At 45.5% G+C, this 139876-nt stretch overlaps 5 protein-coding genes across 20 annotated transcripts; 3 read left to right on the forward strand and 2 right to left on the reverse strand.

Moving 5' to 3' along the window:
- Nucleotides 1-300: 300 nt before the first annotated feature.
- ZNF185 (zinc finger protein 185 with LIM domain) lies at nt 301-52916 on the forward strand. 6 transcript variants are annotated; one of them, XM_074834994.1, is made up of 33 exons: nt 301-342; nt 17779-17854; nt 20281-20419; nt 21009-21068; nt 22682-22720; nt 23339-23413; nt 24242-24316; nt 24980-25060; nt 26101-26184; nt 27364-27402; nt 28009-28092; nt 29675-29749; nt 30408-30488; nt 30938-31006; nt 32479-32562; nt 34184-34228; nt 34618-34722; nt 35587-35670; nt 36189-36287; nt 38050-38148; nt 38744-38857; nt 39528-39623; nt 41215-41295; nt 41509-41610; nt 42071-42229; nt 43544-43657; nt 43928-44023; nt 45181-45282; nt 46764-46832; nt 48914-48994; nt 49337-49439; nt 50027-50125; nt 50952-52916. In XM_074834994.1, the coding sequence occupies exons 2-32, from the start codon at nt 17830-17832 to the stop codon at nt 50123-50125; spliced, it is 2658 nt and encodes an 885-aa protein (XP_074691095.1). In that variant the 5' UTR covers nt 301-342; nt 17779-17829; the 3' UTR covers nt 50952-52916. The 6 variants fall into 6 exon arrangements, with proteins under 6 accessions (XP_074691095.1, XP_074691094.1, XP_074691096.1 ...); XM_074834993.1 differs by lacking the exon at nt 301-342 and adding an exon at nt 2444-2572; XM_074834995.1 differs by lacking the exon at nt 301-342 and adding an exon at nt 2444-2572 and having other exon boundaries at nt 42074-42229.
- A 1711-nt stretch (nt 52917-54627) lies between these two features.
- LOC141927955 (SLAIN motif-containing protein-like) lies at nt 54628-81928 on the forward strand. Of its 2 annotated transcripts, XM_074835419.1 has the most exons (9): nt 54628-54742; nt 57455-58173; nt 68913-69049; nt 71654-71803; nt 75850-75990; nt 78047-78364; nt 78573-78710; nt 78863-79181; nt 80770-81928. In XM_074835419.1, exons 2-9 carry the CDS (start codon nt 57473-57475, stop codon nt 80834-80836), a joined length of 1971 nt encoding a protein of 656 aa, XP_074691520.1. In that variant the 5' UTR covers nt 54628-54742; nt 57455-57472; the 3' UTR covers nt 80837-81928. The 2 variants fall into 2 exon arrangements, with proteins under 2 accessions (XP_074691520.1, XP_074691521.1); XM_074835420.1 differs by lacking the exon at nt 71654-71803.
- A 1025-nt stretch (nt 81929-82953) lies between these two features.
- On the reverse strand, nt 82954-105254 carry VAMP7 (vesicle associated membrane protein 7). Of its 6 annotated transcripts, none has more exons than XM_074835426.1 (8): nt 105178-105254; nt 97988-98146; nt 94738-94795; nt 94005-94142; nt 90355-90445; nt 89687-89754; nt 87625-87717; nt 82954-86925 (listed from the first exon to the last, which is right to left on the reverse strand). In XM_074835426.1, the coding sequence occupies exons 2-8, from the start codon at nt 98131-98133 to the stop codon at nt 86857-86859; spliced, it is 663 nt and encodes a 220-aa protein (XP_074691527.1). In that variant the 5' UTR covers nt 98134-98146; nt 105178-105254; the 3' UTR covers nt 82954-86856. The 6 variants fall into 6 exon arrangements, with proteins under 6 accessions (XP_074691527.1, XP_074691526.1, XP_074691529.1 ...); XM_074835425.1 differs by having other exon boundaries at nt 105031-105179; XM_074835428.1 differs by lacking the exon at nt 105178-105254 and adding an exon at nt 105052-105150.
- A 12-nt stretch (nt 105255-105266) lies between these two features.
- On the forward strand, nt 105267-113927 carry LOC141927958 (DNA-directed RNA polymerases I and III subunit RPAC2-like). 3 transcript variants are annotated; one of them, XM_074835432.1, is made up of 6 exons: nt 105312-105376; nt 106593-106832; nt 110337-110434; nt 112141-112217; nt 113301-113383; nt 113729-113927. In XM_074835432.1, exons 2-6 carry the CDS (start codon nt 106794-106796, stop codon nt 113774-113776), a joined length of 345 nt encoding a protein of 114 aa, XP_074691533.1. In that variant the 5' UTR covers nt 105312-105376; nt 106593-106793; the 3' UTR covers nt 113777-113927. The 3 variants fall into 3 exon arrangements, with proteins under 3 accessions (XP_074691534.1, XP_074691533.1, XP_074691532.1); XM_074835431.1 differs by having other exon boundaries at nt 105329-105376; nt 106564-106832; XM_074835433.1 differs by lacking the exon at nt 106593-106832 and having other exon boundaries at nt 105267-105376.
- Nucleotides 113928-117692: 3765 nt separating this feature from the next.
- LOC141927956 (endothelin receptor type B-like) lies at nt 117693-132555 on the reverse strand. Of its 3 annotated transcripts, none has more exons than XM_074835424.1 (8): nt 132372-132555; nt 127244-127771; nt 124012-124124; nt 123325-123529; nt 122472-122621; nt 121578-121711; nt 120817-120925; nt 117693-119875 (listed from the first exon to the last, which is right to left on the reverse strand). In XM_074835424.1, the coding sequence occupies exons 2-8, from the start codon at nt 127730-127732 to the stop codon at nt 119726-119728; spliced, it is 1350 nt and encodes a 449-aa protein (XP_074691525.1). In that variant the 5' UTR covers nt 127733-127771; nt 132372-132555; the 3' UTR covers nt 117693-119725. The 3 variants fall into 3 exon arrangements, with proteins under 3 accessions (XP_074691525.1, XP_074691524.1, XP_074691522.1); XM_074835423.1 differs by having other exon boundaries at nt 119736-120125; XM_074835421.1 differs by lacking the exon at nt 117693-119875 and having other exon boundaries at nt 120132-120925.
- Between the last annotated feature and the right edge of the window lie 7321 nt (nt 132556-139876).

Raw genomic sequence — 139876 nt, forward strand, 5'->3', positions numbered from 1 at the left:
AGAAGCTGTGCGTGGCCAGTGTGATGTACAGCAGTGAGTAGGCAAATGCTCTCCTTCACTCAACAAGTGCTGCTGCACAACAGCCTTACATCTCACAGCTGTGTTAGCCAGCAGCTGAAATTACCTAGGTAGTGTTTGCACCAGAAGACCATGGCTCAATTAAGTGAAATAAAATGTCTCCTTTTGTCCCTTCTCTCAGGAGCATTGCTGCAGGATTAGCACAGCATGGAGAACCCCGTGTGGGACTGATAGGGATTTCAGATGGATCAGCAAGGGACTTCTGCTATTTTCACACGGAGTAGCAAGTGAGCTGACTCCTGAAATGGAGGAAGTCTGTGTAAGGTCAGTGCTTAATCAGTGGGGCTTTGGGTGGCATCAGGAGGTTGAACATGGAGGCTGAAGATTGAGGAGACTTTAAAGAGTTGAGTTTGACAGGGTTTGAATGGTACTTCATGTTGTGGAGGCATTTCTCTCTATCTCTCTAGGCTACGTGCTGTGCAGCGTGTCTTGCACTAACAACTGGTGCACCCAAGTTGTTGTGATGGAGCTGCCAGCTCGGAAATACATTCTCTGCTGTTCCACCTTGCCACCACACCCCTGACTTTAAGACCTGTCTTTGGATGTTTTGTATATATGCTTGGACGTGTATTTTCAAGCTAATAACAAAATGTTACTTAATACTGCACCTATCTCCTCTTAGTTAATTAGAAAAGCATTTCTTTGCTGGGTTCCTTTCCTCTGAGGAAGAGAGCAATGCTGATAGACAACTAATGTTTTCGCTTGCATGCATGCCTGTTCAACAAAATAGTTGTCTGAATCTAGTAAAATAACACTGAGCTTCTGTGTGTATTGTTTTAGGATCTCCTTATGCATTTATTTGGTGTTTAAGGTACTCATAATAAGTGCTTTTTCCTTTTTTTTATTCTATTTTGAGCATTCATTGTGGAACAGTGTGTTCACAGTGGAAAAAAAGCGTAGTCGTTAGACCCTGGGGTGTCCCTTCTGCTTGCTTGGCAGTGGACCTATTGTACCCGAAAGGCTGGCCAGGCTGTTACTCACTATTATTTCAGCAAAGAACCTGAACAAACCTTCAGCAAACGATGGGATGACTCAGGAGTTACTGAAAATAAAGCTGTGCTGACAGCTGGAGCCCTGAAGCAGAGGATGCTTTACTAGGGTAGGGTCTGGGCTGCATTTTAAACAGCCCACTTTAAACATCTTAATTTTTCCTGAGTTGGATGCCCCTCTGTGCCCACTCCGAGTTCAGGGTGCGGCTTTGTGAATATTACGTCTTCTTTCCTGCGCTTATCTCAGCTGGGATCACCAGCAGCCTCTGGGGAAGAAAGCTCAGCTGAGCCTGCGCTGTTGCTGGTGTTGCAGCGTGAGTAGATCAGAGAGAAAGATCTGGGATTGGAGTAACAACGTTGACATCAGGGCTTTTCAGACGTTATCTTCGTTGTGCTGCTGGGAGCCAGGGATGGGTTTTTAGCCCTGTTATAGCACATCCCAACCAGCCTGCAGGTGGTTTGCCCACCATCCTACAGCAGATCTGTTGCAGAGCTGCGAGGAGAGCGCAGGAGCACTTCTCTCCATCAGCTCATCTACTACAGACTTGACATCACTTCTGATCGGTTCACAGGGGCTGGGGAGAGTGTGTGCAGGTAGGTACAGAGGTGAGGAGATGTCCTGACAGATGCTCGGTTGGGCTTCATCACGAACTCCTTACCACGCTGTGGCTGTCCCGGCCTGAAGCCCTGACTTCTCAGAAGTTCTCTAAACTCACTTCCCCAACCACAGGTCGGTAGGAATTGGCAAAAAGTGTATCCAGGGGTCTTGCTGTGTCCATTCAGAGACTCACCAAAGTTGGGCCTCAGGGATCTTGTGGTGACCACAGCAATTAGAAGGGGAAATAAACTGAGGAAGATGAGAGTACCTGGCAATTTCCTCCGCACTGAATAGCGATAATCACACTTGCGAACCTCATTTAATTAGTTAGAACTAGACAATCACTGCCAAGTGCTAATTACAGTGCCAGTTCCTGATGCTACCTGGGTACCACTGCTGTTAAGTGGCTCTCTCAGACTTAAGGGCTTGCCGGTACCTGCGCAGCAGGGGGGGGTGCCCGCTCCCCCTTCCTGCGGGACAAGCCTGTCTGGTAATGCCTGGCCTAAGAAGAAATTCAGTGGGGTGAGAGCTGGGGGGCTGCTCTCTGCTGTCCCATTGCAGCGCAGGGCTGGGGAACATGGCATTTGCTGGAGAATGTGAGGAATGTAGAGGAGAGCTTACAGGGAGGGGAGACCGTGCCGTCTGAATGGAGAAACCTGTTTGATTCCCCTGAAGGGCAAAACACACCCAAGTCTCCTCCTCAAAACAAGGCTTGGCTTCCAGGAGCCAGCCCTCTCGGTCCGCCCGGCAGGTAAGAGCTCAGCCTCGCCCACAGCTGCCTTTGCTGCCAGGGAGGATCGGAGATACCCGCTGCGAGCCCTTGGGGGGCAAAAGTGCCGGGAGATTGCTTGCAGACTGCTCCGCATCGGTCTTTTGGGGGGAAGCCACAGCTGAGGAGCCTCTGCAGGTAGGGCTGGGCAGGGAGGCTGGTCCTCTGAGCCTTGCAGAGGGCAGCTGGGGTGCTGCTTCTCTCCGAGTTCACCTGCTCTCTCTGCCTGGGGAGGAGGAGGAAGAGGAGGGCTGTCCTTTCCTAACCTGCTGATGTAGGGATCTGGCGGGGATGAGGGAGACTTGAACTGATTAGGGAAATGAATCTCTTTTCTGTAGTGTGTTGGACCAAAGTGTGGATCTAAAATGGTACTTGAGTACTACAGGGATGGTCTCAGTACACAAATGAGGCAGAAGAGGGGAGGTTTAGGTACGGGTCTTTGTTGCTTGCCCCTGTCCGATCACTGAGTTTCCTCCCAGCCCATTGCCCCTCATCTTTCTAAAATCCGTCCCCTCTTAATTTACTAATTAAGAGGTAGAGCAGGAGGCACGGCAGTGAACTAACTGGGGAACAGCCTGTGTGTGGGCAGGAGTGAGCAGAGTCTGGACAACACGGGTAAAATTTGAGCCTGTGACACTTGACAGCCTCTTGAGAGACTTGGGGTAAGCTGCGCCACTTTCTGCCTCTCCAACTCCACCTCCTCAGGACCCGTGTCCTGAAGGATGAAGAGGGGTGCTGATAGAGATTTTTCTCTCTCTCCTGCTCTGCTTAATTTTGTTTCTCTCTGAATTAGTATGAAATCAGCACCCTGGAAAGGAGTGGTAAAGCTGGTACAGAGGAGATGAGCACCTGCCTCGGTCCTTGCTTCATCCTGCCTCCAAGCTTGGCGAATGCCTTCTCCATTTCCCCATCCCCACCCCCCTGTTCAGCCCTTGGCTGCTTCAGGACAAACTCCTAGCAGGAGGATGAGCTGGATTCAGCTGGAAAGGTTGCTCCACCGCCAGCTGGGGAGCCGAGATGTCCTCCTTCAGGACATTGTATTTAGGCTAGTTTATTTTATTCATACAGCCAAAGAAAAAGCATTAAATTTGTTCCCCCAAATTTATCATGTATATTTGGAAGTTCCGATTTCCACAAATGACAGATTGTAGTTTTCTTTTACAAAAACATTGTTTTTCCTTGGTAAAACTTCGTACCGTCTCTGCGATGTCATGAAGCTTCAATGAGATTTTCTGTCTTCTGTTTGTGATACAAATGCAAAGCTCTGCCTTTGAAAGCAAGACAAACTTTTCCTTCCTTCTTGCTTTCATTGCTTTCATCTTTAGACATCAAGACTTAAGGTCAATAGCATGTGGGTGCGGTAAACATCCTTTACATCCTTCTTCCTTTTCAAATACAGAAATTAGTTGAGCAATTAGGAATTAATGCCTTGTAATTAGACTAATGAAACTGTATACCTAGTATAGTGAAAAATGATCCAGTAATTTTTGGCAGTAACAGCAGCGAGTTTTTGTGTTTGGGGGTGGTCATGCTGTGTAGGTTTGTACAGCTCCTAGCACAACAGGGCCCCAAGATCTCTTGGGATAGGCAGGTTTGCGTGCTGCTCTAATTAAGTTTATGCCACACTTTCCTGACTTCAATAGCTCACGTCTTTGCCAACTTCTTCTGGTCGGACTGAATTTTTTTTTTTTTTTTGTGGGGTATGTGGTTGCAAGTGAATTAAAAGAAATTATAATTGTGCACTTGTAGCTTTACAGCCGTTGTCTCTGACACATCTGAAATGTGTCTGCATTGCTCGTGTTAATGAGTTCTGTGAAGGCAATTGCAAGTTTTCATCTCTTTTTTTTCCCCATGCTCGGGGAAGAAGTTTGCTGTCCCCAGGTAGCAGTGACCAAGATCCTGAGGAACCGTGGTGCTGGGCTGAGGCTTTTCACAGAGATCCTGCACAGCCACCCAGGCTTCACTGCAGCTGTAAGTGCTTGATGCTTCTGCAGTTTGTGTTCAGGGTCATGTTGGCCACCCTGAAAAAGGTGGATGCGCAGTTTGATGACTGTGATGCAGTTTAATTTATTTGACTAGCATCATGGAAGAACTGTGGCAGAAGCATAAAATGTCACCTGCAGCAGAGTAACCATCCATCCTCTCCAGCCTGCCTCCACCTAACTCCTCAAACCTGAGTCCACCTGACTCCTCAAGCGCCTCTAGCAGTGGTTCCTGTGGAAAAGAGCCCCCTCTTGTAGCCTGGCTTTCTCATTAGAGCATCTCTACATGCGCTGAGCTATTGTATTGCACAAGCCTAGAAGGGGTGATTTAAGGTTGCCTGAACTGCTTCAACTATGGCATTCTGATCATTCACAAGCTTGACTTTAGAAATCTCCTGGTGCTTCTTAAATATCCCCAAGTGTGTGTGTAACAGTGTCAGTGTTAAATAGTCACTGCATGGAAGGGGGGAAGGCAAGAGTAAAAAGCTGGTCCTTCAGAGAAGCTAAGCATTGTCTAAAATCTGAGGAGTCATCACCCTGCCTGTATGGAGCATCATAAACCTTTCTGCTGCTGGGAGGCAGTTATGCGTGAGTTTATCCCCATTTGAAAGCCCACAGCCATCCAGTTGCTGGGGTCCCAAGGTGTGATTTGCCATTGAGGCTCAGTCCAAGTCCTGGAGTGTGCCTCAGGCTGCGGGTCTGGACTTTCAGAAACTGACTGACAACCTCCTACTTCAAATACAGTCAGCTACCTGGGTGCATGAGGTGGGATGAGATCCTAAATTGCAGGTTGTGAGTTCATAGCGTGAAGCCTGAAGTGTAATTCCTGTTGCCACTCATTTCCCCAAGTGCAGACAGTGGGAGGGAAGTGTCCATCCTTCCCAGGCGCAGGATGTCATTCAAGTCAGAGTTCAAAGGTGAAATAAATCTAGTTTTAAGAATGCTGGCTCAAAAATGTCACAGCCACTGGGCACAAAGTGCTAATCCAGCATAAACTTCCTTTACCAGTTCAAACTTGCTCAAATGAATTTAAAGGGTTAACTTTGTTCTGGCAGGGCTAGATCAGGTACAGTCTACCCAGGCTGCTCTCACTTCACAGCAGATCAGGTAACAGCTGACATAAAAGCATAACATTGGCACAAAGTTTGCATTGTGTGCTCTGGCTAATCCAAGAGAAATGCAAGTATGTGCCCACGCCTAATCCAGATCACTGGAGGGAGTCTGACAGTGCATAGATCTGGATTAGCAATCCTGCAACCTGAATACTGCCTTTCTGGCACAGGGTGTCTGGTGGCTACATCTAACCTATGTTGGAGAGGCTTTCTCTCCCTGATCCTCCTTCCTGTCAGTTTGTGAAAGCTGGGCTTGATCTGCTGAATGTTAAACCAAGGTCCCACCTTTCACCATATGGGCTGGAGAGTAGGGACTTGGACCCTGATTTAGGTCTAGATGACAAAATTCTCAGCAGAATTAAGGAGGTTCAAATGAAGAAGATTCAAACATTTTGCAAGCTTTAAATACATTTTAATTTGAGGACCGTGAAGGTCAGAATAGGCATCAATTATCATTAAACCAGGATATTCTTCCGCATGACTGACCTCAGTCCTGTTTGCGGCTGAGGGCCAGCACTCAGCTCGCTGGCTGAGTCCTCCATTAGCACACAAGTTTCTAGCTGGTGAAATGAGTTCTGTGCTTCTACCCAGGAATAGGAGGAACACGTGAGAGCTCCTTGGAAAGCAGTGTGACAGCACGGGTGGTCTCTGCTAGCAGGCAGCAGAGCCCAGAGCTGCTGGCTTCAGGTCCTGGATCACTGTAGGCAGGACAGAATTGCTTTGCAGTTGGTCACATACGTGATGCCACGTAGACATTGGGCTGAAGGAGAGTAACACTGGTTTAGGACGCAGTTTGTTGTCTATTGCTATCTCAACAGAAAGGTCATTAGGAGTTTAACTCCCTGTTGCAGGGACTAGGGAATGCAGCAGTGCATGGGTCAGCTATGGGGTACCTGTCCAGAAAGGGTCTGACTGACACAGCATTTCCTGGCGCAGAGCATCTCACCGTGCAGCTCTGCCAGGGACCAGCACAGTAAAGCGAGCCTGGTGCCTCGGACATCAAAGGGCGATCCCGTCCTGAGACCGGGGAGCGAGGCACTGGGAACAGGAGGGCTGTAACATGAACTCGGTGGCCGGCCTGGGCTGTGCGGACAGTTCAGGAGTCTAAAGGCACCCTGTGGCGCTCTCCAGGAAAGCTGTATTTACAGGATCAAAGCAGCTCTGCTTCCTTTCCCAGGGCATTCATTTAGTCCTCAGAACTAGGTCCAACGTTGGATCCAGCTCATCACCAAGATGAACAGAGGGCAAGGTGGCTATTAGGTGCAAAGGGGCTATTACTACAAGTGCCCTACAAACTCCTGACAACAGCAGGCTAAAAAAATTGTTATTAACATTTTAAAGTTGCAGTTGAGCCATCAAAAAGGAGGATGGCTGCCAGTTTTTTTTTCTGTGCGTTTGCAGGTAATAGGAGCTGCAGTCAGCTTTTAAAGAATAGTAAGTGTTTCATCTCCTGGGGTATAATTACATCTTTTAAGTGGCTTACATGGAAGGCAGAATCATTCCCAATTAAGTGATGGGCTGCTGATTTCAGGCACTTGAAGAATTTATTAGCAAAGAGTGCTGGTCTGGCTGTACCTCAGCTCCTTTTCAGAGGACTGTGTAAGTGGGCAAGGACACATCACCCTCTCCCTCCGTCAGCTGCCCAGGGCCAGCTGTGGCCTCCATGGCCTTGGGGAGAGCAGTGGCCATGGGGACAGATGAGCACAGCTGCAGCTAGTCCCTCATTCAGCCCACGGGCTGTGATCTGTAGGGATCACTCCCTGCTAAGGGTAAGAGTGGAGTTTGTGGTGCCTGAGCCACCTCTCAGCTCCTCTGCTGGTACCCCTGACGATGGTGTGTGTTACCACCTGCCCCCGGGCAGCCAAACTGAGCTCTTCAGCTTGTTTAGTGTAGCACAGCCACCTGCTTGCCTGGCATGGTGAAGGTTTTCAGAGCTGCTCTGAAGCGCTGCTGAGAGACAGACACTCTCTATCCCGTTAGCATCAGTGGCGTACCTTGAAGCCTCTTGAAAAATTCAAAGCGCATTGAAATACCCAAGGCAGGACAGGGACCACTGCAGCACCCCGGATGGTGCAGAGGGAGAGCTGAGCTGGCTGGCTGCCTGCAGACGGACACACCCTGAAGATTAAAATCTAAACAAGGTTTCAGCTCCCCTTTCCTTATTAAATACCTTGTAATTGCTTTCATTCACGTGATGAGGATCTTCAGTTAGTGTCTTCAGTGGGAGGCGGTGTATCGGCAGGTACTGTGCCCTTCCTGCTTGCAGTCAGCAGATGACTCCAAAGCGAGGGCTGTCTGCCTGTCTAGCTCTGTAGCAAAGGTGTTTGTGCAGGGGTTCCCAGAGGTGGACATAACCTGCATGTGATTTTGAAGGCTATGCTTGTAAAGGGTCTTGGTGGTGCTCCATGCCTTTGAAAATCAGGGCTTTTGTAGAGGTAGTTAGCATGGATTTAGCTAGCAGCTGCATTTGAAGCATGCACTCTCAGATCACAGTCTAGTAGCATTTCACTCCTGTACAGGCAGCGCATTTATTTCTTGTGCTGAGGTGCTCATGTTGGATGCTTTGTCAGCAGGAATTAGCCAGCGTAACACCCATTTTTATGGGTCTCCTGTTGCCTGGAACAATCCCAGTGCTATATCGCAGAGGCTGGTGTTTGAAAGCTGGGCACTAGTTGCAATCAGCTAGCATATAAATTTGAGGGACTTGCATTGAGAGTGGCCATATTGTACTAGAAACATGAGTCTGAGCTGGACTTTAGATCACAGATAATTTCAAATATCAGAAAGAGCATCTAGCTGTGATGTATTTGTACTGCCCAGGGATGGGCATCCAGTTTCCTCTATCTTGATGCTGCTTATAGGGAAGGGATAGAAGGGAAGCAGGAGGGGATGAGGGGGGCAGGCCTGGAGATCACTCTGGCTTGTGAGGTTCTCTGCAGAATTAAGGAGATTGTAAACTGTCATAACTGAGCCAAATTCATCCCTGCTACTCCCTGAAATCAGCCCTGCATAGCTGATGGAGAAGGAAACCCAGCTTACCAACAGAGGTTCTCCCAGTAATATCACTCAGATGATCAACCTCATCTTCTCCAGCATACCCAGCACATAGCTCCACCTGTGCTACATACCCAAGACCTGCTATCGCAGGGAGGGGAGAGGCAATTTGGGTTTAATTGCCTGCAAGCTGGTCAGCTCCTGACTCATAAAGGGCTCGTGAGAACTTGGGGAGAGGAGATGAATTTAAAAATTGCTCTGTCCATCCATGACATGTTCTTCCCCCATGTAGGAATTGATGGCAGTTTCAGTTTTCTCTGTTTCTCTGCTGTTATGATGCATGCTGGAAACATCCTGTGAAGTCAGAGCCTTGGTAAGGTGCTAGCCTGTCTGAATCTTGACTGTGGGCAGATCCAGCAAGAGGGAAGGACAGGTCTGGGAAACAAGGAGAGAACAGACGAAAGACATAACAGTGATATCAGGCCTAAGCAGCACACCAGGGCTGAACATGGAGTGGAGAAGCCTACAGCAAGCCAAGAGGGCAAGGTGGAAGGTTTGGAAGAGCAGAATTGCCTATTTACCCTGTTGTAGGAGGATCCCATTTTGGAGCAGTACACTGACATAAAGTGAGTGGTCCGTGCTTGCCCCTCTGCTCACCTGGCATCCAGTGCTGGCAGTGAAGCAGGTACAGAAGATCCAAGTTTCAACAGACTGTTCCAACTCTGCTCCTGGGGTAGGATTTCACCACAGATTCTAATGAGGGCACAAGCAGACCACCACAGGGTATTCCTGCAAAACACTCCCATGATGTGCTGCTCCCAGCCAGCAGCTGAGAGAACACCACTCCTGTAGCAAAAGATAAAGCTTCACCTCTTGCCTACGAGCAGAGAGTGGCAGGGAGATGCATCCATCAGAGGGGTAGAGCAGAGGCCAGCTGTGTTGAAGCAGGTATGTCCTTAGGATCATGTGAAGATATACCCTGAATTCCAAGCTTGGGCTGTGGGTAGAGCATTTGGTGAATGTTAATAGGGGAGGGGTCTTCTCAGGGGCTTTTGTGTTGGATTTTTGGCCAGGATTGTGGTGAAGGAGACATCTGGAGTACTTTGGGGAGGCTGTAGCTGGCAGCTGCTTTGCCTTGTGAACTTGGACTGGCAGTGAGAACTTGATACAGCTCTGTGGTTAGGCTTGCACAGTTCCTTTTTTTTTTTTTTTTTTTCAGAATTAGCAACACTGAACCCGTTCAAAAATACATGCAATTTTCACTAAGTTTTTGTTCCCAAGAAGAAAGAAGTTAAAACTTGGAACAAAAGGCTTACTTAAGCCTTTTGTAATGAAGCATTTTAATTTTATGTTTTGAAACAATGTGGGGTTTCCCCTCAATTTTCACTTAATTTAAAACATATATAGCAGCATGTAACCATATATAGCATATGTAACCTTATCCTTTGGCTGATTTGTCATGATCTAGTCTGAATTCTTCTGTTTGCTGCAAGCTGTGTTCTCACGTCAAGCCAGATCAACCTTTTTCTATGCTGGAAACGCTCAGTGAATAAAGTCCTCCATCTTTTGCTGGTTCCTTAATGATGCCTGAGAAATGAGTAAGCCCATAACCCACTAATTTCCCACTCCTCTTAACATTGCGCTGCTACATTGAAAAAGCAGATTACGGAGAGCGGAGAGGAATGCCCCCTCCCTACATGCCAGCAGCAGGGCATGATTCAAGGCCCTTAAAGGATACCTTTGTGCAGGACACAAACCCGAGATGGGCGATGCCACTGGCTCTGCTTGCTGACGCTGGCCACATCAGCGTCTCTCAACAAAGAGGCAGGTGTTTTCTTTGGGCCGTGTGCGGCACCGAGTAGCGTGTTAGGCCTCTCCTTTTATCCTCTTTATTAAATAGACTCAGATGGCACCTGGGGACTTGGTTTTCCTTCCCTCAAGCTAAGGCAGTCAGGAGTTAACCCCTCTTATAACCGTGGTGCTGCCTCTATGTAACAGGCTCCCAGTCATTCATTGAATGGCTCAGGGCTCTTTCCTTCATTAGAGAGCGAACCTGTGTTTGTTTTTTTTCCCCTAGCTTTTTGCAGTCTGCAGACTGCATTTCCTATGGATACACCTGGACTAAACATCGCAGCGGTAGCCATTCCAAACTTATTTTCAGTAAGGGCTTGTTCTTGTAAGCTGTCCACAGGACCCTGGGGGTTTTAAGGATCAGAAGATGAAAATTCTGTAGGCATTTACCCTGGGATTCTGTTACCTCCCATTAAACCTTGTTACACATACAGGCTTTTGGGAAACTGTTTCTTCAGAAATTCAGTAGCTGGTTTGATTCAGCCCACGAGGGGTCTTTTGCAGTTAGGTGTGTTTGCTCAATAGGTTTGGGGTTTGTTTCTCGTGGCCAGAGATGTTAATAACCCCTGTGTCCAGCGTCACTGGGATTGGGACTTACTGGGACAGCTCTTAGAGGTTCCCCTGGTTTCCCCTACTGTTCCCAGCTAAGGGGTTTCTCGCAGAGCCCTGTCCTTCTGCAAGTAAAGCACATCTTCATTTTGGTTTAAGGTAAAAGTGTGGTGAAATTGGCACATTTTTAACAGTCCATGTTTTTCTCCAAATATTTTTTTTTGAGAAAAAACAACAAAACCAAAATGCTCTCCAAATATTATTCCTAGTGCTTGCTGGAAGAACACAAGTCCCAGTGTTGTGTACCATTTGAAACACCCATTCAGAGCTGCATATGCAGAAATACCAACATGCAGTGACTCAGTACTGAGTCCAAACAAAAAGGAAGTATGTAGAATAGAAAAAGTTTAATGTATTTATGTTTAACTACAGATTCAGCCACAGAAAGGATTCAGCTTATGTATTCTTGGTCTAAGTGTCTGTGCACTGCATGTGCTGCAGTGTTTATAACCCACAGACATTACTGTGAACTGGCATGAAAGTAGGTGGTATTTGAATTTGCATCCAGTTGTGCTCTACATGCACAGTACACATGGCTCTGTGGGTCACAGACCTTTTAAAATAGATGAAATCTAAATTATTTTAGCTCAGGACAAGTCTGGAAGAAGATGCAGGAGGAACTGAATTCTGTCCCTTGTGTTACCTAGAAATTTTCCCTAGACTTTGTATTTGACATGGACATGTCTCAAGTATTGCCTGTAGCAATGCCCAGCTGTCCCTGCTGAGGAAGGAGTCACTCCAACAGGCAGGTTTAGGCACCATGGTCAGTCAGGTGGGTTTTTTTTATTGCTTGTTTGATGTCTCTCTAGCAGGGTATGCTCACAAATTCATGGCGGTCCCATCTCTCTCACTGTCCAGGTAAAAGACCTACTGTCATACACCACAGTTTCCTGTAAGCCCAAGTGCCAGGGCTCTGTCCACATGGAAACCAGTATATAACTGGGAGAAATATAGTGCCTGCCCTGGCTTTGTTTCAGTAAGGAGTCAGGGCATGGCAGGAGTACAGGCATGAACAGGGTACTTGGGAAGTCCGTGGTACAGGTGCAGCCTCAATCTACTCAGCAGCAAAAGAAATAAATGGGTGTCTGTCTGCAGCCAGATGCAACTCCTTACTTTCTGTGACTGTTTTCAGAGGGGAGTTGCCTCCCAGAGCTGGTGTTTTTGCAAGCCAGTCTTCTATTTATTTCAGGATCCCAGGGCCCTTTGCAAACATTAAGCCTGAGGCAGCTCTGTAAGGTTGTCCAGGGAAAGTGTGTTAAGGGAATCATCCTTCAAAGTGCGGCCATTTCAGAGTAAACTGGGCAATGCTTAACAGTGCAAGAGAGCCTGCAATAGCTGTTTGGATTAGGAAGCGAAGAAGGATTATTGCTCATTTACATAACGATGGCACCCAAGGGTGCCAATTAGGATCAAGGGCCTATTGCACTGGTGGTGTGCAGACACTTAATAGGAGGCAGTTGGCACCAAAGGGCTCCCACTGGACTTCTGAAGGGAAAACCTTCTGTATAAATAGGGAGGGAACAGGATCTTTATTTAAATGTATTTTTTTGGTCTCAGATTTTATATTTGTAGTGAATGTTTGGGAGAAAATATATATTCCTGAATAGCTCTGTTTGGTATCTAAAACAGAGTGACTTGGTGACTTACTGTATGTCCTTTTATAATAGAGATGTTCCTAGTCACACAGCAGAAGCATTTTCTATTAGGTAATTAATAAACAGAGGGCAAAAGGTGTGTCCAGCCTGGCAGAGCTTATTTTTAACTCTAAGGCAAGAGGGAAGGGATGGATCTAGTTTGAGGCAGAAGAGGTTTTGGTCTACACGAAAGATGGAGATCTTCACATTTTATAAGCACAGTGACGAGAGCTTGCTGCTGTCTGTTTGGAAACAGGTGATTATAGACATGGGGAAGTCAGTGTGGATAGGATTTAAAAAAAAAAAAAGAGAAAATGGGATTCTGCAGTGGTGGAGAGATGGAGAGAGGACTGTGGGACAATGAAGGACAGCTGGTTGGGGGCTGTGTGGGGGACAGTAGTGGGAAAGGTTACAAACCCTTCAGCTGTACCTGCTTGTCTTTCATGCAGTGCCTCAAATCTGAGACCTGCTTGTTGGTGAATGGAGATAAGAATCCCAGAGGTTTTCAGGGGACAGCCACCTTTGCATACCAGTAAAAGAGGAAGTGAGTTGTTTGCTGTCATGCCCCTCTCCAGTGCTACATGCATTTCTGTGGTGCTGCAGGTCTGGAAGTTCCTGTGCGTGCAGAGTGCTCTTTGTCAGCAATAGGATGCTGTAGACATGGGGACTTTGAGTGCCCAAAATACAGAGGGATCCATTGTCGTGTTTCCTCTCCTGAAGCATAATTTTTGGGCCATGGTGAGTCATCTGAACTGAGTTTTTTCCTTTTATCTCTCATTTTGCCACAAGTGCCAGGTGCTGGGCTAATGTTTGAGTTGTGCTGGCAGGAGGAGGCTGGGGAACAACATGTCTCTGGCATCTTGCGTAGAGGAAAGCGTTTCTTCTGGGGCTTTTTTGAGAATCTGTCCTGAAAAAATAGCTGCAGTGGTGTATAGCTGGAGGCTATGCTCACAGCCAGCCCCAGAGATTCACAGGTATCCCTCAGCACTGCCAGAAGAGAGGTTTTTCTTTGCTCTCAAACTCACAGGCCATGCTCACAGCTTCTAAATGACTCTCACAAGGTGGAATGCTGCTTTTGGATAGTAAAACCTCCAGAAATACTACCCACTTCGGTGAAGCCTGGGATTTAACCCACTGGGAGAAACAGCATTTGTATTATCTAAATTCTGGAGGTGCTCAGTGCTGAGGAATTGCAAACCATGCAAAGTTTTTTGAGTATCAGTGTTTTACCCTCCCTCACCTGCTGAGTTCAGATCTCCAAGCTTGATTCAATTGGCACATAATGTTTTTGTTCTCCAGGTGGGAAGTAGAGCTGTTGGGATCAGCTACGGTCTGTTCCAGCACTAGGCAAGTGCGTTTGTTTCTATACCAATAGATGAAATTGTTGTATCCTATGGCTGTAGCTAATAATTCCCAAATAAGCTATACCAACAAAACCACTTTTTGTCCTTGTAACTTAACATCACACATGGAGGTTCCAGTAATATAAAAGCGCATTTGTGAAGAAACACATTCCCTAGCAACATTTTGTTAAGGAAGATTTTGGAAGTGCTCCATGTTGGCTTGTCACAACCTTTCATGGGAATAATAGTAGGCAAGTATTGACAGTTGAACACACCCCCTCCACATCTAGAACTGAGGTCTTTGAGATTTAGTGCACTGCAGACTCACAAAAATTTGAATAGAAGGGCAAAAATGCTTTGAAACATGTCTTGAGGTTCCATAGCACATGTTGAAGCCTAAACTCAAATTTTGCCAAAGAAGGGAAACTGTTTCAATTTCTAAGCTGTCCTTGGAGCAGTAAAAAGCACTTTCTTTCCCAGGAAGGTTGTATCAGTGCTCTAGAGCCAGACACCCTCTTGTTAATCCTCGCTGGCCCCATAAATCCTGTGCTTCTTTCTGCACAGCAGTATAGTTTGAGCAGATGGACTGGGATGTGGTCTTACTGCAGCCTGAGAAGCTGTGTCTACTGTTTCTTATTCTAACCACCAACTGCTGGAGTATCAAAACATGGACAAATACAGTTACGAGGAAGATGCGAGCATTTTTCCTGATAGTAGTTTGCAGATCTGTCTTTCTTTGGTTTGGGTTAGTGGGTCCCATGTATCTCTCTTGTTCATGTTTCTTCATCACAGCTACTATCTTGGCATCCGTAGATGTCAGTTTATCTGCCAGATATCACTGCCAGCTAGCATTGAAACAAGAAAATGAGCTTTTCGTTTCTCATCCAAGAAATGCTGAGTTATTCTATCTGCAGGATTCATGGTATAACCTGGGTTGATTTGTCTTTTAATGTTCTGGTCACTGAGTAGGCACTAAGTATACATAAGATCAGCCCAAAACTTTACCAAGCCCAGTATCCTGTGTTCAACAGGAGCCTACAGCAGGTGATTAAAAAATATGGGCAAGAAATAGGGTACTTGAATTGCTCTTTTCTTGTTGAACCCACTCAGCTTCTGGTGATCTTATTTAGGCTGCATTGCCTTGATCCTCAGGTGAAAGGTAAAGCCAGCCACTTGATAGCCTTCATTAATGAAAGAGAGGAAATGATGCTATAAGGAAGCAAAGAGCTGCTCCAGCTCTCACAAAAGGACCTTTGCATTCCTCTGCACCTGTCCCAGAAGATTTGCTGAAAGCTTCACTCTGGACTCCTTTGTTATGGTGTGGGGCAGGAGGAGAGCCAGCTGTAACCCCCAGCGGTTTCTGCCAGTCGAGCAGTAGAGACCTCCCGATGGGTCGCACTGCGCAGATACACCATCCAGTGCGGCAGTAGGCCTGACCTGGAGCGGCCGGGCTGCTGCTGCCATCGCGTGATTCATAGCTGGAAAAAGCAGGCTGGCAGAAAACATTTGCCAGTCCCCCAAAGCCAAGCCTGATGAGCACCACCAACATGTTCCAACGCCTGTTTGTCAAGCCAGAAATATCAGTGGAGTACGACAGTGTTTGCTGCAGTCCCTCCCAGGATGATGTGAGCTGGGAAGAGGGAAGGCAGCGCCAGAGGAAAAGGCTTGGCCAATGTGTAGTTTCTGGCATGTTTTTATACACATGCTGAGTGCCACCCTTCGTGGCTTCCCTTCCTTTTGAGTGTATTTGTTAGGGGAATTGTGTGAGTAAGAAGCGAAGTTTCTGTTTAAGCAATAAATGGAGAGGTCATTTCTCACAGGGCTGGTGCGTGATACCTGCAGTACGTGCCAGCAGAGCTGCAGTATGTTACTGGGAGCAGAGTTCAGTCCTGCACCTCCGTGAGCTCCAGCCCTCGCTCCAGCCCTTCCTGAGAATCTTTCCTAGGTGCTCCTAAATCTCTGCTTATTCCTCTAAATGATCTGGGCTGGAGGGCTAATCACCTCTCAGTTATGCTGCTAGATAGGTAACAGCTCTCCAGCTTCCAAATACCTCCATTATATGACAGCGTGTAGCCTATACCTACTTCTGCCATGATTTACCCTGGATCAGGGCCATATCAAACTCTTGGGATAGTTCTTTTTCACTGCTTCTCATCCTCCACTTGCTTCAGCTTTATTTTGTCCTGGAATAGGAAATTAAATACTTAAATAGGAATTTAATAAGTAGAAGAGAGGAAAAAATGCACCTCTGAATTGCAGTTAACAAGCTAGCTGTGGTCTGAGTCTGCTTTGCTCGGATATTGTTGGTAATGAAGCCACATGGCTTCTCTATGTGAAGGTCCAAGATGCTGTGATTTCTTTTTAATCCAAAATTGCCAGATTACAACCTGTCAGCTGTGTTCCTGCACAGCTTTACAAGTATTTAGAAGCTCTTCATGGATATCTAGGACAATGTTACAGTTTTAATTTCTCTCTAAATAGCAGGGTCAATTAAATTTGCGTGGGAAGGGGGATGTGGGAAGGATAAGAAAAGAGGTGGGCTGTCTGCTTATGGTGAAAGCTGAATTAATGTTTGGGAGTGTTTGGAAAAGGGAGAGGGAGCCTTGGGGTAATAGCTGAGAGGTTGTTCACAATCTCAGTGCAAACTGGATGAGCAGTGGATATGCAGTAGGTAGATCTTCAGCTGAGACAAGCCAAAGGAGTAGACTTTGCCAAGAAGCAATACTATGAGATCAGCACTCGGCATTCCTTACAGGCATGTGGCTTCGCAGCAATATTGCAGGGACAAGCCCACCAGTAGATAATAACAACCTAATTTTAGATTCACAGGCTCCCAAATAGGGTTGGGCATTTTTATTAATGAGTAGCATAGTCACTTAAGAATCCAGGTTCAGCAGATAGTTTTGGCAAGGAGAGAATGGAGGGTTATAAAAGCTGGAAGTTGCCCTTGATTTTCTCCTCTGGAACAAGGGCTCATCCCACATCTTACATGAAAAACTTTAGAGAGTGAAAAAAGAAAAGAAACATTTCTGATAAACATGTAATCTGGTGCTGAATTAACCTGGGTTCTAACCTCAGGACAATGAGTGGTTTTGCTTTTGTTTGTTTGTTTACAAATTAAAAAAAAATTCTCTTGTCAGACTCTGAAACAACCAATCTTTTTTCCTGACTTTTAGTTTGTGGTTGGTTTTGATTCAATTACAGCACTAAACAATCAGTGCTCTGCAAATTCCTCATCTCAGAGTGTCTTTGAGGTTGTACGTCCAGGAGTTTCTCCTTGCTGCTTTACTGTGGGCATTTGAAGGAGGGGCCCAGCTGCCATCAGCAGCAAGAACTAACAGGCAGTAAGACGTTCTCTCTGCTGTATCTTGGGGGAATAAGAGATATCTCTGCCAACTGAAATCTGTAAAGAGCCCTTATGTTCTACTCACACTTGACAAAAATACCAAGGTTCACCCAAGCACCTCAGCTACTCTGAGTTCTCTAGACTTGAGAAGGTCTGTCCCACCTGAGTGGCTCTGAGCACTTTTGCTAGGGTCTCCTCCACCACTTTCCTCCCAGACCTGGAAGGATGCATCTGTCATGGCCAATCTGAAGACTTACTGGTGTGGAGAACACACCCATTTGATGTTTCCTATCCTTGAAGCTGACAGTACGTGGCATGGGGAGGAATCACAACTCTAGTATATATGCCATAGTCTCACCATGCTCCAGGCTCCCTGACTGTGACACTGTTCTGATGCTCTCCCTTCCACATAACTTCAAAGTTTTTTATATCAAAACTACTAATCTGCTTTTCCCCTTTTTCATTTCTTCCAGGGGCTTGTTGTCTTCAAACAGTAACTGAAGGGGAAGGCACTTCTGAGAACCATGATGTCCCTGGGTGTCAGTAAAGGTAACTCCTTTCCCCACCCCAAGCTGTTGGGGATCTGTCCACTGTCATGGTTTTCATTTGCATTCTTTGCTCAGTTGTATCTGCTGTAACATCTCTGCTGAACTCTGCCAGTGCAGTGTGTCCAAGGGTAGAAGACACCTCTTCCTTATCTGGGACCTGCTCCAACCTGCAGCTCCAAAATTACATGCATTTGGCTATAATTTCAGTATCCATGAATGTTGAGAGAGCTGAAGAGCTTATAGCCTGGCTGAGGTTTTGAAATGAGCAAAAGACTAATAAACTCCCATATTATTCTCTTTTCAAGACCCTCCTTAAAATTCTGTCTTTGAAATGTCTACTGAAAATACAGCAGCAATTAGCAGCCAGTGCAGCAGCTGACCAGAATGGCTTCTCTGTATCTCTGTCTACCCACAGCCTCTTGTCTTTTCTAGCAGTAAAAAACAGAAGTCTGTGGGCTGCAGACCACCCCTGTGCAGTGTGCAATATCCATACAGTAATGAGAAGACTGCTTTTATTATTAATAATCTCCTAATAATGTCAATTATTAATTCTAATAATTAATAAACTCCTTATTATCAAAGGAGTGTGAAAAAAATCATACTGGGGCTACAAGTTGCTCTGAGTTGTCCCAGGACCATGCCCAAGCTGTAGAGTTCTTTGGCAGACTCTGAGATTTAATTTTTAAGCAACAGATGCTCACATGACCTTTACATGTGAATAGATGGGATGATGCTTCCAAATCCGAGGATAACCTGAAACAGTAATGTGGAGAAGAGTGGAAATGCCTTATTTATTTCCAATAGGCAATAGATTTAATTTTCAATTTCAGTGCTAAGAAAAGCAGCCCTTCCCTTTCCAGGTGCTCCCCATGAGGTGTGTTACTGCTGGTCCCTAAACTGCACCCTGACATAGATGTGGCACCGCATACCTGTGCCTTTTAACTGCTACTGCTATTTCCACATGAGGAAGGACATTCTCTTCATTGCTATAGCTGTCTTTTCCTTATAGAGGAATGGCTTGGATGATAAGAAGTTGTAAAGCTGCAATAACTTCTTGGTGTCTCTAAACACCTGAGCTGTATTGGTCCAAGTGTGACAAGGAGAGCAGGCTTGATGTTTTCAGCCTTTACGAGTCATTTCCAAAATGACAAAAGGTGGAAGATAGTCAGAAATACATAGAAAAGGAGATTTCCTTACCTGGTCTTCATCTTACAATTTCCCCATAGGAAAATAGCTATTTTCCTCAGTAGAAAATGCTGGATGGGGAATTTCTTAGTTAAAACACCTTTTTTTTTTTAAAAAAAATAATATCCAGCTGCAATCAATTTGGCCCAGCAGAACTTTGTCAATCAAGGATGTCTAAAGCCCTTCACATCAGTCACCTGTACATTTCCTTCCCTTGTGAGAGACTGTTTCCCCTTCCCTCGCCTCCCATTTCCTTCCCTGCCTGCTTGCAATATTTTTGGCTTTAATACTCCTCCCCATTAACCTGTGCTTTTTTCACCCACTCTTTTTCCCACTGGGAGGACTTACCAACTTGTAATCCATGACCTTCTGCAATTTCCTACATTTTAATTTTATGTTTTAATTGCCATTGCTGACTGACCTGGTCAGACAATGTAGTTGTGGTTCACTGCCTGAACAGAGACAAGGAGCAGAATGAGGATGGTGGCAGAATTAATGGCTGGACTGGATGATCTTCAAGGTCTTTTCCAACCTAGACAATTCTGTGTGATTCTGTGAATTGCTGTTGGACAGTGAAAGAGAGACCATGCAGAACAGGACATTTCCAGATTTGGGCCAGAACCATACTTCAGGGAGATACGGTTTGAGAATATGTTTTTGAAACTGAACTTTGTAACGGAAATGTGGAAATGAGGAGCTAAAGGAGGTGTCTCCTCCAACTCTGACAGGCCACCAGAAAAAACTGACAGCTAGGTGTTTGCGTTTTATGGCTTACCTCTAACTCCCAACTCTGGGCTTACCTTCATGCTCTAGACGTATCATCCTCTCCCACAAACCAAAAAAATCTTACACTAGAGCTGATGTGATGGGAAATGCCAGAGGAAACACTGCTTTGTAAATACATGATTAGACCACCCACTGAATGTCTTTGTTCTTCCTGAGAGAAAATGATTCATTAATGTTAAACAGTCCCCTGAAAGGAGAGAAAAAAATGGGTGAATCTCTGTAGAGGAGGTGATATATCAGGGTAAATTGATTCTGAAGTTTCAATAACTGCTTGTTTCCATCTTTCATCAGAAGTGGCAAAAGACTCATTCAGTGTTTGAACCTGTGACTGAAAAGAGACCTGTACTCCCTGCTCTCTGAGATTTATGTCGGCTCACCTGCTGACTGACACTGAATTCTTGCCCTTTCTCAGCAACCCTTCTCCTCTCCTCCCGCCTTTCCCTCTGCCTCTCCTAGGACGTGTCATTCCACCCACGGATGAAGACCGCAAGAGGATCATTAAGCAGATGAAGGTTCGCACCACCCTGAAAGGAGATAAGAGCTGGATCCACCACCATAACTCGGACTCTGAGGATGAGAAGAAGAGCAACCCGCTGTAAGTGTGGCCACTGAGGAATGCTCCTCTTCTCCCTTCCCTTTCCCACATCAACCTCCCATGAGTACTCTGTTCTCTGGTCTGAAGAAGAAGCACGTATGGTGCTAGCATGTTCTGGGGTCCCTATGATGCCAGGAAATGACACTGCCAAAGGGAAGCAGTGCTCTAGTTTTTTTTTTATAAATGCAGGCTGGGAAGAAGCTCTGAAAAATGGCCTTTCCTGGGAGCTGGGAATCCAGCAGCACATGCAGATTTGAAGTTTCAGGAGAATTTGAAAGTTTTTTGAAGCCAGATTGTGTTTCACCATCTCTGGAGTGCAAACAAAGGGGCAGACCTTGATGGGAGGGAGTTTAAGTGATAAAACAGCCAGGTCCGCATCTCCCCCTGCAGCTCACAGGGTGTGTCACACAGCCACCCCTGTACCAGGAAACACCACAATCTGCACCAGTTTCTCTTTAATTAGAAACAAAACCAAGCCCAAATTGGTCTTCCCTTAGCAGCTGTCTCCAAAAGCATCACTGCCATGTCCAGCAAGGCAGCTCAGCAAGATCAGAAGTTAATTATGTCATTGTGTTTTCTCTTTACTCAGGTCTGGACGAGCTGCTGGGGGATCCCCAGCCTCAACACCTATTGCTCCCCAGAGTGACAGGTAATTCTGGGGACCCATCCTGTTGCTTCCCTTCTGTGTTATCTCACGGGGTTGATGCATGCTTTCACTGTTTTTTCACAAAAGTCTGCTCTTTCTTCACCTCCTCATACCCACTCACTGCTGTGACTGTGTTGAAAAATATAGTCCTTGAGGAGAGCCTGCATTGTTCAGTATAATGTCTTACAAACTGTCACCTTGTAGAGAGCATGGCTTATCTCCTGCAAAGTCCAGATGGATGAATAGATGGATTGATGTCTTTAATGCAGATGAATGGATGCCTTCAAGCCCATGATCCCACGAGATTACTGGTGCACATCAGCTCCTGTGCTGGTGCAACAACTGTATGCTCTAAGCCTGGGGGCTCCTCAGATCAAGTGAAACCCTGTGTAAGAGCTGAATTTGCTTCAGAGCCAGAGCATGAGGGCTCTTCAGGAATCCAGGAGCTTGTAGGACTAGTGTCCTAAAATATAAAAGTGTTGGAAAGGGCTTAGTCGTATGTGAGAGCTCTTTGCTAGCTGCAGTGCCACTGCTGGGAGAGTATTGCCCTCTCCCATGAGCAGTTTCCTGCTTTCTCTCCCTTTTTCTGTGCCAGCTCTTGTTACTTTCTGTTGCAATTAGGCAGGAGGGTTTCCCTGCCATGACCTACCTCCTTCTGCCCTCCCTCTGCAGCATATTGCTTTATCAGTATAAGTAAAAACAGGGACATTTGTGACATTGAAAATGTGGCATTGGAAGGAGCATCTTCACACAAATGTGTGAGGGTCTGAAGTTAACAGAAAGTGAGTGACAGGGAATCCAGGACACTCAGGATCTGTTTATACTTCAAAGTGAGAACAGGCATTCATATGTCAAGCTGGACAACTTCTCAGCTTCCCTGCTGGTTAGACCAGACATGTACTGAGCTTTCTTACTGAATTATTTTGTGATCCTAAGGGCACCCGGACAGACAGGAAAAGAGGAGGTGGTATCTGGGCAGGGGTGAAGGGAGCCTGTCTGAACTCATTTGATGGGAACCAGGTCCTTGAGGCCCATCCTGGTCCCCACCTTGCTCTCAGGAAGACGTCTCCAAGACAGCTTGAAGCAGGTTCCAGGGATGTTTCCTCCTGCCCTGGTGCAAGGGGCCAGATCCCTGCCTGCTGGTTCCAGGGATGTTTCCTCCTGCCCTGGTGCAAGGGGCCAGATCCCTGCCTAACGGTATCCCTTTCCTTTCCCTCCAGGGGAGCAATGCCGCCCTCCCTTCCTGAGAATGGACCCTCAGAGAAGTTAGCGTGAAGATGATGTTTTCCTGTGATAAAACAACCAGGATCTCTGCTATATCTAATTTTCTCTCTCTGTGCCATCAATCTGGGGTCTTAATTTTGAGCCAGAAAACATTGTCAGCATGGCTAATTTTAACTGGCTAACTCTAAAATTCACTTTCTGATAAAAATTTTTTATAGAGCTTGATCTGATGACTATTAATTTTTAAAGAATACTTCCAAGGTTAATTTTGGTGCAACAGCTGAGGTATCATTCAAGGCCTATTTAGCTAGATTTTTGGCTTGACAGACACGTTCTGCTGCTGTTGTTTTTCCCCATGTTTCTTAATTCACTAATTTATGTTCTTTGCACAGGTCTTCCGCCTCCAAGCCTCAATCCGGTTACCTCATCAGGTTGGTATGGAGTGGCATATATTTGTGCTGTAGGGGAAGGAGAACTAGATCAGGAGCAACAAGCATGAAAAATATTACTATCTCTTGGCTTCTCCTATTGGTTAGGAAAATTACAATACTCATGGAGTACCTTGGTGAAAAGACAGTCCTGAGTATTTTGTTTAACAAGTAGGTGATGTTAACAGAAAATCAGATCTCCTCTGTATGATACAATGATCACACATGGAAGCGTTATCATGCTATGAAAATGTTCCATCATCCTTGTGATCAGCACAGCACCAGTGATGGGGATTGTGCACTTCAGCTTCCTCTGACACATGGGCTGTTGCCCACAGAGGCTCTGATGCCACCATAATCCTAAACAGGTTGGCAAGCCCTGTGATATCACACCCAAACCTGTGTGCAGGCTGATTTTACTGTGTTGTCTAAGGCCAGGGAGTAGGATAATGGGACTTTTCTCAGGGTGACTCTCCCAAGGAAACACTAATTCTTGGTGTCCTGAGCCAGCACCTTCCTCCTGACAGGACACACAGACACTGTTAGGCCAAAGAGTGGCTACAAGTCTCTTAATTTTAGTTAGCTCTGGCAAAAAATTTAACACGTCTCTTTTCTCCCCAGAGGGGTTTTCACAAGAACCATCGATAAGACCTCTTCCGTGCCAGATTCTTCATCTTCTAATGAAGCACAGAAGAGGTATGTGTGTGGCTTCCTCTTCTTCATGAAAATAAGCTTTTAAATATTGTACATATTTCTAGTCATTCTCTTACTTGGGCCAGTGCTTGTGGGCTTCCACTGTGCTCTACTAAATCCCTGCTAATTGCTGGAAGACATGGCTGTTCATTTAACAGATCCACTCAGCAGACATGGGAAAAAGACAAGGCATCAAACTGTATTTTCCTCACCAGAGCATGGGATGGCAGTTGGCTGTGAAAGTACTTGTGGGTTTGGTTTAATTTGGCAAATACTTTTGGATGGGGGACAAATCACAAGGAAACCCTGCAAAGCTGTAACACTTCATTTTGATGTTTTTAATGTGGCTTGGGTTTTTTTGAAACCTGTCTTATGAGAGGCACTTACGTTTAATTCTAGTAAGTAAGATGTAAGCATGGCTCTGATCTAAGCAGATGCTTTGTTGCCCCTCACATGAAACCTTTTGAAACCCCATTTTTTCCCCCTGTTTTGATTCATCTGGAGAGAAGGATGATGCTATAAGGTGTCTTCTTCCTTCTCACTGGCCAATCCTGGGATGGAGTAGCACCATCTCACAGAAGGGTACGCCCATGACAACTCATAGTGACCCTGGTGAAGCAAAGTAGACCTCAAATCCTAGTCTAAGGCTATGAAGAGAAGGCAAATGCTGCCCTTGGATTAAATAACATTCCCTGAATTCAGAGAGTGGATATTTGGGATCACCCTGTTTTCCCCCATCATGCGGAGCTTGAGCTCACCTGGGAAGGAGGGTGGCAAAGGGTGAGAGCTCAGGAGGATCACGTTAACAGATGTGATTTGTGCCGTCTGCAGCACTGCCGCGAAGGGACGCAGCCTGCGCCGTTCCTCCTCTGGCTACAGGATGACCACTGAGGATTACAAGAAACTGTGAGTGTGCAAAGAAGAGCAGCACTTTCTGTCTGTGCACAGGCTCAGCAGCACCTCAGTCTCAGTGATGAAGCCACCTGCACATGGATGCTAGGCCAGGCATAGCTTCATCAGCTGAGCACAGCAGAGTTTTCACTAGAAACTGAAGCAGTTCCCAGTGCTACCTCCAGGCCTGTGTGGGCCTTAAGGTGTTCCTTGAACTGGAAGTGGCCTTAGTATGGAGTGAATTTTATCACTTGGTAGGAATTAAGGCAGAAACTGGAGGGTGCAGCCTGGGGACTTGGTTTTCAGCATTGCTGGCTTTTTTGAAACCAGGAGAAAGGAGGGGCCTTGTGGCAGAACAGCACGGCTGACATTTCCTACACAGCTTTTTGTGTCAAAGACCATGGCTCTAATCTGAAATGCAGCTGAGCAGTTATTATCAACCAGCCTCTAGGCTTAACCCGTATACTAAGTCAACAAAATCCTATGGGGACACATGTGCCCCAGTGCACATGAAAAATATAACTGTCTTCCACACTTGTGTGTAACACTTCTAGGGTCTGAACCAATTTTCCACATGCCCTGTCCTTGGATTTACCTTGGGTTTTGCTTGTGCTGCCTCTGCAACAGTCTACAGAGGCAGTTCCCTTACCCTGGCTCTCTCCTTCCCTTCCTATTCAGAGCTCCGTATAATGTCAAGCAAAAATCCGTGGACTTGGATGAGGAAAATGTGCCTTTTACTCCAGATGAACATAAAAAGAGGTATGCCCTCCAGGTAACCACCTTTTTCTTGCAGGGGCAGTGACAAATGGACTTACTTCAGTTTAACTGTTCATTACTGGGAGGGTCAGTTTGATGGTTATTACAGCTGAGCCATTAGGGCTGATTGCAATAAAATAATAATAAGCAGATATCTCTACACAGAGCGCATCTATGCCCACAGGCGACTGCGCTCCTAACAAAATATAATTAAAAGCCTGACATGATTCAACCTGACAGCATACCCCAATTAATTTGGCAGCTGGAAATGGGTTGTGGAATCCATCAGCTGCATAGTGTCTATGTGAAAAGATAGAGAGGTACAAGTAGCCTGGCAGTAAAGGGAGGAGCCCACCTCTTACAGCCTCAGTGTGCACCTTTGAGTCTGGACCACCTGGGGACTTGCATCTAAGTCCAGGTCCAGACGGGTGTCTCATTCTCATCCCAGGAGTAGAATGTGTTTTGTCTGTGTGATAGATCTGCATCTGCTGCAGACAGCATCCTCGTTGCTTTCAGTCAAGTTTCTGAAGATACTTTTCCTCAGATACAAGAGTTTTACAAATGAAAACTTGGTAATTCGCCCACCGGGGATGAACCAATGAAAGTCCTTTCAGAGATCTGCGCTTCTCTCTTGGTACATCTGGTGGTACTGATGTCTATATAGACACGTGCAGTCCATGTAGCAGGTCAGCCACAAAGCCTGTGTCCCATTTTTTTTCTCATGGGCTATGCAATATTGCAACAGTCCAGGCCTTGAAAAGGAGAACTCTCTCTGCCCTCCTGGAAGAGGAAGGGTGTGGGGTTTTTTCCCGATGCTTGAAATCCATGTGAAAGTGCTGTGGTCTGGTGTGAATGTTACTAGAGAAAAAGATAAGACACTGTTACTCCTCTTAGCTCTGGCTGGATTCTGCTCCCCAGAGCATGGAAGCTCTGTTGGGATTAGCACAAGCCTCCACTGGGTTGTTCACCTATTGTGTCTTCAAGGCTGCAGCCAGCAGCCACTAACAGCACGAGCAGAATGTGACCCCTTCCCTCCCTTCCAGGACAGAGGCGGCCAACAGTGTCCTGAGACGCACTGCCAGCAGGGAACGTGCTTACGTCCTCTCGGCGGCCAAGAAAAGCAATGGGTGAGTCTTCAGCGTGCAAGCGCGGGGCAGGAGACAGCGAAGAGGCTGTTGAAGGCGGTCTCACAGGGGTGGTGGCCTTACCCAAGACTCTCGGAAGGTGATGGGTATCTTTCCAATGAGTGGAGAAGACATAGCTGCTGTCTCTCCAGAAGTGCCAAAGATATCTGCAAGTTTCTGCAGAATTGGGGAGATCCTCCAAGAGTCTTGGGAAGTCTTCCTTACTGAGAGGGATGACATTTCAGAAAGAGAAAAAACATGATAGTCCTTAATTCCCTGAGACCTGCAGTAAAGACTTCAATTTTCAGACTCGGTTCTTAGTACTTCTCTCTTCAGTTTTGTTGCATTCAAGGGGAAAATCAGAACAAATATAAACCACATCCAATATTGATCAGCTTTTTGCAGCAGAGTTTGCCTTTATATTGTGTTTGAACAATAGCTAGATTTACAAGATCCTGATCTTAGTTGCAGCTTCAAAATAGTTTTGTGGGGAAAAAGAACCTAACAGTAATGTGTGGATGTGTAACAGGAATGTGAAGGATGTGTGGGAGCTACTGGAGTTCAAGGCTCTGTTGTCCATCTCTTTCCTGAGAGGGAAAAAATAGCAGATTTCCAAGGTCTCTGATCTCCCAGGAGCCATGATAGTGACTTTTTTGCAGCTCGCTTTCACTATAAATCCTTTTCCTCTTGATGTAACAGGGTGACACAATGAGGCACCAGGGGGTTGCTAGTGCAGGAGGAAGCAGGGAGGGGATGCACTAGCAGCACAGCTGTGCCCAGAATAAGAGGAGTGCTTGGGTAGGATTTTAAGGGTGTTTGCACTGGCTGCTGGTTCCTCTGGTGCACTGAGTATCATGTGGTATGGAGGGAGGCAGGTTTGTATGCAGGAAGAAAAACAGCCATCAGGAAGGTACAAAATTAAAAAGGCCCTTTGGGGAGGCTTCTTTACTTCACATGTTGTAAGTAGCTGCTCTTCCTATTTTTGTTTCCTCTGCTCTGTAATTTGCACAGGTTTAACACACCCGGTCACTGTCAGCTCTGTCCAAATGGTGTTACATGACCCTTTAATGCCTTGCACCATATGGGTCAATTATGGGTCAGAGACTCTGTGGGAGCTGCCCCTGCCCAAGGTGTGTCTTTACCTCCAAACTTCTAACTGTTGCCTTTATGCTTCCTTTACAGCAGCCCAACACAAGAATTTCCACCCTTGTTTGCCAAGAGGTAGGTCACTGACCCTCTGGAAGTACTGCTGGGGTGGTGCGTCTGTGTCAGGGCTGCTGTTAAATGCTGGGATAGGGGATCCCCAGGTGTTTCAAAGCAGAGGAGGGACATTTCCCTTAAAAAGGATGCTCTGGGTTGAATCACACTGGCTTTTGAGAGCCCACAGTGTTGTAAACACCAAGAATACAGTACTGATGATGCTTTGGGTTATGGGCAACCTGAAACAAAGAGAGACCCATTTACTGCCTTTCTTCTTCCAGGGCCAGCAGGGTGAATACTCTTCAGGCTTCAGGCATTTAACTTCTAAAGCAGTTGGTAGGCTAGGGAAATGATGCCTAGAGCACTCTCTGGAGTTTAAGCATTCAGCTGAAGCTATTTGTAAAGTGACTGTGACAGCAAAATGTCACTGATCTCACTTCATTCAGCAAGTTGAGATGCTCACCAGTACCAGAGCACAGGGAGCATAAGGAGCAGGAAAAATCTGCCTCTAGGGGAAACAGAGGGAAAACATAGCTTAAGGGAAAACAAGAATAAAAGGCCTGGATTAGCTAGCAGTGGGGAGTAGGAAACAATGTGATATTTGTCTCTCTTTTTGCCTTTTGAAAGAATTGAGATAGAAGAAGAGGAGGGCCAGCAGAGGAGGAGTCCAACTGTGTCTGGTTCATGCAGGTTTACACCAGATGACAACAGGTATTTGCCTCATCCTGGAGTACTGTGTTGACTGTCTTTGATTTAGGGCACACTGATTTGCCATCTTTGCAGACAACTGCATTTATTTGCAAGGTAGCAGCTATCTGAACACAACTAGAGATGGAGGTTTTTCAAAAGAGACTTCTCAAAAAATCCTGATTGCTCCTTTCTTGCAAAAAGGGAAAGATCCAAAGTGAAAAATGACATCAGCTAACTTGGGGACAGGGCCAGAGTGTCATAAAGTACCCAACTGACAGCCCTGGGGGGTGACAAACTGCATTTAAGTACAGGCCAACTCTAATGTGAGTTGTACAGTGTAAACCTGCCACTGAGCCCCTCTCCTGATCACACTCCACAGCCCAATCAGTCCTGTCTTCACAAGGTGCTCATATGCCACAGGAATGAGCCTGGCGGCACTTCTGGAAAAACAACTCACAGGAGGAGTCGGAGCAGCCATCAGATAGTAATGATTTTCTTTTACTAGCAAACTTGGCTGCGTGAACTGACCCTATCACCTAGACATGAAATACTCAATATCTCATTATTTCCAGTCCCCTGAGCCAGCTCTCTACTTTCATTAGACTTTAGATTTAATTATTCTACTGTGATGGCAACAGATAGGTGTGACCGGAGAGGTTTGAGAGGTTCATTATCTTTAAATTGATCTTTGCTTTGATGGGAAATGTTAGCTTCTTTTCAAGCCCTCAGCCCCTTTCACTCTGAAGCCCAAGTATAGGCAGAGCCATACGCAGCCGTGACAGACAAGATGAAGCGTTCTTGCCGTGGTATGCGAGACCTGGGGACAGGCTCTCTGGTGTAAAGGGGCAGCGGTGACATCCTCCCTTAGCCACACTGGTTGGCACCTGGTGTGGGGCTCAGTGAGACCAGTATGCAAAAATGTTTGGCTGAAATGGAAATGTTTGCCCTAGGAGGGAGAATCCTTCTCTGTTTTCAAGCAGATTCATTTAATTTGGGATTCAGCTCTCTATTCCAGCTCTGAGGGGTGGCTTGATGCCAGGCAGCAGCATTATTAGCTTCTCTGCCACTCTGGTCCTTAGTGGGCTCAGCAGGGAGTCCAATAAATGGGGCCTTTCAGCCTGAAATGCTTTATTTTCAGGATGAAGGAGCTGCCTCATGAATTTTGGTAGCAATTTTGTGCCATTGTGGTGCAGGTTTGAGGCAGGGCTGGGAAGCAGTTACCCTCCCTTCCTCACATATTACACACGTGCGCATAGTGAAATCAGTTTTGTGAATGCACTGAGCTTTAATCTATACATTTGAGGAAGTTGATTTTTAATGCAAACTCAAACACTGGGGATAGAAACAGCTCCAGCTGTGTTAAATAGGAAAAGCCAGTTTCTAAAGACTTGAGTATTTCAGCAGAAAGGCAGATACTAGTCACATCCGTGCAACAGTGCATAGGGACAGCTGCGTGTGAGTCCTTGCACAGCAGGGTTTGGCTTCACTGCCCAGGGAGCAGACAGGAACTGTGGGCCAGAAAGCAGGATGTGTCCCCCCACAGGAGAAGGCACCTAAAAAATCTTCTGTCTTTAATACTTTGTTACTTGGGTTTTTTTGTCAGTACTAATGGGCTAAGAAAAACCACCACTGGGTCTTCCTGGAATGAACCACAGACAACAGCAGTGTCTCCCTCCAGGTAAGTGTTACAGCACAGCTAGGATGCCTGGGACATCTTTTGCAGCTGTATCAGTCCACATGTAGCTGAAGGTCAGAGACTTCTGTGGGCACCTCTGGGAGGTGAAATGAAGCAAATTTGTCAGCGTTGTACATGGGAGACTTTTCTTAGATGCAGGCAGCTGTTTTAAAAAAAGGTTTTATGTCTGAAATCCATGTTATGTCCTGCAAGGATCTGACAACATCCTGATAGAAGTGCTCCAAACCTGAAAGGAAAAAACCCAAACATGTTCTTTCTCACCAGATATATGTAGGGGAATCATTTTCAGTTGCTTTCAACTTTGTTTGATTTAATTCATGACTATAGTATAAAAAATGTTGAAATGGTTTTCCATAGCCCTGCAAACAGCACTTTGGTTACTGACCTTGTTCTGTTAATTTTTATTCTTTGTGTATCATTGGCAGAAGGTAGATATTCCTGGCAATATCAGTGTTTTTAATTTAAGAATTGCTTCTGATAAGACGACTTTGTAAGCGAATGTATTGAAAACAGTGCTGTTTGTTTTCCATTTTATTTATTCACAGAAAGGAACACTTCAATCCAGGAAGATTTTGGCCAGCTGCAGTGGGGAACTGGTTTGTTCAGGAATGACAGCTTTTTCCTTTGCCTTCTCTTGCAGCCCTGAAACAGGCAGTAAGATCCAAACAACCACATTCTTGAGTGAAACTTCAGAGAGAATCTCCACTTCTACTGAGGTCAGGTAGGTCTGTTGGCCCTGCATCATCCTAAAGCCCTGCTAAGAATAGCAAGGGGCATCTGCACTGGAGAGTTTGGCTCTGCTTGGTGGTATTTTCTTAGATACACATGATTGTTCTGGACGCAGTGCAGTCATGGAACAATAAATACTATAGCACAGGGGATCTAAGAAAGCACCACTTTACAAAAGCATTAGCAATCTGGGAGGAAATCTACCCAGATGGAAGTTGTGGGCCTCCCACAGCTTGAACATTACTCAGTTCTTTCAGAAGAGAATATGATCCCCAAAACTGCAGACCTTTCTGACTCCTAAACAGATCAGGCTTTTATTTTAATCCAATCCCTGCACTGTACGTAGCACACTTCCAACAAGCACCTTTCCATACAGTTCCTGTGCCTCACATTGTGTCCTTTCGTCTCCCCACCTAATTGTTCTTGCTGTTTTGCTTGCAGAAATGGTGAAAACAGACAGCCCCCTAATGGGAAATCCTCATCTGAAACTGTGTCACAGCATGGGGATGGGTAAGAAGTTGAGAAAGGCTGATCTGTGCTGCTGAACATAAGGCATAACCCTGCTTTTTGCTCAGAAATAGTATATACCTGCAAGTGGTCTCAAACAGATGGGATCTCTCCAGTCATGGTCCTGGGCTGCACTCCAAGAGCATCATCTGCTGGCTAAGCAGCAACTTGTCAGTTTTCTATACTCTTCCTTCACCTCCCTCAAGGATTCTCCTTTCTGGCTCAGTCCCTAAAGATTCTACTTTATGCATTTGATTTTGTTTTTTTTTACTGCTCCAATTGCCCTCCTACTGCTGTTCCCTGGGGAGCTTCTTCCACCTGCAAGGGATATGTTCAACTTCAGTTGCTGGTGGCTCCTGCTAACATTGGTTCTGGTCCTCTGCACCCTGTAGAAAGTCTGAAGGGGTGGCTGAACAATGGGAAAGTGTAAAAAGCTCTGTCATATGGAGGAAAACCTAAGAAAGAAGGAATTGATTTGGAACCTGAAGGCATGGGTACAGGTGCTGGACACGTTAAGAGGCAGAGCTCTGACACTGTGTAGCTGCACAGGTAGATGGGGATCTTACAGTTGAGGGCAGGGAAGCTTCTGGCCTTCCTGAGAGAGAGATCACTCCCTCCTTGTTCAGTTCTGTCTGGTAGTGTTTATCCTCTGGACTGTACACCAGAGTATATAATATTTTTAAAATATAACCCATATTAGCAGGGCTCTTTTTGTTCTCAGTGTTACTACCCATGTTGTGTTTAAGCAGCTGTAGAAGGCTTGGATTCACCAAATGAGTTTCTGTAGCATATACAATTAACTACAACTCATTCTCCACCTCCATCAGTGAAGATAAAACTAGAAATATTTCCAAACCAATATCTCAGGCTGAAGCAAAGTCTAGAGTGGTTGAGAAAAGGTAGAGGCTGGACTATTGTCATGGTCGTTCAACTGAGGCCCATAAATATATCCTTGTATGTCATTGCGGGGACAGCCTGATTACAACACACTCATTGTGCTTGGGGTCATTTGGGTCACATAGCTGCTCCTAATTGTGAGTCAGTCTCCCAGAGAAATTAGAGGATGCCTCATTACTTAAACCACCTAAAACTGGAGAGGGAGTAATTGGCAGGGAAGGAAGGAGACAGACACACAGCTTGACAGGTCGGGGGGAGTGAAAGACGGGTGTAGAGTCCAGCTGGTGGATCTGTAGGAAGCCCTTTCTGGCCCATGAGCAGAGAGAGAACAACTGTTGTAGGGTACTTGTGCTCACCCGAGCAAAGGGGTTAGCAGTACCTCGCTGCAGGGAGCAACATGTCCCTCTAACCCATGAACTGCAGTCAGGCCCACTGTTCTCAGAAGGTTGGCCCTTCCTATCCCAATATATTGAGTTAACCCCATTTTGTGCTCCTCCTAATTAAATGATAGTAGACTGTTGTAGGATGATACAATATAAATGCTGTTGGGTCATATCTCACTGGCATTTTCCTTCTAGTGACAAGCCTCTGAAGGAAAAGTCTGAACCGTTCCCATGGGATGAACTGGCCCCCAGAGCAACCGTGGTTTCCACAAATGGAAGGTAGTGTAAAATTCTTTTATTGACTTGAGCATTGCACAAATCATAAACTGCTGCTCTTGAGCTGACTGGAAACTCTGAATGAATATTTACTGATGGAAAAACACAGTTCAATCTGTGCTTTGCAGATGCATCAGTTTCTCTAAAATTTTATTTAAGAAGGGGGGAAAAAAAGAAAATGCTACCCTCGTAAATAAAATTGTTTGATATTTTATTGCAGTTTTTTTCTTTAGTTTCTATGATACCAAAAAATAATCACTTTTCTGCATCATTTCTGTATTTTCCAGGTTTATTCCCAAATGTAAACCAATTCTGGAATGTAATTTTTTTTTTACAGTATAGGGAGGTTCACACTCAATGTCTCTCTAGGCCTCCAGCCTCCACCTACCTATTTACTTTTACAACAAGAGACCCCCTAAAAAAACCAAAATCCAAACCAAACCCCAAAACCCAAACACAAAAGGAAATTGCACATGCTGTAAACTGTCTGACAATCCAAAAGGTTCAGTGACGAAGAATATTTGTGTCCTGGCTCTAAAGTATTGTGGAAAGTAGTTAAAGATCCCATAATCACAGGAAGTACAGTGTAGCTGAGCTGGTTGTGGTCTCCAAATGAAATCCTTTGTCACTGCTCTTCTTGCCCTTTGCATGTATGAGAATCTCCCACCCCCAGCCCCCCAGGACCTGTGTTTAGCAGGATCCTGCCCCTCACCTGGGCACCAGCTTTTCTGGCATGCAACCAAGCTGATAGCCAGTGGATCTCCTTAGCTTGGGCTCCATACTGTGCTGCTCTTCACCGCTGTCAGTGGACCTTGATGGAGACACACCTCCCTCTCTAGAAAACACTGATTTAATTTGATCTAGAAATCTCTGTGAGGCTGAGGGTACTTCTCAGCCATCCACTGAAGGTGACTAAAATAACTCAGTTCCTGCCTGTTCTACTGTGGCAGTCTCTATGGCAGTCCATTTCACAGCTTTTCTAGGGAGGCTGCACCCCCACTGGAAAAAATTCAGAGATTCACAAATCAAAAAAGGTTGCAAACTGCAGAGATCAGTGGCTGTGCTTGTGTCCTGCCCAAGAAAGTGTAAGTGAGGGAGGAAAGGCATTGCCCCTGTGGTATGCAGAAGAGAAGTTCAGTGAGAGCTGTTCACTCATGGACTGTTCACTGCCCACAGCCTGGAAACAAGAAAACAGAAACATACAATTTTGGATCAAGACACCTGAAGTTCCCCATTTTGTCAGCTCCCCTGAGACAAGCCAGAGGCTGTCAGCACCGTTCCTTCCCTTCTGTGCGTGCAGATGGAGGCGCCTGTGTTGCAGCTGTGGGCTGTAGGACATCCCACTGTTCTTGGAAGAGTCCTGGCTTGAGTGTGCAGCTGACTCCATACCGCTGGCATCTGTCATATGTTGATGATGATCAGAGTTACTAAATGCTCCTTTGTACTTCATACACACTGAATTTCCCCAAAGTTTCTTGCCATTTTACCTGGAGAAATACATGGAGGAACATCTCTGGGAAGTTTTAGGGATTTCCTCCTCTGTTTTATTATAAGAAAATAATTGTAGAACATTACCCAAACCAAACCAAAGATACTTTCTAAAGTTGGTGTCTCTCTTTTGCAGTTATGCTGAACACGCAGAAGTCAACAATGGATTTTTCCCCCCAGAGTAAGCATAAACCTATTAACAGTGTAAAATTCACTTTTTCTTCTTGATTTTAGAGTGAGAGGGGTCTTTTCCTGACCTGGTACTGCCCTAACAAATGTGTTCTGGAAGCAGCACTTGCATGCACTTGTAAAGGCGGGGTGGGACCTGATCCACCAGCTCAAAATGGACTGAGATCTTTCAGCTTTTTTTCTTGCACTAGCGTGAGTTTGTTGGATTTATGGTTCTGTCCTTCGGGTCTACTGCAGGAAATTTACTGAGCTAAGCAGGAAGAAGGAAAAGATGTTATGTTGGAGACAGGGAAATTTCATGTATGATGTTTTTGCTTCTTGCTGTGTTCTCCAACTTGCTAAACTTCCTTCTGTGACCCACGAATCTCCCTCTCTTACCAGGTCTAACTCTGGTTGCAGGGACAGACCTGCAGATGCTACAGACAAGCTGCACTGTCAGTATGAGACCTCTCACTACCTGGATGATGCAAAGTCTGAACCTGCAAGGTCAGGGCTTGGTGTTGGTACTCACAATGCTGCTCACAGAGGGCAGATGGGGTGAGGGAGAATAAGTAACTTGTCCAAAGTAGAGTTGGAAGCAGAATCCAAACTGGGTAACAAAGCAAGGAGAGGCAGAAAGTCCTAGATGGCTAAACAGTGGGAACAGCATTCTTTCTGTTCACTGTTACACATCAAGTTCTTTCTACAGAAGCAGCCTGGAAGCAGATACAGCAGCTTTATCATTGCTTTTAGCATTGATGTCAAAAGTGTCTCTATTCCACATGCTTTTTAGAGCTTGCCTGCTCCCCTGACAATGTCAGAGGTGCAGAGTCAGGAAAGAATTGCTGCCGTTGACACCAAACACACTAATGTCTCTGAAGTTGCATTCTTTGCCTACTTCAGTCCGTTATTTTGGGACTTGACTCCATGTCTTGGCTTACCAAAGGACTTGAGGTGAGAAAATGATGTCTTCAAACCTCCCAGCTGAGGTGAGGAGGATCACAAGGTTCCCAGTAGGATGGTGTAAAACCCAAGACCTAGAGCTGCTGCTAGTAATATAGGAATGTCTTCCCCAAGGTTATTCATACTGTGCTTTGTCCCAGGTGCATGATCCTGTGACAGACCAGAAAAGTCATGTATTCAGCCAAGATGTGTGTGAATTGAGGACAAGTAACTACATTATTTCCACTAACAGCCTCTATTCTTCTTGATTAGAGATAGTGAAAATGTTTTCTCTGAAGGAAAATCAGTTCTGTGAGAAAATTACTTTATGTTTTCTGGTGTTGTATAAAGCACAGTGTTGTTATTTCATACAAGTCCCCCTTGAAGCCTTTGGCAAGCTATCAAGCCATAGATTCCTTTTTTTGACAGGTCTAGCCTGCAGTCTGATGTCCCTTCTCCTCCTACTGAAAGCACCCCTGTGCACCTGGAGGACACCGAATATTCCTATAAAGGGTAAGAGCGGAGTAAATTTAGTGGGTGTATGAGTGATACTGGGAGTGATACTAAGGGAAATCTGAATGAGCAGGCACAGAAAGAGCCTTCTTTTCACAGCTTTTGTCCCAAGGATGAAGGCAAGCATGCTGAGGTTTAAAGCACAGCTTGCAAAATAAACCAAGAGGTTTGTGTTGTATCCCTCCTCCATCTTCTTTGATATGAGCAAAGCACCCCACCTTTTTTTCTCCTCTTGGTCTTCTGTGCTTGGTGGGGTTCAGTCACTACCTTCTTATTTGCTGATAATCCAGTGAAATTCTACAGTGATGCTGGAGTGGCAGCAAGGGAGCTGAAAGGCAGCTGAAATACATTAAAATGCAACTGTAGTCTAAATATGGTCCCTAGAGAAAAATCCTGGTGCAGGACAGTGAATGGTAGAGATTGTCACAAGCCTTGCCTAGTGAGTAGATAGTATTCACTAGTGCAGTGATTCATGTGCTACTTGTTAGAGATGTAATGGGCCTTTCTTTGATTATCAGATCTGTCTTGGACTACAAGGAGAGAAGCAGCACCCAAGAGAGCAGATACACAAGTCCCGAGGTCCCAGCATACAGCCAGCCTTACTGGAATGAAGTGATGTAAGGACCTGGGGTGCTAACCACATGTTTGCTAATACGTTCTTTCTCATTGTCAAAAGTCTTGGAAATACTGATTGCTCAGGAAATATCAAGCACAAGAACAGCAGCATAATAAGGGCCATTTGTCTAAGCAGCTCTAAATTGCTCCTCTCTCCAGCATGCACTGAAGTAGTAGATTCCCTACCATGCTCACTGAAGACTAACCACTCAGCAAATGCATTTAACATTTCCCAATTTCTTCCCAGCAGCCCCTAGCCTTGATGCATGTGGCACAGTTCAGCTCTGATCTCCCTTCAGCTCCACCTGTCCTGTGCTTACGAGTCTGGACAGATGTCTGTACCAGTCCTGGGGTGGGATATGAGTGTGTATCACCCACTTCTTCTCTCTCATCTTCTGCAGGGAGGAGCCCCAGGCATGGAGCCAGATAGGAGCTGGGGCAGTAGGACAGTTGGGGTGCACTGCTGGGAGTCCATTTGTGTGGACTGGTACAGCTTTAGAGTACTTTTGGAGTGCAGAGATGGGAAAGGTCTCTCAAAACTCACAGGAAAAACAGCCAAACAACTATCATCATCATCATCACCACTTCTACAGCACTGTATACCGTAAAACCTTAGCGGAGGCACCCACAGTGCTCCCCCAGAGGGGTGCCTATCCCACCAGATAAGCAAACAGAAACCCAATGAGCTAAAAAGTGTTTTGCCAAAAGACTTACAGTGAGGGAGGAGTCACTTGACTCCCCCATCAGGAGTCTGCTGAGGAAAGAGAGGTTTTCCTCTGCAGTAGTTGTTCAGATTCCCTCTATTGTTACGGTGAGAAGATCCTTCTAGAGATTCTGAATACTTTATCCCACCCCTTTTAGACATCTCCATTGAATGCCTATTTCAGATGCCAACTGTACATGGATGGCTGAATTGCATCCTGAATTAGCGGCAGGACTAGGAATAGGCCCCATTTCTCAGTCTAACATTGTTTGGACATCCATGTCTTTACCATCCTTCCTTGCTGGCATGACTTAGGTTAGGGTTTTTTGGATAATACTCCTTGTTGGAACAGTATTGTTCCCCTGGCCCTTCCCGTTCCAGGGGAAAAGGTAGAGCTAAATGGAGCTGATGAGTGTTGAGTCTCATAAAGCACAGCTCCAACACAGCCATTTCCTAAGCGATTCCCTCAGAGTCTACCTCTGTACTTAGCATGCTGGAATAACTACTTCTTCAGCAGATCCAGCTCTTCTCTGAGAGACAGCAGCATCATTACTACAAAGCTCCAATGCAAAGTCAACATGCATCCTGAGAAAAGAGAGTTTGAGCTAGAAGGGCAAGGGGAGATGAAACTGTGTTGTGGTATCACTGGATACACTGAATGAGTGAGTCTGGCTACAAAAAAAGCTTCAGAATATTGGACAGGGAGGAACATTTCAAATTCTGCCTTGGGTATTATCAGACACTGTAGGAATGTGATGTCTGTCCTGTCATACACATCCTGATGTATGATATAGCCACAATAAATAACCCAATACCCTGCAAGTCTACTTTCATGCTAGAAAGCAACATGTAAAACTGTTGCACATCCATTGAATTCCAAGCAGTTAAGCAGTGCTTTGTGCCTGGATGAAGTTAGTGCTTCATTGTGCTGGTTAGAGCTTAGCTCTTGGAATATCCTCCACCAAAGCCTTGGGACTTTCTTTCTTCTCAGTGTGCATTGAACTGAGCTTTCAGGTGTTTGTGCCTGCCAGCCACAAGTGGGGTTTCTTTTTCTTTGCCAGGCCTTCCCAAGATTTCAAAGAGGAGAACACCCCTAGAGAAAGGGGGCATGAGAGCACGTGGGCTGCAGATGGCTATAAACCAGAGCTGATCCAAGAAGGGTAAGTAGGACTCACCCACAGTATCTATTCACTTCATAATTCTTCATGTCTTATTCTGTTCCCAATGTAACTGAGGCCACAGAACAGCTCCTCTGCTTTGCACTCAGGAGCGAGGACTTTCTAATGGCACATTACGGCAGGGAATCCCACCCATGCTGTTGGGAAATGCCAGCTGGATGAGCCAGACTCACATGGTGTGTGAAGTCCAAGAAACAGTTTCTGCACTGACAGCATGTGACATAGGTCCTTCAGCATCAGCATGGTTCCCTTGGTACTATGGTGGCAGGCAGTAGCTTCTGCTGCCCAGAGATCTCAGCAAGTACTACCTACCCAAGCATTTATGAATGCGACAAAATCATGCATTGAGTGTGTCCTGAGGTGCTAGAAGCATCTGTCAGTCTGAGAAATTCTGACATGAAATGCTGTGATCCTGCAAGCTAGAATGAGATTTGTTTGCCATCAGATCTGGTACCAGAGCAGTTTGGAATAGCTCTGGCCAGTGTCTCCTGCCTGATGGCTCCTGTCTAGGCAATGGATGTCTACCTACCCCAGCATGTTTTTTCTCCACTGCCTTAAACACAGATCTTTATTTTAGGTTTTTGGACTCAAACAGCCATACTGAGAAGGGACAAGAACCTCCTGACCATGATGTCCACTCAGAGCCTCCCAGGTCAAAGGAACATACTGAACATGAACCCAGCATGACTGGGTAAAGAAACAGATAATTATCCCCCCACCTTTTCTTGTAGGATGAGAGTTAATTCCTTGCCCATCTTCCCTCACATACATATGCTGATAAAATCTTCCCCCAGGCTCCCCTTTTGTACCTGATTCTAGTGCTGCTTTTACTGAGTGAACATTTTACCATGGTTTTACATGAAAGCCTGGGAGAAAACATCCTCAGTAGCTGGAGGCATCAAACACCTTCCAGCTGGACTGCCAGGAGTTGCTGCCTAGACCTTAAATTTGGAAGCAGAGACTGCCTCTAGAAACATGCCTATAAGCAACCTAATCTGGCATGGGGTAACACCTCCGTGGTAATGCTGGGTCTCATTTCTGAATTTACCCAGTCAGCGTCAGGTCTCAGGCTGTACTCTGGCCACCCTGGCACAGGACCATTTTCCTTCCCACTGACCTGTGACTCCACTGGGTTTGTGGTGGCTGTCTCAGTGCCTTCAGCCTGTCTCGTGCAAAACAGTGCAGGGCTTAATGTCCAAAAGGAAGGACTTTGCGGACTGATTTCTTTGCTTTTGTCTGTATTTTCTGCCTAAATTTGAAGAATTGAGGCTTTTGGTCAAACTGGGCTTCCTCACACATATGTTTCAGCGAGCAAGCCATCTTCAAATCACCTTGTAAACCAGACTGCTCTTCTCCCCCAGGTCCATGCCGTGCTCCAAGGACAGCACTAGCGGGAGCGTGGACATTAACAAGGGGATATCACCCTGTATGCAGAGTGAAGAAGTCGCTTCAAGAAGGCAAGAGAAATAACAGGCTTGCTTTTTCTTATGAGAGAACATGGGGTATTTACTGCAGGTGGTTCTGGAGAAGGGACTGAGGATACTGTTTGGGGTTAGGAGTCACCAAGCTGGGCTCTTCTCATGAGTGCATGGAGATACATAGTGAGTGGTGCGACAGCAGCGGGTGGGGTTAGTGAGGACTGTGGAGAAGGGAGCTTAGAAAGGGGTGCTGGGAAAAGCAGCAGGGAGAGATCAATGGTGTCAGTGTCCTGTCCTCCTGGGTTCTTCTGACAATTGGAGCTCCATATACTCCACATTGTAGTTGCTCTTCAGGCAGGGAGGCAGAAGGAGCTGTTCCCAGTCCCCAGGGATGTGAGTGGAAGTTAGACTGATGAAGGAAGATGTTACAGAGAGAAAACTTCCCCTTTCTCTCCAGTATCCCCCAGCAAAGTGACCAAGATGGATAAAACTCCATCTGTTGCCCACTCCATGCCTCTCCCAGTCCATGGACTTCTTTTGGATAAGCCCTCAAGCTTACCAAGTTACCGAGAAAAATGCAGAGTCCTGATCTGAGAGTCTTAGTTCTTCCAGGTGCGGGGACTTTGGATCAGACTTACCAAAGGAGGAGTCAGGAGTGCTTCTGCAACATCACTCCACTGAAGAACTTGGGAGTTATCTCCTGCTCTTTTCAGTAAATTGATTTTGAGTCTGAGCTCCTGAACAAACATGTCTTCAGGCACTTAGAACATCCCAACCTGAATGGGAATCTGTAGCTCAGCCAACATTAGAGTTTTGCCAGAAGTCAGAATTTAAGGTACCTTTGTTGCAAAGGAATATTGTCTTGCTTTCACTTGGGTGACTGTACCAATTGTTTTCTGGCTTACCCTGTTAGAGAACTTGCAGGGATCAAATTAATGCTGGTGAAGGGAAGCCCTCAACTAGTAGCTAGTGTAAGGGCTGCCTCCTCTTTCAACAACCTTAATCTTTCAGGGTAGGATCTTTGAAAGCATTTTGAGAATTAATTTCTTGGATTCTAATTAAATGCAGTTTTGATGTAGGAATCTAAGCCAGTTTCAGATTTTCTACAGGGTATCAGTATTCCCAGAGGGGTTGGTATGCACAAAGATACAAAACCAGATAGAAGAAGCGAACAAACTTTTCCCTAGATTAATGTAGACAGGTGGAAATCCAGGGTGGCTCTGCAGTGGGTTTATCTAGTGGATACACTTCTGAGGTGCTACCCGAATGAGGCCAGCTCATGCTCTTAGCCATCTGAAATGTAACGTAGAGGTACTGGATAACCCATAATGGTCATAACTAAATGACCAGAGTTAAAATGTCAAGTTTGGAAAGAGTAAACAGGTAACTGAGGCTCATCAGGAACTTTATTTTTCTTTCCTTTCAGTGTTATTTTTTATAGATATTTATAGATCTGTATTTTCCCTCTATTTTTTTTTTCACTTCTGTTTGGATTATCTGCCATATTCCTGTGCAGGGATATGGTACTTTTCTTGAGGCAGGAGATTCACCAGGGGCTGCACCCACATCCTACAGTAATTCTGTGCACAATGACACTTCTGCAGACTATAATGAACTTCTGTCTTGGCAGGTCCAGCTCTCTACCTAGAGCAAGCAGCTTCGCTGCTGCAGAGACGCAGTGTACCCATGGAGCTGACCCCTGCCAGGAGAGGTATGGAGCCAGGGCACCAGGCATGCTTTACCGCTACCTTGCACATCTTCTGTCCTCCCTGTTGCCCTGTTCGAGGGCATTACAAATGCTCATTTCTTGGCTAGTGAATTCTGAAACCAACATAATCATGGTGTTACTGCAGGTACTCACCACAATGGACAGGTTTAGACACAAGTGCTAAAGCTGCTGACAAGCTTTTTCCTCCCTGACCAGGATCACTCCAGCCTATGAAGAACAAACCAGCCCCACCACAGAGAGTCACCATGAGAGCCCAGGAGACTGGAGACACAAGGAGCCTGACCCCGTGGCAGACAGGTACAGTGGGACTATCCCTTTGTTTCTCCCCATCAATGGTTCTCAAATCCTCATCCTTTGCCATTCCTGCTGCTTGATACAAACCTGGCTGATGTCCTGGACCTACGTAAATTTGCCCAGTGTATGCTCATCAAATGATACTGTCAAAAGGAATATTAGGTTTAGGATTCCACCCAAATAAGGTTCATATTTCGGTTATCAAATTAACTTAGATGACTGCTGAATCATGCAGCATTTCATTGTGCTGAGAATTCAGCTCATGTAGGTGAGGGGAAATAGTACAGACCTCTGCCATTTTCCCTGACCTTAAGAAGCTATTAACAGCGTGGTGTCCCAGGTTTTCCTTATTGCCAGTAGAAAGAAGCATGATCCAGCCCCAGCAAATTCTGAACACTTGTGTGAGCTGGTTATAGCAAATACAGTTATTGGCTTTATGGTCAAATTGGCTCTAATTCTTTAGCAGGTCTAACTTCAGCTCAAAAGAGAGTGCTCTCAGTGCATATGAGACCCAGCATCTCATGCCACTGTACATGGACCGCCAGCCTTTTAACAGCAGCGTGTCAGCACCCAGTCACAGGATACCATCCTATGTAGACAGTCAAGTATTCAGCACCAGAAGGTAAGGGTTTGGGGATGGGATGCAGAGACAGGGAAAGCTGCTGGCACAGAAATACTTGACAGAAACTCTGGTCCAGGTTGTACGATCACTGCATCAACAAGTGAGAACAGGATCTTGTTCCCAGGGGGAACAACAGTATTGCCAGGGCTCACAACACAGGGAACGAGATAATTTTTGGACCTAAAGGGCTGAAGAAGAGATTCAGGAGATCTGAGTTCATAATTGCTCTGTAACACTGGAGAGTTCTTGGCAGGTTGTATTCAGACCACCTACACGGTGCCTGGAAACCTGACAGATGTGTAGAGACCGCATCTGCTTCTCCTCTCTAACTGCAGAGATGATGATTCAGGAGCAGTCTGTATTTTATTTCTCATGACCCTCAATGACATGAAAAACAAGCTGTACACTTATAACTACTATTTCTATATATCTACATTCATGTGATCTGAATGTAACCTTCACCTCTTTTAGCATTTTTCAGAACATTGGTGTCGCAAAGCTCTCATTTGCTTTTGGAGGCATTTGCAGACTAGGACTAGAAAAAATAGGACAGACCTTTATTGTACTTCATAGCCTGTTATCACGCTCCTGGCACTGTGTGATGCTGACATGTCTGTCTGCAGCGCAAGAAACTCGCGCTTCATTCCTGCCCTTGGGTTTATATCATAGACCAAATGCATGTCTTACCCAGAGCAGGGTTCTTCTCATCTTATGATGAGCTTAGCCTGTTCCTCTTTCTCTCTTTAATGCAGCATTGATTTGTAGTGTTTTTCAGTATTGTTTAACATTAAGTTATACAGTTGCCTGAAGCTTTAATCAGGATCAAAGTGCTGATATACAATATAAACATAATCTGTGCCCTGGGGCACTTGCAAGAAAAGAATGACCATAAGCTATAAGCTCATTTTCTCTATTGAAAGAGCCTGAGCTCTGCCCACAGGTTAAAGCCATTCCAATAATGAGTTCTGTCTTGGAAAAGTGAAAATATGCAGGTCTGTCACCCAGATGGGCCAGCTGGTCAGCAGTTCACACATGCAGATGGTGCAGTGGTGGTTTTGGTGAGCACTGGGGAAGGAAACAGTATTGAAGATATATCCATTTATGAACTGCTTTGCTTTACTCTCAAGCATTAGAGTTTGAGTCTGCTTTCCTAGCCTCAGAGTTTTGTATGCATGCTGCAGCTGCAGAACCAGCACAAGAGAAATGGGCAGAGCAAAGGGAGAATGCATCATGATAGTGACTGCCGAGACAAAATATTAGCCAATGTGGGGACTCCAGGTACAATGTAATCAGGGCTTTGTGCTTCCTCGCCAGACCTACCCCAGATTACGAAGGGAGAGTTTATGATGGGAGAAGCAGCCCTAGGAACAGCAGATATGACAGCACTAATGCCAGGGGGCACTGTGAATTTAACCCCACAGCTGGACGGTAAGAAGTCAAAGGGTGGGATGATCCAGACTGTTAACTGAAAGAACACCCCACTGCTACTTTTATCTGTATCTGGAGTCTCCTGACCCACTTCTCACTAGTTCCCTGGATCTAAGCATGTGCAGTGAGGTGCTGTTTGGGCGGATGGCTGTGGTGCGTGGGTGATTTTGATGCTAAGCAGGGAGACATTTAGCCAAGATTCTCACCACTTGTGAGAATCCCTCACGTGCTCAAGTTCAGTGCTTGAGACTGTATCACTTCCTTTCATAGCCACGACTCCCTTCCCAGAGATACCACCATGTCCATTTCCCAGAGAAGCCACAGGGTGCCGTTCTACATGGACAGCTTAAACTATAACAGCACCAGGTAAATGGGTAGTCTTGATGGTTGTGAGGGAAACCTCCATGAAACTGCCATGAAACATGTTGAAGAGAAGCTAGGAAGCAAAGCCAAGAGCTGAAAAAGAGTTGAATGGTTTCCAGGGAGTGGATGTGTGATCTGGAGACACAGAACTACTCTTAAATCATTCCTAGCAAAAGCTACCCAGCACAGGGTCTGTGATACATCCATCTCTGGTCTCTGGAGATTTTTCACTGTGTGGGGTACCATAACAGAGTGACAGGAGATGAACGGATGGTTCCTGGCTACCCTCCCTTGACCAGAAATTGGCCTTTGCAGAGGCTACAGGAAAAAAAGAGAGCTAAAAGCAAAATGTCGAGAGAGAGGATCGCTGTCTCCAGAATGTTAATGATTAAATGACTGAACTGGTCCCAGAACAAGGCTGTTGGAAGGGGTAGGAGGTATCCAATATGAAATACCATTACCCTGGGCTTTCTGCAGTCTTTCATGGCAGTGACAGTCCATCAATGTGCTGTCTGACACGATGAGGAGGCACCAGTGTAGGTCTTAGTGTTGGATCTGTAAAGGGGAGTATGTTGTGGGTGTGAACAGGACTGGCTCCAGGCAAGATCAGCTTCATCCCTGCAAGGCAAACTTAACAGGTCTCTGCTGAGTGGATAGGCAGAGCTGTTTTCCAAAGACATTTCAGTAGCCAGTTTTGCCGCTTTCTCCCTTCTGCAGCTTTTGACATTATTAAGTTGGGGATAGTTATGCTGGGAATAGTTATGTTGGACTTCGGCTATATATCCCCATCTCCTCCCCTCCTGCAATACGTAGTGTGCTGTTTCTCTCCATAGGTGCTCCCATTCAGGCTACATGATTCACTTATGGTCTGTACTTATTTGAAGATCTTGTTTGATCTTTTCTCCCATGACCCTATAAATGAGACTTTTCCAAAGCACTTCTCTGGGGAAGTAGTACTGTTATGTGTCAGATGTAAAAAAAGAAAGGAGCCGTTTTGGTCTGTGATAAAGATGAATTAATCTGTATGGTTGAGGGCCTTAATATTCCACCCTCCCAAACTACCCTCCTAGCAGTAGAGGTAGGTCTTTTCTTGCCTGCCAGCTTGGATCATGTCATGGCTCATGTTTCCAGTGCCCACAGACTTTTCTCTCTCTTGCCAGGCTTCTCTCAAGCTCGAGTGAGAGGATCTGCAGCCCGATTGCCACTTTACCGCACAACAGCCCAGCGGCCTCTGGGTACCAGCCCGATTCCAGCACTGCCGGGTAAAGAGCAACGGGTGGTCGTGATCCTCCTGCTGCGATACAGGTTTTGCATGCAGCCATCCTGTTTGGTGAAGACAAGCTAGGCTTTGCCACTTGGCATCTGGGCCATGGGACATTTCTTCTGGCTAAGAGCACAGACATTGCCATGGTGGCCAGAGCCACCCAAAAGGGAGAGATGGGCTAGGTACTTTTCTCCAGGTGCTCTTTTTTAGAGACCAGGATGTAGCTCACTGTATGAGTTGAGTCTTTTCTCTTTAGCGTAGCAAAATCGTGAATCCTCCATAAGACATTGTAGCTGGAGGGACACGATGGAGCTCCTCGTGCCATACACACTCATCACAGGTATGGAGCTCTTGGAAGACTCTTTGCCTTGTTGTCAATCATGAGCAAGTGAGCAGTCTACAGCAAGTGTATCAGATTTTGGTGGGGCTGGCACGTGACCCTGATCTGTCACGTATTACAGAAGATAGCGTCCTGTCACCATGCAGCTGTCAACTCAGCTGTATTCTGGGATTTGTGGTTTCCACAGGCACTGCCTCAGAGGTGAAGACTGCTGCACAGTTTTACACAATTTAGAGAGGGGGTTTGAAAGTGGTGAGAAGGCAGCACAGGCTTTGATGGGCAAGATTTGGGTCCTCCCGGCCTTTCTACAACCTGCTTATCACAACACCTGTCTAAGTAGGAGACTCTCATCTGAAACACTTGACATGGGAAGTGTCTATGCTAAGTTAAAAAAAAGATTTTCTTTTCTTTCCTTAGCTGTGACATGGCTTAGTTTGCTCATGTAAGAAGAGAGGATTAATCATAGCTTATAGGCAGCAGTGAAAATGCACCATGGAGAAAAAGCCTGATTAGTTCATTTCATGGCTCTGGGAAGAGAGCCGGTAGGCACAGTGTCTCCCCTCAATCTGTGACAGAGCTGTAGACAGACAGGCAGATGGGGGCATGTAATTTTGAAATCAGAATTTTAAAGAGGGAGGAATATGCAAGAAAGGTCAGCTCTGTAAGCAGAAACAGCCCCGAAACAAACCAGTAGCAATTTATAATGGATGGAAACGCTGGAGATATTCCAGTGACAAAATAGTCACTGTAAGTACTGCAGTGCCAGTCGGGCTTTAATGTTAATGGGCAGAACCACAATCTTTCTAAATACTTATTGTGTGCGTAATCCTGACATGATTTGAAAAAGACTTATCCTTGCAAAACAGGGGATAACTGGATGAAAGAGTTATATTATCCATCCCATTCTTTTTAATTAACTTGATTTGTTTTGGTGGGTTAATTAGAGGGGTACATTAGGTGTTATTTCATAACAATGCTTGATACTTGGTATTTATTCAAGAACAACAGCATCTCACTCTGTGCCTTTTCATGCACGCGTTATGTGTCCAAGTGCACACATGTGTCCCTTGTGCTGTCTCTCATTAGCTCCAGTCTTTTCTAATGCAAATGCTTCTCGTTCTGTTTCTGTCCGTTCCTAGAAAAGGGGTCCTCTTTGTGAAGGAGTATATGAACAGCAGCGAGTCGTCAGCCTCCCCACGCTACGGCAGGTATGAGGAGTGTCCAGAGACAGTCATGTGTCTACATACGTGTGCAGAGCAACAGCGTATGGCTTTGCCAGCTAACACACACCAAACAAGCTCCTGAGCTGGAACTCACACTGCGTCAGCATGCCATTGTGCCTCAGCTAATTAGCCCTGGAGGGATTATTACATTGGGTGGGCAGAGAGTTTTGCTAAGACAGCAGTGCTGCTTTGGGGACACAGACTCTGCTGTCACTGTGCTGTCTAGTCCCATTGTGACTTCTGTCCCACAGCTCCTCGTGGAGGAGTAAACCCCACCCCAAGTGAGTTGGCCTCTAAGGAGGGTGACGCGATCAAAACACTACACTGCAGTTTTTTAGGCTGCATATTTAGCACTGTCAGGCTTCATTGTGTATTTGTACACATAAACAAATGATTGAAATCGGTGGGAAAAATGTGGAGGTTGAGGGTTCTCACTCAAAAGTTATTTATAAGTTAGAAAAAGTTAAAAGATCCCATTTTCAAGCTTAAGTCTTCAGTCTTTTGTATTCTGCTCAAAGTTAACTAAGTAAAGCTACTCCAGATTGACACCAGTGTGACTGAGAGCAGAATTTGGCCCCATGTGCATCATGCTTACATTGATGTGGCAGCCAGTTAACACCCGGTTTGATGCCTCCCTGCTGGCATTTATCCTCCCTCAGTGCTGTGTTGGCATTACTGTGGTAGCTGATTACAGACTCCATAAATCTCGAGCCTTTCCTGTAGGTCGGCAAAGCAGATGTCAGCAACCAAAGATAAGCGTATTGCTGCAGCGTCTAAAAAACACAGGCAAACAGAAGGCAGAGAGGGAACACTCAGCTGTGTGAGACTAAGGATGTGTTCCGTGCCTTTCCCTGCATAATAGTTCAGGATTTGGGAGTTTAGCAAGCAGTGAAAACAGCTATTTGTAGGGTCCATTTGTAAACATCAGGACCCCAGTGAGGCCAGAGAAGTTTTACTGATGAGTGTATTGGAGGCAGGATTTCAGAGGTTGCCTGTCCAGCAGCCAGCACAGGACTTTGCCAGTCTCATCTAGCAACTAGTGGAAAATATGTTGGTGCCCACAGTCTGGGTCACAGCCTGTGTGTGTCCTAACTCCAGGCCTGAGGGACAGCATGCTGTGGGCCCATGGGCAGCAGAGCCAAAGCAGCTGGGGCTCTCACTGGCAAGGGAGCCTTTGCTCCCCCTTCTCCTCTCCTGCTGCCCCTCTTTTTATCCCTGCTCCCAGCCTACCCAGTCTTGCCTTTTCTGCTATTTTATTAAGACAACAGAGGGGTCTGATGGCTGGCAAGGAGTAAGGGGGTGGGAGCATGTGGTTGGGAACATACTGGAGGAGGGAGAGAGCAAGGGAGCAGTACCTTTCCCTTTGCTTTGACATGGTTGTTAGGTCTTCTCTTCCCCCTCCTGAGCTGCATTTGCCAGACCCTCACATGGGACTAACAGCACCACTTCCTGACACCCCCTGCTCCTCCTGGCCCAGAGGGTGACTGGGTGGGAGAGCCTGTGGGGCAGGGCTGCCGTGTGCCTGTGCCATCTCCCTCAGGCTCGAAGGGGCCCCATTTCAGGTGCGTGCCGTGGTTTCCCAGCCACACTGCCCACATCCTGCCTCTCCTTGTGGTGACAGCAGCAGCCAGACACATTTTTCAGTGCTCTGAAGTTAGGTGCTGGGCCACCAGCCCTTTGCTGTCTCTGCTTGCCCTTGGAGGTGTCTACTCCTTGCAAACCTTATCTGCCACCCTGAGCCCAGAGTTGGCTCTGGATCTGACCTGAGGCACAGTGGTTGTGGTGTGGGGCAGGGAGCAGGGTACTGCCACCCCTATGGAGAATCTGCAGCACAAATACAGCAAAGATGGAGAGATTGCTGCTGACAGCCCCGCTCCGTCAATCAGTGTGGCCCTCTCTATTAGTGAAATGCTTTTCAGAGCTGGTTAAGAAGAACTACCCTTCCCTCCAAGGAACAGGCACCTGGGATGTTGCAGTTAGGACTTCTGGTTAATGATTAATGATTCCATCTGAGATGCCCTTCCCATATATCGTTGTCAAGTGCTGATATTTCCTTCTGTCTCCAGTGGCAGCCTTGTGGATTTGACTGATTTGGAGAGAGCAACCTACAGCCACCACAGCTACCTGTCCAGCGCTCCCCTGCAGAGGTAGGACAGTTTGGGGATGCTTTGGGGGTTTCAGCAAACTGTTAAAGGTTTTGTTTTTTTAGAATATTGGTATCTGTTTGGTGAAATAACAGCATGAAGTGTAAATGATCTTTGGAAAATATAGTGACATTGACTTTTAAGATCTGTACTGCCCTGCTGTTGTGGTCTCTGCATCCCCAGGATAACACATGTCCCTCTGTACTGTCACTTGACACAGTCAAACACATGTAGAAGCAGGTAGCTCCTGGAGAGCGGTGCTGGTGTTGGGTAAGAAACCTCTGGTACCAGCGCTGGGACTGGAACCAGTTTGTGTTACAGAGGAATTCACTCTCCTCTTCACAGGTCCAGTGAGCCTGTTTGCAGCTACTGCAGCCGTGAGATCCGAGACTGCCCTAAGATCATAATAGAGCATCTTAACATCTGCTGCCACGAATACTGTTTCAGGGTAAAAAAAACCCCTTAACTACTGACTGCCTTCTATATGCTGCTGTGAAATGGAGTGGTGGGAGGAGGAATCTTGGTGCAAATTCTGCTCTCAGACTTTCAGAGTAATGTGTAGTGTGTGCCAAATCCTTGCATCCACATAGGGACAAAAAAAGTCATGCAGTCACAGGTGGTGGTTGTGTCCCCAAAAGTTTTTCAGCAACTCAAATAAATGTGTATTACAACAAGGAGAATTCTTTATTGACATCTGATAGAATAACAGCACCCTCTTTCCTCATGCCCCTGTCCTTGTGGCAGACTTGCTGCTTTGTGGCCTTTATGCCCCAGTGCAGGTCTTGCTGAATCTCTCAAACCTTGCAAAGTTTGCAATTAAAGTCTGTGGAAACGGAGAGTGGAGAGTGCGGGAGGAGGAAGCCTGCAGTGGCCTTTGTCTGTTGTAGAAAAGTTTAGCCTCAAAGGTCACTGCTTTGGCATCCTCACACCTTTATAAAATGATACAGAGACTGTTCGTTTCTCTGCCCCCTCCATGCTGTCATTACTGCATGGTGCTTTGGTTACTGTCCAACCACCTTGTTTTCCCTTTGGCAGTGTGGAATTTGCCACAAAGGAATGGGAGATCTTCTGGATAAAATATTCATCCACCGGGACATTGTCCACTGTGACAAGTGCTACGAGAAACTCTTCTAGGTGAGTGTGCCCCTTTACAGTATCAGAATAAATGGCTGGATGAGAGAGCTCATGGAGTTTGCTAAATGAAGAGCATTTAACCCTCACAGCTACTGAGTGACCCGTACAGGGATTTTCCTGTGGCTTTTTAGTGGGAAGCAGTGACTCTTGTTCCAGAACTAGCTAGAAACATGCTAGAGCTGGTCCCAGGTGTCTTGGTTAGAGCCAGAACCTCTGGCCATAATGTGATAAACAGGCTGTAGTAGCTTCACGTGGTGGAGACAAGCAGAGGGATGGTTTGAGTGATGAGAGCAGTGTCCCTTAGAGGTTAAGAGCCCTCTCTGAAGATAAAGAGGTCCTCTTTGCCTCCTGGGCTAACCCACTGCAGGGGGCTGGGTGCTGTTGGCAGCTGTAACATTCCTCCAGCAAGGAGGCAGCGTGTCAGTGGCAGATGCAGTTACTGCTTTATGTAAAGATCCTTTCAAAATCACTGGGAAAACTGGAGTTGTATGCTCTGTCAACAGAGCAACAAGGAATTAGGTTGGATATGGGACCTATGTTTTATCTGATTATCTGGATGGGGCAGGAGTCACCACAGTGGCAACCAGAAACCCTGATACCACCCTGAGATTATAAAAAGAGGCCTCCTTTCCTCCCTCTGTCTCATGACAGAGAGAAGGAGGGAAACAGGCACCTGCCTCACTGCATGCGTGGCTGCTTTGTTTGCCTCTTAATGCAATGTGACTGGCTAGCCTTTTTCGTCCCATTCCTCCATGTTCATCTGCTCTGCTGACCTCTGTAATGCAGTGTTTTGTGTGGTACCCACCTTCTCTCTATTTGCTTGCAGGGTTTTGCAAAGCTGGAGAAGACAGCCAGTGAAAACTCTTCAGCAACACATATCAGAATATATCTAGCAGTTCCTGACTGGCTAAGATAGCAGAATTCCTGCTTCTCCCTTCCCTCGAGTTATTTTCCCTCTCACTGCTTCATCACAATGAATGAGTTTAACATCACTAGTTTATGCTGTCAGCTGCATACAAGACAAGTGCCAATGTTAACAAGATAAAGCAGTGTCATCTACAAAGATAAGTGGGCTGATTTTCCAAAGGTGCTGAGCCCCTCTGCCTGTCTTTAACTTCATTAAGATTCCAGCGTGCTCCCCGTGTTGGAAGTCAGGCAGAGCTCCTTAGGTCTAGCTAAGCTAATTGTGAGAAACCTTTTTGGATTTTTTTTTCTTTCATTTCTGCAATCAGGCTGCAGCTTAGCGTGTGTGAGCTGCCACAAAGCAAGCAGATACAAGAAGTGTTAAGCACTAAATTTGGATTCTTGGGAGGGTTTGAATTTAGTTCTTAGCAAAAGCCTATTTCTGCTTTTCTCACCCCCAAATTCTGCCTAGAAATAGCTTCTGCCTGATTTCCATTTGCTTTCCATGGGTTTCCAGGAGCACTTGCAGACTCACTTTACTCTAATTGCGTGTCAGCTTTAATTTCCCTTTCCTGCCTACTCCCTAGTGGGTTGCTGCAGCAGCATGCGTGTCTGCTGTCTGTTTGGGAAGATAACACTCTCTTTCACCTGGTAGTTTAACTCGGCCTCTGATGGTAGGTGTCTTGTGGCCATACAAAATGTGCCAGAGAATAGGTGTCTCAATTGCCTCTCCTGACAAGGAGCACTGCTTGACTGAAATCTAAATTTTTTCCCCCCACCTCGACAAGGCTTGCTGTAATGCCTCTCTTATTGCTGTAAATTATTTACATCACAAATGCTCACTCACAAAATTGAACTTCTAGCAGATGCTGTAAGTACTAAAAGTCAGAATCGCATAATTTTAGCCCTTAATTCAGATGCTGAGACGTTGAGAAAGCTGAATACCGAAACCTGAAAGCCAGCTTCTGTGCCTTAGAAGTACAGCTCTGAATGTGTCCAGAGAGTTATTTTCTCTTTGAAAGCATTAGGAACGTCTGCAAAGCACCCAAGTCGGTTCTGTAGTAGCTCTTATATGGAAATAGGTGATGGCCAAAGCTCTAATGCAGACTGTTGTTAGCTAGATAATTCTTTATGCGCTTAGTGATGGAAGCTGGCATGCATGCAAAAGCTTAGCAAGTTAGTGTTTTACAGCACAAGTGCTACCTAGCTTTTTTTAGGCCACTGTACCAGTTATTTAACCAAACTGTAGGCATGACCTCAGAAGCAACTCTGTGAGGGGAACTCCAGCTGAAAGCAGTAACAACTCTGCTACTGGCAAGTTTCAGGTTGAGACCTTAAACCCATGACTGTGACAGGGGATGGGGCAGCTCCATTTTGAGTGTGAATGGTGCAACCAAGGGACCTGAAAACCTAGTAGTCACAAAGGCGTGGTTTTCAAAAATAACTACTGATTTTGGCTGCCTACATTTCTAAATTACCAAGATGTTAGAGACGTTACTTTCTGAACAGAAGAGGGTCACAAAGCTTCTCATCTCCCCAAATCACTCATTTCTGAAAACCATGGCCAGTGGTTCCTTACTGGTACCTGTACCGGGGTGGGGAATGACTGGTACAGCAGCTGTTACACATCCCATTACACCACGGTCAAAGGAGGATTGTTTAAAACACCGAAACAGATGGGCCTGTAACTACAGATATACTTTGAAAGGATGATCTGCCAAAATAACCTATTCACTGATTCCAGAGTTCCTGATGGGTATGTGGCCTTACAGGGAACAGGATTTGTCTGTCATATGTTTTGCACCATCTCTCCTCAGCGCTGCGTTTCCCTGTGGCGATTGTTTAACCTCGGTATACAGCTCTAATAAACAGTCCTAGCTCACGTGCAGCTTCCTCGCCTGTGTCGCTGTATAACACGCTCCTGTCGGGGGCCCTTTGATCTGATGGTCTCCGCCATTTTTTGTTTTTCGGTGGCCTACGGGCATGACCCATCAGTAGAGTCACTGAATGCTTTGTTGGAGGATGTGGCAATAAGAGAGAGAAGAAACGGTACCAAGGAGAAAGGGTGTTCTCAGAGGAGGGGCTGCGTTCAGCAAATTGGCTCAGCAAATATGCAATTTGATACTCTCCACATAATTTAAGTCTGGTTGCTCTAAAAACCTTCTGTTACCTGGGGAAAAGGAGCCTTGATCCACAGCGCAGCGTCCTAAGCGTGCTAGTGGGCCCCGGTCTGAAAAATCACCCTGTCTGTGTCCAGACAGGGGTCTGGAGTCCTGCTCATGGAGCTCCTGCCTGTCCCTTCTTCCCACATTTCCCAGGACCAGGCTGAGGAGAACTGCCGTCCTGCTGACACCTGTCCATGGCATCAGCACAAACGGTTCAATGCCATTTTTTTCCTCCCACAAAGACATGTATCACCCAAAACGAACCTGCAGGTATTTTAAAAATTATATGCTTTGTTTTGGCCTGAACTTTGAAGAATTGCTGACCTACTCCTCCCTGCTCCACCCTCCTGAACAAAAAAGGAATGAATTCTTTGAAGATGTAAATCTTCCTGTTTGCTGGTATCTCCATGTATTTGCAGAGAAAGGGTCATTGCACAGATTTCTCCTGTGTGACGAATGAGGTCATGGATTTTCCACAGACATGAAAGAGATTTCACTAGGGATCCTGCTGCTTTGTGGGGACAAACCTCAACCAGATTATGTTGTGTGAAATCAGATAAAACGTGTAAAGGCTACAAGATGTGATGCTAGTGACCAAGCAGAGGTGGGGGCAAACCCATCCCCACACTGAAGCTGCAGAGCTCTGTGCTTCTGGAGACACCATCTTTTGCACAACTAAACCTTCCCAGAACAACCTTCACGACTGCCAGTGCTAGATTTCGTGTTCAGGCCAAAAAAATAGATTCTGCTTATAGAACTTGTCCTTGATGACTGGAAGAAACTATCTAATGCTTATCAAAACGTGCCAAAGGGTGTATTTGGGTCCAGCATACATGTTTTGGAGGATGTGGGAAGACTGGCAATGTCTTTGTCACCTGATGAAACCATGGCCTGAGGAGATGTTACCCTTACCACAGCTCTGAGGGATCCCGGCTCACCTTTCTCTATTTCTTTTCCAGACCGTATGCACAAGGAGAGATCCCTTTCCCCCTCACCCACCGCGCCCTGCCACTCGGGCTCTTCCCCAAAGACCTTAGCAAGCCCTAGCCCCAGAGCAGAGCCCCGCCGGCAGCCTCTCGCCCCGGCGCACGCCGCGCTTTGCCCACACACGGTAGCGGAGGGGCCCTGCGGGAGGAGGGGAGAGGCCGGCGGGGGGGGGCGGCCGCGGGCAAGCGCCCGGTCACGGACGGCAGCCGCGCCTTAAGCCCTCTGCCGCGGGGAAGGCGAGGCGCAGCCCGGCTGGCGGGACACCCCCTTCGCGGGGCCGGCAACGCGCCCGCCCGCGCTTCCCCGGCACCTGAGACCCGCCGCCGCCTCCGGCCCCCGCCGCGCACGCGCAGAGCCACCGCCCCGCCCCTCCCCGCCGCGAACGGGCGCGCGCGCGAGGCGGCGGCGCTGGGAGGGAGGGGGCGGGGCCCGAGCGCGCGCGCGGCGGCGGCGGCGGCTCCCTCCCGCCGTTTGCGAGCGAGGCTCCAGACGTCGCCGGAGAAAGGCGGCGGCGGAACGGGCGCCCGGCATCCGTCCGTTCGTCCATCGGCGGCCGCCGCAGGTACTGTGTGAGGGGAAGGGAAGGGTCGGGGGTGGCCGGAGCCCTCGGCTCGGCGTGCGCTGGCCGCGCCCTCGCCCCCCACAGCTCGCCGGGAAGGTCGCGCCCTCGCTCCTCCGGTCCCTCGCGCCCCAGGCGCCCCCCCCCGCGCCTCAGGCAGGACCCCCCCCGCTCTGCCTCCACCCGTGGGGCTCCCACCCGCGCCGCAGCCTCCTTCTGACGGCCCCGCTCTCTCCACAGCACCCGCTGCCGGCTGCGACCGTCTCCCCGCCCTCACCCTCCTCCTCCTCCTCGCCCCCGGTTCCGCCCTCAGCGCGGCCGGCCCCGTCCGTGCCCGCGCACCGGGAGCTGTCCACGCTCCGGGACTCCCGGCGAGGCGGGGGCCGGGGTCGGGCCTGGGCCGCCTCGGTTCGCCGCCTGCCCGCGGCGGGGGCAGTTGGTGGCCGGGCGGGAGGAAGGGCGGCGGGAACCCCGGCTGGGGGCGGGGGGGGGGGCGGAGGGCACGCAGGAGGCGTTTGTTCCCCTCCGGCTGCAGCTCGTCCGCTGTGCTGAGGAGAACCCGTTAACCTGCCGTTAGAAACCCGGATGTCTTTTTGAAAAAGTCCAAATTATTGTCTCCAACACAGTAATGGCTTGAAATGTGGCTTCCTTCTTTCTTCTTTTTTTTGTTCCCCCGAGTCTATTATACAATGAAACTAAGTTTTATAGATTTATATTTTTCCCCTCCTATATCCTTGCTGCTTTATTTGGGTGTTTTTTAGACTTACTGATCGTGGGAAAAGGCTAAACTGTTTTAATCTGTTCCCCCCTTGTGAAGGAAAATGCAGTTTGTGCTGCTCCTCAGCCTTGGAGGGAAACTGATTTTTCGGGTGAGAGACCTCATTGCTTCCCTCCCCGCCTTGGGTCTTTGTGTTTTGCTTTGACAGTAGAACTCTTAAACTCCCTGCTGGTGCATCCTCAGCAAGTTACCGAGCAATAGCTTTGAAATGTCTTTGAAAATCATACTAGTTTCCTTACTCGTCGAGAGATCGGATGATTTCGTAGGAGTGAGAATGCATGCAGGGAGATTTTTTGAAGTGGGCATATGAGTAGGAATTGGATTGCTTGGTAACTACAAATTAAATTTCTTTTCCCCAAGTCAAAATGACTTCAGCAGTGCTTCTTATAGGCGTGATTTTGAAAGCTATGGTTAAAGTGCGCTGCAGTCAGCTCTGTTCACCTATAGCTCTTTGTAAGTGCTTCCATGTTCATTTTTAATTCAAATGTAAGCCTCAAATTTTCATCTTGTATGTAGAAGACCAAAATTTAAAAGCCCCTGTCAAGTAAAAAAAAAAAAAAACCAACACTAAAAACTATTTTTTAGGAAATATTCTCAGCTACTGCTGTTAGAAACAACTAAGTAAATAGGGAGATGCTAAGGTGTTCATGGGGGGATGTCTGTATTTTTAACCTTGCTTGCTTTATGTACTTTGTGTGACATCTAATTTTTGTGGTTCTTCTACCTGCTGGCAGTTAGGCCTTAAAAACGGGAAATTTTCAGACAGCAGAGGGAAGGGGGAAGAACATCTACAGCCACAGAAAATCAGGGTTCAAATGCAGTTGTAGTGCCTGCATCAAATCTTTTAAACTTTGAATTGGCTGTGTTGTCTTAACTCCCTCTTCTGTCAGTCTGTCTATTTGCCCTCCTTCTGCAAAATAGAAAAGATTTATAATTTTTTTAGGGGAATCCTTTTTACTTGCTCTGTGGAACATTAATCTCGTATTAGAGGCTTTTCAATGAAGAGTCAATTCAGAGATGAATGCACCCACTGTAACTGAAAACTCATGTAAATCACTAGCGTAGGGAAAAATCAGCGTTGGCTTATTATTCTGTAAGTGTTGTAAAACTGTATGTTAAGTGCACCGGCGTTATTTTATGGCTTTTGGGAAGCCTGAATACCTCTGCGGTTCAAAGCTGCCTGAGTGACAGTGCTCTGCACACTCTTCCTTGGTCAACACAACCACAGGATGAATAGCAGCAATTAAGACAGGAAAAGCAGATGGTTTCATTTTATGAAACTTAAGTAACCTATGGTGCGATGTATTTATCTATGTGTTTTTCTGGTTTTTTGCTGTTTGTATCAGGGAGCTTGCATCTCTCTTTTCAGTTGTAACAAGAAAATATGCCAGTAAAGACATTAGTTATGCTTATTTTCATGTACCACAGTAAGTGCAGTTCCTGTCATTAGTCATTGTCATTAGTCTTTGGTATATGTTGATACAGAAATGTTTTCAATTTTTTTCTGCTTTTCCAGGATAAGCCTGGTAATGAACAAAGGATGTTTTTACCATTTTCTTAATGCTGTCATTGTCTGACGTCAGCACCTTGCTAATTATGTTTCCTGACTTTGCTCAATCAGTGCTTTTCTCATGTATTTTGTTTGTAAACAGATGGAAACTAAACTATTGTGTGTGATTAAATCGACTTCCTTTTATACAGTCCAATTTGCAGCATAATAGTTGCACATCCTAGCTGTTTAAAATGAGCAATTTGTCTTGAAATGTTTCATACTAATTTCAGTTGTTCTTTTTCAATAGATTTTGATTAAATTCAGCTGCCTTGTACCCCAGTATAATTAGTTTATGCTTATAAACTAATTTTTGGTCTTTAATTGCAGTTTGCTTGAAATATTGTGCACCTTTGTGGAGCTTTTATATGTTTTTCATGTCTTGCAGTGAAACTGTGCGGTTTGGATGATGGTAGTGCCTGGAAGCGCCCCGGTCATACAGCAGGATCATGCTCTGGAGCCTGACTTAGGACGAGACTCAACAGAGGACTCTGCCATGGGCCCTGACACGGAGCCGGCATCCGAGGCGGTTGGCCCAGAGCTTGAGGAGGTGCGAAAGCTGCGGGAGCTAGTGAGGAGACTGGAGATTGAGAATCAGCACCCGAGAACGAAGGGTAGCAGGGGCGTGCTTGGGACAAACATGCAGAGTGAGATCCATGCTGGTGTGGATAACCATGACTCTGGTCTTAATGGAATGGAAATTAATAATAGCATCAATGCGATAACTGAGAAGCAAATCATGGCAGATCTGCACAACCAATTAAGCAAAATGAGAAGGGAGGAAGGAGAGAACAACTGCTTAAAAAAAGACATAGGTGCCCAAATGCAATATAGTTGCAACAGTGCCACTGAGGAATTGTCTTCCAACACGTGTAAGGTGGAAATGAAGACTGACGATAACATTAGATGTTCTTCACGTACGGATACAAGTAATAGCACAGAGCTTATGGGAAACTTGGTCATTGCAGGTATTGATTCCTCAGTTAAAATAAATGAACAAAATCCCAATGAAAAATGTGGAGATCTAGAAGGTCTTTCGAATAACACAGATCTGGATGAAGTGAAAGTGTTAGAACTTGAAAATTGCAATGAAGAAGAAGATAGCTGGTATGTATCTCAAAACTTAGTAATATATGGAACTTACACTGCTGCGATTGGGAGTTTCTGTGTTTAGGTGTGCAATAATTTTTAAGGGTATAAAGTAACTTATATACAGTGCTTTGATTTTTAGCATCAAGAATGTGGTTTTCTTTATCAGCTGTTCTTATTTTTAAGACCACTGTGCCAGAGCATTATTTAAAAAAAAAAAAATCAGTTTAACTGTACAGCTTGTCTTTTTCCCCTTTCTTCAGGTGCTGCTGTAGCAAGTACAGAAAGCTTCCTTTCCCTGTTAGTTTATTTATGTATAATGCACACAGATGAATGAATAATGGAGTTTTGAAACTTTGTACATAACTGTCAAATACTGTATTTAGGTAAGAATTTTGTGAAACACAAACTGAGACCTTAGACCATCTGGACTTCATGGCTTTTGCTAGTATCCGAGGAGACAACTAATTTCCATTTCCTGAATACCGTTTCTTTGCAGTTAACCTGTTTCTTTTGTTTAGAGACATGAACTGAAACAGATCAATGATGTAATCCCTAACTGACCTTACTTTGTAGGACTCTCTGCTTCACGAGCAGCCTTGTTTAGAACTTGTTTTATACATCAGCAGATTAATTTCTCTTGCCCTTCCAAAGCTAGTCCAAGTTTGAGACTAATTCCAGCTCATGCAATAGCTGTGACTTGAGATTTTACCTAGAGTTCTTAATTTTAAGACTTTGTAGGATAGTTTCAGGGGTCTGCAAATTGTGTTTCAAAATTGTGTAGCTAGAGATTAATCTGGCAGCGAAGACAGCATTGCGGAATGGCTGCTGAATACAAAACAAATATTAAACTCTAAAAATTCATTAGCTGTTATAAGTGAAGGTAAGCTTTTGTTAATGGAATGGAGCTCAGTAACATAATTATATCAGCTCAAGTCTAACTTCAAGGTTATATTAAAAACACGGGTTTTTTTCTTTGCAAGCTTTCTTTTAAAACCCAAATACTGCTTCTGACTTATCACTGAAACTCTAGCATACCTAAACAGCATTTTGAGCAGATTTCTTAAAAAAAAAAAAAAAAAGGGGGGGGGGGAGGAGATGGGGAATACATTTAACAAGTTAAATTTGGAAGACAAGCTTCATTATTTCCATGTTAATGAAAACAGCTAGTTTTATATTCATGTTAATATAACCTGTGACATGAGAGATTCTGCAAACTATATTGACTTGATAAAGAAACCAGATGGAGTCTGAAATTTACATGGACAATGAATACTGTCCGATGCCATCAGGAGAGACTCTGCACCCAGAGGCTTGGTTTATTAACCCTTCTTTGAGTTGGTGGCTACTAAGGTCATTCATCTTTACCAGGTACCCTTTTTACTATGCCTTGTAGGATCTTCATGTTTTTGATAACTCTGTTTTCTTGTCAATTGGTTAATATAGGCTAACAGATTAAAATGAGGTGCCCCAAGGAGCTTAAATAAAGGTGGTATTACAGAGCTCTTGTGCAAGTTCTATTATCATAAATTACCTTTGATCATGTTGCATTGCTTCAGTCTGGTTTGTTTTCCTCTTGTCAAACTTGGTAAAACGAGAAGCTATTTTTATGATGACTTCTTGTTCTAGAGCTTGTCAGCTAAACTGAAAGTAGGGAATGAATAATGTGTGTACAGTCAGTAGTGTATGGCTGTGCTTATTGCCAAATACCTTAAATTCTCTTCATAAGCACGTGTCTTGTGTACTGTCTGTGTGGATATTCATGCATTCCTATTGGCAATATCCAGCAAACAATGGCAGGGGGGAGTGTGGGCTTTTTTTTTTTAAAAAAACCAACCAAACAAAAACAAACACGACAAAAAACCCCAAAACATCACAAAAAAACCTTTAAAACCTTTATATGGGTTTAGGATTAACTTTGATAAGGTGGCTTTGCTGACTAGGGGGAATTTTGTACTGCCTGGATGGAAGTAATACCTGAATGTGTCAAGCAGTGTATTAGTCAAAACAAATAGTTTACTATGTTGTAGTTGCAGTTCTTTTCTAAATATTATACATTAGGAAAAAAACTGTAGCTAATATTGGAACATATCATGTGTACTTCGTTACTTATGATTTTTGGTAATTTTTGAGAAATTCAGTGGCTTTGGTTTTTCTTGTTACTGCTGAATTGATAAATTTTAACAGCCCAGTCCTTTTAATTTGCTGACCTCTTCTTCAATATCATCTAGCAAAGGGGATGATGCTTTATACCTTAAAAGAATAGTAAGAACTCATTTTGTATTCTTTTAAAGTATGAAAGTGTTTAACACAGGGGGTGGGGAGCAGGAAGTGTTCAGAAAGAGATACTGTAGTTCTTACATCTCCATGTCGTTCTAGTTCTAAGAGTTCCAAACTTTAGGGTAATTTCTGTTGTGGTATTGCGCTTATGTCCCATGACTTCTTAGTAGGTTTGAAACCTCTGGGTAAATCTACCATGTCGATTTTTGCCACTTGAGCTGAAGTGGTAACAGCAAAAACCATTGCCCCAGGAGGGCCAAGGTGGAAGCACAAAGGAGTGGAAGCACAAAGGTGGGAGGATTTGTTACTTTTCTCTGCAGGTGCCGATACTCTGCACTGTTATGGAATTGTTGGTTTTATTTGGATCAAACTTGAAAATGTTCCTGTGCAGTTTCCCTTGGCTTCAGCAAGATTTGCATGGTCTAAGGTTTTGTTTTTAAAAACAACATTGCAATGACTGAACTCCTGTGAAACATGAGGTACCACATCCCCTGCAGTAGCTGTAACTCTGTACTACTTCGGTGTCTGTCCCTTGACTTGCTTTCTTAGGTCGCTTTCTCAAATAGCTGTTCAAAATTGTAAATATCCTTGAGACCCAATCAAGTGAAAGTCGGCTTTCAGTGCTCTTGAGTTCAGTGTGATGCTTAGCTTAGACTTCCATGCTGTTTGCCCATTACCAGTTACCAGTTCTCTCCCTTATGCTGCTGTGCTTCAGCGCAGGTCGACTGCTGAGCTGTTTGTAGAAAGGCTGTTACCCCTACAGAAGGGAACAAACAAGGTACGCTTGCAGTAGTGTTGCCTTGTTTGTCTTCCTTAGTGTTTGTCATTATTAGGTACTCCCTGTGTATAAGAATTAAGTTGTGATTTTTGGGGCGGTTTTTGTATTGTTGTTCCTGCAGTGATTTGTGTTCAGCATTTTGTTATGCATTCCCATGCTACTTTTTTGGTGTTTTGCCAATTGTCAGTTATTTTTTCTGGTAAGACTTGGGAGAGAAAATTTTGACTTGGAATTATGATGAAATCATTCAAATTCCAACTCCCTCTGAACTCTAAAGTGTTATTATTAATGTGTCATTGGATGAAAGAGAGAGATTAAAAAATGGCAGAAGTGAAAAGCCTTAAACTTTTTCAGTACTCTTTCTCCTTTTTACTGGATTAGACTATTTTTGCCCCTGTCTCCTTTGATGGCATGAGTACCGAGCTCTCTGTCCAGGCCTCACCTTGAACAACTTCAGGTTTTCTCCTTGATGGAAGGAAAGAGGCCTTTGTACAGGTCTCCCCAGTATTGCTACTGCTGGCGATTAAGATCTTGGTTCCAGTGGCAAAACTGCCAGCGGTTTAACACAGGGCTTCAGATAAGCTTTTACATATTTCTTCTGCCTTTTTTAAAAAAAAAAAAAAAAAAAAAAAAAAAACACCAAAACACACCATAAAAATCAAGCAAATCCATGTAGCAGAACATTTTCTTCATGTTTCTTTTAAGTTGCTGAGTTCCTTTTAGAAGAACATGTAAAATATGATGGGTGCATACATGAATGTGCAAGCCTACTCAGCCTAACGTGATGCTGTGCTTTTGTGGGGGGAGGAGGAGAAGAAATCCATGTCACCAGGTGAATCCCTGTGTTGCTGCTACATCCACGCCTTGCACAGTTTTCATTCCCAAAAGCCTGTCTTTCAACTGAAAACAGGTTGTGCTGCCTTCACCTTAGTGTTGTGTTGTCTCCTGCTTGAATCTGAAAATTCAACACAGCAAGTAGTGTGCCCTTGAAATAGTCTTTGTAGGAAGAAGTAGTGTGGTTTGCTCAAATGAATTACTACTTAGGAGTTTCCTGGGAGTGCATGTTTTCAGCCTTAGCCCCATCTCCAGTGGCCTTCTATATTAATGTCTTAAGGCATTTAATTCAACATACTGCAGGATATCATCGTGGTTAGCTTGTACCATCAGAGATAGGAAAAAAATTTCTGGAGAAGTTCCACCAAACGAGGATGTGGTTCTGCACAAAATTCACATATTACACCAGTATATCATAATGAAAAATAAGGCATCTTGTGCCTCTAATTTGGGGGAGAACTCCCTAATCTCTAGATACCAATTTGTCCATTTCTGCAGGCCATGTAGTAGTTTGCCTGAAATTTTTTTCCTTGCTGACAAGACTCTACGTGACTTAGAAACAGTAATTTGCAAGGTCTTAGTTTCTCAGACGGGTCATCTTATGAAGACCTTCTAGAGGTATTTTTAACAATGGATCCGTTAGCTCTATTGCATTAAATAATGTACAGATGACATCAAAAACATTTCCTGATTGTCTAGCTTGTTTGAATAGCGTGTTACCAGTTTGTGCTAGCTGTGTTTAGCTGTTACGATGGTCTGTGTAATGTCTGCCTTGCTGTGCACAATCTCTGGGTAGATGAGCTCCTTCAAAACCCAGCTTTAAGATAGCATTACCATCAGCAGTCTTCATTGCCAGTAATTGCCAGTGCTGGAGTAGAGAAATCTGAAAGGAAAAATCTACCAGCTTGTCTGACACTTGTGTGCAAAATACAACCTTTCAGGTTAAATTGCTTTTGATGGCGGAAGCTTAAAATGACTTGAGTTCTTACTGAAATTCTTGAGGTACTGGCTCATGGCTCTTTCTGTAAAATGAGATGTGGACACAGTAATCTGTCTGCTCAGTTGCACTGCCAGAGTGGAGGGGGAAAGCCTTTACATGTTGCTGCAGCAAGATTGCTACCGACACTGCTCAGCACCCTTGTGCAGTCTACGTATAATATGACTCTTAAGTTGTCCCACAAGGTGCCTTTTGATCATCTCACAGACTATTGGCTGTGGCACGAGATTAAGCTAATGCGATGTTTAGAGCTTCTGTGACTTGGTGACTAGATTTTTGCTGTTTTGTTCAGCAGGATTAGTCACTAGATAGACATGAAAAAGTGGTGCCTCTTCTGGGTTTTGCAGTATAATTTTTTTTCTCTCTTTCCATTTTCTGCTTCTTGGGAATAAAGGCTCAAACCTCTACTTGGGCTAATACTATAATGTTTTTGTGTGGAGTATTTTCCACAGGATTTTTCTCATTTTTTTCCTTTCATGTTTCTATCATTTCAAGACCTGGACAGTGTTGTTTCACTGTTGCCTTCCTCAACACTGTATTGCCAGTATTGGTATTTCTGTTCAACAGTAGTATTTAGATTTGAGATTGGAACAGCATAAGCACAGTAATAAATCTGAAAATCAACTCTCTGAAGTCTGATATGTAAAGGAAAATAACTGCATTACCTGATTGAAATACACACTTTACAGAACGATTTAGCTGCCTTCTTAGCATTTTATGGAGGTGTATCTTATAAACGTAAGTTGTTCTAAACGTATTTAGCTACCTTAGGTCTCTTTCTCCTTGCATTGACGTATATAACTCAAAGGTTTGAAAATCAGTGTAATGTCTGTCATTTTTGGTACCGCTGTAGCTACTGGTGCTAAGTGCTGTGGAAGATGTATAATAAACCAAGCATGAGTCCTAAACTGAGGTTCATTTTACTTTCAGTTTAATTTACTAATGTACTACTTAATAGAGCTTTCTGCAGCCTCAATTCTCCTCTTATGATCTGTAGATTTACTAGTGCAAATATTCCATATGACTAGGCTCTTAAATTCTCAGGCAATGCTGTCTTGCATTTTTGTAATTGATCTAATGTGTTACTGAACTGTGAGGATGCTTTTTTTTTTTTCAGTGCAGTGTGCAAGTTGAAAGTTGTCATAGTATTTTCTAGATTCTTGGGGCGTTTTATTTAAAGCAGTATTTTCAAAATCAAACAATAGTGGCCATTAACTCCCGTAAGTCCTCCTGTGACATTGACCCCAAAAGAACCTCTAGAAGATGCTCTGCTTTTAGTACACTGGAATATGTCAGGAAGTGTGAAGAATCCCACAGATTTATTTTCGAGTGCTTATGTTCTTAATGGAAGAAAAATCTCATGTTGTGCTTGCTGTACAACTAAGACTACTTGGCTCTTACCAGAGGTGCCTTTCATAAAATACTTTATATGAGAAGGTGAAACACACTAGTAAGCAGAAACTAAAGATGCCTTATCTAAGGGTTTCCTCACAGAAGCTGAAGAAAATCTCATTCATATTTAATAAATTATGCAGCAAAACCCCAATATATCAAATTGAGAATGTGCCTAAATGTTCACTTTCTGAATTTTGTATTAGGCCTTGTAACTATCTTCTTAATTGTCATTTGCAGTTAGACAAAAGCAAATATTCAAAGCTTTTTCCGTGTAAACAGAACATGCTTCACAGCCAGACTGCTGAGTTGTAGGAACAAAATGCAAGGTAAAGCTTATTCAGTAATCAGATATTTGTTAAACCCAAAAGACTTTGGCTGATGCGTAAACTGGCAGTTGTACACATACCTCATGGCATGCCTGAGTACATTTTTTCCAATGCTTACTGGATTAAGTTAACCTGACAAATCAGCCTTAGAGAATAAAACTACTAGAAATAAAATTCTGCATATTTTGAAACAGAGCAGAGTGAGTTTAGCTTCTCACAGAAGCCTGTCTTAGTTCAGCTAGAAGTGTGATGCTGTAGTAACCTGGCCTCTCTTGCTGTGGCAGTTGTGCCATGGTGGCTAACAGAGGATACCACTGGGTGGGGGGATCCTCTAGTAAAAGGTGACTTTTGGTTCTTAATATTGTCTCCAGAAAAATACTCACTTATATTTGTGGGTCTGGTGTTTTTAGTTTATCAGCTCATGGTGTGCAGTGCTCCAGAAGAATAAGCTGTGCCCATGTATTTTGAGAAGTTAGCTTGTGAAGTATGTTGAATCCTTCCCCAAAGCTACTTAGAAAGGAAAATAGTAAACCTGCCACTGTGAAATCAAACGAGAATTCCTTTTTTTTATAAGTTGCCTGTCAGTGCTCTGAAAAATTGAGTTGTGCTTACTTGAGTTTAGTGACATCATAAGTGAGACCATCTCTTGCCAATAGACTTGTCAGCTGAAAAAATGAGTGTCCTCTGGCAGACTACAGGGGACTCCGACACCCTGGGAAGCAGGTAGCCCTGTTCCGTGTGGAAATGGTTCCAGCAATCAAACAAGTGGTACCATTTTCAGCTGAAACAATCCTGGGCAGAAGCACAGAAGGAGCTGGGTAGAGCAACTACTTCCTGAAGTAGAGCAGGATTTTTCTCCCTTAACCTAAAATATGTGAAGAACAGTGTGACCTGCCCTAAGGAGGCTATTGGCCTCTTTTTTTGTTTGATGGTTTTACTGCTGCTTTTTTGGTCTGAACTGTAAAATAAATCCAGAGAGAGAGCACTTTGCTTTCTCTGTTGTATTGGATCTGAGTGGTTGTGATGCTCATTTACCCATGCAGAAACAAGCAAGATATGCTTGTGGGGTCTCTCATAAAAGATAACATTGCACATTCAGGAATACTTGTGTTCATGTTTCTCAGCATTTATTTTGTCAACAGCAAATTAGCTTTTGGATTTTTTTATTTTCATGTGTTTTTTGTGTGAAGCTTGGTATGAAAAAGCTTCTGTATGAGACGTGAGTAAAGAGACTGAATATCTACTCCCTGAAAAAGATGGGTCTGGCCAGGGGCAGGAATATTATTAGGATTTGTGAAGTCATGAGTGGCATGTCAAGAGGCAGTAGAGAATAATTGCCTTCCACCTGTATCTTATCCCCCAAGAGCCAGACAATATCAAGAGTAAATAGCAGGTGACATTTCCAGAGCAAGTGAATGGAGGTGCTTCTTCACCCCATGTGTCGGTGCATTGTGGGACTCATTGCAGTAGGGTGCTGTGGGTGCTAAAAGCAGATATGAATTCAAAAAAAGGATTAGATGGATTAACTGAAAAATATTCTGTTGAGAGCTGTTGCATACAGAGATGCTTGGTCTGATAGCCCCAAATTGCAAAATTGTGGGAGTCCGGAACAGCTTTCTGCGTCAGTACAGCTTTTGGTTTGATGGTTTCTGTATTTATCCTTACTTGGATACAGGATAGGAGACAGGATAATAGGTTAGACAGGCATTTTGATGCCAGTACAATATTTTAAATATCCCAGTTGTTTGTATGTTTTATCTTGGCCAAACATTGCTTTTGTGGATAAGGACACCTGACAACTGAGAGTCCTGTAGTACGCTTCTATATCTTTTTAACATGAAGGCATTTCAGAAACTAATGGGATAACTACTAAAATAACTGATGACTTATATTAATTTTGTTGTGGAAAGTAGTATTATGAATTGAATATGAGACGTCTGTGTGAGAATGAGTAACTGGAGCAGAAGGACTTGATGTATCTTGCTGCTGGAGTGTCAAAAGTTATTGCTAGGAGAGAGAGAGTAGGAGGCAATTTGAAATTCATGCAGACATTCCTTGAAATCTTGACAGAATCTTCATGATCATTTTATGCACAAATACTGTATTTTGCACTGATGAAGGTGAAATATGTTACATCAGTGTGAGGACAGCTGTTGGGAGCAGTGTAAATCATCAAGTGTGGCTGTAGCTAGTTTGCTGGTGACCAAGAGGGCTCTTTGTCACCTTTGAGCAGTTTGCTAGGTGAAGCACTGCTGGATTGATGCTTGGAAGGAAGGTGGTGGTGTGATTGTGTGCATGGAAGAAGTCTCTTGCTCTCACAGGAGATGAACCGTAAAGCCTGTTTATGTGAGTTTTCTTGCTGCAGAGAGGTAGCAGCTGTGCTGGCTGAGGGCCATGCGAAGAGCTCATCAGAGCCTATCGGGAAAGATGGACCCGAGAGCTAGTTTTCATGTCCACAAATGACAGCTGAACTTCTCAGTCAGGTTCCTGTATATTCACCCCCCAAAATGTAGTCTCAAAGCACATCCCTTCTAGGAAGGTATTCAGTATCTACACAACTTCAAAGACCTGGAAGTTTTCTTCTTCTTAATATGGTACACTTAATTCTAAGAAATTACATTGTGGACAAATTTAGTAGTTTGAACTTAAGTTGAGGAATCTTATGGCCTTAACAAGATCAAATAAATTTTCTGCTTTCAGAAGTCTCCTCTCTGCTTCTCTATTGAGTTCAGAGGTAATCACCTGACAGACTCTTCCAAAATTGCACAGATGCAGGTCCTTAAGTTCGTCACCACAGAGCTTGCTTTCCTGCCTGTGAATCCTTTTTATGATCCTTTGAAGGACTTCAGCAGGATACTATATTAAACATCTCTTTGTAGCAATGCATTCATAGCACAGTAAATATATTAACACATGCATATTAAGATAACTTAGCTGGAACTCTTGATATTAAAGGTATGTAGTATTATATGCAGGAAATGTATTGTCTCTGTGGGCAGATACTGTTAATGATGGCACTTCTTGTTTCTGTTCCTGCCTCTCTCATGCTATTGACTGACTGAAATCTCAATGTCCTCTACATGAGGGTGTTCTTCTCTAAGTGACATGCAAGAATTAAAAGCCGTTTAACTTTTATATGTACACAATACTGATTTTTGTTTATTCCCTACAAAAGTTAAGTGTGTTGCTAAATAGCAAAAAATGTTAAAGTACAGGGTGCTTATTTTTTGTTGGGATTTTTTTAAAAATATGAATGTGAGATATGTAAGTAAAATACTTGAGTTGCTTTTCAGTCTGACCCATATACGCTTTGACCTTTCTTGAGAGAAATTTTCTACTTATGAAATATGGTTAAGATGCTACTTTACACACAATCAGTTGTAAATATTCCAAGACTATAATATGATTAAATTTGTCTATACATAAGGCTAATCCTGTATGTATGTGCAAAACAATGCTAGGTGTATTAGAACAGTCAAAAACTTAGGCTTTAGGAGAACTTGTCTTAACATTGCAATAAAAAAAAAGGTAGCATACAGTCATACTTCCTACCTGTCTGAAAATTTCTAAATCTTCCAGTTAAATGGTTTATCCCTGAAATCTGTGAGTAGACAACTTACTATTCATTCAGTGTCTCGAAGAGCTGCTGTTAGAAGATAGGAGATAACTGTTGCCTGCAGTGCAATACAGGTGCAATATCCCGAGCTGTGGGTTTTTTAGCAGAAAATACAACAATTAGACTTCTGAAAGTAGATTACCTTGAATGTCAAGTCAGAACGACCTCCTCACCCCTGCTGTCTTTGTCATGAGATATTTTTTTGGGGTGGGGAGTGGAGGGAGAGGCAGGAATGTGGGTGATGGTGAGTATACCAACTTAACTTGTAGTAGTACTCCAACAGCCCAGGTTTGAACCTTGTCTTGCAGAGGCTGTGTACTTTCTCTGTGAAGCCATCTTTAAGTGAATTTTAATGTTGTGATAGTAAATTTTAAGTCATACTATACAATTTAAGCTTTTTTTTCCCTGTTTTTAATTTGGGTAACTTTTTTATTGCTTACTGTTAGGTATACTTAAGTAAATGCCACTTCGGTGGCTGTATGCTTTGAATTAATGAGCATTTTTTACTGTTTCCTTTCAATCCTTGCAAAGGCTCTATGTGTCCCCTAGAAAATCTACTACAGATCAGAAAACGGACTCACCTTTAAAATGGTGCCGACAGGTGTTGGATAATCCCAGTCCCGAGACAGAAGCAGCCTGCCGAACTCTTATAAACAGACTTGATCAAGGTACGTAAACAATTAGCATTGCTGCTTCAAGTGTCTGTTATTTCCATTTGTGTACTTTACGTTATTGAGAAACAGTAAAACAAAAGGAGATGTAAAGTTTGTGGTTGCTGTAGTGGAGAATATCTGCAGAGAGCGCTTCAGATGCTGTGCTCTTGGTGCGTACTTGTACAGCCATGCCTGTTTCTGTATAGAAACCTCTCTGCTTTTGGTTTGCATTGGTAATGCCTCAACTAATGAAGGTAAGAGATCATTCTGTAAACATTAAGAAAACTATGCTGATTACAAGTAATAGACAAAACAAACTGAACCGTGACATTTTGCCTCTCTATTTTTTTTAAGATGCAAATAGAGGCATTTAAAATTAATTGCCAAATTGACCACCTTGTTTTCTGTTTTTTTAATATGTTCAGAGCCTAAACACTAAAATATATTTTAGTGTTTTCAGGGTCTTGATTTTTTTTTTTTTTTTTGGTATTTAAACATCTTTAATGTAAAAATATATAGAAGAAAAAATGTGCTTCTGGAGAGTGGGAGAGAGAATCATATGAAATGATTATTGCAGCTTTTTTCCTATATAAAAAGTTCTAGTGTTGAGTGTTTCTAATGGTGATTGTTCTTACCATTAGTAGTATTACCTGGGTAAAGTAGTTGTCTAATGCTCAAAGCTTACAATAATGAAACATTAAAATCTAACTTGAAGAAATGGTGTCACTTGGAATCCTAGTTTTTCTTCCAGTTTTATCATCGTCTAAAAGCACTTCATGGTGGCTTTCAGCGGTGTTACTTGACCACTGAGGGAAAATCCCTTCCTTAATCTGCCTGAAACACAAACGCCACGGAGCGTTCTGTTCAGGAGTCACATATCACCATCGTAGTTGGTATTCTAGGGTTGTAGGTTTGTGTGAGTTCTTTTCCTTTTTCAGAGCACAGAAGGATCAATTCCATATTAGCCTTTCTCTGATGTAAGAGCTGTTAGAGTAGATGCATAGTTTACTTCATGACAAAACTGAGAAGGTTACTCTGTTTCTACATATCTGTAGTACATCACCTGGAATCCATCTAGTGGATATCCTACCTTTTCTCTTTTCAAATGCCCTGCAGGTTTGTGTGTAAAATGTGCAAGTCCTGGGCTGAATTGCTGATAGCCAAGACACTGAGTGGTTTGAAGTAAATACGTAATCCTTTTCTATATCGCACAACTTTCTATATCGCACAACTTTCCTATACTGGCAGCTGTGATTTACCCTGCAGCTGGAGGAATGCTTAGTTTTACTATTTTCTTGTAACAACTCATCACTGAAAAGCATTGTAGAGCAGGACATGTTGCAACCTCATCTGTCTAGTTTGACTCATGAACATCTAAACACAAAAGCTGTGGTTAGCAGTGTTTGAAAAAGTGACCTTTCGGAGAGGATTAACGTTTGGAAGCTCAGTAATGTTCCTAACTGCTGAAAATACAACCCCCAGTTTGGTACGAAAGTTGCTGTCTGCTTGGGTTTTGGATTGTCTGGCTTTGTCTTCTGTGTGAATGCAGTAATTTTGATTTTGGTTTGACCAGTAATTTGACCTCAGTGATTTGAAGTCTGAGAGGCCACTGTTCGTTTTTTGTTTTTTGTTTGGTTTTTTTTTTTTAGTTTACATACTAACAGTGTTTTGGCACTGCTTGTAATCAGGCTTATTTTGAGTTTAGCCTTGAAATTCCTGATTTGAGATAACAATGTAGTTTAAGAACAAATTTCATTTACTTTTATAAACCATCTGTGCTTAAAATTTTGAATGAAGGTTCATTTGATTAACTCTTTGATTTGTCTGAAATGCATCAGGCTTTATTTGTACACTATCACTCCTTTTTAACTAAAATAGCATGACCTTGTATTTGTGGGGGAAATAAAACTATTTATATAGTGAATCTTCTGTATTTTCTTAGCTACTATTCTCTCAGTGGTAAGGATTTGGTGGGTAGTTCAGCAGCCCCTTGAATATATACAGGTCACAGACTGAGTTATTTCCTTAGAGTTGTAGCTGCATATTTCCAAATTCAGTAAGCATGGATGCAGTAAGTTTTGCTACCTGGGTTGTTCTTGATTGTTTCACTAACTTGTATGTGAGTCTGAAATATTTATTCAGTACACAGAATTGTTGTTTTTAAATTAATTTGCTCTCCTGTTAATTTAAAGGCACAGCTTTTGTGGTTTAATGCTGTTTTGATTCCATCATTAAAAATTCAAAATAACACATGCATAAACATAGTTTAATGGAGTTCTTTAAGATGGGGTGTAGAAGTGACAGATATTTATGAAAACAGTCATCTCTGAAGACCAGCACTGAAACCTTCAGAAATGTATGGCTGCTTTAGAGCCAAGTTAGTCAATAGTTATTCTTGGAATTCTTCAGAAGTGTCAAAACAAGTTAAAGGGGAGAGTGAGCAAGGGAACAGGCGCTGCTTTGCTTCCTACATCTTGTTAGTGACACCATCAAGATGTCTTATTTGAAGTACATCTGTTACAGTATTTAATCGTTTGATCTGATGCCTTAATCTTATGCTCTTTGTTTTTAAAAATAATTTGATAACCTTTATGGCTTTTTTGTATTTTTTCCTTCTAGCCAGTAGATGGAAAAACCTGTATTGCAGTCCATTGGCATCACCAAGCGCACATAATTTGAATACAGAGACAGGCTCCTGTAGCAATGCACTAAACTCTCCCGGGCACCTCAAATCGACTAACAAAGCACTACTAACCTGTGGCAGCTCAGGTATGGCATGTCAGTAGAGCACTGCAAACCTGTAGTGTTTAAAATGCAAGGAGTATTACTAATTGATACAGGGGGAACTTGTCAAGAGATGCAAGTCCACTCATGAGGTTTTCTCCTTTTAATTTGCTCACTTACTGACCCAGGTTTTATCTGTGACATGGGAGAAAACATCCTTGCATTCTAAATGTCTTGTAGTTATTCCATGGTTTTGTTTTTATAACTTTCTCTCTATATATTTATAAATTGTACTAATTTTAAAGTCACTTAAAATAGAAAGCAGCTGTTGGAGCAAAGAAAATACTACTTTTGAATAATGTTATCATTTGTAGATGTTAACTTTTTATAAAGTTACTTGGATTCAGTTTTCTGGCTTGAGAGTTTGTGAAGTTTCTTTTGAAAATACTGATTAATGTAGGCAACAGGAAGAAGCCTTGTGCTTTAAGATAAAAGGTGTAGTCTCCAGGATAAGCCTTTAAATTGGCTGGGTGGGCACCTAAACACAAAATAACAAAAGGTTTCCATCAGACTTAATTGTGTTTGCGGTAAGATTTCCTACCTTAGAGGCAACTTACACAAAATCCTTGTTAGACGCCTATCTTTGTAAGTATGATAATGAAGCTTCTCCTAAATGCATTGGCCTCAAGTCTGCCTTTGCATTTAAGCTGCTCCTAAGGAGTCCATGTAGGCTCTTTCAGGAGCTTTGTTTATCCTTGATACATTTCATGCTCAGTTTCCTAGTACAAATGCTTTGCCTCTTGGCTTTATTATCAAAAGAGTCTTCCTTGATTTGTTTGTGTTTTGTGGAAATTGCTATATCCTAATTTGCATGTTTAAAAACATAAAGCATGTTTAACAGTTCCTGGCTTAAAATTTGATGTTAAATGAACCTTTTTTTTTTGAAGGAAAAAAAAGGGTTGCATATGGATGTTTTTACAGCTGCAGGTATGCTTTTGAGATCTGCTGGTTTTCCACTGTAAATAGAAATTAACACTTATCTCTATTTTGCAAACAAAAGGATGCACCTAGGACTGATTATTTTTGTAAGCTGAATTCTGCAGGGAAAAGTCTCCACATCAATTTCTTGGTTTTAATACGAGGTTGGTTGGCAATCCAGATGTCTAACCACCTTTTCACGCAGAAACAGTTACTGATGTGTAAAACCAAAGTGTCTGTGCAACTTCTAGACTTCTTCATTCACTCAGCAAATCTCCCAAGGTTGTCAAGGGTACCAAATAAAAAGGCAAGTATAGGAAAGGCTTTGCCTGTGTAGGATAATACATGAGAGTTCACTTCATCTGTTTAAGTGGCTCTTTCCTTGTGACTTGTGTAAGCGTTTGAAGTTCACCGTCGGCTTGATTGACTCAAATCTAATTTTATTTCTAAGAAAAAAGGAGCTTCCCTACTGTTCAAATGAAAAATGTTTAACAGTAACTTCCCTTAAAAACTAAACAAAAAAACCTTTTACAAAATCCAGATGTGGTATATTTTGAAGTTTCTGTAATGAAAACCATAATCAGTTCATCTTGCAATGTTGAGCCACAGCAGTTTTTACTGATGAAAGAATGTGAATGTGTTTCTTCCCCTCCCTGACTGTTTTTAAATAGACCTGCAACTTGAAATGCAACAACCAAACTGAACACACACAATTGAATTGGGAAGTTTGCTTTTTAAAAAGCTGTATTCAAGACACAGCTGCATTAAAAATACAGCTTTTACTATTAAGGAAGGTGTTAGTTACAGCAGGAAACCTATGCTTATTCATTACACTACATCCTACAGGTGCAATCCCTACTCTCATGTTGGCTTTATTTCAACTGCTTACAATGTCTTCTCACCAGAAGGAGAGAAACAGGTTTACGTTACACAGCAGTGCAGTGTTAGTACTGAGTGTCTTGACTTGGAGTGCGTACTTGTGTAACACAGATCTGCACAGATGCACCCCTTGCACTACAGTCACACTTCTATCACTGTGTTATGTAAACATCTTGAAACTGGAAAAACTTTATGCCTTTTCAAATGAGGAATTTGAGGCTTACCAGTACAAAGCAGTTTGCTCAATGTCCATGTAAGAAATTTGTTTTATGCCTGGACTTCAAATGTGTGTTTTCCATGTCATCGGTTACTACTCTTCAAAACTAGTTTAAGAAATAACGTTGGGAACCTGCTGCTTTTTCCTGCCTGTCTGGAATTAACCATTGTTTGAAAGGGTTGCTCAGCAGTGGTTTTTAGATGTTTTTCCAAGAACAGACAAAATGTTTATTTCTAGCATCACTGTTGAGAATTATTCAGTAGGTGCACTGCCCTCTAGACTTCTTAGAACACAGCAGGCAAAACTGCGTGAGCTAAAGTGAAAGTCAATCCTGAATGGCATCATGTAGATGCTTTGGGAGACTAACTTGTATTCTTGATTTGTCAGCTGGTGTGCTACAGCCTACTTGTTGCTTTTTATTTAAGTGATGATCTCGAATCCCTGCTTGAGCAGGATTTGTATTTCTTAACATTACTTTCAGCTAGAGCAGGCTTAAGTGCTCTTAGGCTCTTGCGTATCTACTAGCTTTATCTGATCTGTCAGATTGTGGTGGGTTGTTTTTTTTGGTGAGTCTAAATCTATGTAGTACTAATTGCAACCTTGTCTTGGAATTACGTTAAAGTGATGATGTACTCTCTCCTAAAATACCTCTGTAATTTATATGGTCTTAGGTGTCTATGTTCGAGTTTTCGTTATGCTAAGAGCATATTATGGTATTTTGTAACATGTAGCATAGATAAGTATGTTTGCCATGTAGAGGTTTTACATTCACTAATCCTTCTGTGTTTCCAAAAATTTTTCTAACAATGTTTGTTTGGTTTTTGAATGTTTGGTTTTTTTTAACAAAGCAATATGGTAGTTATAAAATGGGAAAAGAAGATGGAGGTATGCTCAGCATTGCATGCGCTCTCTCAAAGATACTACCCTGAGCCAAAATTAACGTGGATGGAATGGTGGCAAGATTCTCCTGTCACTGCCTGCATCTGCCTGCCACCTGCAGATGGAGATAAGCTACCGGCTAGGTGATGCTTAGCTTTCCTGCAATAACTGTCATCTCACGTGCCAGGAAGAGCAGTATCTGAGGAAGACCAAAGACAGCTGTGATACCACATTTCTGTGTATAGGGCTACTTCCAGGCCTCCCACACTTGAAGGACAAGTACCAATATAACCCCAAAGTTACATGCCTTGTTCTCATTTCAGTATGTTCCTATTTCAGTAGCAAGTAGTAGTGCTCTTATGCCATGGAAAATACTGACTTGCTTGACTTAAGAAAAAGTACTAACAGGTAAAAGTTTGCACTTAATGATGATTATGATGATATTTTTAATATTGTTCTTCAAAAGGAAAATTATTTGTTATTCTTCCTGATGCCTGACTTACGGAAAAACTACCCTGGTGGAAAGATCCTTCCAGGTGTTTTTATGACCTGCTGTATGAACAAGCTATGTCCTTCCCTGTAAGAGAGTTTGGTTTATGATGAGAGAAAAAAAAAATGGGTAAATCTCAGGAATGGGGAGGAGGCAATCTAGTGCAACTCTACTTTGCTGAAGCAGATTGCATGACTGTTTTTTGAGGTACTGTACTCTGAAAGCCATTTGGATCCTTTTACTCCTATGACTGCTCACCAGCACCCTAGCAAGCACTTTGTATAACTTTGCTGCTTAATATCTACATCAACAGTTGCCCCTTTCTCAAAACAGGCAGAAAGAATACTGATCTTCTCAAGTGTGTTTCTAAGCTCAAAATTACCAAGCATCCCTTTGCCACCTTCTGGACCGAAGTCCACAACTTTCTTCCTGCACAAAGACACTCTGCCTTCTGAATATTGAAAGTTAAAATACTGAGCATTGTGTTCTCAAGTAATTTCTAACTTCTTAATTATTTCTAGCAACCGTACCTCAACTTCACAACTGCATTGATTTTGTTACTGGAATAAATACTCTGCTGCTCATTCTTGTTTTTTATGTGGATGTCTGAATGCTTTTTATATTCCTCCCTCTTCTTTTCTACTAAAGGTTATTTGAGCATGCATTCTGCACTGAGCTCTCAGTCGTCTGTGGACAGCGAGCTGAGTACATCTGATGATTCCATCTCTATGGGATATAAACTGCAGGACTTGACTGATGTCCAGGTTATGGCACGCCTTCAGGAAGAAAGTACGTGACAGCAATCTCCTTTTTGTTACGGTTTTAGAATTGTAGAGGAACGTAGATGGATTCCAACTGTTCTTCTTTTCCCCTTTCCCCCCACAAAAAGAGAATTTAATAGATCATTTGAAATGTTTGTGATTTGCAGGGGCTTCCTTTAAAAATCTACAGACCCAAACTGCCACTTAAACTTAGCAGTTGTATAACATTCTCAAGATGACACTTCTGAAAGCAGAGGATAGTCTTGAAAGTATTATCATAGAATCACAGAATGGTTTGGGTTGGAAGGGACCTTAAAGATCACCTAGTTCCTCTCCCCCCACCATGGGCAGGGACACCTTCCACCAGACCAGGTTGCTCCAAGCCCCGTCCAACCTGGCCTTGAACACTGCCAGGGAGGGGGCAGCCACAGCTTCTCTGGGCAACCTGTGTCAGTGTCTCACCACCCTCACAGGAAAGAATTTCTTCCTTATATCTAATCTAAATCTACCCTCTGTCAGTTTAAAACCGTTACCCCTCGTCCTATCCCTACACCCCCTGATCAAGAGTCCCTCCCCAGCTTTCCTGTAGCCCCTTTAAGCACGGGGAGGCTGCTCTAAGGTCTCCCCAGAGCCTTCTCTTCTCCAGGCTGAACAACCCCAACTCTCTCAGCCTGTCCTCACAGGGGAGGTGCTCCAGCCCCCTGATCATCTTTGTGGCCTCCTCTGGACCCGCTCGGGCAGGTCCATGTCCTTCTGATGTTGGGGGCCCCAGAGCTGGACACAGCACTGCAGGGGGGGTCTCATGAGAGCCGAGTAGAGGGGGATGATCCCCTCCCTCGACCTGCTGGTGATGCTTCTCTTGGTGCAGCCCAGGATACAGGTGGCTTCCTGCCTGATCCAGTCGGCCCTGATCCAGTTCCCATTAAATCACTGGTAAATTTTCTGTTGACTTCTGTGTGATTTGGATGAGGTCCTAATTGAAGATCAAGGTGGAACAAAGTGGTTGGATCTGGTTTTCTGTGCAAATTAATCATTAATTTAATTTACAGGAAATAGAGAATGACGTTCTCTGGGGTTTGAGAACATTTACTTTCTTTTAGTACTGTACCTTTATAAATTTAAAAAATACTATGATCTAGGAATTGGAATATGAGGCCAAAAAGAGCAAAAGACTTAAGATCTTGTTATCAGTTTATTACACCTGAGTGCAGCTGAGGAAAAGTTGTATTAAAGTGAATAAAGCAAATAACAGCCTTTTTCTTTCTAAATTCAAGTATTTTCTTATGCTTTGTGATCACTTAAAAAATGTCAAGAATCCTGTCACATTACAAAGTTTCCAGTGAAATATGAAAAGCACTTCATCTTCAGAATGATGGAAACTTTTTGTATTTGCATTGTGAAGGGAGAAGAGTGGGGAATGCTTGGCTTTTTTTTTAATCCCTGCAGTGAAGGAACTGCACTGAGATGAGGGTTTTTCAGAACTTTGATGCTTTTCTCAAGCCCTTTCAACCCATTTGCTAAATTAATTCTTGGTAACAAGTTGCTTGTATTTTGTTAGGCAAGAAGATTTAAATAAAGGTGTAAGTTGGGGGAGGACCTGTAAATAAACCAGACAGATGCACTGTAGATGTCAATGAAAAACAGGCGTTTTTTCACATGGAGGCAGAAGTTCAAATCTTTGTTTCAACCTGTTGAAATGCTGGTGGGTGCATAATTAATTGAACTAAAAAATTCATACTGTAAATTAGACTTCTGTACTTAGTTAACCTAACAGAGCTTGCATGGCAATATATAGTCCACAATCACAGCGGCTTGCGTGTGTGACGTAAAGAGTAATTCAGGTCAGTTTGAATATTAACTCTTTGCTCTAATTAAACGGTACTGATATGGGTGACACTGTTCTATTTTAGAGATTCCATATGCTGCAAGTACCTTCAGTAAAGAAAGTTATTGACTTGACTCTCCTTCCAAGGTGAAATGAATCACTGATAAAAGCATTGCTTCTGAATTTGTGTTGCAACTGGGTAAGGAATTTCTATTTTAAAGTCGGATGACTTTGAACCATGTTGCCCTCTTATCTCCAGGCCTCCGTCAGGATTGTGCCTCTAGCTCTGCTTCTGTATCACGTCGCAGTTCCAGTGCCTCCCTTCACTCCCTGCGAAGAGGTACCTACAGTGACCAGGAGTTCGACACCTACAGCCTTGAGGACGAGGATGATTATGATTGCTCCCTGTCATACCGTAGCACTCACAGATATTCGCCATCTCCGCTCAGTTCACCCCGATGTCAGTCCCCTTCTTCCAATGCAGATTATGGCAGGTCATCCACTTCCCGTATCCGTCCCCCAAGGAGATCTGTGCAAAGTCCGATGCAAGACCGGCTCAAGTATGCAAACAGCGAAGGTAAGCGAGTTGTGAGCTGTTGATAGGAGTCAGTGAAAATAATTTTGCCATATGCATTTCAAAAGCTCTGTTACTTAATGGAAGCTAAGGATTAGTTACACACTTGTCTACTTTTAAGTGCCTGTTTTTTTCAAGAGATAGTCTAAACCATTATACATCTCCATTACTACCAGAAGCAGCAAATAAGAGAAGTTGCTCTTGATTTCAGAGGAGATGCGCCACAGCATGCCCAACCTGGCCAGGACGAGCCTTCGAGCTTTGGAGTCTGTACGGAGCAGTCGAAGCTTGGAGTCAGACCTGCAGGTGCCAAGCAGTCGAATTCCAAGAACTCAGCAACGGTCAGCAGGTCAGTGCAACGTCTTCTACACACGCTGCTGCAGTCCATTTCCTTTTGTCTAACTGACCTGACTAAACCTGAGGCCCTTAAGGCCTGATATCCTGACATGTTCTTAAAATACTGTTGCCAACTTGCTTATTCCTTCATTATTCCATTTCCAGGTCTGGCTCCCAGTAAGCTCAGGTATTCCTCCAGTGCTGGGCAGTCTCCCTTAACAGTGCGACAACCAATGAAAGCGGGGTCATGCACAAACTCTCTGCTAACACCCAGGCAGCCAGTAAAAGCCTGTAGTTACGCAAGTCCTGTTAGTGGAGTTCGAAAACCACAGGCATCTTCACTTAGTACAGGCTCTTCCAGTGGCAGTTGTACTACCAGAAGCAGTAATATAGTCACTGTGGCAAAAAATTCACCCATTAAAGCACGCACATCTGTTGGAGGAATCTCGGTGTCCAAGAGCAAGCCGACACCACCATCCAAGAGGTAAGTGTGAGGCTTCATGCCTCAGAGACTTAAATGTCTGCCTTTATTTCACAGATTAGAAATGCTTTTTTATAAAGTGATGTTCATCTCTGGTTTTAAAGTGTGACACAGGTGTAGAGTTGGGTTAGCTGATTAACTTTAGATGTAGGGTTGCAGTGTGGGAGCCCTTAAAGAAATGGTAGTACTTAGCTGGAAGATCTATGGATGTTAAGTACTTTGCCCCCAGTCAAGAAGCAAAGGGTTGCAGTTTCTTTAAATACCACTAAAATTAAATTCTGTGACTGTATGTGAACTGACAGGCTGGGACTCAGCAGCTTCTGGGCAAGATACCCCTTTTCACTGTGTAATCTGTGACCAAACCATTCAATATTTCAGTATTCCATCTGTTTAAAAAAAACCCGTTTTTCTTAAACAAAGCTAATTATGCAGGAAAATGAAGAGGCATAGACTCAAACTTATTTCTATAAGAAATTAACCTTATGGCACATATTTATTTGGTGTGTACATCTGGTTTTGGGAAGGGAAAAAACTCTTCCAAAGGACTAAAACTCTCTTTACTGTTAATATAATAATCTTCCCAGATGACCTACTTTGGTGCCTCTAACTTTGCTACTGGTAAAATAAGTTTGGTGGGTTTTTTTCTTCCTTTAGTTAGGACTCTAGGTGGGCATTGTCCAAGGCCTACTAAGGTTTTACAGTGATTTGAAAAATAGGATAAATCAACAAGGCTTGTCTTAAGCATGATTCTGTATCATTATAGTAACTTCTTCATACAACTGGGTGAAAGCAGAGCATATATAATGGTTTCCAAAAACTTACAATTTTTGTCTGATCTGAACTGATTTAGGGGCCACATCTTAATCCAGAAAGATGGAATGGGTTTTTGGACTTTTTTTTTGACATTTCTAGCTTTTATGATTAGCTTCCTGTTTAGACAGTGGATATCTGAAGTTTGTAGATAGTCTAAGCAACAGATGTTTAGTTAGAACATATTCAATCTCTTTAAAGAGTAAGGCCTCTAAGATGCTTGTAACAACTATATGCACAGACCGCTTTATGCCATTTTAGCAAAACGGGTTCTTAGCCCATTGTCCTTAAGGCACCTGCTGGGCTTTTGTGTGGGGGAAATCCACTACCATGTTGCCAAAAGCTGTTTACACTACAATCATAATGTAAACTTCTGTGATTGAGGGAAGTTGATTCAGTATTAGACTAAGAAGCAGTAAGTACTTGATTTTTTTTTAATGTCTTGGACTCATACATAGGAAAAACCCACGACAGTGTTAATAACTTAGTGGAGCAGGATAAATGTGTCATGTTTAAGGACTCAGTAATAGTCACTTCATTTCTCAAAATGGCTGCTGCTGTGTCTGTTCTGCTGGCCTGGTGCAGGGGACATGCAGGCTGTGCATGTGTGACTGCAGCAGTTTACCTAAGGCAGGCAGATGTTGACATTGTCTAAAGAGATGTTGCAGAAGCCCAGTGCAAACTAAAACCTCCAACAAGCATTCCTCTGTACAGCAACAACTTGCTGGGGACTTCAGCAGCTGTAAGAAACAGTGACTTTCTTCTTTGTGTCTCAAACCAGGTTTCTCCAGTCAGCACAAACCACTCAGGCCACTGAGGATGATTCCTGGAAGGATGGGTGCTACTGACAACCCAAAATGCTGATGTACTGCCAAACACCTCTGTGAAGCAGACCCCCAGCTGGCTGGGTGTAAGAACGTTATTTGGAAATGAAACTCAAGAGCCCCATCACACTGCAGACTGATGTATATAGTTCCTCTTGAATACAAACTACACTCACCTCTGTTCTGCCCAGAGCCTGACCTCTTAGTGGTGGAACAGACAATTGCTTTACTGCGTTTCCAACATTCAAAATGTTACTGAAGTATGAGTCTTCACATGAAGACTGAAAATAGCCTTATTTCATCTAAACTTCTACTTGCAGCCCTTTGGAAGGTTTGTCACAAAAAACTTGTGACCTGCTCCTGAGGCCGCCTGCTTAAAAAGGCTGCTGGTTGTCTTGTTTGTGCCAGAAAGCAGCTCTGAGCTGTTGCTATGGTGTTGCATAGCAGTGGCTGGGGGAGTCTAGAAATAGCTATATAGATGTTAGAAGTAAGACTTTTAAAATTCCACCTGATGTACTTTAATATTTGTCTGAAACTCAACTGTTTGGTTTTGGTTTTTTACATTCTATACAGAAGTAATTTCTGCTACTTTTTATTGTTTGTTCTAGAAGAGGAAGCAGGTTTTTATAACTGTAGTACACTTCAAGCTGTTGTAGTCAATCGTGTGCATCACAGTTCGCAAGTGAAGGAACAGTACACAATATTTGTGTGGGTTTGTGAACAGGCAGTTGCAGGGACAGGGGATGCTATTTAAAAACAACTGTTCATCAGCATCTTCATCTCTCAGATGAGGAAGCTAACAAACACTGGTTAAAAGTAAAACTTTTTAAAAAATACTCCCCCCTGACTGATTTGGCCTGAAGTGTTTCCCTTTGATCTCTCTCAACTCACCCCTAACTGTCCTGATTTTTGTAGAAGTTTTCTACTGTCTCTTTGGCTATGAAGGATTCTGTTTCAGTGTCCTTTCCTCAGTGAGTGCTGGATGCTATGAATACAGTCTTAGTACAGAAAATATGCACTGATAGCAACGTTCTCCCTGCCATCAATGTGATTTTGATAGTGTAGTTTAATAAAATGTTATGGTGCTGGAATAGATCTGCTTTATTCAAACAGCAAGTCTGACTTGAGTGGTTTTTGTGCTAGGAAGGAGGCTTTTCCTGACAGGCCCAGCCACACAGCAGTCTGATTCTGCACAGGTAAAGAGGGTGACAGAGGAAGTCTCTTATAATGCAAGTATTGATAATTACCTTTAATCTCCAGGGATTTCCTAAGAATGAGGTGGGTGTTAGCAAAGGAAAACTTAATTCACAGCACTTGATTCACATCTTTTCCAGGAGAACATCCACAAGTGGCCAAAGCAGAACAAAATATGGGAAACTACACTTGGAAATAGGAAGCTCTGCAGGGTGCTTTACAGCAGAGATCACTCTGCATCAAGCTTGCTTTAGAAAGAAAAAAAAAGAGGAAGAGACAGTTGATATCAAATTGCTGTTTCAGCCTAGCTCACCTATGTGTTCCTGTACTAGAGTCATTTTGCCTAGAAGGATAATCCTGGCCCAGGACTGGCTGTGGGAGTAGCTGACTCTTCTCAGCCCTGTGTGCAGTAGTAGTCATGCCATAGGAGCTTTCAGCACCAGGTGTGGAAGCTTTGAGACCAAGGGTGGGTTGGTCACCTCGAGAGATGCACTTGTAAGCCAGTAACTGAAAAGTAGCAAGGGTTTCTTTTTCCAAGTTCCATTTGCTCATTCTAAGGAATATCAGTATCTTACTACAAACTTCTTAGAGCTGCATACCATTACTTTCCTGAAGTTGAAATAACCCTCTTCAGCATTGTAAATCTTGCTGAAAGGGCTAAGGTTATAAGCACCATTACACCTGAGAGAAGAGGCAGAGATGGAACTGGAGCTATATAAACACCTCCCTTCCATAAGCAAAAATGTCAGACACAACCAGTTTTACACCAATAGGCTTCTTACTACCCCCTGATAGAGCTTTGCAGGTTTACAACACTGTCCTGGTGAGGCTTTTCCTTTACGGAGAAGGTTCTTTGCAAATATTTCTGCCTGTGGAAAAGCTGGAACCTAGTCCCATTGAACTTATTTACCTTCCCCAGGTACAGAAGGAGGAAAGACCAGCCCCACTTCAGTTCGATTTCTCTATTTGAGTTTATTCTTGGTTTGAGTGTTTTGTCTTTACTATAGTCTATATTCCAGAGGTACATTTTCCAGGCAGTGCATTTCTCTGCAGCCTCCCAGGTTGAGACAGCTGCTACTATTTAATGGATACTTAACAGATTTAATGCTAGGTAAAGAACAAAAACTGTCTGGAAAAGTAAAATGTTTAAATAGTTCAAGGTTGCATTCTAGTTAAAGCTTATCAGGCATGTGATCCTGTTTCCATGAAGAACTGCAGAAGGGATGTCTACAGCGATACAGATCTGGATACACAGAGGCTTAACAGTAAAGTAAGCAACAAGGTTAACCAGGGCCTTGGAAGGTTAGCTTCTGCTTGAATTCCTGGGCATTTCAAATACCAGTCTGAGAGGGACCAGCACTTGAAGATGGCTGTCCCCCTTGGAGAGAGGGCCACCTGTTTGCTTTTGGGCCATAGATCAGGAACATTAAGCACAAAACCTAGCTCTGCAAGAACTATCACACTAATGAGATGTTAGTTTAACTTTTATCCTTCCATTTTTCTATGCTGTTCTCACACCAAGTGATCTTCCATCAGATTTTTATATTCTACATCATCCTGAGCCCTAGCAGATATCATTAGAATGCAGCTTTGCCTCAAACCAAGATAACAATCAACTGAACTCAGTTTCTGCAAGTTTAAGAGGAAATCCAATTCCCTCATAGTGACGCATTAGCCTGCTTCAAAAACCTAATACGACATCAGCATTTAACATTCCTGAGGTAGATGAAAGGCTACAGCGTTTTTACAGTGAGGCTCTAGTGCAAGACAGGGAGCAGTGACTCAGTCTGTGCAATAACCTCTTCTAGAAAAGCAGGTTCTTCCCAGTTATGACTAGCAAAGAGGAAAGGCATCCAGCACTGGGGATTTCCCTCAAGACAAGGGTTTTATATCACTGAAAAGTGCCTTTAAAAGTTTTTCCATAGACTCTCCTTAGGCTTCCCAGTAGTAACACCCCTCCCCTGCCTGTGTCCTCACTCCTCCTTTCATATCCTCCTGTTATGGAGGCTCCCAAATGAGCAACCAACCACCAAAAATAAAAAATTAATTATTAACACAGTTAACTAGCTCTCCATAAATTACAGGTTCGAATGTCTGTGAGAGGAGACCAGAACAACTTTCTGGGGTTTAATGGCAACCCAAAACGCTTTATCACTCACCTAACAAGTGAGGGCTCTCAACCTTGAGGACCTGCTCAGGGCAGCGTCCTGACCCAAGGCACCTCGAGGAGCTTCCTTGGGCAGCGTCCTGACCCAAGGGGAGAGTCCTCAACCACAGCGTGCAGCTCCAGGGGATGAGCTCAAAATGGCTCCCCCAGGGGGCTCCATTTATACCCAGGCCGAATCTGACCTGTAGTCAGTAGCAGCTCCCATTGGCCAAAGGCCCCAACTACCACAAAGCCCTGAGAACAAAGGCAGTCAGGAGCTGCTGCACTTGAGCAGCCAAGAAGCTCTGCTTTCACTGGGCAGATGCATGTGCCACACCTCCCCACCCACACCCTGTGTCCCTCAGCATCCCTTGTCCCAGGCACACACAGACACTCTGAGTTCACAGCAGGGAGAAGCAAATTCTTTCCACCACCAGACACAGGCCCCTGCCAAGTCATGACACAAGAAACAAAGTCAAAAGCCTTCCAAAGCTGAGAGATTTTACACAGCCATCATGGAAACGATTCCACAGCAGGACTTCCACCCGTGACCTCTCCAAGCAGCCATGAAGGGTGACACCAAGCCTAGAGCACAGTGTTACACAGAGGGTGACCCACACCCCCAGCTACACACTGTTTTTTCCTAGACTAGTTCCTACCACCAGGCTACATCTAGTGCTAGACCCACCTTTCACAAAACTAAGAAAATCTGCATTCTGTACAGTAATTTTATTTAAATCAAGTTACCTTTGTTTTTACACTAATGCCTCAGTGCATCCTTTAAAAGGAAAGGAAGTATTTTCTTTAAAAAGTATTTGTACATAGGACAAATCATAGAAATGAACACAGTAACATCAACAATGCCTAAAACATGCGCAATTGTACACTGAACTGGGGGTGGCTGGAGGAGGAAGAGGTAAGAGGAAGGACATCTTTCTCTAAGCTTTCAATTAACACAAAGGGAAACAGAGGCCAGTGCCCACAGTGCTGACCAGAACCACTGACACTTCCTGGATATCAAGATCTGATTACTCTTAGTTAAATTTCAGTCTAGTAGAAGACAAATCCAAATAAGCATATGAGTTTGTGGGAGAATTCTTTATCTGGCAGCTGCTGGAAAGCTCCAAGGTCAGCGTAACACACCAAGAAAAGCATGTGAAGGAACAGCAGTTTTGCATCATAGCCTGGGGCAAGCCCACGCTGCAGGGCACAAGGGAGCCCATGGCACCAACCCCACACTCCAGTTGAGTCACAGGTGAAGCCTCCCCTTCCCCTACCTCAGCAGCTTCCACCATCAGAAGCCACTTCCCTGGGCCAAGGAGATGCAGCTTCCTTTGCAGAGCATCTGAGGCTTTTATGAGCTTTCAGTTGTTTCCGTTCCTTCTCTTGGACACAAGCCTGTGAGATACAAGACAGAAGTCTCTACACCCCTCAGCCCAGGCAACAGCAGCTTTGGCTCCCGTCCGCCAGGACTGGCCTGATGGCTGGTGTCCACCTGGGACAGAAATACAGCAGTCACTGCTTCCAGGAGTAGGCAAAGGAGCCCGTCCTCTGATAGCCGCACGTCATCGGCACGCCTGATCCTACATTTGGTTATTAGCCTTGGGTTTGGCTTGGGGTTTGGTTTTTTCTTTTCAGAGGAGTAAACATACTACATCCTCTGAAAGAGCCTTTCTTCAGACCATAGAGAAAGTAACCATCCCTCAGCTCCAACCTTCTGTCCCTTCTGTCCTCAGTTTTTAGCGCACACCTTCTGAGTAGAAGCACAAGCAGCAGCTACCTGACACCTTATCAAGCCAGATCAACAGATTGGCCCCCAATGTCACCTTAGCAAAGTGATAACATTAGTATTCATTTTAGTCCACCCTCAAAAGAAGAAGAGGAGAAATAACATGAGAAAGCAGATACATTACTGCAACCTTAACTATACGCGACCATCTCCTTTACTGTATTGATTTAGCCACAAATTAAGGCGAGGGGAGATGAGGAAGAAGTAAGGATGAAGAGGCAGCCTTTTCAAAATGCTGAGGTGACCCAACACCCTCCTACCACCTGCAGAAAGACCTCCAGGAACAGGGAGATTTCATCCAGAAGCAGCACCTCCATCACACAGTGCCCAAAGCCCCATCCCAAAAGCCATTCTTTTTGGTGCTACCACTATTACCCTTGCAACCTCTATGTGTTGAAACCCTACACGAGGCCAGACATGCAGGGAGAGGCACCTGGATCTCCAATATTTGTAGACAGTGGAAATTCACATACACCCATCTTGTACCTCCACCATTATTTGGCTCAGCCCACCCTGAACAACCCTCTGCCACCACCCGCAGGGTGCTAGCAGTACTGTTCTCCACCCGCACACTCACATGGAAGTGCAAAGCTACACGGACACATGGGCGAGCATGCACATAACCCTCCAGAGCTGGACGTACTGCCCACCCAGCTGAGAAGGCTGTAGTTGGGACAGAAACAACAAAAAAAAAATCCCTTCAAGTAATTTAAACCAGCCCATTCTTGAGGGTCCAGCTGCAGAGCAGTGACCAGCTGGGCCTGTTTGGGGTGATAAGGCAAAAAAGTCTGAAGTCCTGGAGGGATGGAAGAATGAGAAGGTGTCAGTAGTGAAAGATTAAGAGTTATTCGGTAGGTTGCTTCTTCACACTCCTGTGATTCTCATCTCCAAGTGACCAGCACCAGCTGCCTCCAATTACTTCTGCACACAGCTTGGCCACGCAAGCCCACCACAGGCAGCCGACAGAATGATATAGATGATAACCTGGAGAAAGAAAGCAGCCACTTCAGTAGAGAATTACACTTCTGTCACTCTGTCAACTGCTGACTTGCCCTGGCAATCCGAACACAAGCTTGGAAGCCCCCGGTTATCAAAGCCCTAAATAACTCGTCAAATGCCCCACGGAACTTTGTGCCAGTGCTGCTTCCTCCACATCCCCGCAGCAATGTGGGGATGAGACCTGTCCTCCAGCAAGACACAAATGACAGTTTGGTGGTGACAAAGTACTTCACAGACCTAACCTGCAACTACACTTCAGCATCCTCACGTTAGCCCTGTTTGCGCTGATTACAGGCTGGACATATGCTGTCACAGCGAGAAAAGCTACTTCAAAGTAACAAGATACTAACAGGACTAAGGCCTGAAAAGCCATTACAGGTAGAGTAGCCATACACCCAATACGTCCGCTTCTAACAGAGCTAGCAAGGCAGCTGCCTATGACAGGCACGTAGAAGTCAGACAGAACTGTCTGGGAAGCTTCTCCTATTGCCTTGACAAGAAAAGCTGCCTGGCACGATGCTTGTCTCTCCTCACACAAGACCATCAAAACACTTGTTTTACAGCTAAGGCCCTTCCAGGCACAGAGATGAGTACATGCATGTCTAATGACAGCAATATGCTATTGGCACTTTCCAGTAGTTAAGCCTGACTTAAGAGCTAAAGGTTACTGTGCTCCATACTTACAATTGATACAATGATGATGACGATGGTAAGCTTGAGGTTCTTCATACACATGGCTCTAGCAAGGTTCCTGCTGGTAGTTTTGAAAGTGACTGACTACAAGAGAAAGTAAAACAAGTAATTCATTCCTGAACCTGCTGCAAGGGAAGCTACATCCCAAGATGAAGAGGCTTTTCCCAGCTACTACCTCCCTAATAACCCAAACCACTGCCGTTATCTCTTCCAGAGCCGTTTAACTCCCGCAGTTACACTAATACAAAACTGAACAGGCATCAAGAGAAAACTCTCCCACACTACTTCAGGGGCAAGATAAAGTGTAAGAGTAAGTCCAGAACCAGCTCAGGGTTATGCCTTCCCATGCTCAGCTTGGGAGAATTAAACACAGAGGATCACCAGGTCAGCAGGCTGCCCACAAGGATTAGTTTACCTTAGAGTACAACTGGTTGGGTTCTCATTTGACTTCCAACCTTTTGGGAATTGAAGTGCTCCAAAATATTTACGGAACTACTGATCTAATCACCAACACATTACATGCAACTTGATTACTGTAAATACACCTGCCAAAACAAGACAACCCATCCTGCTACTCTTGACAGCCGCTCCACAGAGACTAGACAAGTCCTTTAATGCTACAACTTTCCTTCAGTATTTAGGCTTGCTGCATTTTATGGAAAGCTTGTTGTTGTCCTGTTGCAAGTCTCCTCTCTGTATCCTCCAATTCCAGCCACTCCAAACAGGTTTTGGTCACTGAACGACCTCAAACACCCACCAGGCTGTATCAGTGCATCTATTTTCACATGCTTTCCCTGAGCAGCTCATGCAAGGCCATGCCTGCCTGGAGAAAGGCTGCGGCAAGCTAACTCAGCAGCACACTCTGGTGGATATTTTCAGGTTTTCCCCACAAACCAGCCCTCAACTCTTCCAGACAAGGCTCCACCAGGCAGAACTGCATCCCTATGAACTGTAATTCTGACTTCAAGCCGATTCCCATGCTCAGCCACCACCTGTACTTCGGGAGCACTTTTCTTGCTCAGCCGTGCAGTTTCTAGACATGGAAGCAGACTTCTGGATACCAACACCCCTCACCTCAGCCCAGGCTAGTTCTCCTCTGACCACCAGCTTCTACAGACCTCCCTCCCAAAAGGGGGCCCTTGCCACTGTTGCTAGGAGGGTTCTAACGTGTTGTTTATGCACAATATTCTGGTGGTCAGAGCTCATACAGGAGTGATAAAACAGTCCATTACTCTGAAGTTTGAGACCTTCAGCCCTGGATCTCCTAGGACACTCGCCATCAGGCTGTAAGACATTCATACTAGAGGCATATCCCATTCCTTCACTTTTCTACATGGTTTCCAAGAATCAACACACCTTGGGAGAGCTCGTACAGGAATTCAGCCTAATTGCTGAAGGAATTTCAGACCATTTGTCTAAAGCATTACCTGAGATTAGACAACTTCTTTCCACCCCCCTGAGGAAACAGTAAGGTTTAAACACCTCATAGCTGGAGGACAGCATTCCCTACTGGGTAAGCTCCAGCATCTCTACTACCTCTCTAAAGCATGAACACTTTTTGCCAGCTTAGAGATGTTTGGATTTCCTATTACTCCAGACAGAGTGGGTTTTCCTTGGCTTGGGCACAAGAGATGAGGACAAGAATCACCACCACTTGTGCTGGCAGAATGTTAGCCTGTGCACTGGTTGTAGCAAACAGGAGCAAGTTGAAGATGGTTCCTTAACAGGATGGGGCAGCAGGCAGTGGGTCCTTGGGAGCAGAGCATTTGGCCAGTGGTGCAGCAGTATTTAGCAGGACAGAGACACACGGGATACCTGCATTCTCTTAAAGGAGCTGCAGGGCCAGGATGCAGCTTGTGAAACAGCAATAGGGAGTGGGGGGAATAAGACAGGACTTGTGACTGACAAGGGGAAGGATTACCTGTAGATCTAAATGCTTCATAGTCTGTTAAAAAGTGGCTCTAGATGCTGATCTTCACCTCCACTGCTCCCTGATGAGCACAAGTGATGCAATAACATTACTTCCCATTTTTAAGTTCTTCCCCAGACTTACCGAATCCACAAGATTCTCTGTTTTATCGATCAGCAACTCCAGCTTCTCTCCTCTTTGTGCCACAAGGTCTGGAGAAAGAGACAAAAATTCAAATCTGTAGGTAGAATCCCAGTGCAAAAAGCTGCTTCCAATACCCAAGCCCAACTGCAAGCCAGGAACTCTTGGCAGGGGCTTACTGGACATTAAGTAGTTCTCAGCCTTTCAGAAACTGCCAGGCAACAGTACTTAAGGAACAGTCTCACATCACACAGGCTACATTTTGGGACTGACCTGACTCAGTTCTGGTCAATTCCAGATCTAACCCTCTATTTGAAGTGGTCAGACTTGTCAAAATCCAAACCAGAATCTGACCAAAAAAAAAAAGCTACTGAGGAGCATTTTCCTCACAGCAGCTGCAGGAGAACCACAGTGACCAACAGACCAAATCCAGAGTGTGCTTCACCCCATCACAAGCAGTGCAAGTTCATCTCAGTGCTCCTCACACCCACGTGCCACCCTCAGTCAAGCTCAACACAAGCGATAGTTTGCAAACTCAGAGCTCCCCCAGCCCCTTCTTCACCAGTTCATTTTGGCAAGAGAAGCTGCCCCACCATCAGCTTCGCTCTTGGTAACTCTCCCTGGGGACTGCCATTCCGGCCCAGGGCTCTGCATGCAGGGAAGCCAGATACCTATGTTTCGAACCATGATTCCTTTAAGTTCATCGATTTGAGCTTGCGTCTCTGCCACCTGGTCAGTGCCCTTGCTCTCCGAGTGGTATTTCTGTAACAAATGAATAGTCAGTGAAAGCACGGACCCTCGACACTGCACTTCAGTTCCTTAAGACAAAAAAATGCAACTCCTGGTCACTGCAGAACAGCACAGACATAAATGTGAGTTTTCAAATTACCAGAGACATTTATAAGTGGGTAGTAGACACAAATCTGCCCCTCTCAGCCACTTAGAGATCACACATGCCCACCTGCTCCTGCTCTGCATGAGCTGCAAGGCAGCCAGGTGCCTGCAACTTCCAGAGTGCCCAGAAATAACAACCCCCTTTGAAAGTCTTAGCAATTGGCAGCAAGGAAGGAAAGTTAAGACAAGAATCTGTGAGATATGGTTCACTAAATGCCTTGGCTACTATCAGTGGTCCCACTCTCACACATCATTTCTGAACCATTTATGAAGACAGCACACTTCCATGACCTTCTCTACAGCACATCAAGAGCACCCTGCAACTTCACAAGCAAGAGAACATGCAGCCATCTCTGTGGGTGAACATCAGAGGGAGTTCCAGCAAAGGTGAGGAGGGCCCGTGAGCTGGAAACGCCACACCAGATGTTGAAGATGGCCAGTTTGAGTTGCCTAACTGCTCTCCCTGTGGAGAGGATACAAGCAGCCAGGAGCCAGTCTGCTGCATACTAGACCCACCCAGAAGGATATCACATCCCACCCCCTACAGTCTGACAGCTTTGCTGGTATCAAATCCCTCTGGTGCATCACAGCAAGTGGGAAAAGCACGCACTAGATACCCCAGTGGCATGCTCGGTGTCTGTATGGAGCAAGCTCCCCCACTAGCTTGTTGGATACCTACAGAAGCACACTCCGTTCTGCGGCCTCACGCAAGAAAGCCAAAAACCAGGCCATGTTGCTAACCTGTGCACCACTCCTGTCAGCCCTTCCCCTTCATTCTCTTCCCTTCAGAAGTGACAGGGACTTTGCTCAAAGACTGTTCTTCAGGTTTTCGGATCACAAGCAAACCTTTGGTGACTGCACAGTTCAGACTGCTGGGCAAGAGAAGCACTAGCAACATCCCCAGGTTAAAAGGAGTGTCACAGTGTTTGCAGAATCAAAGGAGGGAAAACTGAGGTGCCATCAGCATTGGATAACTAAGTTTTGCTATTCCTGGATTGATTTTAAGTCATTGCTCTCATCACAGGTCCTCTGCAGTCAAACACTGCTTAGCTCCAGCTCCCTTTAAGTCACCTTCACCCAGGGAAATAGGTCTCTATAGCAAGACTCATAGATATACCATTGTTTACCTCTAAACTTGTAGCCCTTACACTCACATCTGAAGACCTTCACAAAAATCTCCACTTTAACAAGAGACCATCTAAGGAGACTGACAGCAGAGGCCAGGACGAGATCCCGATTGACCTACTTCATGACCACCCACATGGCTACTTAGACCACAGTTTTCTTCTGAATAAGTGTTTGATTTGCATCCATTTCTGACAACACAGGAAGCAAGAGTCTCTAACATCATCCACATACTCAGGTCATAATTAATGGTTATAGCACTGAATGCGACAGCTCCTTTGACCCTTCTCCTCAGAGGTTATTCTTTTTGGGAAAGGTGCAGAACTGGCATGCTATCAAAGCTGGTCACTGGTTTTACTGTGAACGTAGTTTCCCTTTTCAGTATTATCTGTGTGCTACACTTGAGTTGTAGCATGATCTCTGAACTGCCATATGATCTCTGCCCTCACCCTCAGCCTCACATACAAACTCTTTAAGTTACAGGAATCACTTAGATAACAGTCCTGCTCTTCCACTACATGTAAAGTTCAGTCAGCAGGGCGCTCATCTCAGCAAGTTTTAGAGCCATGTGAGGAAAGAGCTTTCTGTCATCACTTAACTTCTATTATTTGATGCCTGGATTTCCATCAATATGCAAAAGCTAAGGTAGGCAGCTCCTCTTATGGTTTAGAGAAATGGAAACGCTGGGGTTTATAGAGGAATATCAGCACCATGGCTCTGAAGACTGCCTGGCTCTTCTGATAAGGCAATTCACTAAGCTTATTCCCACCATGAACAGCTTACAATTTGATGAGTCATCACTTCATATAGTTTCAATCTCCACATATCAAAGCCTGGTGAAGAAAAACTCAGTCCTATCACACATAGGAAGTTAATCTAATTTATTATGCACAATGCATTGGGCCCTTCTGGAGCCACACTGGCATTATTATTCATTGCTTTCTATCTGCTGCATAAGCCGAAGAACAGTTTCTGCAATGAACTATGTGCAACTTTACATGCTCCAAATCACCCCCACTAGTCACTGAGGGCACCAAACGCCTCCTTTCACAAACTCCACTACAAACTTCAGGCAGCAACAGTGCAAGTGCAAATCCTCACTTCACCTACCTCAGAGTCCTGGCTTCACCCTGCACCTCAACATGCAACTATTAGTGCTGGAGAGTGTTATAAAGCTTGTCCAGTTTCTACACTTACAGGCAAGAGTTATGCTCATGGGTCATCAGCAAAGGACCTCTCCAGCTGTGCCTGTAGTATCACCAAACCTGGCACTTTCAGTAGATCCAGCAGGAAAAAAGCCAAGCCCTTCACAGAGAACAGCAGCAGCACTAACATGCTCACCAGCCACAGCAAAGCAAATTGAGAACCTCCTACACCACATGTAAGCACCAGTGGTCGTTGCCCCTGATACAGATTGTGTACATGCTCTGAAAGCAAATATTCCAAGGACATGACATCTTTAATTCAAGGGAGGTCTCAAAAAAACCCAAAACACAACCCTGAAACAACATTGCTCAGGCTATGAAGTTGTTCGTAGTCAGTTAAGGACTCTTACGAGTCTTCAACAGAAGATTCAAAACAATTCCCTTGTAGACAGTATAGCCTGAGGTTCTGTGCACTAATGAAGCTATTGATATTATGAGTTGCAGAGCAGTTATTTATTCCTTCTCTATCTTCCATCTGACCTCATTAATTTAAATTTGACATTACATCTAGCAACAGTCCTGTGCTTTCCCCAGGTCTGTTTTCTCTGCAGGTGCTGTAAGTATACCACTGCAGACCAAACACCAGGGAAAAGCGCGAACAGCCAGATTTCAGCCTCAGCCTCCTGGACGTTGGCTGGCAGCAGACTTTACTGGGGTATCCAGAGTTCTAATTCTGTTCCTGGTACCTTCTTCCAGGGAGGGAGACATTTTTGCTTCAACACTTCCAGAATTGAAGAGTGTTATGCATATTTCACTGACAATTAAAGGCTAGTCTCTACATCTAGCAACAGTGATGTTAGCACTGGATGGGCAACTCCAACTAGGTTTGACATTTCAAATGTTACCTTTAAGATCTAATCTCCAGCACAGCTACCTGGTACAAACAGTTAATGCATCACTGTTAACCCCAACTCATTTTTACCACCGAAACTGTGGAGCAACCCAGCTGAAGGGTAAGTGTGGGGAGAACAGCCAACTCCCCTGGCTTTATACCCAGACTCAGCATGGTGCTTCAGTTCCGAGTAAGAAAATAAAAGGAGAATTTCTGGGGAGGAGTTTGGTTTGTTAGGGAAATCCCATTTAGCAACAGATCTCACCAGCTGTGCAGCTAAGACACTTGAGAACTCGCTGTTCATTGCATAGGGAAGGGCTGTCTGTGCTCTTGAACCATATGTGGTCTGAAACCTCTTCTTGATTTCATTCAGGAAGTTGAAGGCTCTGGATCGTTCAAAGTCCTGGAAGGAAGAGAACAGACCATGTCCAGAGCTGTATCAAGTCAGGAATAATGAAGTATAATGGGGTATGTAGCCAGCTGTAGAGAAACTGTAATTATCAGTTCTTAGCAGGCACGCTGCACATAACACTGTGGGATTTGACTGGTCATCTTGGGGTTTGAACAGCAGCCAGATTTCAGCCTCAGCCTCCTGGACGTTGGCTGGCAGCAGACTTTACTGGGGTATCCATAGTTCTAATTCTGTTCCTGGTACCTTCTTCCAGGGAGGGAGACGTTTTTGCTTCAACACTTCCAGAATTGAAGAGTGTTATGCATATTTCACTGACAATTAAAGGCTAGTCTCTACATCTAGATTCTACTGCACTGGGGATGCTAAGAGAGAAACTTAACCTAAAAACTATTCATATGCATTTGAGTTCCAGGCTTAGACTTCAAAGCTGTAACTGATGTGAAAGAGAACACAAGCAGTAGTTCCAATGGGAAATAAAGACACCTCAGATTAACACCCACTATTGATTTGTTTTGACATACAGATACAAAAAAGCCAAAACCTTCAAAGAGCCTGTCTGTGCAATAGCTGTAACCAAAATACTTACATCATCTGTGATGCAGAGGTATATAATCCTGTCTTGGCAGATGTAATGAAACAGATAACTGCAGAGAAGAAAGAAAGGAAAAAAAGGTCATTTGGAGCTGCCACAGGACTAATCTAGAACATACTGCTGCCTGCAGGGCCTTCAAGGGCTGGAGAACTAGAAGAGCAAATTCCAGTTACTCTACAGCAAACCACACAGATGCCAGCATACCCCAGTGATCTTTGTTCAGGTAAGTGTCTCCGTTCCTATAACCTACACTGAATTAGAGACCACCTGCATGTTAAAGAATCACTGGCCTCACATACTGCACAGCATGCCATGCTTAGCAAAAACTTTGTGGGACATTTAGTTGTTAAACCACCTTAGTTCCATGTTCTTCCAGCTACTTGTAAGAACCAAACCTTGACAGGATACCCAGGGGTAAGATTTTTATCTAATCCTAATCAATGTGCATACAAGCATCCATGCACTAATCCACACGTGACAAGAGCTGCAGTTAGAATGACCAGAGAGATAATACTTTAAGTGACCCTCGCTGGCACAGTGACTTGCTTCTTCAGCCTTCTTTGTATAACCACTGGGTTGCGCTGCCTTCGGTTTTCAACGCAAAGGCTAAGAGACAAAAGCAACCACAGCAGAAAATGAATTAGATAGAACAATAATCACGCTAAACAGGCTCAAATCATGTGGCTAGGTTAACTATTCATGTAAAGATGCCTTCGGTGGTGCTGAGTGAACACCAATGTTAGTTAACAGCAACCCTCAGTATCCTGAAAAACAGTGCAAACCAGTTCAAAGCAGTATTTTCCTATCAAAATAAAACCAAGTTGTTATTTTAGGCCCACCAGAAAAAAAAAACCACCCTTAGTTTATACCCAACCCAGAACTGATCAGAGCATTCTAGTTCAACTCACTGGCTTTAGCTATTGCTTTTTTTATTACACTGCCCCCTCACCACCATTTGATGCTCCAGTAGGTGATGTATTCTTCTGACAAGTACAGCAGGACAGAATAGGAATAGAGTTGCAAAAAGGCCACATGAATACTTTTTTGTCTTCTCTAAAAACTCTGTGTATCCTTTCACTTTGACATTTGTGTATTCCCAAAAGTTTTCCCAGTAAGCATGCAGACCCTTGTACAAACTCCAGAATAAAAGCAAGTTAATGCATGTGCTGCACAGCAGTTGCCTTGTACAGCTCTATGGGCACAGCTCAGTAGCTTTCAAACTCAGGTTTTGTATTATATAAATAAGACAACATTGAATTAAGCTTTAGGGGTGGGCTAGAAGTAGAGTTTACTGCCCTGAAGGTCTGTTCTCATAAAAAAAATAAAATCCCTGCATATCCACAACTACTGCCCCTCCTTCCTGGAGGAGAGAGATAAAGCTTGCCTGGTACTACCTTGCAAGCTCCCCACTGACTTGTAGAAGAATCTTAACAGCAGAGACAGAATAACCCCAAGAACTCCTGATGCTAGAGGGCGGGTTTTCCTTGGAGATTATATAAGAGACACAGAAGCTCTTCTTAAAAACAAAAACAAATATTAAATGAGTTTAAGAAGTCCAAACAAAGTTAAAAGAAACTCAAGTTTTTTCCTGTTTCAGAAAAGGAGAAGGGATCCTAGACAGACAGATAACAGGGCAATTTTCTACCCTGCAGGCTGGGACCCTGGCAAGGCAGGACAACCCCTGAAACCCTACAGACAGGAAAAACAACAACTCCTTGTGCTCACTCAGCTTCAGGGCTTTCATGTTCTCCCCAGTTATCATGGTCAAAGGGAAAAAATAAAAGCTATTCTGTATCTCCACAAACAAAAAACCTTGCTTTTTGACAGCAGGAAGAAGTTGCCAGCTCCAAGCATGGGTGTGTGAAAATATTCAATCTCCCCAAACAGACGGCTAGGAACTCTTCCTACCCGTCTCCTAGAGGGAAGGCAGGGTGGGCAGATTCTGACAAAAGAGGCGGTTGTCCAAATCACAGAAAAAAGCCAATATAAGACTTGTCAGAAGAGACTAACTTTAGCAGAGGAGACACACTGATGCCAAGCTCAGTGCCCAGAGCTGCAGAATGGCACCTGTATGTTTTAACAGCACAATGCAAAGCAGAACAACCACAAACGGCAGTGATCTTCTGCTACATTTGTTAAATCCTCATTAAGGAAACAGTAACAAGAAAAATATTGTACACTTTGCAGCATGTTTTGCAAGTACAGATGCATTATTTACCTATCTCAGTGCTCCCCAGTGAAGAGCAAACCCACCTCTACCACAATTCAAGTTTTCATCTATAAAAATAGCACTATGGCACTCCTGAAACTCAACTCTGCAGTTGGTTGAACAGCACTCAAGGCAAAGTTAAAACAAAAGAAAAATAACTGTACCCTTAAAATTACAGTAGAAAAAAAATACAGCATCCAAAGTACTTTAGACCACAGGGCAGGCAGCTTCCTCAGAAAGCTCTCCCCCAGGGACATTTAGTGCTCCCAAGCCAGGGAAGGATGTGGGAAGTCTACCCCAATTTTTATCTCTTGAATCCTCAGGCAGCCAAATCAGCTTTAACACAACAGCTTGGGCAACACTGAGAATCCAGCCACACTGCCAATTCCAAAGATGGAGCTGAAGTAGGGTCCAACACTTCTAAATTTGCTTTTTCCACAGTTCTTTCTTTAGTTTGCACACCAGCATACTGACTTACCTCCTTTACATGTGCAGTCAGTCAGCACAGTCTCAGGCGATGTAACATCTAATCCCTCCATTCTATCAACATTGACCGAGATCTGCTGAAGCCTGGGAAAAATCTTTCTGTCCCACAGAGAGGATTTGTGATAGCTCAGGATGACTCTACAACATCTGCCAGCATGACTTAAAGCAACCAGGATCCACAAGTCATCTGAGAAGGGTGATATTTTTACCTAAAGCCATGTTCAAGCCTCAGAAAAGCCAGCAAAAGACTCCATAAGCCAAATACCAAAGACTCCCAACAGTTTGATATTCACAGCTGAGCACCCTCCAACTCACTTTGGAGTTGTATAAAAATAGAAAACTTGATTTCGTATCAACTGCTTAATCCAAATTCAAATCCTGGTTATGCTGCAAAATTCTGGGGGGAAAAAAATAGCTATTGTGCTGACTGCACATTCAATCAGCATACTAACACAGCCAAATCTGAGTCTGGCTACACTCCATTTATTCCTATCCTCATGTATGCTCACTAGTCTCCCCTCCCATACCCAGAAGAGAAACATTACTCACTTCCCATGTGAATAGGTCAGTTTGTTGTTTTCAGATGGTATTTTTGCCAGGATCTGCTCTGTCACCTCCAGGAAGTTTCCTCCACACCAGGCATGTTTGGCAAGGATGGTTGTGCCCCTCGCCACAACAGCAAACAGGATAGCCATGGCTTCACACTACCTGGAAATAAAAACACTGCAAGAATTACTTGTGTTCTTTGGCAGAAAAAGCATCATAATCTCAACAGTATTCTCTCAGCCCTCTACATAATGGAAGGGAGGCATAAGCCTGTTCAATACTTCGACAGGATACCATTATCAGAAAATTTCTCTCATTTCCTCTTTTAGGTTCTGTTCTGAATGACACCAAGACTACAATAACTGCTAGAAGGTTTTTCTTACTGCAACTGCATGGTGTCCTACAGTCAGTGATCCCATAATGAATTTTGCCTACCTTGTTTCCACCTAGATTTCTAGCTATTAGTACATTTTTTTGCTCTTCAACTGACCCTTAAGTTTTTTCTTGCTACTGAAAAAGCTGCCTGTGACCAGCAAGTTCCAGTTCAGAAAGGAAGTAACTGTCTTGCAGCTATGTTAACAGCAGCTCATTATACAGACCAAGCCCACCATCCCCAACACATGACTGTTAGGCGTAAGGCCTTGGCTTTGATTGCTATCAAACTGAAGTAGAAAAACTGCCACTTGCTTAGAGTCACACCATACACATCCCCTTTTAATGGTCTAGAGACACTCACTAAGTGCATGTTGTCCCAAGACTTCTGTAAAAGCACATAATCTGCACTTCTCAAAGCAAGACAGCACATTTGCAAACTGATTACCCTCAGCAACACACCATTTCTACAAGCCAACACTCTTGCATACATATCAAACAGGACAGGTTACAGTGTACACATGTTTCAGGGCCAGACTTCTGTCAAGTGTCCAGAGTTGGAAAAACATGCCTGCTGTCATATAAAGGGACACACTTGATCAGCTCAAGTATCATCACATTAATCTACTGACAGACCCAAGACTTAACATGTGAAACCACATGTCAGACCACAGCTGTGACATCTGCTTGGCTGATCCAGTACATCCATAAGCCTCTTTTCTGCTTAGGAAAGGCTTAGGGAAGACTTTTGACCCCTCAATACCCAAAAATCTTATTTTTCACTTTGCACTTGACTGCCCTCATGTTGCCTGCCTTGCTTTGTGTCTAGAAATGTCTGTATTCTGGCTGGAAAGATCACACACCTATTTCAACACAACCAAGTAGCTTGGAGACCTCTCCAGAAATAGGTACAAACAGCAGAAAAGCAACAGTTTAGCTTCAGGATCCAAAGACCACAGGCAGAAAGACTGAACATAGGCTACACCCAGCCAGACTTCACACCCTTCTGGCACCAACTGAAGTGACCTATCGATCTCTTCTGTATCAGGGGTTGGTCCTACTGAGCACTGTGCGGACAGATCTGCCCTGAAGAGCTTATGCTTTCATGCAAACTGATGCACAAATGATCACGGCAACAGTGGAAGAGGTGATGGAGGAATGCAGCGCTGTTAACGAGGCCATGAAGTTGAGCTACAATCACTACCCCACTGCCATCAGGGCTCACTTTATCCATCTGAGCTTGACAGATTCAGGCTTGGCCAGCAACAATCAGGTAATCTCCCAAACCTTTCACAGCTTTAAGAGCTCAACATTGGAGGGGAAAAATAATAAACTCATGGATTTATTCAGAGAATAGACTCCACGGCTAAACTACAACTACCTGGGAGCACTGAGGTATTCAGAGCCAGCACTGCTGAAGGAAGAAGGCAGCAAAGGAGGAGTTTGACAAGGGGTCACAGCAAGCGAAGTGGGAAGCAGAACAGTAAGAGGTCTCAAAGGACCTTCAGAGGAAAGCACCCAGCCAGGCACACTCTATAAAACCTGAGAGAGTTCATAGTGCCAGTAAAGGGGAAGGGAGAACACCCCAGACAAAGCCTCACACCACGAAGATGCAAGTTCCCAGAGAAGCTGTTCTCCTTTGCTCTTCCTGATCAGTAACACAACAAAAGGGCATCAATAACTGGAGGGGGAAGGAAACACCAGCGAACTCAGCAGCAGCTCCCCCAAACAGATTTGCTGCTTTTGCTTCCTCCTGACTGGCACTGCTCCGACTCATATACATGCCCCTTCATTTCTACCAAGGACAAGAGGGAAGCCCCTCATGCTGCTTTGCACAGCTTGTTTCTTGTTTACACTCAGAGCAAGACCAGTTTTCAGAACAAAGGCAACTTGTTGCATTTACCCGCTGCTCTTTTTGATATGACACCTTCCCTTGTCCTTAATTACCGTCAAAATACTCATGCACCTCGTTTCCCATCTACCACTCCCACCTTGGTGCCAACCTCACCTCTACATGGCTCAGGGATTTAAATAACACGATTTATATCCAGCTGACATGTTTGCACAAAGCCTGTTAGGGAGAGGAGAAGAGTGCCCAGACCAGCAGACGGTGAAGGAATTGGGGTTTGCCAACAGCCGTTCCCCTGCCTTGTCCCCCTCACTTCAAGACTGCAGCAAGCAAGCTCCAGCTCATTTAAAAATGTCAGTACTAACAGGTGACAAACAGCTAAGTTTGTTTTTGCTTCCTCCCACAGTTACAGGTATGCTGGCTTGCAGGCTCACAACCGGCCTGTCAGCATCCAGCCTGTCAGCATTGCAGAAGAAAACCAAATTCTTTCACATCTAAGAGGAGATGATCTTTAAACGTAAGGACAGGTGGTGCTTATTATGCTCAAGTAGTGGCTGTGTCTACCTAAAGAAAATTATGGAAGTTACCTAATATGGGAAAGCAAGGGTAACAGTTTTCCCCCTTTCACACTAAGGAAGCTCCTCAGTGCAAAGATACCCAAGGAGAAAGAATATAAAACAGAGAAGAAAGTCGTGATTACTCACTGTCTAATACAAAAATTAAAGGAAAGTTCAAGAACAGGTTCCAGCAGAAGGAAGTAGTTCTTCACACAATGCACCTTCTGAAGCTCATTCGCATGTGTTTTCATGGAGGAAAAGAGTTCACATGAGTTCAGAAAGTAACTGACAAGTTTATGGAGAAAAAGAATCACTGTTAAACAAATTATCACCCAAGCAGCCACTTGCTGGAGCCTAAGAGTGTTATCATGAGTTTCTTCTATTCTTCTGCTCTTGCTGAGGCATCCCACCAGTCACCACAGAGCCAGACCCACCTTCAGTCTGACTCAGTACAGTCATTCATAACACTGAGAATCACTTCACAGAAGTTCAGGATCTTTTTTCCAGGGAGAAATGCTATGAAGAGCAAATAATATTTTCAAGGAGCAAAGCTGATGGCCCACCAAGTCAGAACCATGGTCCAGCCCCAGTCAAGGTCATGACGCTCACAGTACTTGAGCTTTAGGGCTCCTTTTGCTCACCACACTGTTCTTCTTGTACAGGAACAATTAAGAGTTATAAAAAGGCCTGCTAAGTCCCAGCACTCCCAGTTCAGAGCAAATGCCTTAAAGGAGTTTAAAAACACGCTTCCAAGGCATCCTATCATCTCTTGCAACTCTTGAACTACCAAGAACATCACATGACAAGCAGAGTGCCAAGTCATTTGCAAAGCTTCTCAGAAGCCCGACCACAGCCTTCTCCCTCCAGCATCACTGAACCAGCCTGCCAGATCACTTCTTGATGAGCGTTTTACAGCTGCCCCACTACAGAAAATCCAAACTGCCTTCCAGAAAGCAGTATCTAGAAAAGCCCAGAGACTGGCCAACCTGCATACACAAAACCCATTTGGGGGTGTTCCCAGCACTGACATCCTGCCACAGAAGACTTACGTGGCCAATTTAGCAGAGCTTGCTTTTTTTTTTTTTAAGCCAGCCTTAAATAGCTGTATCAACCACATGTTGATTGCATTAGAGCAGGAAAAGTAGTCACAGGTTCCAGTGATATTTTGCTGCCTCTGGCCTTAGAAAGCTGCTCTCAGCTCTTCAAAGCACAGTGCTACAGATAGGCAAGTCTGAGGGTCACAAAGTGGGACTCCAGTGCTCTAAGTCAAGACTCATCTACCCCTAGTTAAACACAAGCTGAGTAATTTACTAATCACAGGTTCCCCTCCACAGACCTGAAGAGACCAAGAGCTTTAGCCTGATGCTCACAACATCATTTCAGATGGACATGGCATTGAGCAGAAGTGGGGATTACTCAGAGCTAAAACATAAAGGAATGAGTAACTCCTTGGAACCTCCTGCAGGAGCCACTACTTCCACCTGAAGAAGCTGAAGCAGAAAGGAAGCCAAGCAAAAAACCAAAATCAACAAGTTTATAGACAAAGATGAAACAAAACTAAACCTTGGATAACTCAAGTTAAATGCTTATCACACCAGAGACAAGGGCAGCCACACAGCTGATTCTGATCTTGTTAAAAGAAATGATTAACTGCCATGCAACTGCTCCGAGTTTCTCCTGATTAAAGAGACAGAAGCTCACTCCTGTCTGAGAAGGCTGCAGAGAACACAAACATTTTCCCAGAAAAAAGTAATATCTATGACCAAAAATTAAAAAAATAATATTCAACTGTCCAGTCCTTCACAAGTGATTTTCTACAAGCTTAGAGTCATCCCCTATTCTACACTTCAGCTTCAACCAATTTAGCCAGAAGATACAAACTCCACAAACTGCATTTAATTCTGTTTTCTACTCACTCAACACCTGATCTCTTCAGGTGCTAATAACAACGAGGAACTGCTGAGCAGCATGTCAAAGAATTTGTGAACAATTGCAACAGCACACTGATCTGCACCAATGCTAACAAAACCAAGAGGCATTTATCATACAATCACGTCCCTTCAGATCCACCAAGATCTGCAATGCTTTGGCCAGTCCAACAACTGAACCAGAACTGTGTCAGTGCAACACCAGGAATAAACAAACACGACTAAGTCCCTTGAGCAATCAGGTGACTGGCAAGTATCAAGAAACCAATCTCTTCACATTGCAGTCACTCAATGAACAGGACCAATGTAAAGGAGCAGTTGTAAAAGAAAAAACATTCACACACCCTCCCCCTGCCCACACAAGCAAAGAGACACCTTAATTTCCAGAGTAGAAGAACTCCAGGTTTAAACTGAGGATTATAAAGTGGTTTAGACAACTTCTAAAAGTCTCTGTTCTTTTAGTGTTGGATATTTGCAGAACTCACATTAGCGAGGTGAGAGTTCAACAGTACCACAAGTAAGGTGACACTCCCTGACGCTGTGGGATCCCACAGTCCTGCAGCAGCAAGGAAATCAACTCACTGAATTCACAGTCCGCGGCCTTACTTGGGAGACAACAGTCATGTACTTTGCAATGACACCTGCCCCCAGCTTTGAGCAGAATGAATTAAATGAAACAAAACAGATTTAACAAGTAGTTCTCTCTATAAGCAGTGTCCCATGCAGCTCTGTAACACTCGTGTATTACTTTTGTTAGCAATAGAAATCTATTGAACTGCTAGAGAACATCTCCCCTCAGAAATTACAAGCAAGTCAGGAATTAAAACCACCCCTTTGTATAACCTAGAGATCACAACTGCCTTCTATCTAAACTTACAGTATGGAATGGCTGGAAATAGCCAACACCAAACCTTCCTGAACGAAAAACTCACTTAGAGGTATCAGGTAGGCCTTGCATGGAAAGGCTCCAAATCAGGAGGGAAAGGGGGAAAAGGCTGCATTCCTCAGCCACCCAAAAACCACCACGGATCCAAAGAGCTCCTTAAGCAGTGCCAGAAGCATTTGGCAGCTAACCGAGATGAAGCACAAAGGTGAGTATTGCATTTGTATCACAATGACTATTTACTCACTGCAAGTCACGCTGCAAGATGCAGCATTCTTCTGCCTACAAAGTCTCTCATGGCATTTAACAGAAGGGCACAGAAAAACCTGCAGCATCTTAAAGCATGTCAGAAACACTGGTTGTCTTCAACATGAAGTTTAAAACCTCAGTAGGGATGATTTATTACTTTCAAGCAAGACACAAAACAACTTCTTTGTTGCTCTGACTTCACTGAAGATCTAGAACAAACTATCAGATGTCAGTTAAGACAGCTGGGGCAAGAACTGAACCCAGAAAACTGTGTCCATCCTCTGTCAGCCATGCTGCCCCTGCTTGCTGAGGGGGACTTGTCAGTCCTTCTTCTTGGCCAGAAGATTCACAGCCTCAGTACCAACAAGTGATGGAGGAGGTTACTGCTTATACTTCCAGAAACCCTTTTTATGGAAAGCAAGGGGCATCACATTACTAGTGGCTTTAAACATGAAATAAGTGTAGGTGTTGCAACCCTGCAAGTTGCAAACTGTCAGACTGCAGTTAAGAAGATCGTTTAAGTATGGTGACTTCAGCAGAAAGTAGTCTAGACTTCCCTTTAACCCTTCCTCAGCATCTGCAAATTATTATTACTTTAAAGAATATTTCAACATTAAGCCTTGTAGTTTATTTGTTCATTTTTAAGCCTGAGAAGCATGGCATTCGTGCACCAACTCAACAGAAGTTCCGCTTCCTCCCGCCTGCATAGCTTACTTCAGGTACCTCCACTTCATCGTTACAGAACCAAATCGCTAGATACGATTAACCCACTTTTTCCTCCAGCCTCATCACCTTTTCTAGAAGGCAGCATAACGTGTTTTAGAAGCGTAAAAGAAACAGAATATCACAGCTATTGAACACACAGCTCTCTAGAGAGGCAACATGTACACCCTAAAGCATGCTTACTTACAGCATCCCCCATCGCAAGCCTAACTGTAACGATTTATCACTATCCAGTCTTTAAAATCCACGCAAGCCTTTGCCTCGAGTGACACCAGCAAGGCCGGAGTTAATGCAGCGCAGCAGCTACGGCCTTTCCCCCGCCGCGCTCCAGCAACCGGCCCCCCGAGCCCCCACAGCCCAGCCCCAGGCCGCGCCTCCCCCCGCTGACACCGAACGAGGCCTCCGACCAGCAGCACCCTCGGGCAGCGGCCCACCCCCAGCGCCGGGGCAGCCGGGGCCGCCCGGACAGCCTCCTCCGCCCTCACCGCAACCGCTCCCGGCCTTACGGGCCCAGCCTCACCGCCCCCGGGAGCGGGGGGGACCGGCGACAGAGCCGCTCTCTTGAGTGCGCCAGGCGGCTCTCCTAAGGGGCCCGGCCTCCCCGCTGAGCCCTCCCCGCCGCCGCCGCTCACCGGCCGCCACGGCAGGAGGGAGCGCTCCCAGGGCGCCGCCGCCCGCCGCGCTCGATTAACCACCCCCCTCCCGCCCCCCGCCCCGGCACCGGGCCGCCGCGACGCGCTTCCGGCGGGGCCCCGCCGCGCGGTGCCTGCTGGGAGCTGTAGTCCGACGGCCATGGCGGAGGAGGGCGAGAGGAAGGCCGCGCTGGAGACGGTGAGGGAGGGACGGAGGGACGGAGGGGTGCGTGCGGTCGGCCGGCCGGCCGGCCGGCCGCCGGCTGAGGGGGACGGGGCAGGGTCGGGCCTGCTCGGCCGAGGCGCTGCTCTCCCCTGGCAGCGGCAGCCGGGGCCTCCCTGCTGCTTCCCGGGCCTGGCTCAGCGGCGGGGTCCCCTCAGCACGGGGGGTGGTGCGGTGTTGGTGTCGGGGTAGATGGTGACGGTGAGGGAAAGCCGCATCCCCGGGCTGGTGCTTCGTGCCGGCAGCGGGAAATCACAAAGATCCCTTTGCAAACAGGCCCCACGCTGCGGCCCGCCTGCCTTACAGCCTTTCCTCTCCTATCCGAACCTAAACCCTCCTCAGCTGTCGCCCCTCAGAGAGCCGCGCAGCCCTGCCAGGCTTTTTTCAACCCGTAAAACCTCTTGGTTTTACTTGGCATGGAGCGGCTGCTCTGTTGCAGTGTCTGTGAACAGCAGAGGGAGAAAGAAGCTGAGGAAAGCTAGCAGTGTTTCCTGATATAGGAGGGACAGAGAGGAATACAGCTTTTAGTTGAATTTCTTGAAGTTTAGATGTTTGAGGTTGTCCTGTAGGGAACAGAAGCAGCTAGAGGTCAGGATTAACCTATTTTAAAACTAGCTAGGGCTAACATCTTTTAAAACAAAGACTTGCTTTTTAAGGATGATTGCTCCTCACTGTGTAACATCAGGCCTTGGGTGGCTTTGCCTTTTAGCTGGAGGCCCCGCGGTGTGCCTCGTCTCCTCTCTTTGACCCGTTTCAGGTTGCTGAGCCCTGTGGCAGGAGTTTATGGACCCTTTTTCCATCCCCAGTACCCACTGCAGGCAGCAGAAGGCACTAGATGGCACTGCGCTTCACGCTAACAGGGTTGCAGGCTCCCAGCTGGCAGTTACACCAAGACACGATGACAGGGAGAGCTGGCACAGGGTCATCGGGTGCTCTGTGTGCCTGTCTGTCTGTCAGTGGAAAACGGGGAGAGCTGAACACCAGGATAGCTGTACAGTAGAAACAAATGGGGTCTGTAAATTGCTTGGTTTTAAAAGCTGCCTTTGGGGAAGGCTTAATACATCAGTTTTCCATAGTCTCTCAATCTACAGCCCCTAAACATTTCCTAAGGGCACAAGAGTCTCTTAGCAATAGTCTCGCTTCTGCTAGTTACATTTTTTTAGGCTCTGTAGAGCCATATTTTTCTCCCCAGTTGTGCAGGCCACAGGCTGAAAGTCACGATTGCACCAGAAAGCCCAATCCTAATCCTGCAAGTCTGCTGTGATGAATGAAATTCACCTTTGAAGAGCTGCAGTTACTGGAGAGTCCCTTGGCAACAAACCAACAGATTCCTTCATGAGGAATGCAGTACCATACAGAAAACAGGAGGATGTGTGGAAAGCGATACTGACTCATGAGGACCAGCAAAGGTCTATATATTCTGACAGAAAAGGCAAGTTATGCATGAACTACAGTCAGTGTAGGAGCAAGTGAGTTGTAGGACTGTTCCCCACCCACTTCATGTCTAGCTGATCCCATCTATCTCAGTGCTGTGCTAATGTATCCGCTACAGCACTACCTAGGCACCAAATACAACATTAAATAATTCATCATCATAAATCACAGCCCCTCTAAGCAGGAGAGCTTCTGGATGATGCGAGATTGCAGCTCTTAGGCTTGCGTAGCTGGTAGAGGAGGAGGGTGTCCGATGCGTGGGTGGCCAGGTCACAGGGATCCTCTCCTGACCTTGCTGGGAGGGTGTACCCCAGATCGTCTTAGGGGAAGTGCAGGCTTTTCCATTTCTGTTTTCTCTGAGGGGCTCAAGTGAATGTGATCAACCCTGAAGCTGCCTCGAGCTTTCATCAGCTTTTCCTTCTGCCTCTACCGTAGTACAAGAACAGGGACAATTTGGTAAAGAGACTAGCAAATCAGTGTGTAACCAAAGAGGAAGAACACCAGACGAGCAGAATTCCTTCCTCCAGGGCATCGGGGCTTTTTTTTACAAGTTGGCTCATAGGTGAACAGGTTTTCTTGTGATGAATACAAGGGCATGTTACGATAGGACAAGGAGTAATGGCTTTAAAGTGAAAGAGGGTAAATTTAGATTAGATATAAGGAAGAAATTCTTTATTGTGAGGGTGGTGAGACACTGGCACAGGTTGCCCAGAGAAGCTGTGGCTGCCCCCTCCCTGGCAGTGTTCAAGGCCAGGTTGGACGGGGCTTTGAGCAACCTGGTCTGGTGGAAGATGTCCCTGCCCGTGGCAGAGGGGGTGGAACTAGATGGTCTTTAAGGTCCCTTCCAACACAGACCAGTCTGATTTTATGAATAGTTTGATACCTGGACACCTCTGAGATGAGACTTGGAAACACCCTGAGAAATCTCAGTCCTCTGCCTCAGGGCACAGACCTGATTGCTGCAGGTACAGGGGAGGAATCTGTCCTTCAGGTGAATCTGTCAGTTGTCCTCGGAAGCATCGGACAGGTCTGTGCCAGAGATAGGATGCCTGACTAGGTGAGCCAGTGGCTTGATGAGAGGCTGCAAAGCTTATGGTCCTGCTGAGATCCAGAATTGTATCTGAGGACTCTTCACAGAGAAGAGGAGAGAGAAATTGAGTCTCTGTGAAGTAGACAGGTTCAGCACAATGTGTTCCTTATGTCTGTGTGAAAGAGCTGTACTCTGGCTTTCATCTGCCAGATCAATGCACTGGGTAGTAATGCTGTCCTAAGGAGGCAGGAACATCTTAAATTCACTGGGTTGCTGCTCTGAGGCACTTGCTGCAGCCTGACAATGTGGCCCAGCCACCATGCCAGAGATGTGTCTGTCCCTTCCTTCCTACACCCACGTGTTCCTTTAGCTCCAGGAAGAAGTCTGAAGGCACTGCAACTCCCAGTACTGTGTGTTAAACTCCCAGTTATCCTATTTTTCAAATAGTTTTTATGCAACATTTGTAACTCAGCTGTAAATATTTGCTCTCTGTCTGGAAAAGCACCTCTTCGCCCCTATGTGCACAGAGCTACACCTGAGCTACAGTATAACTTCTGCTGTGTGACCAAATTGCAAGAGCATCACTGTCCTAATGAACAGAGCTGTACCTGTCATGTGCTGGGGGGAAACTTGGGATTTTGGCACCTGGGCACACTTCTAACCCTGCGACTGGATGCAGGGAGCAAACTGGGGGCCAGGTGACCTGTCCTGGCGTGTGGGTGCCTCCTGAGTTAGTCTGCTTTTGTTTAAGCCTGTAGTCTTTGGAAAAAACAAGCTCTTAGAGTATGACTGGTGCTTATAATTTTAATAAATACTTCCTTGCAAGGCCTCACAGTAGGAGAGAGTGAGGCCAGCAGCTGCTACTGGGAAGAGGGAGGAGGGTGCTGGGTCAGGCAAGCAGGAGAGCAGGCAGGGTGTCTCATCCATGCCACTAGCTGCCCGATTGACCTGTGTCAAATCACACATTTTTGTTCCACACCAAGGGAAGGTGGTTTTGCCACTCACTGCCTTATTTTAACTCCCAGCAAGACTCACTGCTTTGGTTGTGGGTTGTGAGATGCTAGGAGGTGAGGGAGACCCTATCAGTCCAACATCTGTGTTGCTGATGTTGTTCTTGTCCTATTCCTTAAGATTTAGACTTGTCAATTCCCTTCACCACCTTTTAGTGCCAGTTATCTTGGTCCTGATTTTTGAAACAGAAAAAGACTCAGGTTCCAGATATACCAGAAATTGAATTTTAATTTGCAGGTCTGCAATAGCTGCATTTCTTGTTGTTAGTGTAAATTAGGAAAACCATGCTAAATTATGTGAGAAGGAGATTGACATGCTTTTTGTAAAGGGGCCGAGGCTTTGCATGATCTTCCAGAGCTGACCCAGAATTGAAAAGCTTAAAAAGTATTTTTGCCTTAACTGGAATTCACAATGCAGTTTATTTCCCTTATTAGCAAATAAGGTTGCTGCATCGCACCTACCCTTCTGTGATAGCTGGTGTGCGGGGAGCCTGCCCTTGAGTTGTGCTGCAGGTCTCGGTGATCTCTTCCTCTGCGGAAATCAGTCTGTGTTTCTCTTCTGAACTGCTGAGTCAATTCCCCGGGACAGCTAGTGGGATAGTACTGAGGGGTCATAAAACCTGGCCACAGGCAGGATGTGAAGAGATCAGCGCTCATCTTAGCCTGGCTCCGCACTTAACCTTGAAACCTCTCTGCTGCTGAGAGAGGAAGCGGCTGGGGGCTGTCAGGGCATGTCAGGCTCCACAGAGCCTATGCTGAGCCTGGGGAAAGGTCAGAGGCTCAGCAGTCCTCTGACAGCTAAGAAATTAATTAGGCGACTTGTTGGTTTTGGAGGGGATTCCAAACCAGTCTTCTCAGGAAGCATTAGGTGGCAAAGCTCTTTTTGGGCACGTGAGCCAAAAGCAGCAGGAGGATTAGGGGCTGACTGCTGGCGTGTTGGGGTTCAGTACATGCTTGCTGATGGGCTCCCCAGGCTCATCCTGGGTGTGAATTTGGGCTTGCAGCTCCTTTTGTTTTCAAACTGCGATAAGATTTCTCTGCTGACAGGCAACACTTCTCCCTGGGGATTTTTTGACTGTCCCTATCCTTGTCTACCCATAGGCTGGTGGTGGGACCTGGGATCACACCAACCTGAACAGTCGCTCCCAGCTTCTTTCCACCCCGGGTCCTGAAGCCTCAGCTTTCTTTGCACTCCTCTTCTCTCCTGTGAAGAGAAAGGCTGTACAGGCACTTTGATAACCAGGGAGAGGATTCTCTGAGATCTGTAATTTTGCCACTTTCCCTCCACTGTGAAGGTGCTCTTGGTCACACTGCGGTTCCCGAGACGTGAGCCACAGAGATGGCCCAGCCAGACCTACAAGCCCTCCCAGTTACTCTGGTGAAGCTGAGCACAATAGTTTATTTTTCATGCTAGTGCTGGTGTTCATTACCTCAGCATCTTTTCTTTCCCCATTTGTGGCAGGTCCAGGCGGATGGGACAGATGGAAGCTGTGTCACATTTGTATTGCATGATGAGGACCACACACTCGGCAACTCCCTCCGATACATGGTCATGAAGAAGTAAGTGGAGCCTCCAGTGTCTGGCATCGCTGAGGGTACCTCTGTCTCCTATTCTAGCCTTCTCTTTACTGATCTGCATCTCAGTTGTTGCTAGAACAAGGCAAATGATCAGAAACTACCTCTGTGCACCCCTGTTAAGAGTCTTTATATCAGACATGGTGCCAAAGACTCCTCACCTCCTACTTTTCTTCATAGGATTAACTTTTTCCTTGTGCTGTTAGTGTCAGGACCCTGAGAGCACAAATAGGCCTTAATGGGCCTGAGCAGCCACACCTGGGGCCTCCACCCACACCCTGCCCATGGGCCCAGGAGCCCCATTTAAGCTCAGCTCAGGGCTTTCAGTCTCTCCTGAGCTATGTTGTAGGAGTATGGGTCTCTAGCTCAGCCTGTACTGGGCGGTGGATTCCACCTGGATGCTGACCCATGGACTGACTTTCTGACCTGACATCAGCCCTTCCTTGCCATTGTACACCTGCTTGGTGATCACTGGGTAGTATCTGACCCTCATTACCCTCACCTGTCCTGTCACTGACCTACAGATTAACTTCCTGGCCTGATCTCAGACCTGCTTCATCCTCACAAACCTGCCTGATTATCTGGACCCTTGGCTGACCCTGGCTACTACCTCTGCACCCGCCCTACTCCCTTGCTTGGGTGCTGTGGGACAGGGCTAGCTAGTGAGGCCTCTGCCCTGTCAGCTCTTACTATTCATGGCTCCCAGCTCCCCATCCCGTGGGAACAGCCAGCCCTCACTGCTCCTTGATAGTTAGTTATGGAGGAAATTTAATGTCTGACATGTGAAAGACTTCTGAATGTCTTATTTGGCCCCTTTGGGTAAAACAATGCACAACTCCATGTAAGTACATGTGGTCAGTCAGTATCTATGTCTCCTCTGGGACAAGCACTGTCAGAAAAGAGGGTAGGAACAGCCAGTATTAAGCAAATTGATCATCTTTCATGCTTGCATGGAGATGCAGGAGTTGATGCCAGGAATTAATTATTCTGATGCCCCCATCAAAATATACAAATAAGTTCACCCTGGTTGCCTGATTTTATTGAACTGGGCAGCACTGAGGATTTGTGAAGATGTACTGGTAAGCCTGAGAAGAATTACAGCAGGAAGTTCAGTGCATCATCTCAAATGACAGTTGCATTGCAAATGTCATGTGAATTCCTCTGATAAATCACCATGACAAGAAAAACAGCAGGCTTCTTGCAAAGGGATGTTCTTTCTGCTGGGTGCACAAATGTTCTACCAACGCCTCAGCTTACAAAGGCAGATGCTGTGCAGCCTGCAAAACACCTTGGTAAATCCTTGCAGTGCCCTAGACCTGTCAGCTTCTTTTACCCAGCAGAACTGCAACAGGTTTGTGTACGGTGAGGTTTCCAAGCATCCAGGATCCCCTGTTTGAACTCTGCAGACCTGCCGGTGGACTGCTGGTGGTGCCAGGATGGTGCCTATGATCGTTCCAGTCATGTCCTTCCCCTGCAAATCTCAAGCTGTAGCTCAGATATAGATGGGGGTGTGTGAATACGGTTACACAGGTAGTTTTCCTTCAGCGTATTCCTCGCATAAGCCCCTCAGTCATTTTAGAAACATCCTGAGCCCCAGCAGATCTGGGGTGGCCTGAGCCTCTGACTTTGTGAGATTTACTGTGGATTGGCCTGGGTTTCACTGCCCTCTCCTCATTTCTCCCCTCCTGCAGCCCTGATGTGGAGTTCTGTGGCTACTGCATTACGCACCCTTCTGAAAGCAAGATCAACTTCCGGATCCAGACCAGAGGTACGGGTGTGCACATTTCCTTTGTGTCCGGGGCCCTTTTTTTGTGTAATTCCCTCTGTTCATGTCAGGTTTCCTCCATGAGTCACTTAAGTAAAGAAAAGCACTTTTCTCCCTCTTCTCTGCTAGCCACCTGCAACTGCTGTGCCCTGTTGCTCAGCTGGAGAGGCTGCTCTGAGCCATTATACTACAGCTCTTCTGTTTCCCAACTGTAGGCCTGAGGAGCTCACAGCTTTGCCTCATCCCAGGTATCTGTGTTGGCTGGCAGCAGGCCCTGAACTGTAGTGCTGGGGTAGAGTAGATCTGCTGCTCTCTGTCAGAGGTGATGGGTGCTCCATCTGCCCCGAAATCAGCACGGGGATTGGAAAGCAAAGCTAAAATGTTCTGACTTATATAGCTGCAATGAGGTAATTTGTTTCTGCTTCTCCTTCTCAGCTGTCTTGCAGCTTTGGTCATCAGGCTATGACCTGAAGCTCTTTTGAAAAGCCCCATCAGTCTGTGCCATCTTTTGACTTGCCTCCCAAAGATGACTTTGTTCCCTGATAATAGATAGCACTGACAGCTCTGAGGCTCTTGCAGTCACTCACTCCTCCCAGCACACCACGCCCAGTCGCTGCCCTCCATCCAGGCCTTGCAATCGCCACAGCTTGCTTTGCTGCCTAGAGGCACGGTGTTATTTCATTACTTCCTCATGGGGCTGTGCCCTTGAGCATCAGATACATAGAAACCACTTCCTGGAAGCAAGTATCTAGTTGGTGCTTGCTGACTCTTTAATTTCCTAAAAATAGTTAGTGCTCAGGCTGCATGCCTTGCCAAGGTAACCCCTTACCCATGGGACTAACTGCAGGGTAAGTGTCTGCTGATCCTGCGCCACAGCCTGAACCACCACATTCTCTGGCTGCTGGTGGTGGGCTGGGAGGAGGGAGGTGTGTAGGCACATACCTGGTCTAAGAGCCTCTCCCCGTCACGGTGACTGCCCTTGGGCATGGTGGTAACAACCATGCTGCTTCAGAGTGGCGAGGGAGAGGGCTACTAACCCCTTTGGAAGCTGTCTCCCATTTCACTAACGCATTTTCTTTCCTGAAGGGGCCCTTCCTGCTGTAGAGCCATTCCGGAAAGGGCTGAACGACCTGATGGGTGTTTGCCAACATGTGCTCAACACCTTTGAGGTGAGACTATTTCTGAAGAGCTCAGGGGCCTTTTCTATCTCTTGGTCTCGAAGGGGAGAAGAATAGGCTGAGACCTGCATTGTAGGCACTTTTGACATGAAAAACCTAATAGTTTTTTTTAGACATTCTCTGACCTGCAGCATGGCCTGGTTTCCTTTCCCTTGGAGTGACTGTAAAGCTCGGTCACTTCTGATAGTACTTGGAGCTCTGTCAGAGCTTCTCGGGTCCCTCAACATTTGAGGCACTGGGCAGAGAAGTCACAGCACAGACCAGGGTGGTGGCACTGTGCTATATGAGCTGCTCAGATATATGCTTTTAACATTTGTCCTTTGCTCTTGTTTGCAGAAGAGCATGAAGGAATACAGGGCCCAGAGGGAGGAAGAGATGCAGTAGCATTTGAGGATGGCAGCCCCCATGGATGTGTGTAACTTCTGTGTGTTGAATTCCCTATGTCAAGTGTTTTTTTTGTTTGTATTCTTTTTTTATGACTGCTTGCAAACCTGTATTTTCACTAATAATAAAGTTTATGAAGTTTGATGCTGCAGAGGTGACACTGCATGCAGCTCAGGATGGGTATGGAAAATGATAGCTAGAAGGCAGCTCTTCCACTCTTCCATCTTATTTCTTCCCCTCTCCAAGAGTTGTTGCTATTTCCTGCCCAGGATTTTCAGATGACAGAGTTTGCAGGTAGTCTGGTGCACAGAATTTGTCTCTCCCAGAGTCTACAGGGAGCAGAGGAGTTCATTGTTGTGTAAAATCAAGCTTTTAGAGAAGCAGCACCCTCTCCAGATTTAAACCTTTCTGTTACTGGCACCAGTGTAGTTGACTTCAGCAGCTATAGCCAGCCTTCCTTTTTAAACAGACCACTATAAAATGATACTCTGCTCATTTGAGGGGTGTGGTGAGTAAAAAACGACTTGCCTTTTTTAACTCCCTGAAGAATGCAGACAAAGGCAAGCCCAGACCACTCCTCATGAGCAGGTTTAAAGGGTACAACACTGAAACCCTGGCCTTGTGCAGATCTGCTGGCAACCAGCCAAGTGAAAGCCTTTTGTTGAGTGTAATGTGGCATGAAATTGCAGGGGGTTTTCTGCTCTATGCCGGGCATAGGATTGATTGTGAACCTTTCCGGTTTGCTCTGCACAGGGGGGACACCGCTTGTCTCTTCACTGGAGGTCTGCAGTTACCAAAGGAACCTGCTGACACTCAATTAAGTATTTAGCAGACTTTGCAGACCCCCTGCTGCTTAATAAGAAACACCCAAAGATTCTACTTTCAAACACCAACATGTTTTATTAACATACAGAGGAATAAGAGGGAGGATGTAAAATGTCAGGTTTTCTCTATCAAATATGAATTGACAGACTTGGTCTCCCTGACAGGCTGGTGGTGAGTTTGTGTTCACAGGTGTTAGGCCAAGAAGCCAGCTGAACCCAACATTTCATAATAAGGCTCCTTTGCCTCTCAGTTTGCTGCGATGGATTCATCCTGCACATGCCAACACAGTCCCACATCCATACTGGGCAGCTACTGTGGCTTTGCTTTTGGCTAATCCTGTCTGGCCTGGTTCCTTTGTGCTGAAACCTGTGGGTGGTTAAAGCATGCTTGCGCATGGGGAAGAGGAGCTATTCCTGGTGGGTGCTGGTGTGTGTTTCACCCTGCTACGTAGGAGCACGCACAGGCCTGGGGACTTTCTGGTTGGAGAATTCCCCAGCCCAAGCAGGAGTGAGACATAAAAAAAGCAGGAAAGCAGTCTCCCCAGGGCGGGAGGGAGAGGGTGAAGGGGTGAATAAACCAGGAGCTGACTAATGCACCTGGGTTCAATCTCAGCCCAGGTGCCACGGAGAATAGCTTTTTAAAAAGGTCACTTGCTGGTCATTTCCTCCACTATGCAGGGGATGCTATGGGCCAGCTGCATGTTTGCTGGGATGTGCAACAAGGACCACTGTTTCTGGACCTCCTGTGCCTGGGAAAGCAAGGGAAGGATGTGAATGCCCAGAACTGTACCGCTCTCCCCTGTGAAGGGCAATAGGAGCTGGCAGCAGGGACCTGTCTTCACATCCGCATTTCCACAAGCAGCTAAAACCAGGCTGCAGGTGCACTTCTTTTCTGATAGTCGGTACTGTCCCCTTGAGCTGAAACTTGCTGGTCCTGGTCTTGGTTGTAGCCTAAGGGAGACCTAGGGATGGAAAAGTGCCGTTTGGATGTTGGTGCAGTAGAAGAGCTTTAAAAGGGTACTCTTGCCTGCTGATATCTCAGCTCTCTTCTCCTCTCCTTCCTCTCTCACACTTGGTCAAACTTCATGATGTTGGTTTTAATAGAAGATGTCTGTGAGGAAAACACAAGGGGAAAGCTATACCAAAGGAGGATGAAGTCACTGTTAAACAGACGTGCAGCAAGTGATAGCAATGTCCAGAGCTGGGATGAATTCATGTCAGACTGTTTGTTGCAATATTAATAATGTGCAGATCTGAGACTGGTTTTGAACCATTTAAGGCTAAAATGTTGATCTGAGTGTAGCTGCTAATGCAGGAGTGATTAAATCTGTTCTTGAAGCATAAAGAGATGTTAGCCACTTGGGGCCCAGGAGGTTAAGTAAGGTAAAAGGATTCCCCTGTGTGCCTGTAATTGGTGTCTGTCTTGTGAATATTAGCAGGTCCTGGCTGTTCTGCCTGTCCTTAGGAGAGGATCATGGCTCTTCAGTGTTTGGGATGCTGCTCCTTATGGCATTACCAAAGGTCACTACTTGGAAATTGTCAAGATGGTTCAATCTTCACTGAAATGAATGGGAGCTGTGCATTTAGATATGCTAGTTCCCATGTTCTGTGCAAGTAAAAGACAGAACAACCCTTGTTCAGCTTCTGGCAGGTACTAAACTGCATGACTGCAGGCTTTGCTTGTGTTCTAACATGATAAGGCTGACTTTTACCAGTTGGGACCAACTTTATTTTGCAGCAAGGAGGATGGCAACAGCCAGGGACAGGTCCATAGCTTTAAACTCCTAAGCTTCTTTCTTTTCTATTTCACCTTTTTGGCTCTTGTGGATATGCAGAGTTTGATGCTTCTGCTTCTTTAGGGCACTGAGTGCATTTTAGCTGGCTCCTGTGTCCCCAGAATATTTCAGTCCTCTAGAGAACAGTATCTCCCTCCCCTATGTCCTGGTACAATGAGCTGGTGTCCACATCCCTCCTGGGTCTGGAATGATCTTGTTTCTAAAGAAAGCTGCTTCTCCTGACTCACTGCCCAAGAGGTCCTGTCTTCGGACAACTCCAGTTCATTTGGCATTATTTCTTTTTAATTAAGGGCAGCCGTGTGGCTGGTGTTTCAGGGTCAACAAACCACCTGAAAATGGCACCTGGCCTAGCAGAGGGACAACGTATGTGCCAGGAGGGCAGAGGTGGACAGGACAGAGGAAATCACATTCCTTGCATGTGTGTGTGCTCATCCTCAGCTTGTCTCCAGGGCTGATTTAGGGCTGAAGCTGGCCCTGCTCAGTGTGTCTGTTGACCTTGAATTACCTACTGTGACCCAGACTTACCAGCTTTACCTGACACATCTCTAGATCTGACCCACAGCATCCTCTGCTCGCTGGAGTTGTCAGCCTTCTCCAGGTTGTCCAGGCTATAAGGGCACTGACCCAAATCAGCCCCCAGCAAGCAAAGTCCCCTGCTTACACAGTGTTTCTCACCTATGTGACTCTCATGGTGGAGTCTCCACGAGCCAGGGCTGTGCTCCAGGCCTGTGCAATGCAATGAGGACCCCAAGAGAGAATGATGTTGGCTCAACCTGTGACCAAAGCACCAGCCATTTCAGATGAGTGGGAGGAAAACTGTAACCACAGGGTCAGAGGATCCCAGTTAGCTGCTAGCGTCCTAACTACTGCCTGTTATGGGACTTTCCCACCCTCCCTTTCAGCCACCAGCATGGCACAGCTGCCCTGGCAACCCTTGAGAACGTTAAACCCAGAGCTCAGGTGGGTGCATGAATTTTAGGGAGTACCAACAGAGGTGCAATGGTGGAGATGTTAACCTGAAGCAAATCACTCCGTAGCAGCTGCTTGCAACTCGGCAGAGCAGGCCCTGGTATGTAGGAGAGGGCTCGCCTCATCCCAGCAGGAGGCCCCCAAGGAGCGGGGCCATCTGGAACTGATTTGCCACAATTTGGGGTCAGGCAGAATGTGAGCGAAACATTGTGTTGGGCTTGATGTGCCACTGGCTTACCCACTGCTACATCCTTGGAGTGGTGTGAGGTGTTGATTTGAAGTTGCAGAATCCGTTTGCCTGTAAATGTGGACAAATACAGAAATACATAGAATTCGGATTTTTTTATAAGCACAATCATTTAAAAATATCCTTCTACTAAGATGTTTGCGCTGGAACATTTCAGTCTTTATCAGTTTTCTCCGTTGACTTCATTTGTCCACCAACAAAATGCAGCCAGCTCTAGGGCAGAGCACAGCAGCAGCGCTGCAAAATCGATACAGACAAATCTACTCTGGTGGGTAGGTAAGTTTACAGAAAATGTGCTGGTCTAGATATTCTTTCTGTTTTCGCTGAAACCTGTTTGTCTTTCAGAAATGTGATTTCTTTGTAAAACATTTGCATTTCAGTGAAAACTAAGCTAAAAAATCCCCAACACGTGGAAAATATTTTGCTTTATTTGCAGGTCTTTTCTCCCTTTTTCCTCTCTTCATTTTTTTCCATGACAAGATGAAAAGGTGAAAGAAGAAAGAAAGAGAGGTAAAAGAAGAAAAAAACAACAGAAAAATAATCAAAAACTTGGTAACTAAAACTTTCTTATACAGGTTTTCTTAAAGTTTTGGCAAGAGGTGCAAGCATGATTTTTTAGAAAAACATGCTGGAAAAGCACTCAGGGATTAATTATTTTAAAGAGTAGATTTGTGAAAGCTCTTTGCCATATTTTGGTTAGCTCCAGTGGCTCTTTCAGCTGAGGTCGGACCTTTCCCATTGCCTTTTCCACCTTAGTTTGACCATGAGGACGAGCATCTCTGTCCCCTTACAAATGCCATGAACCTTGGTGTCATGGTGCCATGGCCCAGACACATCGGGGTCCAGCACTGCTGCCCTATTGGAGCTCAGCCTTGTTGGCAGAGGGAAGACAGACTACAGGTATCAAAATGCAGGACACCCCTTTTTTCCCTTCAGAGCTGTGGTCTTGCATGTGATCCCCTTCCCAGGAGCCAGTGGCTGAAGAAGGCTGTGGACTTCCCAGCTGCCAAAGACCTCGGATCAAGGCTGGATGCTCTTCTGGAAGGGCGCATCTCCTGGATCCTCTCCCTTGCTTCTATGTCAGGCACAGAATTAGCTGCTTCCAGGTTATACAGGGCGTTGGAAAGGTGAGGGCTGGCTCCTTGGTCACAGCCTCATCCAGATTTGAGCCACCTCTGCCTTCCCTTTCTTGGGCTTACAAACTCTTCCCTGGAAAGACAGCCCCTTGAGCCAGCAATGGCTCCTGGCTAGCCAGGAGCTCACTTGGGCTAGCCCTGTTCCTGGGGAGGGGGAATCTGGAGCTGATGGTTTGGCTGGATGCTGTCACTAGGTTCTGCCAAGGATATCTGGTCCCCTAAGCCGTGTGGTCACATACAATCACTTTCTTGTGCCGTACACAGGTGGGGTGAACGTCATCCCTGGGTAGGAGCCTGGGGCAGATTTCCCAGGTAAAGATGAAGAGGATGGGAACTTTTAGGGCTCCCCAGGTCAGGCTGGTCACACAATGAAGCCAAGTTACTGCCCATCTCTCCCTACCATGAAGAGGAGGACATTTCACACCATTGATGGTCTACCAGACATACATGATGCCTGAATCTTATCCTGGCTCTTTGCCCAGGGACAAACTGTTCCAGCAACAGAGGGAGATGATAAGGGATGTTATCAAAGCTTTTCTTTGGCCTTTTCAGCTGGAAATTGTTGCTCATGGTCCTCTCCCTCTCCTCCTCATCCCACATCTACCTCAAAGTGACCGCATCTCAACCTTCCTTCCCTTTTTGCACACATCTCTCCGCCCCATGTTTCCACCTGAGACAAATGGCCATAAGTCACTTGGGTTTCCTGTGAGGAAATGAAAAATCCTACAAGGATCTGAATCCCTCTCCCCCTCCTCCAGAGGCGACTTGGACCAGAGGATGCATCAGCGTGGTTTGGAGGCTGTGTTCAGAGCTAGTCCCAGGGGTCTGTGAAATGCTGCAGCTCCTTCCAGGTGGGTTACGACACAAAGGCAAAAACAATTCAGGCCCAGCCAGAAATTGGCCATGTGAGAGAAATGGAGGGGTCCTGCTGGCTTGGCACAGTGCCTTCTCCTCTCGGCCCCACAGGTGGCATGGCTTTAGGAAGAGCTGTATTTGTTACTCAGGCGGGAGCTGCTCCGGTCCAGCCCAAGCTCCTGCCCGTTGGCTTTCCACTTTCCAACAGAGCCCTTCTCATCTGTCGGTGTGATGCTCAGAGCTGGTCTCTGGCACCAGCAGCACAGGCAGGACTGCAAAGAGACAAGAGGGTGGGGAGAGAGGTTACAGGTGTGGGCTACAGGGTAAAAGAGGAGGAATTATTCCCTTACTGATGCTGGCAAGTCAACCTGCACAGTGCCAGCCTGGGAGTTGCAGCCTGCACTTCTGAGCCTTGCTGTCCTGCAGACCTGCTGGGAGCAGGTTTTCCAAGATAGAGCTGGTGTGGTTTGGAAATGAAGATACCGAAATCTTGGGTGCCTTTTGCAGTTGTGGCTTCTTGTCCTTGTGGGACAGAAAATACAGGTAGTGCTTAGCTGGGCTCAACTCTTCTTTATGCCATAGCAGCTGGGAGGTGACTCCCATCCCATCCCATCCCATCCCATCCCATCCCATCCCATCCCATCCCATCCCATCCCATCCCATCCCCTTCCTTTCTCAGAGTTCCACTGCTCCTGAAAATTATCTGTTAATAACTTGGTCTTGAAGTTTAAAGCAGCCCCAGTCCCTGGTCTAATGGTTTGTGAGGATGCTTCTGATCCAGAATGATGGGAACTTTTTTGGCTTGCTCTAGGTCCTGCATTGGCAAAAGCCTCTCCCTGTCAGGGCAGCGAGCTCTAGTGTACTTGAAGCTGGGAAGAGAGGCATGTAGCAGGGGGAAAATTTGAGAGGAGAAATATGATCAGCATATGAGCAAATAGGGGAATCGTGTGGGCTACTGGCAGCCCCAGTGTGTCCCTGATGGGACATTTGTCTGGGAGTCAGGAGCTGTGAGGACCAGACCTGTCTGTTGCTGCTTGCTGGGTGTGTTTGCCAAACCACTCACCATCTTTCCCCTCATCTTGTAAGCACAGAAATCCACTGTGATGGGGCTGCCTCTGGCTGCACCGTGCCTGGTCTGTGAGAGCTTATGCCCCTGGGACCGGTGTCTGGGAACGGTCACTGTAGCCAGGAGCTCTGAGGGGGTGAACCCTACCTGGAAGCAGTTCTTGAATTTCCGGCTGACGAAGTAGAGAGCCACAGGGTTGATGCAGGAGTTGAGGGAGGCCATGTTGATCCCAAAGTAATCCATCACTAGGAGGAAACTGAGGCAGGATGGGAAAGAAGAGGGTGAGCATGTTGGAAGCTCACAGAGAACTGAGGGAGGGTTTCCAAAATGCTTGCCAACTGCCTGGCCTGGGAACCTGCTTCCACAGAGGGCCAGTGCCTGATAACACAGAGGTGAGCACAGAGAAGGCCCTCCTGCAGTTGGACAATTGCCCAACACTTTTTCTTGTGATGAGCATTTCCTGAGGAAACCAGGACCATGAGATCTGATTTTCCTTGGTGACTTTGATGTTCTCAAACTCAAGCACAGTAGCGGTGTCTGGCCTGAACTGGATTTTGGCATGATGGGTAAAGAGGAGAGGGGGAGACAGGCACCCACAACATGGCAGAAAGCGTGCACAGCCGTTAGAGGTGCTACAGTCCCTTTAGCCCTGCAGGGAATGTTTCTCTGCCCAGGAGACCTCTTTAACCCATAGCTTTAGAGAGACATTTCAAAATTTAATTTCTTCTCTTCTTATGGTCCCCCACACCCTTTTTCTGTGCCTATCAGGAGAGCAATGCCATCTAGAAAGGAGCTGTTGAAACAAGGTGTTTGGAAGGCAACTCCACCAGCCAGCAATGAGCCCAGCAGAGCCTCTGCCCGTGCTCACAGAGGGTCCCAGCACAGTGCCCTCCTGCTGATGTCCCTACCTGAGCAGTTCACATCTGTTGGGGTCTGTCTGGTCATAGATGGTCTTTTTGAGGATGCGGCTGAGGTGGAGAGGCAGCCAGCAGAGTGCAAAGATCACCACGAGGCAGAACACAGTCTTGGCCACCTCCCGACGCTGCAAAGAGAAGGTGGGTGGGAGAGAAGGGATAGTTTGGCTGAGCATTGGAGAGTGGGAGGCGCAAAGCACCATCTCCCCATGCTGAGCAAGGGCACTTCAAGTAATCTGCAATCTGATGACAGCTGGGCACCTGTTTTGAGTCAAAAGCACTAACAGCAGGTTCCAAGTCCTGCATGATGAGAGATCCAGGCTTCAGAAAGGGGTAGGGTACCAGCACCACAATATGGACCAGACTCCTTCACACCCCTTCCCACCATTGCTTCTGGTGACCTTGCTGGGTTGGTAGTCCCTGGAACATGGGGGCCTCATCCATCCAGCCTTCACACTATATTACTGTGACAACCAGCTGATGTGCCTCAGGGGATCATTCTGCAAAGTGTGGGAGGGGACAGTGAACTATTCATTTCCCTGCATCTCTTGTCTGTGATGTGGCACATTCAGCATTTGGTCCAGTTTGGTGTGATCTGGGCTGGCACAGCACAGCCAGAGATAAATGACCATAAGAAACTGGAACTCAAGCTGGTCCATGGCCATTAGGCTAGTGGTTTGGGTTGTCCCTGAGGCTGGAGATTGTAGAGCTGAAGGCCCATCTCCCTGGTTTAATGCATGTGTCTGCATCAATGTCTGCACAATGACCACTGTGAGGCTGTGTCAGCTCATATGTGTCCTTTACAGGGACAGATGCATGTTCTCCCCTTTGACAGCACTCCCTCCTCTTTGGGAAATATCAGAGTTTCTGCCTTTCTGGTTTTCTTACCCGTTTCATGTGGTCATTCAGAGCAATTCTCATGCCATTTCTCTTGCTCAACATCTCACATGACATGAGGGTGTAGAAGATGCCAGTGCATACCAAGGGGAGGCAGAAATAGAAGCCGAAAAGCCACCAGTCCTTCACATCACGGTAGAACTGCATGCAAAAGAAAGAGCAACTGGAAACTAGGGAAAGGTGGGGGGGTAACTGGGACATGAACTGACCCAGTCCCTGACACTGATGCTGGTCTGTATCAGACACTTCTGATGTGTGAAAGTGTAACGGCTCCTGTGCTAAGTGCACATGGGATTGTCTTCCTCCGAGGCTGATACACGTTTAATCTAAAGAAGTCAAGGCTGGTGTACATCTGTCTGTCAGTCCAATCTAGCACGCTTGTGCACGAAAAAGTTGCAAGGAGCTTATTTGGTAGACACAGTGAGATAAGTTCTGATGCTTTGTAAGGGTATTCATTCCCTTGCTCACCCTTAGCTGACCCTGTGATAAAGGTTACCCATTCAGACTGGTTGTGGAGATGCTCTTTGGCCTGCTGGGGCAGTATACCAGGTTCTGAAGCTTCCCGAGATGTGTCGTGACCTTCTGATGTGAATGGTGAAGACACAACACAGCTTAAGGACCCTGCCTGTTTTCTGGCCCCACATTCAAAGCAAGTCTGCCCCATGTCGCTGCAATGCTGGGTCTTCTGTGCTTTGTCTGATACTGCTCTCGCTGTGTTCACCCTGATGACTAGAAGAAGCCGTCTACTGAAGCATCTAATCCTCTAACCAAGGAGGGAGGATGCGCTGGTTGCCTGTGTCTCCCTCTCCCTTGCACTGCAGCTGGGGTGAGGCAGAGTACATACCATCATGAAGCTGGATTTCTGTTCAGAGGCAAGCATGCACACCCACAGGTGTCGTTCCCAGTAGCTGAGTTCCACCATGTCAAAGGCTATAGCTTCAGGGACTGCAAGCACAATGGCCACCACCCAGATCAGCATCACCTCCACTGCCTTCCACATGGGGATTCCTATCCCCTGGATCCGACTCCAGGATGCCACTGCTCGGTACCTGCCCAATGTGCCAACAGGAGCAGATTGGAGTGAGAAAAGCAACTGTCAGAAGGGGGCTGAGAAGATGCAGGTTAGAGTTGTCCCCAAAGGCCCTTTCCTTTACGTCTTCCTCCACCACCCCTGACCCTTTCTCTTCGGTGGAATGGGAAAGAAGCAGGGATTCAGTGGATGAATGTGATGGTAGCTATCCTTGGCCAATGTCCACTTGCCACTGGGGAGGTGCCATCTTTCCCCACCACCCAGCAGTTCTTCCAGCACATCATGATCCTCCCCTCAACCTTTTCCAGCAGGATTTAAACTCTGTCACCAGAGTCAGTTCCTGTTGGATTTCAACTCTGCATGACAGCACGCTGTCCCCATCTCTGAATCTGCCCTGGGACCAAGCTGCTCTGCAGTCTGCCTTTTAGTTACAATGAGGAGTCATGCTATAGTCAAATATGGGTCAGGCTGGGCAGTGCAGCTGTAGAAATTGTTTCTTACCTGTCAATGCTGAGAGCACAAAGGCTGAGGACCGTGATGCCCACTGAGGCCTTCTGGATGAAGGGGACCAGCTTGCACACCTGCACACCAAAGGGCCAGTCCTTTGCCAAGAGCTGGGGAAGAACCACAGGGTTAACGGGCTGCTTCAGGAAAGCATGTCCGGCTTCCCGTAATAGCAGGTGGTTACCCACAATGTGTGAGAAGCCCACAAAGAGCAGCTGAAAGCACTCTGAGGTTACCTCCGCTGGGATTACACAGTGTGAGCTCTCCGGTATTTTGTGTTGTACTGGGAACCATTTTTTTCCCAAAGGGCTCATTGTGAGATGAGTTGACACATAGATGGAAGGATGGTCCAGACACCGGGTCCTGACTCCAGACCCTGGCTGGTTTTGAGTGGGTCTGAATCCTAAGCTGCGATGGGCTTTGGGTCACTTTCAGAGGGAAAATGAGTGTCATTCTCTGAAACAGCCAAAATCCAGCAAGGACAGCTTCTTTCAGATGGTTTTCAAAGCCAGGTAGTCCTAAGCCCTTACCATGCTTTGACCCTCTACCACACTTAGATTCCTTATAGAACACATACACTGTGGCCCCAAGCTCAGCTGGGGCAAGCAGAGGGTATTGGTAGGGACAAGATGCCATAGAGGCAGGAGAAATCCAGGCCACTCACTCATGAGGATGAGAGTGAGCCTGGGTTCACAACTCTTATGACACCCGGAGTCCATCCTATGGTTACCCAGCCCCTGTGCAAGCTCTTTAGTTTGGCCTCAGCAGCAAGAGAAATGGATACAGAAGCTCTCCTGGAAATCAGGGTCTCAGGTGAAGGCAGCCAACCAACACTACCCTTTTTTTGGTCTGCAAACCCAGGGAGTCCACCCATCTCATCTGTTGCTGAGACACCATGAGGGAACAGGGCTACTCTTAGGACAAGGTTGCTCATAGTCAGTTTGGGCTTCTCAAGCAACAATTTTTCCTCCAGGAGGTGGCTGGAAGCAAGAGGGGCAGAAGGGAGAGGGGTTGCTCAGGTGGCCTGGGGAAATCCTGAACATCAGTCAGAAGATGTCAGTGTAGATGTGGCCAGAGCAGGCAGTCCCAGCCCTTGAGGTTTGACCAGGCAGGCAGCACCAATGCAAGATGTTGTTCTTAGCCTAAACAAAATAACTTGACTTTTCTTTCTGTTGGCAGCAAGCTGTGCTAGTTGCAGCTCCAAGAGATGGTCAAGTGTGTCTCCAAGCCAGCAGCTTGTGTTAACAGCAGGTGTCCCGTAGATGAGGCCTTTGGTCTAAGCCATGAACTCTGCACAAAGCTCAGTGCAACCCCAGTTCTTGGCTGACCAGGATGCAGAGTTGGGTATTGAGCCTGTGACGGGTTTATCTGCCAGCTTTCCTCAATGGGTTCATTCCCACAGCCTCCATCTGGACCCACATACCCCTTTTTTGTGATACATAGGACCTTCCTACAACAGAGACTTGTGAAATACAGCAGAAGTGGGCAAGCAGATCCTGAAGGGAAGGGCTGTCAAACCCATGTCCTCACAGTCCTGTTGTATAAGCCTTGTTTCTTTGGGAACCCGGCTAAAACCAACCCAACCACTCCAATATTGTGGGTGATATAAACATGACAGATGGACTCTGCAGTCCAGATCCCCCGAAGTGGAGAAGCATTTGCATCTCATGGAGGTAGATCTGCCAGATATTTTGCTGTTGATATTACCCTGTTCATGTTAAATGTACATTGCACATCCCAAATTCTTTCCCTGGCCAGATGGTGCATTTCCCATCAAGTGTGTCAAAAGCAGGATTAAAATGGGAATCTTCCCTACCCTGGTTTTGACTGAGGACAAATTGGAGGACCTTTGCTGTTCAAGTTTTTGAGGGGCTCAGCTATGACCATGCTTGTTGGGCTGCCTCCACAACCTCTGCCTGTGCAGCGGGTGCAGGGTAGAGGTGATCCCTGGGAGAGCTGCTAACATTGCAGCTGTGTTCCTCAGACTGTTCTCTCAGGCAGAACAAATTGTGCCTTATTCCAAGCAAAGGGGGCCCGTTGGGTGAAAGCAGAGATGGGCTTTACCCTGTGGGTGAAGGGGGGCAACCTTCCCCTGTGTCAGTGCTGCTGGCCCCAGGCTACTCTGTTTTCTTGCACGTGAGTGAAACCCTCTGCATGGATCCGTATTCCTGCAACAGTGGGGATTGTTTGGATCATGGAGAACCTGTTTGTTTTGAGCTAAAAAACCTTTATAGTTTTCAATCCATTTTCACTCGAAGAGTATCTATTGACAGTGATTTGAGACCCTCTGCCAACCACATCTGGTTGTTCTCGCTGTCAAATTATATGCACCTTCTTCCTACTTTGAATTTCTCTGACTTTTCCCCCTCCACCCAGCCTGCTCAATCCAGGACCCCCCCGGCACTTTTCAGGCTAAAGTTTCTCTTTGACAAACAAATCTGGCTGAGCTCCAACTCCTTCACCCCACAGCATCTCTTCCAACCCTTCATATAAACCTCTGGCTACAGCCCACCAAAACCTGTCGCAAGCAATGGGTGAGAAAGATCTGCAATATCCCAGAGACACCTCACAGATGTCATAATACACCTTCTGCTCTTAACTGGGGTCTCAGGTGTACTGCTCACATCTACCCGGCCCTCTCTGCCCCAGTGCACCATCCAGAGCTCATGTTCCCCTCATTATTTGTTGTGTTTCTTCTCTCTATTTTAGGGGACAGTGTCTCTGAAAGAAGCCCCCATTTTATAATACAGCCCTCTTCCTTGTTCCTGAACGAGTCTTCATGTTTAGCTAGAATAAAAAAGACTTGCTTGAGGCTGATTGAGTGAACTGTGCTGGGAGAACTGTCCCCAGTGCGCAAGAACAATAATTTTTGCTCAGATGAAATAAACATCGGGTTGTAATGTTAGGAGACTGCAAGTGATTCTTTTCTTGTGATTTTAGATGAGATTTAAAGGATCTGGAAGGTTGTGAGCTTTTGTGTTTGTGTGCATAAGACAGCTGTAGCTGAGAACACCTCTGCTTTCCCAGGAATGTACTCTGAGCTTTTTGTCTGTTTACGTTTTTCTCATCCTTTGGAGATCAGAAACACCCTCCCCATCTCCCTTGCAAAAATGGAGCCTTCAATAAAGAGCAGAGGATAGATATTCCCCAGGGCACCAAGGCAGGTGGGAGCAGACACCATCCCTGCAATCGCCAGGCGGCCGCAGCACTCGTGCCACATGGAGCCTACCTTATATACGTTGATGGGCAGAGCAATGAGGATGTAGAGAAGGTCTCCGAGTGCCAAGCTAGCAATGAGGACATTTGGCCCATTCCTCATGCACTTGTTCTTGTAAATGATCCTCAGGAGCGTGGAGTTCCCAATGATCCCTACTATGAAGATGGTGCAGGACACGATGGTGTTGATGTACTTGAAGATGTGTCTGATATCTGCAGGCTTCACACACACGGGCAGCAGGGGTGGCTCAGAGCTGGTGCTCCTGGGGAGGCTCTCCGAGTGGTTTGACAGCTTGGCATCCTGTAACAGGCTTGAATGGACCAGACTGTAAGCCTGCTCCTGGCTAAGCACCTCAAAGGGGACGGTGCTCTCCTGGAAAGCTCTTGGAGTCTGGCTGTGTGCCCCGGAGAAGAGGCAAGTCAGGAAAATGGCTAGAGCAGTGGAAGCTGGGATTCTGGCCATGGAGGACTGAACGGCAAGGCTGGCTGCGGAAGTCCTCATAATGCTTGTGGGACGTCCTTGCTTGGGTCTTGGTCAGATCTGCAGATGAAGAAAGGGAAAAGGGAGAGAACTTGGTTAGCAGAGAAAGGAGGAACAAGATGAGACTGAATGCAAGGAATTGTTGGAGAAAGTCTGTCATCACAGTAATCAGAAATAACACCAGATTAGATCCTATCCAGTCAAAGCAGCTGATCCCTGTAGGTGGGAGTCTTTGCTGCTAAAATTAAACATGCCTGTCCAGTAAAACAAACTAAAAGGAAAACAAACAGTCTCTTACGCCTCTTACATAGTATTTCAGCAAATGAGGGCACCTGCCTTTTCTCAAATAGGTGTGTTGAATCAGCTACTGCACCTTCTGAACTTGGCATTGCTGCTCACATGGCAAACCTGACTTTTTTTATGCCCTCACCCCACTTGTCATTTAGTTCCTGACTGTCTGAAGTAGCACCTGCCCTGTTGACACCTGCACATCTGGGTGATTCTGCAAACCCTGTCTCGGGGTCCACAGAACCAGCAGACCTTTTCTTCCAGTTTGTGCCATGGGAAAACTGGAGCCACACTAACATCTCACTCTTCAGCAGATCCCATGGGCTGCCATGTGCCATCTTTCAGTGCAAAGTAAAAAGGCTCAGCGCATTCTTGCTGGGAACCGTGATGGGAAAATACTACAAGGTTTTTTCCAGAAATGTCGTATTGATACCTGACATTTTATTCCAATTTATGTTCGAGAAGTACAGCCCCTCCTTCCCCATCCTTATCATTGTTAATTGAACCACTTCCTTTCCAAATCCACTGTGCCCATTCAACTCAATACCCAGGATATAAATCTCCCTGTACTCTTTGCAGTTTTGACTGCTGAGGACAGTAAAATGTCTCTCAAGCTCACCAAGGCTGGAGCACTACTAATAAATATCACCAGAGTGGGTTCTGCTTTGCAAATCTCAGGCAATGCTTTCAGGCAGGACCAGCTAAGCTGCTGCTCAACAACCACATGAGAAACCTGAGGATGGCTGTAGCACTGTCCTGGCATGATGTGAATTTGTGGAAGGGGCTTCTAGATGATTCAGACATGGCCACCAGTTGAAAGTGAGCCCAGGGAGGGAGTAGAAGCTGTCAGTACCCTGCCAGTCTGTCCCAGCACTGTCTGTGCCCCAGACAGGGACTGATCTTGAGTCTCCTAGTTAGAGCGGGTGAAGAACATGTTTCTCAAACTATGAAACTTTATAGCTTTGAAGGGAGGAAAAATTACTGTGCCTAGACTAGAAACAGGAGCCTTTTGGAGCTTCCCTGGGATGTGCTCTGCTCCAGAGGAGCCAGTTAGGCAGGGATCAGGGTGCCTGTCTGGGATTAGAGATGGGACTTCAGCTTCCACTTTGACTCCACCAGGCAGAATTGGAATCTGAGCCCAAATTAGCTGTACCCTGGGGATCTGCTCCCCAGGACCATTCAGCCAAGGCTAGGTTGTAGCTTGGTTCCCCCTGCCCAGGACTGGGGGGACCCCAGGACCAGCAATGCATATACAGTGGGAGCATGCTGTTCCCACTCTGGGAAGGCATGGCCAAGCCAACCACGAGTCCTGCCAGGTATAACCACAGCTTCTCTAGATACAGCTGTGCATTCCTCATGTGACATGGGCTCAGGCCAGGCTTTGTAGAAATGCCTGTGCCTTTCTGCTTGTTTGGAAGACTCCAAGTATAATCAACATAAAGTTGGATTCTTTTCCAACAAACCACCCTAGCGAGACCTACTCTTTTCTCAGTTTCACCCTACTTCTTTTGCCAGAAAATCTAAATCAGGCTTAGTCCTTCCTGACCCTCTTATGTCCTTCGGTCAGGTCCTTAGTACTTTAAATTGTAAACAAGCAGCATTAGGAGGAAGCCTGAAATTTATTCCCAGTTACGTGTCAAATAAATACAGGCAATAAAATAACCAAATCCCTTCATGGGGACCTCATGAACTAGAGAATTAAGTTTTCAGTTCTGTTAAAACAACCACATTTTAATTAAAAATGTTTCTTTTCTAGTTTGAATCCTTATAACAGCACCTTAGATACGGTTTCACCACAGGAAAATTAAAGATCACATCGCTTTTCAGCTCACTATAAGCATGCTTCTATCTCCTGAAATATTCATGCCTGGTGCTTAGCAATCTCGTGTTTTCTCTGTGCCTTTTATCTGTGCAGACTCAAACAGCTTTGCTAATTTATCTTGTGGACAAGCTGCACTGGTGTGAGCCAGAACAGGCACTATGAAGTTATCTGCCTGCCTCTGGCTGAAAGAAAAAGAGCAGTTTTCAATGACTTGAAGAGCATTTAGAGGAGTCTCCATGTCATGGTTGGGGAACAACCCGTATCTGGCCTCTAAGCACCCTGCTCTCAGAGGTGTGTAGATAGTCCATCACTGAGGGATACCTGCAGGTGTATGGGATCTGAAAACTGGGGAAACCCTCAGCCCACACTGTCCCTCCTGCACGGGCAGAGCTAATTTCCTAAGGAGGGGATGGTGGGATGCCAGCTTGTCGCCTTGGATAACCAGTATAAAATACTATGAGAAGGGACTAAGCTATGCACCAGAATAGCTGATTATTAAGGGGTCTAGACAAGGAGAAGCCTCCTTCCACAAAAGACCCTTTGGAGATACACTGGTCAAAGTTGAGGATTCACAAAGTTGTCACCAGTCAGTGTGTGGAGAGGAATGCTTACTGGAACAATCTTGGTCCTTGGTGGCTACGGAAGTCCTGGTACCCTACTTGATCTCAGAACATCCCTAATCAGCTAATTGCCAAATGTAGGACCTTGTGACCAGAGAAACTTCTCTGACACCACCTTCTTCCTGATATTTACCTAAGCATCTGCTCCAACTGCTGTCCTGGAGACAGCTGATCAGGGTGGACTTTGCTCTGACCTGTTTTGATGTTATTCTCAGCTGTGACTCCTGCTCAGGTGCTGGGCACCCAGCTATGTTGGGAACTGGGGGAAGAAAGGAAGGGAGAGAATCGATAAATAACCTCAAGGAGCACAAACGTAACTCATTGGAGACCTGGGTGCAAATCCCTGCTCTAGCTCGGTGCAGGGACTTTAGCCTGCACCCTTGCTAAGCTCCTCAGCTCTCTGTCCTGCCCCTGGCTCTCATGGGTGACTGCCCTGAGCAATGCCCTCCTCTCCTCCCCACTATGCCCACAGGATTGCAGCTTATAGTAGAGTGCGGACCCAGCCCAGAATTCCTGCCTGGGATCCTTGAGGGTCTGGGCAGCCTACAGGGAGCATCTTTGGATGGCACAGTGTGTGGCACTCAGGGGTCTCCAGGGGCTTGGAGAAAGATGGTGGCTCCTCGAGTTGGCAGCTGACAGAAGGGTACCAGAGCATCCCTGGAAAGTTGTGTCCCGTGCCCTCTGCAGCAGTGGGCTGCTCTTATCTGCTGTCCCCAATGCGGGACTACAGATCCTGATGTGGCTGTTCAGCCCCTGGGTATTTGGCAGAAGAGCTCATGTGAGTATCACAGGACACAGCTCACTAGATCCTGTTCATCCCCTCCACAGCGCCGCTGTAAAGCACTGAGAAAAAAAAGCACTTCTCCCCCATTTTGCCTTAAAATCCAGCAATTTAGTAAAAGGGAAGCATTGTTTTCTCCTGTTCAACAGTCCATTTACTTCTTGCCCTCCATGCTGCCTCTCACATCTCAGAGTGCTTGAAAGCATAACCCTTTCTCAGTTGTGAGGGAAACTGAGGCAAGGGAGCATCAAGAAATTTGTTCAGTGCCTAGCAGATGTGAAGCCAAAGCCTACACTGCTTGATCCAAAATCCTCTGAGCTTTGCTTATGTTGCTGATCATCTGGGGAAGTAACTGACTTGTTGCCTGAAGGGGCCATCCCCATGCCACCTGCCTGGCTGGGGCCCTTCTGTTAGCAAATAGCTTAGATGCATGAAAGTGGAGATGCCTTTTACACTGTGCTGAGTCCAAACTGCAGCTGAAACCACTGAATTCATGACATGTACACGAGAGAATGATTCCCAGAGAGGAGACGAGACTGAAAACCACTGCCATAACCCTCCACAGCCTGCTCCTCTCTGAAAAGTGCCACATGCGAGCTGAGGGGCTCAGGATTCCTCTTGCTGGGGAGCCAGGAGAGCCGACCACATCCCAGGTGGAGTCCTTATCTCAAGCCAGCCTCTCCCACCACGGCACACTGCCTGCTGTCCTGCCTGCAGCAAGGCAGGCTGCCTTGAAGAGCAGTTCCTCTTGTGCTCTCCTGCCAGACTAGCATTGCCAAACACAAAAGAGACCTTTTCAGTGGATAAACACCTCTTGCAGCAAAAATGCTATGGGTGGGGGAAAGAAGGGAGAAAGGCAGATGATAATACCACATCCCCAGCTGCTTTCCTAACCTGAACCCAACCTGGTCCATAAGCAGAAGGACCTTCCCCCCAGAGGTGTGCTGGATTTCTTCTCATGCACCCTCTCCCTGCCCACATGGACTTTACTCAGGCACCGTGGTCCCTTCAACGCCTCTGCCAGAGTGGGGGCTGGAGGCGGGGGGCAGGGATCTGAAAAACATGCCAAAACTCACCCTGAAGCAAGAAGTAATTTTGTTTGCAAATTAGTGCATGGAACAGCAAAGCTTTTCATTGGAGTTACATTACCTTCCTTGTGACCACAAACTTTTGATGCTCCTGGGATCAGTTTCTTTCCCTCTCACGGCTCCTTCCCACTGCACAGGCAGCTGGACATGTCCTGCAGGACCTCGGAGAACTGCAGTGTTGTAGGTCCTGGAGTTTGCTTTTGTGTGTGGGCTCGTGCTCAGGGGAATGGTTCTTCCCTCTCGTGACTTGCTGAGGTCTTTCCGAATGGAGCAGTTGGTTATATAGAAAATCGCAGGGCTTCCCCCTGAGCGCAGCCCCTGCAACCAATAGGCAGAGCGCGGGACAGGGATGTAGGAGGAGGGCGAAGCAGGAGAAATGCAGGACAGCTCTGTGAAGGAGATGAAAATGATAAACAAATAAAGCTCGAGGGGGAGGGAGGGAGCTGTGGGAAGGCTGCCGACCGCAGAGCAGCGTGCCTGCTTGGCATGTTGTAGTGATGGGCTTGGAGGAGCCCCGTGGCTCTGCTTTGGTGAAGGAAGCTGCAGCCCTGACTACCTCTGGGGAAAAGAGGCATCAAAGCCTTCTCTGCCCAGAGTGTATAAAGCCAGCTGCTCCACCTGGAGCTTTTGAGGAAATGTTCAGGATCAAGATGAATACTGCAAGCAAGGCAGAGGGGACCTGCGGTTTCCTTTCTAGCAGAGACGACAGAGTATTACTGAGGTGCTGGGGAAGCCACACTTTTCCCTCTAATGCAGCCTGCCCAAGCCCTTATCTAGGTGAAGCAGGCTGGGGACAGGTTTCAGACCATGCTCCCATCTACAAGAAGTTGCACTGGTGCCTTTTCACATGCCAGCTCTGTTTTTATTTTGCTGTGGTTTCTGAGCATCCTGAACTGCCTGAAGAGCAGCATCTGGTTGCTCAAGATGCAGGGCAGAACACTTCATGGCTGAGCAGCCGGTGCTGCCGCAGGGTCACACCAGACTCCCCCATCAGCCACGCATCCAGTCTGGTCTCTGGACATGGTCCTGGCTCAGAGACTCCCCTCGGCTCTCCACCTGCCTTTGAACAGAACATCATGATCACTGCTTTCATGAGACTCCTTCTGTCTTTCTCCCAACCATATAAAGCTGTAGACAATTTGTGTTGCTGCACAGCCTGTCTCTTCCCCTGTGGACAAAACCTCTCCCAACCTCCTTGGCTCATCTACTTGGAGAGGAAAGTTTCTTTCCTCACCATGCTGTGAACCCAGCTATTCTTAGGAATGGGAGATTTATTTAGTATGTGGCAGGCTGTTTATTTTTAAAAATGCCAAATCACCTTGCTCTGGGTTCCTTGATGGCTCAGAAACATGTCGGCATGGTGCAACTATACTAAGTCAAGGCAGCTTCACTCTGACACAGGAATCTCTTTGCCTTTTTGGCCCCAAAACAAGGACAGAAAGAATAGGTTCAGACTCCTTCCCAAATTGAAGACATCTCAAGTGGAATGAGATCATGTTTCTCTGATACACTAGAGGGTTGTGCTGCCATCCTTAGGGACCTCAATAGGCTGGAGAAATGGGCTGACAGGAACCTCATGAAGTTCAACAGAGGGAAGTGCCACGTCCTGCCCCTGGGAGGAATAATGTAGATCTCTTGTAGGAAGCCATCTCACAGCCTTGCTCACCCTTGTTGTCCATCTCCAAACTTTTCTCATTTGTATCATGTTATTTGTATATTGTTTTATATTCAAGCCATAATCTTGTCTAATCTTTTCTTACTATATTTTTGACTACCAGTCTTCAAACTGTAATTGCCAATTAAATATGCCTGTCATTGGAAATGTCAGATAAAGTGTTTCTTCCTTTCTACTCTATTCTTCTTTTCTCTTACCCCTTGATTGAAAGTTTTCAACTCTGGAGCATATGCAGTACATTATTAAAAAATGGTATTTTTTTATAATAACCTGGTAAGTTCAAAGCCAGCAAAGTCATGCAAAAGTACTCCTATGTAGAAGGGTTTTTGCAGCAAATCTGCTGCGATCCACTTCTAGAGACAGACTTCTGTATTATGTGCTCATTTTGTCTGACCGACTGCGGACCACTTAAGCTTACGCAACATGACAACAACAAACACAACGCTGACAAATAATTTCAATTCATCAAAACTCAGAGGCAAACAAATGACTGCCATCACCCTGAGGCTGGGGAAACTGGGGCTGACTGCGTAACTGCACACGGAGAGAGATATTCACAGCCTATGGATTAACAAGTTTCCACAGGAAACAACATTTTTGTGCTTCACTGCAAACTCTGCGTTCACGCCAGGAAGCATTGCTTTGGGCAGTGTAACTCAGGAGAGGCCAATATCCATCCTGGGTTTGCAGACCTCCTTGCAGCCCCAGTTAATATTTTTCCTCATGGACAATCACAGGATTGCTGAGTTTAGACCCTCAGTAAGCTTCTGAGTTGAGCAGGTGCCTGCACAGTATCTTTATGGGACCTATTTGCTGCGTTTGGAGCACAGATATTTCTGCTGCTTGCTATCGGAAATAGCAGGTTGGAGTCCAGCTGTTTTCAGCCCTGTTGGTCATTGTTGGTCTTCAGTTACTATATCTTAAAATATGTTTTCATAGATCTTTGACTGTTTAGTACTCTGATGACACAGAATAGTCAAAGCTCTTAGTGAGGATTTTGCAAGAAATTATGACTACTCTTTTCTTAAGGTAACACAAGAAATGGATAGATTAACTCACAGTGGTAAAACATCTGGATGCATTTCTCCTGCTGATTTTCCTTTGTTTTTGACATATCTTCAGACTTTACATTCTTGCCTACAAAATTATGGACTTTCTCTTTTTCTATGTCTCATGGCTGTAAAATTCTCTCTCAGCTGCTCCCTCAGCTAAAGAAAAGCCCCTCTGTTAGGAAGCCATGCCCTTCTTCTCCCAGTGCTGCCCAAGCATCCTTTGTCCTGAGGGTTTTGTGAATTCCTAAGATCCTGGAGTAGCATCTGGTTTCTTTGACTAACATCTGGGGTAATTCCAAGCTTTCAAACCTTGGCAATTTCCAGACTACAAGTGGTCAAACCAAGGTTACAATAGTTATTTCTGGTCTGTTCTTTAAAGAAATGAGATTTATGTGATTGTGCCATGCTTCCTTCTTTCCAGTGAGTTTAGTCTTGGTTTTGATCAAATGTTTCAAAAGGACAAACATCTCTGAGATAACACGTCTTTCATTGCATTCCCAGCAGCACAGCACAGAGGAGAAACCCAAACCAGTACCACCAGTAACAGCAAGGCAAGCGGAACTCAGCCAGTGCCTGGCCTGGCTGGAGCCAACCGACTGGTTGGTTAGTGCTGGGGTATGTGCCTGTCTGCATCCAGAAATAACCCTGGCAAACAGTCCTGTGATGGGAGCATGCAGGGGTAGGAGCAGAAACCAGTAAGAACCCAGGTTTGGTTTGTCGCATTATTCATGGGACAAGTTTGTTGCTCTCTGGGAAGAAGATCCAGCCAGGCTGCAATAACGTCTGTGTGCGGTGGTCGCTTCCTGCCTTGTCAGAGGGATTAGGGGGTTAGATGTCAAGATTCAGAGAGTTCATAAAATCAGTGCTAGTTCCTAAACTCTCCCTGCAGAGACTCCTCAAATCAGCTCAGTCCATCGTGCTGTGCCACACACCAACGAGGACTCCTGACCTGACTGCAACCTCAACAAACCACCTCGCAGCAAAACAGGGAGATTCTATCCAACCTGTAAGATGAAATTTTTCAAAGATACCTTGGAGGCACAGACAAAACAATCCTCATTAATGTGGAATGTGCAAGTAAATCTCTTCTGAGAAACTTTGTCCTGGTCTTGATATAGATCTTAGTCTTTAAACTAGGTAAAGTGAGAAGACAGAAGTGATCCCTTAGGATCTGACAAAAGAACAAAATAACTTAGTGCTGAAGCATAAGCAGAACTAAATCAATGAGGAACATATCTTGAAATTAATGAAGATGTCTAATTTCAAGAGGTAATGAAGATCAGATCATGACAATTAAGATGCCTCCTAGCAGGAAAAGCTTTCTAGCATTATTGTTGGCATTTGCCAGGCAATATGATAGAAGAGATGCTACATTTGCCTTGATTTAGAATTGACTCCAACACATCCATGTTTGTGGTTATCCATTTTCAGCCCTTTTCACAGGGATCATGAGTGAATTTGTGTAGGATCTCTGCTACCTATGGCAGAAGTTCACAATAAAATACTGTTATATGTATACCCTGTTACAGCCTTTTTTCTGAGTGGATCCAGGCACAAGAATGGATTAGACTCCCTCCTGTCTTGAAATTTGGCAAAAGATGCCAATGAGAATTTGACCAGCCTAGCGGTTCTCAATGATGAAGATTTGTAAATAGGGTAGGGATAATCCATACTGGTTGTTTGGGAACTTTCTTCCTTCTTTGTGTGAAAGCAAATTATCTGTGTTTCTCCACAGAATCATTTCCATGATTCCTTGAAGGTTTGATGAATCAGAGCTGTGGATAATCCACAGAAAAGTTATGACTTTATTTACTGCATACCCTTTTTTGCTGGAGATGATTCGTCACTCAGAAGAGCAGAGAAGAAAACCTCCATTCAGACTCTTCTCTCTTCATCCTATTAAGCATCCTAAATTGGAGAGTCCATCTTAGGGATCTGTTACCCTCCCCATCTTTCTGTGGCTTCTCAAGTCTTGGCACATGCCTGCTCTGCAGATAGAGATGTGATAGAACATGGGCAGACATGTTCCCAATAGCACTTTGCTCAACCAGATCCGGTGCCAGAAGCCACACAGGTGATGGGCGGGTGTTGAGGCATGTCGTTTTCTTGTTTTGTTTATATTTTTAAGTTTAATGTTTTATTTGTAAGTGTTACTGTATGCTTTTTGGGGGGGAGAAGGCTGCTTATGGAGCCTGCTTGAGGATCCTGTTTCTCACTTTCTTTGCTGAAATTGCCATGTAGTGATTAGACTTGGACATTTTGCTGTCTTGTTTTTTTCTGCAGCTTCACCTTAATGTGTGGCAGAGCGCATGAGCCTCTGAGGGTGGAAACATAGGGTAAAGCCAGCTAGTGGGCTGGACTGGATGGGTACAGCCTGCCTCTGACCTTGCTTCAGGGTTAGTCAGCTGGTACTCCCCTGTTTTGGTCAGTAATGCACATAGATGTCTCCAACTTGCAAGCATGTGTCCCAAAGTTAACTCTGGACCTCAGTGAAGTATCTCTATGCCTTGGTGGATGCCTGTGACACTGAGGCTGGGCCTTTGGTCTGGGCCAGGGTGGGAGCGAACAAGTTTGTTACCAGCTGGTGTCTTTGAAGGGCATTGGGAAGTGACCTCCTCCCATTACCTAAGTGAGTCTGCCCCTCTGCACACTTAGACTCCCCAGAAAGATCAGGAAATACGCACCTCAAATAGCTCATCTCCGCCTAGGGCAGAAGTCATAATGTATCAGTCAATGCCTCTTTAACCCTTTGGCCTGTTTGGAGGGCTGCAGCTTTTCCTTGGCTCTCTTCCCAGAGCACACAAGTCCACATGGCACCTCTCCTCCTGACTCTACTGGGGAGGTATCCTGCAGCCCTATTCTGGGACAGTCATGTTTCTGCATGTGACAGAGGGATGAATGGGCCTTTCTGTTCTGCTGGAGGCAAAGGGTGGCTCCAGCCCCCTTCAGAGACCCCCAGGAAAATAGCAGTCGTCTTGTACAGTCAACTAGTGTCCTTGAAACATAATTCAGTTTCAAGGCTGATATTAAGGGTCGCTTAAATTATCAGAATGAAGAAACTACTGAATTAAACCACGGTACAATCCAGCAGCAACCAGCAATGCAGCATCATGCAGGCAAGCAACAGCTTCATGGGATCCATTTTGCACAGACTGCCCTTCCATTTTAAAGATGACATGTCAAGTATAATTAATTTGGCTTTCGGTTGCCATTTGTGCTTAACTGATTTCCATACAAGCAGCACAGAAGGTGGCTTGGCAAGACTGGCTAGTCCTGTGCATAGCAAGCTCAGAGGAGCCATAGCTCAGAAAAACACTGACTCCTCATTGATATATTGATGAGCAGGAGACTGATACTTTGTCTTCACACTGCCTTTAAGCCTGGTCAATTGATTTGTAGCCTGGAGTTAAGATTCATTTCAAAATCAGACATACTCTCCAGTCCTTGAGAGAGCATCTGGATGAGATCCTGCTGAAGACCATCATCCGTCAGTGTCTTCTGCTAATGCTTCAATCATATTTGTTGAGAAGAAAGACAGATCTGTGTTGAAACAAAATACCACAGCCTTATCATATCAGAAGAAAGAGCACATAGCTTTTGCTTTTAACTTAGTGAGCTGCTGGAAGGATGCGCTCTGAAAACTTACCTCTGCAGCTAAACTTTAATGGCTTCTACAATTTATTTTCTATGCAAGAAGCTAAGGTGTGGAAAAATCACATTTTTGCGCTGAGTGTAGCTGTCTTGAGTACCTGATTAATCTCTTCGATTTGTCCAAGGCTCATCCTCTTACATCCTTTTGTTCCTCTTAGCCTAGACTTTGGATCAGCTAGTGGTCATCTACCTCAACAGCCTTCTGCTCCCTCCTGTTCCTACTTAACCTATTCCTGTCCATGCAATACTCAAATAATATCAAGAGAAAGGGCTAATAGGTAAAACCTAAGAAGCATGGATTTCTTAGAGCATAGCAAAGATCTTGTGAATGAGTATAACCAAAAGAGTGCTACTATGATGGAAGAGGTCAGCCCAAGATGAAGTGAATGGCAACCAAGTTTTGGGCTCTTTGTGCACTCTGGGACTGTCTTTGTCCAGTAACTTTTGGTCCAGCATTACCAGTTTGAGATACTTATAGGAAGTAGTTCTCCAGAGCGCCGAGCTAAAATTGAGTTTGCTCCTGGCTTTTGATTTGCAGCCCTGCTGCTCATCTTGCAGTAAGTCATCCCAGTGCATGGCTTTGCCTGGGAGCTAACTTTTAACTTTTTAAAGCTGCAAAGTAAAGCCCAGTCCCATGACATCGTGTCACTGCAAGAAATCAGCTTATTGGTGTGATCAGCATATCTTTGTGGTCTGGAGAGAGGCACTGCTTAGGACATCCATCCCTCATAGCTTTGCTGACTGTGAGAACATGTTGATGGCTTCCTAGTCAAAGCCACTGGAACAGTAGTACTTAAAGCACTGATAAAGAAAAATAATCACTTCTGCTTCAAGCACTGAATCACCTGCAGATAAATAAGTTTGGAACCGTCCCAGAAAGAGTTAGTTCTGCTCTGTTTTTTGTGTGTGATCAGATGAGAGGAGTCAGATCATACAGGTATGGTCATACAGCAGAGAAATGTCTGGAAGAATCATTTAAGTGGTTCATCTTACACCCCCCTTGTATATGGACATGTACACACTCATTCACCCTCTTGCAAAATGAATACAGCTGTTTACCCTGAAATGTATTCAGGCCTGGGCTGGAGGTGGCTGTCAGGACCCTTAGGGCACTAATTACTCTCAATGGCCCTGATCAGCCTCACCTGAGACCTCCACCCCCACCCATGGGCCCCGGAGCCCTATTTC

Source organism: Strix aluco, chromosome 10, assembly GCF_031877795.1.
Source record: "Strix aluco isolate bStrAlu1 chromosome 10, bStrAlu1.hap1, whole genome shotgun sequence".
NCBI classification, from domain to species: Eukaryota; Metazoa; Chordata; class Aves; order Strigiformes; family Strigidae; genus Strix; species Strix aluco.

What these genes read in the sequence shown, in the direction of transcription:
- ZNF185 (XM_074834994.1), top strand. Translation starts at nt 17,830, where the DNA reads ATGATGTCCCTGGGTGTCAGTAAAG. An exon ending in CCAGATGAACATAAAAAGAG is followed by an intron (nt 25,061 to 26,100) that starts GTATGCCCTCCA and finishes CCTCCCTTCCAG; the next exon opens with GACAGAGGCGGCCAACAGTG. An exon ending in CCACCCTTGTTTGCCAAGAG is followed by an intron (nt 27,403 to 28,008) that starts GTAGGTCACTGA and finishes GCCTTTTGAAAG; the next exon opens with AATTGAGATAGAAGAAGAGG.
- LOC141927955 (XM_074835419.1), top strand. Translation starts at nt 57,473, where the DNA reads ATGATGGTAGTGCCTGGAAGCGCCCCGGTCATACAGCAGGATCATGCT. An exon ending in GGCACGCCTTCAGGAAGAAA is followed by an intron (nt 75,991 to 78,046) that starts GTACGTGACAGC and finishes TCTTATCTCCAG; the next exon opens with GCCTCCGTCAGGATTGTGCC. An exon ending in CCGACACCACCATCCAAGAG is followed by an intron (nt 79,182 to 80,769) that starts GTAAGTGTGAGG and finishes GTCTCAAACCAG; the next exon opens with GTTTCTCCAGTCAGCACAAA.
- VAMP7 (XM_074835426.1), bottom strand. Translation starts at nt 98,133, where the DNA reads ATGGCTATCCTGTTTGCTGTTGTGGCGAGGGGCACAACCATCCTTGCC. An exon ending in ACCTCTGCATCACAGATGAT is followed by an intron (nt 94,143 to 94,737) that starts GTAAGTATTTTG and finishes TCTTCCTTCCAG; the next exon opens with GACTTTGAACGATCCAGAGC. An exon ending in CAGAGAATCTTGTGGATTCG is followed by an intron (nt 87,718 to 89,686) that starts GTAAGTCTGGGG and finishes TTTCTCTTGTAG; the next exon opens with TCAGTCACTTTCAAAACTAC.
- LOC141927958 (XM_074835433.1), top strand. Translation starts at nt 105,338, where the DNA reads ATGGCGGAGGAGGGCGAGAGGAAGGCCGCGCTGGAGACG. An exon ending in GGAAGGCCGCGCTGGAGACG is followed by an intron (nt 105,377 to 110,336) that starts GTGAGGGAGGGA and finishes CATTTGTGGCAG; the next exon opens with GTCCAGGCGGATGGGACAGA. An exon ending in CTTCCGGATCCAGACCAGAG is followed by an intron (nt 112,218 to 113,300) that starts GTACGGGTGTGC and finishes TCTTTCCTGAAG; the next exon opens with GGGCCCTTCCTGCTGTAGAG.
- LOC141927956 (XM_074835421.1), bottom strand. Translation starts at nt 127,732, where the DNA reads ATGAGGACTTCCGCAGCCAGCCTTGCCGTTCAGTCCTCCATGGCCAGA. An exon ending in TGCCCATCAACGTATATAAG is followed by an intron (nt 124,125 to 127,243) that starts GTAGGCTCCATG and finishes GTTCTTCCCCAG; the next exon opens with CTCTTGGCAAAGGACTGGCC. An exon ending in AACAGATGTGAACTGCTCAG is followed by an intron (nt 120,926 to 121,577) that starts GTAGGGACATCA and finishes ATCCTGCCTCAG; the next exon opens with TTTCCTCCTAGTGATGGATT.